Raw genomic sequence first — 121,896 nt, forward strand, 5'->3', positions numbered from 1 at the left:
GATAAACCGGCATGGAGAGCGAGAAGCTTTACCATACAATGTTACAAAGATAAAAGCCACCATGAAAGAAAATCATTGTTTCATCTTCCATATTTACAACTATTTAAGTGTAACAGCACATGCCTCAGATTAATAGCTGGAGATATAAGTCACTGATCATCACCTTGCTTCATTCAGTATTCACGTCAGCATAACCACTGGGTCATGAGTGGTGACAAGAGTGAAATATACCTCAGTGCTTTTGCTGTTTTAGTTGAGTAACTGGGCTATTCATCATCAAAAAAGTGTAAACCAACTGTATTTTACTATGTTTTTTAATGCTACCCTACTCTGGCTGGGTTTCATAGAGAGGAGAAACAATAACTTGAACATTCAGCACTTTCCATGCTGCACCATATGTAGACACTTATTTATAGCTTTGCCTTTCCTCTCCCTGTACTTTTGTCCACATCCTGGTCTGTCTACTCCGAGAAGATGTATGTGTCTGTTCAAAGAAGCTTTGGGAAAACATCTTTGGAAAGTATGGTTTGAGGAAGCAATGGAAAGAGTCAACGCAAACAGCCTCATTTTATTTTATCTATCTAGATAGATAGATAGATAGATAGATAGATAGATAGATAGATAGATAGATAGATAGATAGATAGATAGATAGATAGATAGATAGATAGATAGATAGATAGATAGATAGATATTTCGTCTTTGCTGCGTCAGTAAGGCAACTTCAGGAGCTGTTGGGAGCCTCTGACTCCATTAATAACTTGTGCAGTTGGGACCTATTATGCAAGTCCAGAAACCTGAGAGCCAGTCACCTGTTCTGCTACCTGAGCCTGGGCTCTGGGGACAGAGGAGGAGAGAAAATGGTAGACAGACACACTTGGCTGCCTGTCTGGAGGACTAAACTCACATGGATAAGGCCCAGGGACGTGCTGGATGCTCCAGAGATCCCTGGTGGGTATTTTTTTAACCAGCATAATTAAACCAGAGGCAAGTTTATGGAATGAATTAACTGAAAAATAGAAGGATCCACTGAAGTGTGTCCACCAGAGTCATCATTGTTAAACTTCTACCAAGGACACAGGCTTGGCTTCTCTTTAAGTTGCATAGCATAATTCAGCTTAACTCTCAGGAAGTTAACAGAAGATCACAGAGTCATTTGTATAAACATATTGACTCACTAGGTGAGTTGTGCTTTGCTCCTTGATCCCCAGTCAGCTGAGAGGAGTTTCCACTGGGGCTTGAGAAAAGACCACAGAGTGCCCTCAACTGCTTGGTGATTGCACAGATGTGCTTTACTCCTGGCTGAGTGCAGGAGGGTTGGCACTGCAGAAGGAGGAGGATATACCTGTTTAAAAGAGAGGAGCAACAGTTGACGCCGTTAAGTTGCTCTGCTTTATCAGGTAAGAAGGCTCCACAATATGTATCATAAGGGTTGGAGAGTAGATTTCAGAATTATGCTTCAGCAGTTTTTAACAGCAACTGTGTGTAAAACTCAAACAGACATCTTCATTTTGGAGCAGGGTGGATACACAAATTATTTTTCACTTTTGTGAATAAGATAGGACATTTGGCCCCCGCCGACTAAATGCCATACATCTTAAAATCCAGTAGATGGTAGTAAGGTTCATTTGCAGAAATACAATTATTTTGCATATTCATAATCCTTACGCAAGACTAACTGTAATCCTCTGGGGTAGCCAGACAGTTGTTATGGAGCACTGTTTAACTCTTTTGTCAAACTAAGGTGTGGCTGTGAGAAAGGAAATCTGCAGTAAACTCCACCAAAGATATTAAGGAAAAATGTTTGAACTTTACAAGCGATAATATTGACTGTGCAGATTTGCATATCAGAGAAGAGAACCCTACTTGGCGGAGGTCTGTGCTCTCTGAGGGCCCTTCTAGTTTTAGACATCATGTTCACAGACACTACCACCTACTACTATGTGTTGAACACTCATAGTTTGTTCTTGCTGTCTCAGGTGGGATGAATGTGAAACATCTTGAGGCCACTGGTATGTTCGCCTACTGTGAATCCAAACAGATTATGGCCCATGTGACCACATTCCACTGACACACAGTCAGGACCATTACAGCACGCTTGACTCAGTCTGACTAATTTCTCAAATACAGAATCCCAGTCTGCTGCAGAAAATAACAAGGAGTGTATGGGTCATCATTGTAATCCACGATTGACTTTCTAGTAAACCAGTGTTCAGGAAGCAGGCACCCATCAAGAGCACATCTGAAACTGAAATATAGAAGTAAATGTTCCTCCTCATGGGGCAATTTCAAGTTTCTAGGTGGCTCTTGTGGGTTACCTTTCTTTTCATTCAAAAGTACTTGAATTGGAGGTACAAAGAACAGCGTGCAGAGAAATGAAAGACAGCCTGAACACAAAGCAAAAGGCCAGGATAATAAGACTAGCCCATGACAAAAATAACCTCAGCTAACACCAGCACATATGACACATCTGAATAGCAGCATTTTGTCCCTGAGCTCCCTCAGTGAGCCTCATTTCAACACCGGCTGTGCTGATGGGTTTATCTCCCACATACCCACAGCTCTGCACAGCTTGTCTGCTTCCTAACCAGCTGTAGGTCCCATGGCTTCCCTCTCTGTTCCTGGCACTGTCAGGAGCACAAAGGTTTACTCAATCACTGGTTTCCATGCATGCAACAATAAGCATATGGCCACATCAGCCAAGTACAAACGCTGTTCGCTGTCGCTGTCAATCTCTCTCTCCCTCTCTCTCTCTCTCTCTCTCTCTCTCTCTCTCACACACACACACACACACAAACACACGCTCTGCTTCTATTTTTCTCCCATGTACGTCTTGCACATTTTGCTCTCACAGACCCACTGGTCGGTGCATAAGGTTTACCTGTATAAGGCTGGCTATATTTTAGATTTTTATGTCACAAGATCCAATGAAGAGACCAAAAGCAACAATGCATCTCTTTCTCAATACTTTCACAGTTCCCCAGCCTCTGTGCCTCTCAGCTCCAAGGCCATTTATTCAAACTACTGATAAAAATCCCTGAAAAGCAGTCACAAATACAAACTTTCACGTCTCAAAAAAAAGGGGGGTTAAGTCATTTCCTTAAACAGCCATGAGATTGACTTAATAAACTACAGTGCCCACACTCATCCTAATGAAGGAACATGTCACCCAGTGCAACAGTGCGGCTCAGGGATGTGTTTTAATGGTTTTTGACAGAGGAAAAAAGATGTATCAGGCTTTGTCTTTGATTTTAGCCTCTTAATGGGACTTATTGATGATAAGAAAAATACATTATTTACATCACTCAATACATCATTTTCATATTCAGACAATACAGTGAGTCCTCATTTCCTATTCGTGCTCAGAAGCGACAGCATTCATGATGTTTCCCTACTCATTTTATTCAGGTCTGTCCTTGAATTTGTTATCCATCTGTACATTTCATACGTCAGTAAAGGCAACCCTACGCTCTGCTCATATACGCACATACAACACATGCACAGTTACCCATATACACAAGAGTATTCATTTGCATTTTCTTTCCTACACTGTACATACTATAGTTAATTCATTTATTTATAAGAGGGACAATACTAGAAGGTATTGTTACATGTAAATAAAATGTAACTGATGCAGTGTATATAGGACTCCTAACCATAGCTAACTTGCATGGGCTGGTAACCCTGGATTGACTTTAAAGGAATTAAACACATAATAAAACATTCTAACAGAGGCATAGAGACTATCAGACACAGACAGACAATCTCTACAAACACCACTAAGATAACAAAAAAACGACGTGATAATCAAGAACAACAAAAGGGAAAGAAAATGCACATTGTTGTTTGATGTAAAAAATATCCGTCTTTCAGTGAGAGATTCTTGTCACCATCTGTGTACATTGTTCCAGTGTTTGTCGGTATAGATATTTTGTTTAACTCCCCACTTTGAGCCATGTGTCCTTCGGCGCTCCTGCTCACAGTCCCATTCTTTCACAGAAACTCTGATCCAACCCTCTTTTGTAGAGTCCAGTAAGATTGCTGTTGTTCCTCCAATTACACTTGCTGGCTGGGCAAAAATAAATCAAAGGAAAAATGGGGTAAAACTAAATGTATAAACTTCTATTTCAGTGTTGTTGTTCAAGCCTGCATTCCCGTCCCATGTGACTCACCTCAAAGTGGAGCACACGGGGTAAACATAATTACTTTTCTTGTATTATATGCACTGTACCATTCATGCAAACATCTTAACAGGCCAACAACATGACTTCAATTTGCAAGGTCTCACTGTGACATTGTGAGACACAGAATGAATGCTCTGCATGCTTGACAAGTTTATTTTAAATTTTGCCTCCATTTGTCATAATCTCAGTTTTATTGACTGTAATAGCAACATTGGGCTTCATACCAGCTGAATTGGGAGCAGGGCACTTGGTGTATCATGATTAAAAAAACAAATTATACTGAGTGGTGAATAAAATGAGTGGATAAGCCCCTTCCTATGTCTTCAGAAACAATAGGCCTAAACATTTAAGCTATTGTTTGGTGTTAAGGAATTATCCAGAATGTGCCAGGCAAGCAATGCAGATAACCATGTTAGGAGAGTCATCGTCAGCTGAGCTGAGGAGCAGAGAGGCTGAGAGAGAGATTTTTCTTTTGGCTGCTGATAGGTGGGAATGAACATGGCTCTAAGCATGGAATAAATGATGGAACGATAACGTGAAGTGAATAATGTGATATTGAAGCATTAGCAGAAAGGCTATTTTCAGTGACAAGATAGCTGTACTTTTGTGATGAGTAGGTAAGTCTGATAATTGTGTTTCAAGTTGAGGAGAGTGTCTTTGAAGTGCACTTTCCCTTTTATGTCATGTATGGCATGTGCAGCCTAGTTAAAATCAGAAGCTGATGAGCTCGAATGGACAATATATTGCTTTTTCTGTTGTCATCTGCAAGAAGCTGTTTACCTCAATGAGGTAAACAGCTATGGGTGTGCTTACCTGTTTACCAAAGGTCTTATGATCTGGGGAGTTACTCTGCACTGTTTCCTCAAATACTTGGTGGATAACACTGCTGCATGCTGTGATCACTTACTATGTTGTTCTACTATTTGTTATTTGAAGATGCAAATGCTTTTGCCTTTACATTTTCTGAGGATGCTTGTTAAACAAAATGCATTTTAAAAATGCTGTTATTATGGATGTTTGAGCCAGAAATCTATTTCACTGTCATCATTACTCAACTAAAAATACATAATCTGTAAAAACTCCATGTCTGTGACAAAATACTGTAATTGTATGATGTTTGATCTCTGATCTAATTGGGTGATGTCTTCAGATTTCCATTAGTTTGCATTCAAGCAAGAGACAAAATTTCTCATTAAGCCAAATTATATTTGTGGAAAACTCTCCTGATATTTGGGTTCTCGGGAATGTGAGACAACACAAGCGCTGTTTGAGGAAGATGTTTAATTGTTTGCCCTTCAAACAAGCAAAAAAGAAAAGTGTTAACCAGCTAGGTATCCTGTGTACAAAAGCAGCAGGAAAGTATGTATAATTCAAGCATCCACTGAGTGTTCAAGGTTTGTTTGATTTGTTTTTGTTGTTTTTTTTCTCACAATTGAAAAATAAAAATAGAGCAGAGACTGATTGTGTTTTTTCTCTTCAGAAGGCAAATCTGGATTGTTCATTTTGAATGTCATGGATAATTTGTCCCAAAGTGCTGCCCATCAAGTTACACATTGTCATGGCAACAGCAACAGATCAAGAAACAAGTTGAGCAGGAGAGCAGATAATAAGTCCCCCCAACCACATCACAGCCGCTAATAACTTTGTATTTGCAGTCTTTCTTGGTTTCATTGGAGTTACAGAATCTTTCAGTTTGCAGAGGAGTCAATAAGACACTTTGAGCACCACTCTGATATGGAGTTTTTTCTTTTTTCTGTCTTTTCATAGGCCTCAAGTAAGGATATCACTGCTTCACTGCACAGGAATGTCCTGTCGTGGGGTGTGTGGTGGGGACAAGAGGCGAAGGAGAGTGTGTCCCTTAGAGCAATAACACACTCTGCCTTCTCTGAGACTGCAGATAGTGGACCTTACTGTGGCATTTCCAACCTGCTCAGGACTGCAAGTGTCCCAGATGTGGTTGGAAGGAGTCCAAAGGCAACATTTTCCTCCATCACCATCGCAGCCCGGAAGGTTTTGCCATCACGCTCCACCTCACAGGACCCCGAGTATCCATCTACTCCAACACAGCATGTGAAGGCATCACCTTCAGCAACACTACAAGAAACCTTTTGGGAGAAGAGCATCATCCATACCCTCAAGCACAATGAGAATGTCAGACTCCCAACCAGACGTGTGCAGCCAGAATCCCACCATTGTGACAGCAAATGAGTTCAGACAGGCCTTCCCACCACCTGATGGATTGGCAGTGAGAGATCGAGGGAAGAGGAAAGCACAAGTTGTACCTTGTAGACTGAGCTACACAGAGGGCGACAGACAGCAGGATGTGATAGCTGGCTCATTAATGAAGCTGTCCTCAAAGCCTTCCTACTGGTCTTGTGTCCATCTTGAGATGCCTGTGAGGTCCTTTAGCTCGGCTGTGTTTTTGGACAAGTTACTTTCCATTTCCCTTGTGGAACTAGAGGAAAGAAGAGCAGGTCAGCCCACTTTGTACAGGTCCACCTTGTCTGTTCGCCTCGGTGTTTCATCCTGCTGCAGACCCTCAGCAGATAACAAACCAACCAAAAATAATGAAGGTCACAGGAGACCCCGAGCAACAACGTTGGACCATAACATGCACAATGGTGGAAGGAGTGGTTTGGGTCACTGCAGAGGCCCTCTGTCGAAGTATTGGGGCCGCAAGGTCGGGCAAACAGCACCCACTCATGGTGTTAACAGCAAGGCTGATGATTCAGATACACAGCACCACAGCGATACTTTGGGATTATTGTCATTCAGAGGACCAAGCCCGTCAAACACAAAGGCTGGAAGGCAGAAGGGGAATGTAGATGAGGCAGCCTTCCTTACCCAGAGCAATTTCAGGCAGAGGCAGCACACTTCCAATATTGGCCCAGGTATGAATTTCATCACCTCGCTTCAGAAGTGAAAAGCTAAAGTATCCACGGCAATTGATCTGTATATTCCCCTCAGTGGCCCGCATATTCCTAAACTATTGTAAATAAGATCACATTTCCGAGGCGTAACAGCAAGCTGAATGCGGTGCCAAGGTGGTCTTAGAGGGTGGAAAGTTTCATTTGTTTCACTCTGCTTCTCACCTTTTGATGTAGACCTCATGCATTGTTAATAGAACCACACCCACTGAACACACATCTCCAAGTGTATATTCACACTGTTTAACTGGTACACACAGACTCGGCCCAACTGCAGACTTAAATGAACTTTCACCTATTATTATTCCACAGACTTCAAACACTCTTACATAAAATCTTAAGTTAGTAACTGCTACATATCAACAGTGCTTTTTGTCACTGAGGAGCTTACTGTTTAATTATTGGTGGCAGTCCCTCTTTGCGGTGATAGAAACAGTAACTAACACAACATACTAGTCTGACTGTGACAGACCTGGACGTGCCACTGCTTGTTTGATGTTCTAAAACGTAGGTAATTCATTCAAATACGCCAATAATTTGTCATGCGACTTCCTGGAGTCTCTGCATGACAATCTCAATGACTTCCCTGCACCTTGCCAAGAAATAGTCCAGCTCACTCTTTACACCTGTTTATATTCTTTATGCTAAGCTAATAGTTGCTTGCTGTAGTTTCATATTTAACAGGCATGCGTGGTATCAACCTTTGCATCTAACTCTCAACAAAAAAGCAAATTATAGTAATTCCCAAAATTCTGAACAGCATTTCTTTAATATTAAGGTGTAGCAGCAAGGGTAAAGTGAATGACGCCAGAAGACTCCATCGAGATTGTACAGTATATCTACTTTGCCGTACACGCAGTGAGTGGACTTGTACAGTACTGGCAGCGGATGTCGCAGCCAAGAGGACTGAAAAAATGTGATGTCACTGCCCGAAGCGGTTTTGAGTCTTCCCTGCCTGCGTCCCCTCTTGGCTGTCTTGCGAAAAACAACTGCAACAGAACACTTTTTAATTATTAAACCACTCTTTGCACTCATTACAAATTTTATTTTCTGCACCATGCCACAGCTTTTTGTTTTCTATGTTCCATATTTCTTCTTTAAACTTCTTTTTTCCACTGGGCACTTCATTTATTCTGATGCCTAAAGGGCAAGACATATCCTGTGGCCATATCTTGACCGGCAACATTACATTTTTGGGTGTGCTTCCCGGAGCATGTGATGATGCTCTGTCTACATGCCACATGGTCAAGGCAGGGTATTCAGAGGAGATATATGTCCCACAGAAGGTAAAGGAATGGGGTTACGGTTGCAGAATGGATGCACTGTCATCTTTTACATTATTCATAGGCCACACTCATGTTGCCTCTTGGTTTTTTCTCTCTATGAGTTGTGGGGGTAGTCTGTGTGTGCGTGTATGAGTGTGTTAGGGTCAGTTTGAGGTCTTTTCATTTTCCTGCTTCTCCAGATCGTAAAAAGCTTAGATGGAACTCAAGAACATTGTGAAAATTGTGCTATAACTCAGTCTCAGAGGGGAAGAATACAGTCGTTTGCATTTCATCTCCTGTATGTCAATACCAAATAGTAACACACTACACAAGTAACTGCAAAAACACATCTACTTTGAAATGTACTGACATGATTTTTTATCTTGGAATGATGTGAGTTGCCAAATTTCACTTCTCTCTGTGTCTCTCAAGTGGACTCCAGAACATGGAGCAAGCGAGGAGGGAGTGAGAAGACAGAAGGACAACAAGGACATGACTGGTCCACAGAGCCTCAAAAAGCATCCACTTTGGATAAGACCCATTCCAGACTGAAGGCTGGTTCTCCAGAAGCCACATCCAAGAGTCTCAGTCTCAAAGTAGGAGCCATATTTCTGTTACTTCTGTCTTTTAGGAAATACACTACACAATAGGAACTCCAAAGCTCATGTAACCCACTGCCTGAAATTTTGTTAGCAATCCTTAAAAAAATTCTAAGGACAAGATGCACTCACTGGGATTTTCTGATTTTCTCATGAGCGTCATCAACAGAGCTGTCATGGAGATGGATCAGTTGTTACCATGTGACCTGCGTGGAGAATACCAGAATAATAAGAGATTGTATATTTTGGGGGAAATAGTAACCTGTCACTTCGGAGGGATGGGCTTCCTGATAAATGAGCAACCTGAGTTGAACCTGATGAAGGTCAGAAGATATGACTGAAAGCTCCATAAAATTTCCATTAAAAGACTTCTCTGCTGATTTATAGCATTGCACTTCTATTAAACTCTAATACTGTCAGCCTTACAATAGATGGTTTAAAAAAAGGATTGAAAACCAATGCAGCAGAACCAGAGACATCTTTCTTATATCGCAAATTCTTCTTCCTTTTCAAAACCTGCTGCCTACATTACCCACAGTGCAACGTGACCGCCGACAGTTCAGTCCGAGATACTGGTGTTTTATGTTAATGGAAGTTAATGCAGCCTCAAACTGCTTGCCTCAAGCACAAATAAAGGAGTGGGCTACGGTGGTCTGGGAACCTCAATACTTTCTGACTCCACACCTCAAGTCACATCACTAGAGGCAATTTGCACACCTGGATAACCGTGAAAGTCTTGTACACAGACTTTGTAAAACTGCTGGAACTCCCCTTTAAGTGGATCTTGTGCTCAGAATTTACAGTTTTATAATATAGACAATATGTATGTGCAGAAGGTCACAATACAATATTAAAAAATAGTTACCATTCCTATTAGTAACATTTTTTGGAGACTGTCAGCAAAAAAAAACCTCCAGCTGTTCTAGATTTCTGGTTGTCCCTATTAAAGTTACGAGCTGTCAAAAAATCAGTGGTGGGGCTGAGGATGCAAATACAACAAATAATGGTTCCGCAAAGGTCAATTCGGGAATCAAGAAAATGCCTTGAAAAGCTGTTAAGTATTGTACACAGCGCAACCGCACGGGGCGTATGATAAGATAGAGAGCAGTGTATGTGACCTTTAAACCATTTGGAATGATATATTAGACTGTTTCAATTAAGGATTCCCACACAGAGAATCTTGATGCGTTTGCTCTTGTAATAAACATTATCACAACAGCAGCGGCATCTCTGGAGGGGTGGTTTTTACACATGGAGACATTTTTGCTTGACGTGGTATTTGTCACAGCCCCTGCCAAGTAGAGCGGGAATGTAAGAAAATCTTTAATAATTACACAATTTTCATTTTTTCATTTCCTTCTCCCTCGTTTTATTTTATTTCCGCCTTTCTTTCTACCCTGTTAATGTAACAAGTTTTGTCTCAGACTGTGAGGGGTAAAGTTCCAGTATGGTTTGTGAGGCTTTCTAAAGGATTCAGATTCCCCCTGTGAGTAAAGCTCTCTCACCTTTATCCCCAGTAAAGCTGAGCATAATATTACCATGTTGCCTACACCTCCTAGCTATTACAAGGCTGTGAAGAGGATTCTCCAAGGTTAAGGAATAGATTAAGGATATTTTCAGAACAGATTCTAACCCAATGAAGATTTTTTTTCTCTTTCGTCAGGATTAGTGTCTGTGTTGTACAGTATTCGTCCCACCAACAAGCAGCTTACTGTATACATACCTCTACCCACCCCAGGAGGCTTTGGAGCTCTTCAGGCCAGACTTCATCAGCCGGTCTCAAGATCGGGTGAGGCGGTTGGAGCAGAGGGCAATGAGGAGGAGAGTGCTGCAGGACTCCAATCCAGACCTGGTGCAGGGCCTCAGGGAGGATCGATGTAAACAAAAGAGGAACTGCACCACACCGGATCCACTTAGTGGTGAGTGCAGCTAAATAACTCTGCCTGAAACATGGAAAAGCAGCAGTGACCCATTAAGTAAAACACAATTTCATCTCTGTGGCCAATAGCCAATCAGTCAGAAGGTCTCAGTTCTGCTGTCAAGCCGCCCATGATGTGTACCAACAGCTGTAAGTCCTATGATAGTAGGGAGTTGTGGAAGGGCGGTATTCCCACTATAGTAACAGCAATCAATTCACAGTCTAGAACTTTAAGGAGTCCGTCCAAAGCAGGCCCTCATCTCCTAAAACAATCTTTTACCATCATAATCTGTTGTTACATCACTTCTGCAGGGGCAAACACATTCATCAAGTCCTTGCACTGTAGGATGAAGGCTCCTTCAGTAGGTGTAGTTTTCTGGTGAGAAATAACCATTCGAGGCCCACCCACAGGCAGGAAAATACTTAAATAAGGAAGTTGAGGTCAAAACAAACATGTTGGATTTTCCAAACTGTTTATCAAATGATTTGCGCTAGCCTCAACAACCTCTGATAATCCGGAGGAAAAAAGGGGAGTTTTACATATTATTCTCCTGCTGGTATAGTGGCAATTATCCAACTTTGCTCTCTGGTGGCCAATATCTAGTACTGCATATCAGTTGAAGCATTTTCTCTTTAAGCTCTGTATGCAGGGGGTACAGACAGGGAGAGACCAAACGTGTCTAGAATATAATGATCCCTTAGATCTTTCCTTTTCTATTGGTTTCAACTTTTTTTCTCCCACATTAAACTGGGTTGTAGCCAGGAATTGAACAAGGTTGAAATGTAACAAAACAAGCATTTGTCGTATAGAACAAAGAAAACAAATATAAATAAAATTAAATCGAACACAGCAAAGAGACACACCGAAATGAGGGATAGGGAGTCAGACATGATATAAATGGCTGTATACTGATTGTGAAAAATACATTTGCGTAAAATGTCCAGTTTAAACCAGCATTTATCAAAATGTCATCCAGCAAAGTATAAAAATTGCCTGTAATTCCTCGACTGTCAGTAAAGATGAAGTAAACTTTTCAAAGAAAACAACCAAGTAACATAATAATTGATCCACATTTGCGCTTCTGCGTCAGGGTCCAACAAGGTATTTTTCTAAATAGTTTGACACAGTTAAAGCTGCAGATCATGATTTCTGTGCAGGAAACACTGTTGTATATTCAGCTTAAACGCTGTCATGAGTCTTGCCTTATAAACTCTGACAAGGCTTTGTTCAGTTGAGGCAAACAACATTTCTCTCAGCAGCTTTAACTCCGCTGTTTGATTCTCTGTCTGCTTCACAGAAATATGGAATTTTAAAAGCGAGACAGGGAATTTGATTGATTCTCCACATAAGTTGGGTGATGTCACAATTTCTTAAACGTTTTCTGATTACATCAGCGTGATCACTTTTTTTTTTTTTTTTTTGGATGTTCATTGCAGCAGATTGTTTACAACCATTGTTCCCTGCAGCAATTCCAACTGCAGTCGACATCTGATTGATCAAACCTTTAGTAAGCATTAATAAAGTGAACTGAAGGGCTCCAACTTAGTTTTGGAAGGTCATGGAGGGGTCATGGAATTAGGCACCTTGAATAGCTCAAACTGGCCTCTGACTCGAGGCTGAAGTCTAATTATGAACAAAGAGTCTTGGTGCTGTTGACCTGAGCAGCCGCACTCTGACAGGTCACTTGAGTTCAATGGCAGAGACAGAGTGGTCCGACTTGACAGGACTGGATAAGGCTATGTATGGTGTGTGTGTGTGTGTTTGATATGTGCCTGTGCGTGTGCGTGCGTGCATGCTCCCGCACGCGTGTGTTAATGCTCAAATGTCTAACTGTCTAAAAAAGAGAGATCACACACAGCCCTCAGTGTTCATTAACATATTCAAGATTCATTTCCATATTAATTCTTATTTGTTATTCCTATGTGTGTGTGTGTGTGCATGTGTGTGTGTTTGTGCGTGTGTGTCCTAGATAACCTTTTCAAGCCTAGAGAGAGGTCTATATCAGGCCGAGAGATGCAGCTGAGGTCCAGACGGTGAGTTCTCCAGACGATGTCACTCTGTCTCTCCTCCCCTTGTTTTTTTTTTATCATCCAGCACAATCCATCAAGCTTGTTTGTCATATCTGCCAGGTTTGCACACAAAGACGATGCACATTCACACACTCACATACTCTATGGATACAATAGATGTTTAATGTCCAAATGTCTTGACAGGAGATACGCGCTACCCTCTGTATGCCTTATCTTTCGTTTTTTTTTTTTTTTTTTCATGCCTTATCTTGAAAGGCACACCTGATCAGATGATGGCTGCCCATTGTAATTTTTTTTCAAAAGCGACACTATCTGACTTGGAGGATCTCTTAACAAATTGGCTGTAGTTGTGGGAGTGAAAAAGGAGTCCGTGTGAGACCTATTTATCAGTGGATCCAGGTTTTTGCCGGCTGTGGTCTATCTAGATAATACCACTTCTCTAGTATGCCAATCTGTTGGCATAGCTCAGCCCCCCTCAGACTTTTGATACCATATTCTCCTGCCCTGTATGAATTTGCCTTTCTTGTGTCTGTAGGATTTACAACAAGCTGCCGGAGGTGACAAAGAAAAAGGAAGAGGAGAAAAAGAAAGCTGTATCACAAACCAACAGATTGCGAGCAGAGGTTTTTAAAAAGGTAGATTTGAGGTTACTTTTGGTACAAAAATCAGTTCAAAACATTGGTTGCTTATTCTTCTTTTCTTATATAGAATAAGAAATAATGCTGCAACAGAAGAAGCCTTAAATCCCAAACATGGGACTCAATTTATAACGCTGGGCTTTGAGTGTGTTCTGAAGGCATCTTGTGCTTTTTAACATTGCACCAAGGTCTCATTTTAAAATCTGAATGCTCCTTGCAAGAGATGATGTTGATGAGGAGCTTTTTTAAGATGTGGAGATGTTCGTCACTGTGGTGTCATCACATTCATCTGTCACCCCGGAAGTGGGCTGTGGTTAGGTGCAGCATTTCATCATTCTTACTCTCTATAGAGTCTTAAAAAACAATATTACAAATTATTCACCTTCCACTAAACTAGTTGAGGGTTTTGGTTGGACTTGAATTGATTTATTTATGGATCTACAAAACACACCAATCCAAAGGATGCACAGACAATCGTTCCAAGATGTTCAAAGCTGATCACAAAGCATGTACCATAAAATTGAACAAGTGCAAACTAGACTAAAAATATCCAAACTGATGCACCTAAATACAACAAAACTATTAGTATATTTTTTATTTTGGTGTTCTTGAAGTTTTCCTATTTCATTAATTTTTTTAGTTAGAGTAATTAACTCTCAGTGACGTGTACTCATTATGAGTAAATGAAGTGCTCAGTGCATCATCCATGAGGGTAAAATGAAACCTGGTTTGGTTTTCGCCCAGCAGAGGTCACTGTTTGACTGCTAAAGCCAGATCCTAAGTCATTTATCACACTGGACTAGCCCAAATAAATGTGCGTTCAAGATTTAGATTATTCACTTTGTCCTCATTTTATGTGAAATTTGTCACTTCTTAGTAAACGGTGCTTTCGAAATCAGATCAGGAAGGAATCTTCTTATCACTCATGTCAAAATGATACCCTTGCTGCATTTGCCCATTTCACTCTACAACCACAGAGTGAAGGTAGCTTTCAGCACTATAGAAACCAAAGCTCACACAGTATTAACTCAGTATTACTCATTCTATGCCCCGCTGACATGAGGCATAGGATCTGCTTTAACAGGTACTATCAGCGTCCCCCATATATTTAAGACATCCATTGTCAGACAGATCCTTTCAGCTTCACTCGCTGTGAGCCCTCACTTACTCTCCCATTATAACGTAACCCCGACAATGAATTCACTGTCAGTCAGGTGAGAGGAGAGAAATGTGAGGGGCTGCGTACGATAATTACACAATCATGACATCTTCAGATTGTGTGTGTGTGTGTGTGTGTGTGTGTGTGTGTGTGTGTGTGTGTGTGTGTGTGTGTGTGTAAGTCATTACATTTCATAGTGAAGACTTGAGCTAAGGTTGGGTTAGGTAGAGGTTATGGTTTGTGTAAGCCCCAAAAGTGATGGATGTGTATGCGTGTCTGGGGGGGGGGGGGTATATGTGTGTTTTTACCAATAGATTATTCAAGGTGATTGGCTTCTCTCCAGTTTGCCAGTATTTAGGTAAACTGGGAGCTGTTTTTCCTCAAGCATCCAACAATTTTCATTTTTAAGGAAACAGTAAATCTACAGTAAACCACAGCGTTGTGCGTTTTATGGACAGAGCCAGTGACTACAGAGCGTATTTAGTGTGACGTCAAAAGTCTCTGTAAGGGAGTATTTTATTTCTTGGGGAAATGGAGCAGACGCGATGGTTGCGATGCCAGAGTGACCTTGCCACCTTTCAAATAAGGCTATTAGCCAGGCTCAACTACAGTGAGACTGGGAGAAAAGGAATGTGTTCCTCCCTGATAAACACTGAGTCATGTGTGCTTTAGAGGCCTCAGGAGGAAAGTCTCCAACACACACACACACACACACACACAGAGAGAGAGAGAGAGAGAGAGAGAGAGAGAGAGAGAGAGAGAGAGAGAGAGAGAGAGAGAGAGAGAGGTAGGGCCCAGAGAAGAATCACAGTGGGGTCTGATAAAGCAGGGTAGAGGGTGGGCAGTTTTGAATGCTGGCTGAAATTAGATTCCAGCTGTTGGGTAGCACTGTAAGAGGAGAGTGATTGCATAGCGGGGTGTTTTGTTAGATAGCAAGTTAGAATTATTTCCCCTACCTGGGCTTGGACATCTCAGGGGTGAGGCTGATGGAAGTGAAAGCCAATTTAGCAGCAGGAGTCGCTCCTGTGTGATGCAGAGCTGCTCTTAAGAGATTGAGGGAAGGAAGGGAGGCCTGAGTGCAGATATTGGAGATGTGTTTTTGATCTGTTTTTCTGTGGGAAGTTATCTGGAACATTGTTGTTTTTCTTGTTTTGCAGAGACTTCTGGACCAGATCCTGCAAAGATAAATGGGGTTAATTCACTGCCCATTCAGTTTTCTCACTGTATGTTAAACATGACTTTGTATTTAAATCAGTTAATCATCTATGCAAACATTGTCATACATATGTATTGATTGTTATTAAGGCTGAATTCCTCCTGTATCCTCCTACAACCTGTAAAGGACTGCAACAAGAAGCAAAAATGACAAAATGACATTTTGCTGACAGGAAGACACATTTAGAGTAGTTTTCTTTATTTGTCACCAGTATCTATCCATATAATTTGATGTGATATATAAGAAAGACACATTTAGATATTTCTGCTTATGCCACAATGGCACATCACTGCAAAATAAGCAGTTTCATTCAGCATAATTATACTGTATAAGTGTTGTAGAGGAGAAGATTGTGCATGATTTTGAAGGCTTCTAAGTAAATTGTTGTGTACAGACACTGACAAAGCCCAACCTTCTCACCTACCACCGACACAGCTGTACATGAAAAATGAGAAGGGTTTGACAGTTTAAGATAATAAAGCAATGAAATTGCAATGTTTTCCCTGCCCAAATGAACACTCGGCGATTACATGCGACGCAGATTAATCATATAATTTTACCCATTTCTTCTCTGATGATTTGATTCCTTATCTACAATCTCATTTTCCTCTAATGTATCTCAAAATGAAATAAAAGTATTCCAAGGACATTCTGTGTAGAAGTAGTGTCATTTTCCAGGAAATCGAGTCTCATTGCTTTGAGCAAAGCACCTTCACTCCGTCATTGATACAGTACTTTAGGTGTTTATAAAGTGGGAGAGGGGAGGACCATGCTTCGTCATTGGCCTGCCTTGAGGCCTCTGGAGCCTCCCATCCGGAACAGTGGAATTCCAGGCTAATCGAACTCAGGAGACATGCAGCTGCTGTGAAAGGGGCCTTTGTCACAGAGCTCTAAACCAGAGATGACATTGTAATAAGAGAGGAGACTTCTGAGCACTGCCTGGAACCACAGTCCACATATAGCCTGTAAAGGTGACTGACATCTCAGTGGCATTTAAACAGAGCCTGTTGGGATGAGGAGAGAAGAGGGGAAGGACATGTGCCACAGGTCTCAGACACACACGCAGTAGAAATTGTGGCAGACTTTTCCGTGGGCGGGTTGCTCTGGAGTAAATACTAAGAGGGGTTTGAATCCCAAACAAAATGTAGGTTAAATGTTGAATATATGTTGAATTTTATTCCGCTACTGTAGTTCATTCTCTTCCACTATGGAAATGATGGACCAGCTGCTGTGTACTGCAAGGTTCGTGCATCCAGAATGGAGGATTGGGGCCCAAAGCAAACAACATACTGTATGTAGTAAACACTTCTTTAATCCACTGACATTACTGATGCCAGCGAAGCCATTTGAAAGAGTAATCCACATGGGAGAACTGCTCTCCTGCCATGTAGGCTGGTTCCAGACGATGAGCACAGACTGACAGGCAGTTGTATACGAGGAGAAGGGCTGCTGTCAGTCAGCCTCACTCTCTCTGAGGCATCATGTGTCTGTATGTCACATTGCTATATCCACATAATGTGGACTATGTGCTCTGAGGCCCCTCTATTGGTTTCCCAATGGCCCTGACTGACTCAGATGCCCTGAGGGTAGCGCTGATATGTCTGGCTTAGAAAGGAGAACACTAGCTGAGTTTACAGGGCTAATTGCGTACATTGAAGCAGAGCCACAGATTGTACGTGTTTACTCATTATCTGAACATCTAGCCTCGTGGAAATGGCTCTGTGTTCCAGGATTGTGACTGTAGCATCAATGCAAACAATCTTCCCAGCTTGTGTACAATATTTACTGCAGGGTCAGGTCATTTAAACAGAACAGAACCAATTCAAGTACGAGTGAACAACAAAAATAAGGATGGTTTTTAAGGGTTTACGGTGTAATGAAAGTGTTCAGAGAGGAGGTAAATGAAGGTACACAGTTGCACAGAGACATTGAGGGATTTTAGGGACATAACTCAATCAAAGTTTGCTCAGGCAAAGCACTGCAGTTTTTCCTTTTCTTTGCAGTTTGTATCCTCAGTGGAGATGTGGAGTGAACTGATGCCTGCACAGAGACATCTGTGACTTTTCGGCCTGCAGCGTACACACACTAAAAAAGATTAGACTAAACCAGACCAGGTAGTCTGCACAAAACACAGATGGGGCCATGGTGATGACGGTTTGTCTGTGTGTGTGTGTGTCTGTGGACAGAGTGGACAGACAGAGAGAAAAAGGAAACAATGTCATCCCAGGGGTATTGCGAAATGGGAGGTGACCCACCATTTTGATTGCAGAATACTTTGTAAAATATACAATATTCCCACTGAAATTGAATCACAAAGTGCTTTTATTTCATATCAACATTACAAACCTCAATCATGACTCATAGCGTGAACACTCTCAGCTTTATTTAACAACTTCGTTTAAAGTTTTCAAAAAGAAAGTTTTAGTGGGAAGTTAGGGTTCAACAGGTTAAAAGCTTAACATTTTTTGAAATGTCAACTTGTAATCCCATCAGCGTATACGCACAGATTTCATTCTACGCAACTCATCATGGTGTTTCACACTACATTTTCCAGCAATTCCATTTCAAGCAGTGCCATAGTCAAACTAGGTAACCGCCTGGGGAAGTGTCCTTTTCAAAGCTTTTTTTTTTTGTATCTCACTTGGTTGTGTCTCCGAGGTTGCATCCATCATGTCTTACAGAGAGTAAGTTAGGAGACGAGTCATCATTTCAATCCACTGCGGACCCACTAGATCAAAAACAAGACAACATTTTAGCACACCAGAGAGCAATTTAGACAGAGCCAGAGAGACATGGGGGACTGAAGCAAGAGGACATAAGTCAAAGCTCTTATTAAGTGTAACTTTGCAATTTGTTATATTTACAATAAACAAATAAATGTTTTAATTTGAAACCTCGCCCATTAATAAACCTCCAACCAACCAATCCAACCGTGGTTGGAGAAAAGATTGTTATACAATTAGTTTGCACTAATACATACAATATATTTGTATGCATAACATATTGTAAGAAATACAAAATTCCAATTACATCCATCTTGTTTTCATAATGCTATATGCATCTTTTGTTGCTCAAGAAGAAGAAAAAAGGGGGGGAAATTAGAAAAATGTTGTGCCGTTCCCTCTCTTGGACAGCACAGTTTTCTTTTTTAATGTGGAGTCTGAAAACACTCAAATCTACTGTACGGTAAGATAATTGTGTGGGGGGGGGAATACAGCATCACACAAGGCCAGAATTTTCACTTTATACCACTTTCTGCTTCAGTAGCTAGTTCAATAAAGTTATTTGAAAAAAGAAAAAAAGTGTAGCTAGCTAACCGTACTAAACAACTGACCGGCTAACTTACAAACATAAACAAATAGGCTCTAGACTTAAAAATGTATATAGATAAACGAGTAAGTACTCCCTTCGCAAACCTTAGAGGAAAATTCAAAACATTACCTTTTACCTGTTCCAGGAGTGGGTTCCATCTCCAAAGGTATTTTTTGTCGTCTAACACGGAGCGATTGGCTAACATAGCTACGCTCTTCCTTCTCTCTGCACACCGTTCTGCTAGCTGCGGTGGGTCGGCAGATAAATTGTGTGTTAAGACTTGGGCTTTTCAGTATGAAATAGCTATTCTGTCTCCCTAACAAGCGTTAAGTGGGTAAATGGGTGAAGATAGCAAATGGGTAAAATCCTAAGATTGGATTTGGCAGCTAGTTAATTGGATTTAACTAAATGTATCTGGCTTTAGGACCCAGCGGAGTTTGAGGCGCACATGGCAAAGTGTGGCTGCTCCGGTACGCGAGGGGATGTCAAGTCTGCTTCACTACTCTCCAACATCCTCTTATTATTCCTGCCGCTCCCTGCCATACCCCTGTCACATGAGCAACACCTCCACACTAAAAACATTTAGCTAACACATGTGTTTGCACGGTGTCCCCCTGCCACTTGGCCGCCAAACGCCTGGTGTCGGAACGAAAAGTTTTTGACAGCTTCTTTCTTGAAATGACAGCCTGCCGCATCTCGTCGGACCCTTGGTGGTGAAGCTTTTTCTCCCCCCTCCCCGTCTTTCCCCGCAACACCACTGTGAACTGCTTTGACCTGTATTTCCATCCCGTTCCTTGTGTGAAGTATCTGGTCGTGCTGCATTAATAACGCGGTCTGACCGGAGCGCTTTCCCCCGGCTTCACCCCACCGAGCCCGGGCATCATGAGAACCTGGAGGCGGCGGAAGAACTTTGCCTTTCTGATCTTCGCTCTCCGTGTTTGGTGCCTATCCACGGCAACAGAAAATGCTGACAGCACGCTTTACAATGTACAAAAGGGTGAGTAGGCAACATAAATAACTAATAACTAACTAATAATTTTTTTCTTTTGTCATTAGCCACTTAGCTCATTTCTGGTAGTGCTGCAGATGTTGAGCCACAGTCTGGTCAATTGTACATGTTTTTTGGAGTGTTTGGGCTGGATTTCATGCAGGTTTCATCAGGATACATGCAGTCTAAGTTGCTCTGTGTTAACAGTAATGTTACTTTAGATGTAGCCTGCTTGATGAGACCTTAAAATACCCATGTTACACACTATTTTTGACATCTCACAGAGCCCTTTTTCATTGTCTTGCTGTGCATGCAGCATTTGGGAAACACAGAAGAGGAAAGAGTTTGTTTTTTTAGATCCATCTTTTTGTTCAGATGGAACAATGAAGGGAAGTGTGTATGGATGAGTTAATATCCAGGAAGCTTACAGCGTCATCTTTAGGTTGTAAACATAAACCAAACAGGATGTTATTATTATCATTATTATGCAGCTAAACTTACTCTGCTAAATGAGTCACACAGTGATAGCCGGGTATTGTGTGTGTGGGACAGAGCACGTGTCAAGATACAAATGGTTTGTGAAAAAACATCCTTACAGCCCCTAATTCCCATTGTAAACCAGGCCAGGGTTGAGGTACTCTTTATTTTAGGTTAAAATATTAATGGATTTCTGGGGATCTTGACAAGTTGGAAAGTCATGATCGAGCATGCTCCAAGAATAGTTAAGACTCTGAATAACTTATCTCTTAACCTCAGGTGGCTCAAATACGTACAGTGTAAAGTGTACTCCTGAAACAATGCTGCATGTCATCATCACCGTTAGAGCGAGTACCATCAGTGCACACTCCTCACAAGTCCTGAGAAATGAAAATAAAAATGTCCACACTGGTAAAAATAGAACTTGTGGTGTTGTCATTAGAATTTAAATGCATTTCATCCTGCAAAATGTAAATGTAACGTAGGACCGGACATTTCTTCTGAGATACTGCACATACTGCTCTGTGATGCTGATTTTGTCCCAACAAACATGAAGCCTGAAAGCGCATCATTAATAGTGCCTCACAAATTATAGCAAAAAATGAAAATTACCCATGTGGCAGAGAAATGCATTTCAGGGGATGTTTACCGTACACATCATCTCACTGCGGGGTCATTAGAGCTCTCACTCAGAGGGTTAGCTGACATATGAAAGCAGGGAGTAAAAATAGTTTTAAAGGCTTGTGTGAGTATTGAAATAGGGCAGTATGTAACACCTCTTTGATGTCAGCAGGATATTGACTTCAGCTTCTCTCTGAATGTTTGTCATGGCCTCCTCTCCACCTCGGTGGAAACTGCGCTACAGTGTCTTAATCATGCTGCAGTTTGTGAGCCAGAATGAGGATGGAGAGGTTTTCCTCGAGGCGCACTCTTCCACAGTTGTCCTACAACATTGTTTGGATCAGTTTACTAATTGAGAATAGATGCAGAAATAAACAAAGCATTTTTCACTTCAGAGATTCTACTGATTTTTTTTTTGTGTGTGTGTAATGATGGGACGGTGGGGATAACAGAGGCTGTAGGTAGATAAAGTAGACTCATTTATGGTCTAGCTTGTATGATAAATGTATGTATGTATATGTAGGTATATGTAGGTGGATTGGTCTTCAGTTTAGCAAAAAGACGAAAAACAGAAACACAAGGTTTTAAAGTACCATGATGCAGAAAGGGGCATTAGATCAGAAAACACTGGCTGTATATTTGTTGCTCTGAAAGTCATTTTGTTATTTAATTTGGAGGACTTGTTGCCTAATATTAAAGTAATAAATGAAGTGGTCAAAGATAAATGTACACATTAGTGGAACAGATTATCTGGTATTGATCAACTGGGGAAACAAGATCCTTGGGAGTAAAAGGCAGCTCAGACTATACGGTAAGTGTAGAGCGTTTGGTCGGTATACGTTTTGCCAAAATGGCTTGGCTCAACAGCGGCCTTAATCTGGCACAACTGTTTACCCAACATTAACCAGATTTGCAAAGAGTGCCCTGCCAGAATCAGTCAAACTTGGGCTGATGCCATGAGTTGACACTTGCCCAACGCTAACCCGAGTGTTGCTAACTGAAACAGATTCTCAGCCAAATTCTGCACGCCAAAAATTTGGCCAAACCTGTGCAGCTGTATGTGGACCAGAGCCGACTGACCTTCAGCCCTCCAGTGCCAGGACACCTGTCAATGTGCCAACACTCAGATGCAATTGGCTACCTGGATAGTGTTCAGAAACTGAGTTATGTTAGAAGTTACTGGATGACACATCAAATAGCAAGGAACTTCTTAGGTCTGCCAGCATGGACAATGTACCATCTTGTTTTTTGGGGATATCATGGGTTTTACCTTGATGCCACAAGTGAGCCTAAAAATATTGCCAGCCTACCTGCAAGGCATTATATGACATTTATGAAAGACTGTGAAAATTGAAACTACTAATTTAAACTACTATTTAACCCCAAACAAATATCTTTTTAATAGCAATGTCTATAAAAGTGTGTCCTGGCTTGGTGCAACAATATAACAGCATCATGTTACCTGTAACATCATCATCATAACATTAACTATTCCTATGGAGTGCAGAGCAAAATCCATGAAAAAGAGACGATAAACTGGAGATTATTTTTATAACATCAAAATTAAGTTAGTTAAAATCACCTTAACATTGGCATTGGAAAAAACAGTCGTCAGTCATCTGTTCAGCCTTCAATTCGAGCGTGATACAATAGGCAGAAGCCTAATTGTAACATCCAAGTATGCTTTGCGATGTTGTTGTCATATTGTTCATCTCACATTGCCTAAAAGTTGACTCCCTGACCCCCGTTATCCTAACATCAGAAAGAATACTTTAAATGATCAAAAGGTTGACTAATGGCTGCTTGAGCGCTTCTCAGAATAGTAATGCATTTGTTGTTGAACGCTGGATTAAAAGAAGTGCTTCTGCATAAATGTTAGTGTGATTAAATTTAGGGGAAAAAAAACAGTCCATGAAAGAATCTACAAAGTTAAAATCAGGTGATCAGCGGTTGAATTGGCAGTCGGCTCATTAGCTTTCAAAAAAGCTGCAAGCAAAACTAAAAGAAGTCCCATAAGGGCAAGAATCAAGCAGGCAGTGTTTACAAATCTTTGATGAATCACACTCTCTCTGGCTCTCTGTCTGTCTGTCTTTGTCTCTCCTCTGCATATCAACTGGTTTTCTGGGGTCTGATCTTTTATTCTGGGCAGAGGAAACTCAATAAATAATTAGAGACAGAACCAAATGACCTGGATTAGATTTGAGGATATTATCTGGTCAAGCCGCAACGTCAGACAGAATTAATTAGAAAGATTAGAACGGCTGTGTTGTCTAAACAGACTAGCAGAACGGAGACTAAACCTGCCCTGAACGCATAGAAATTAGACAAACTCCCTTTGGTCTTTCATGTGTGTAGCCCACCTTTCTACACAGTGTCCTGGGATGTAACCGACACCTATCCTCCAGTCTGTGGAAGACGCATGGCTGCCATCCAGGTTGAAACAGCTGCTTTCTGCTAAAGCCATTTAGGAAATAACCTCACCCTGGTCTGTCTTTCAAACCCTTGGGGTGGCTGTCACTTGACATTCTGAGGGCAGGCTGGCATTGATTTGTTGGCCACAAAGGAGCGACAGACACAATTAGAAACGTCTCCCTCTATTAAACATCATTGGTCATTATAGCCATCAGCATGGTTTTGCTTCCTCCTGCTCACCACGTGTAGCTCTGCCCGCGGATGAAGGGATCACAGATATAATAGATAAGCCGATGTTTTGAGACAGCAACATAACACAAAACGCACAAACCAAGGACATGCACAGCTCAGAGATGCTTACTGCTGTGTGATAATCTGAGAAACTAACATGCACGCAAGGAATAATGCCCTGAGCAATCCCAGATGTCATGACTGAGAAAGGGAAGATGAGAGAGACGGAAAAGATGTGAGAGGTATATCGTGAAACTGTGAGAAATCTGGGTGTTAGTCAACAATGGAGCTGCAGACCAGCACATGACAGACAGCAGTCAGTCATGGGTGTGATGAGATGAGGGTGGGTGCATTTCCCACCTCAATCTGCATCAGCTGTCAGGGAACCAAAAGAGATGCAGAGACAGGTGTGAAGATATTTTTGTGGAATAGACAGTTTTCTCTGAAATTTTGTGCAGCAAAGAGGGTAAGAAAGGAATAATGAATGCATGCAGAGTAGGAAGGAAACATGGAGTCGCTGCTTTCAGACGTGTACCTGTGAACAGCAGGTGTAGCAGAGGAGTGTTTCAGTGTGTACAAAAGAGCTGGGGAACAAATCAATTCTTCTGAACTGTGGTTACTTATTTCTTAATCTTTGACAGAGCACCCTTCTCAAGATATATTAGGTTTCGCTTGGATGAGTCAGTCAGGACAGAACGAGACAGTGGACTGATGCAACAATATAGTTTGCAGTTGCACAGCGGGTTCAACCACCACCAGGTCACCCGACATCAATAATTTCACAGCAGGAGGGTCATCACACCTCTGTGTCAGTGTATTTACTGTAAGACGTTCTTGATTGGAGTCCAGCCATGCTCTTAAACCATCAGCCTTTATATTGTGGGAGGTTTTGATGGAGGGAATAGAAGCTGCTGAGAGAGTATTGTATGTCTTTGTAAGGAAAGAGCTGTGAGGCAGAGGTTGGTTGTGCTTTTCCCAAAGCACTCTGGGACCTGTTGATCCTTTTATGTGTTTTGTGTGTGTATATGTGTGTTAGAGGGGTGCAGATATTTGAATGTCCTTCCTTACAGGCTTTTCAAAAGATGACAAAAACAGCTGTTTGTGGTTTTTGCATGTATGTAGATAAATTAATATATTATGGCATTATGAATATAATGACATAAATAAAAGACCAAGTGTCTGTAGCCATGTTAGCACTGCTGTAAAGCTGTACTTAGACACAGCAGTGCTATGAACTAAATGCTAATGCTAACAAGTTCTCAGTGACAATGTTAGCACCCTGATGTTTAGCAGATATAATATTTGCTCTGTTCACCATCTTAGTTCCCTGTATTAGCAGGCTAATGTGCTAAATAGCACGAAACTCAAAGTACATCTGAAGCTAATGGGAACGCTATGAGTTTTGTTTTTGGTCATAAGCCAAAGTATGGGAAAACTTGCTAACAGCTATTCAATTGAAATCAAATGCTGTTAGCATGGCTGAAAATCCAAATTCGTTCGAAGCCCGTCTCTCTCACATGTGGCAGCTACAGTAGGTGACCCAGCGTGTGTGATAAGTTTCTGTTTATCCCCAAATCCTTCAAGCTGAAATCCCCATAGCTCTGAGACATAATGCTCAAATCTGTGCAAGACAAGATGAGAATTGGGTTTTCCACTGTTGCTCCCACAGGACAGGAATGGGTCACACAAGCAAAATCTCACTAACACACCCTGAGAAGTCTCCTGTTACCATTATTTCACTGTGAGCTGCTGACCTCGTAGCTTACTCCATCGGGCCATTAATGGGCTGCTCTGTTTGGAATGGATCTGGGGGGGGTCCCACATCCAGGATTAACACCTTCTCAACTTCAGCGCTAATTGCTCCAGTGTGTCATCACAAGGGAAAGTGAGTGATGAGGGAGTTGATAGAGGGAGGGATTGTTGAAATGAGGCAATGAGGAAACACTCAAATTCTGCAAAAGGCCTTTAGAGTCTTTGTTTTCTCCGTGTGTCTCTCAGCCTCTTTTCCTCTCTGTCCGTTTCTCAGCGTGGTCTCTCCCACTGTCAGTAATCATAATGTTTCTCCTCATTGGAAGTCAAATTTTAAACCCCTTTCCTGCCGTCCATGTATAAACACGCTGACGGTAGAGAAGTAAGGGTCGAAAAAGTACTCAACTTATTTTGCCGAAAACACAGGAAACGATTTACTCCCTTATAAAACAGTAAAATTGCTCTATTTTTTTTTTCTTGCCCACCTTCGCAGTGCAGCTCAATGGGTGGTCATGTCAGTTTGTCATTCTGTTTGTCTGTTGGTCAGCCCACCACTTTGGCCCAAACCCAAATATTTCAGTAACTATGGGAATTATGAAATTGAATTCAATACTTTCATTTATGATTAAATACTTGCAAAACTGGGTGGCATGGTGGTGCAGCAGATAGTGTGCATGCCTCACAGCAAGAAGGTCGCCAGTTCGATCCCCGGGTCGGGCAGGGCCTTTCTGTGTGAAGTTTGCTTGTTCTTCCCGTGCATGCGTGGATTCTCTCCGGACACTCCGGCTTCCTCCCACAGACCAAAAACATGCTCATTAGGTTAATTGGTGACTCTTAATTGTCCGTAGGTGTGAGTGTGAGCGTGAATAGTTGTTTGTCTTTGTATGTTGCCCTGCAGTTGACTGGCGACTGGTTCAGGGTGTACCCCGCCCTCTGCCCAATGACAGCTGGGATAGGCTCCAGCCTTTTTGAGAGCACAACACATACTGCATCATTTCCTGCTTCTTGACGACTGAATATTAGCATGTTAGCATTGTCTGATGTTAGCATTTAGCTCAAAGCCACACTGTGCCACAGCCTCACGGAGCTGCAAGCATGGCTGTGGACATGTTGTTAACAGGGTTGTTCATTTTTGTCACATGCCAAATAGCATGTTCTAATATTTCTATCGTAAATATCACACTCCCACCACTACTACTTAAGTCCATACTCTTGAGTCTCTTGAGTCCTGCACTTTAAAGCATCTTGCAGTGAAATCAGATCCGAAAGTTGATCAAAAATGTACAACAGTTAAAAAAAAAAAAGAAAGCTAAAAGCATGCTTCTTCCAATCCTAAATGGGCTGGCAGACATGGAGTTAGGCAGAAACATAATTTCACATTTTTGGCCCTGTTAATGTCATGTTTAAATACATCTTCTTGAAATGCAAAAACATTTTTGAAGCGGTCTCTCTGAGTTTGTCTTTGAACATTGCGTGCCCCTGGAAATCACAGCTCTGGCCTCTGTCTTGTTGAATGTACTGTCATTTCCATCTTATTGCTTAAGAACACGAACAAAAATAGTGTAAGCTAGCCAGTTCATTTCGCTGCTCAAGATGAAACACGGTGATGAAAAATGCATTTGTACATTTGCACTCGGCAGAGGAAAAAAGCCCAAACATATGTTTCACTGGATGACTTATTTTATCAGGAGAAAACGTTGCTTCTAGCATGAAACAAAGTAGCTGCACTTCAGAGAGCCGCAGCTGTACTCCTTTATTCAAACAATGCTGTCTGCCCTTGCATGTCTTTTATTAGTCTACGAACATCACATTGAAGATGAGCTGTGTCAGCAGCAGGGCCTTTTCACTGTTTATCAGAAAGGATTCATCAGGAGCCTTTCAACAGGACGAACTTTAAAATGCTCTTGATGTGCTGGAAGGAAGGAGTGTTTGTTACTGTATGAAAGGATTTATTTTAGCGCTGAGTTTCAGCCTATAATGTGGTAGACAGTCCTAAAGATTATGTTGATGTCTCTGTTTCTCTGAGTGGCTTCCCTGCTAATCAAATTAATGTCAGGACAACCTCATAGGTGTCAAGGTCTAATTGATGTTCCAGGAGTTGCTGGATGCCATTTATACTTCCAGGAATGACTCTGTTAACATAGCCATAGCTGTACTGTTTCATCGCAGCCTCATTTGCCATTCTCTTTGTTAAGAGCTCTTTATGTCCGAGGGCACATTGTAGGTGTAGCATCCGTTGCTGTATTTAGGTCAGTGGTGCTTTCATACAGAATCAGTAATTGGATGTATGTAGAAAGCTCCACTAATGTGTTTGCAGAGCTCCTTTGTTCCACTTTGACCTAAAAGATGAAGATATTTTAGCGTGAATGTGGAACCTGGAGCATCTGAGGCAGAAGTAAGAAAACACCAAAGACAGTAAGATCTTCACTGAATCAGAGCACGAAGCCCCACTTTTCTTGTACTTCATTTCATCTAATTCTCTTTGTTAGATTCTTATCTCATGTGCAACCCCTGTAATGTGTAGAAAAGTCTGGTCTTTTGTCTCACATGTTCGCCAGTTGAACGTGTGTTATTGCTTTAGTGTGCCTCTTAATGACTAATAACCTTACCACAGACCCTTCATTGTGTGAACTAGTAATCGCTGTTCATTTTATTTAGAAAGCTTGAGTCAGTCAAATATTTAGTTAGTTCGCAATGAATTTTGTCTTTGAATTTGCCTGAATTGCTATTAAAGACTATTTAAATGGTAAATGGCTGCATTTCTATTGCACTTTAGCCAAAGCTCTTTACAGTCTGCCTCTCTTTCACCCATTCTCACTCAAACACAACCAGGCAGCAAGCTACCTTGCCAAGTACTGACTGACCATCATGAGCATTTTGGGGGTCTGTGTCTTGCCCAAGGACATGTCGGTATGTGGACAGGAAGAGGTGGAGATTGAACCACCAACCATTATTAGTAGACAACCTGCATCCTGTGCCAAAACTGCTGCATCTTATTTACTTTCTTGCTGAGAGTTCGATTCAGAGATCAATACCACTCTCATATCTTAGTCTGGAAATTTGCCTGATTAACTTAAATTAACGACAAGACTACAGGAAGTCCCCATCCAGCCAAGAAACAGTATAATATAACTCTTTGTGAAGCCACAAAATGTCACTTTGGTTTAGCCACTACAGTTCACTACAGCTTCCCCTTGTTTCCAGCCTTTATGCTAAGCTAAGCTAATTGGCTGCTCATGTTTAACAGACAGGTATGAGAGTGGTGTTATTCCTCTCCTCTAGTTTTAAACAAGAAAGCAAAGAAGTGTTTTCCAAAACGTCAAAATATTCATTTTGTACTATTCATGTGAAAACATCCAATCAAAATGCTGGCACGTCATATAATGGTAGATAATCATTAGCCCTACAATAAGCAATACGTTTGTGATGCTTATAATGTCCAACCAGTATTTTATTTTATGTGTATTTCATGTATTTGTGAACAGGTCACTAAATGTTAAAAGCATAAAAGAAGGAACAAATCTCACTGATAGGAACACCTACCTCATGTGCGTGCAGTGGTTTCAGCTTGGCTTAATACCGTTTTATGATCAATATGTGTCGTCAATACTATAGACGCTCCCAGCAGATTAGTCGTTTAAAGCCAGATTCCCATCAAATCCAATTGCAACCGTTGAACTCACCTCTTCTGTGTGTTGCTTGTCAGTGTTTTGGCACCAGACCTTATTTTAAAGACACTCGTCCTTGTAAACTTTCATCATCCCTTTCTTCACTTAAACAGGCTCCTGCACTGAGTCACTGTTGGCTGAGTTTCCTCTTTTGAGGACATTCACAGATGCATCACAGGGCTTTGATTGGAGGCTTGGAGGGCTGGTTTCGCAGCTGCTGTGCAGATATTGAACATCAAATCTTCGCCATTATCAAATCCATAATCAGAGTCCTTATCATCTGATCCGCTGTTATTAAAGGTCTGTGCTCCGTGTTGAGAAATAACTGAAAATTCACGCCTCCGGGGCCATGTTGTGTTTCCTCGCTTTTATATTTGACCTGTGTGATGGGCATATTTCCCTTTTTTTTTAATTATTATTTTATAGTCCAAATAATTAATTGAGAAAACAACCATCACTCTCAAGGTCTATTGCATGATTGTGAAATTTAAGCTCAATTAAAAAGTAATGTTTTTATTCCAATGCTAGAAGGCGAAAACTTGCTGCGTGTAATACATTTTCTTTTCCTTGAAATACACAATAAGTTGTACATAGTTTGTATGCAAATGTTACTTGAGGCTAATGGGATTGCAGGAGGTCTCTCAAGCCCCGCTGTGACGTTCGCTCTCTTGTACTCCCTCAACACCTTTCCTATAGATTACCACATGTCCTTCATCCTCCTGTTTTGACCTTCCTCACATTGTTTATTCTCTGGTTCAGCTCAGAGGGACTACATGTTAACACTGCTGATTGAGCAGACACAGTATTAGCTGTGAATGAAAAGCAGTGTGCTCTGTTTCTGCTACAGACTAAAGGGAACACAGATAATGCTGCACATATTCATTTGTCCACATATTATTTATGCATGTATAGCTGCCTCGCTTTAATCACCCCAAAAATATATGCACCATTCTCCTCAAACAAGACGAATAAATGAATATACAAATACATCAGGAAATGCCTCTGATGAGGCAGGTAACTCAGTAAGTGTACCTTTTGTCCTGAGTCCAGCAGCACTGTCCTTTTGACAGAAGTAATTGTGGCCCATTTTGTTTGTTTATTTTGTTGGCTGTGTCACTTCCCTGCTGAGTAAAGTGGACACCAGCCGCTGTTTGAATTCACATTACCTAACAGTTAATTAGTAATATACTCAAGCTCGGGGTGGAATGCAAAAACGGCAGAAATCCTTGTTAGATCATCAAAATGGAGTCAGCTTTAAAAGAGATCTGGTGTCTGAGGCTATTTAAAGAGAGAGTGGGGGAAAGATGTTTTTGGCTGCCAAAAAGGCTTGTGTTTTTTCAATGTATGACCCGCAGCTGTTTTTCCCTTGTGTCCAATATGGGGATACAACTGTGGTTGGCTTAGCAATCAAGATACTCTCCAGAAAACATATGGGATTAACCCAGTTTTAGTTTGAATTTCAAAGGTTCCCAAAGAGGATAAAGCCCATGAGAATGATCAGAAATGTCACATTTCTTTGCTGTTTGGAGGGAATGCTTCTTTTTGGGGAGCAGTGACGGATGTGGCAATATAAACTTTAATCTCCATCCAGGCCTGGTACAAAAAAACGCTTACATACAGCATTCATCTCTCTTGCACACATACATACACATTAATTCACACATTAAAGGGGTCAGTATGCTTCAAACAAAGTGCTTGTCAGCCTGTTTAACACTGTTTGAAACCCGTTTTTTGTAATGTTCGGAAAGCAGCAATCTAATAAGCATGCCGTCTTCGCACTGCAAGTGTGCAAAAGTGCGAAAGGAGGCTGAAATTGAACTTCTCTCTCAAACTCTCATTTTTATTCTTCACACAGCCACTTCCATCACTCTCTGTGTGAACAAATAAGTACAAAACCATGTGCGCCAGTGAGAAAAGATTGTCCGAAATTGTGCAGCTCATTGTGTCTCACTCCCCTCTCTGTCACAGCAGGCTTTTTCTCCCACTTTCGAGTGTGACCAGTCAGAACAACCAGAAGCACTTTTGCCGTCAGATGCGGTCTGATGACATGATGTACGGACTCGTTCGTTTCGAGCATACCCTGCTTTGCTTCCCTCTCTACATTGCTTGTCAATTAACACAAACCCATTCAGTATCTGTCTTTTATTAACGAGTCTTTTATTAACAAGACGTCTGGTTGACTTTCCTTTTATAGCTCCTTTTTAATGGCACTCTAGCCACAGCCTGTGGTCTCAGTCATGCTGCTCCGTCTGTCTAACGTGGTTTTCATGCACCACTAAAACCAACAACTACCATCGGCACATGTTCAAATACCCTATTAAATATAGGAGGTCCCTTTTATGCCCTTGTTAGCTTATTACGCACTGTAGATAAATGGAGCCGTGGCCACAGTGAGAGCACAGGGCGACTGCCATCACAGACTGTTTGATGTTGCAGGAAATGCAGTCGTGGTGGTGCAGGAGTTGTTGCCGAATTTCACATTCAAAGAAAAGAAACATCAGACTTTTAAGGGCTGGAGTGCTTGAAAATGAAGACATCTCCAGCTGGGAAGAGAGTAAAAAAAAAAACTATGTCAGACGAGTTTCACAGCTCTGTGTTCTACTGAACTCTTATTGTACCCTGCATGACGCTACACATGCACATGCAGACAAACAGATGCTTTACGCACATATCTCCAGGGATCGGGAAACAGCCCGAGCCCTCAGACGTACAGTAAATAGATACGCAGCATGCTCTCTCGGTCTTCATTTGGTGATGCCAGGAGTGTGAAACCTCACACAACCTCTCGACTCCGTCTCCACAGCTCCTCTCTGGGTTTGTAACATTTATTGGGCTTCACAGGAAGCCTGCTGGGCCTGCTGCAGCACAGACATGCTCAGTAAGGCCGTGGGAGCATTAGGGACAGCCTCAGTTGTCTGTGGGAGAAAAGGGAGGAGAGCTGAGAGAGCAGGGGGAATTGTGACTGTGATTCCCACATTCTGCTTGAAGCCACTGATCTGGTGTATTATATTTCATCCTATGCTATATATACTGTACATCCCATTCTGTTTGCCTCCCCAACGAGCCGTCTTTTAAGAGCTCATCAGCATAATTGGCTTCTAACTTTGCTAATTTCACTACAGCGAGAGTTTTAAAGAGGAGTAAAGTGATATGTTAAAGAGAGGAAGTGGGAAGGAGGAGGACGCAGAGAAAGGCAGCAGACTGCAGCGCCGGTTGCTGACCCACTATATGAAGTTATAGAGGGAAAGATAGAAATACAAAAGTGGAAAGGACAATTTCATCGTGCCAGCTTTTTTTTTTTTTTTTTCTTTTTTTTTTTAAAACTCCGTTCCTGTCTGGAGTTTCTCATAAACTGTGAGAGCATCTATTATTGATGCTCTGTCTGTGGTTGTGGTCCTGTTGCAGAGGCCCTTTGGGGGACGGCGCATCTCCTCTCAGGCTTTCGTGTCTTTGTTGCTGCCATTTTTTTCCCGTCTGAAGCATTTTTAGTGTGCTTGAATTATAGAGGATATTACAGAGTAGCTTTGACCTATATCACTGACCCCTTTGTCTGCATGCCAGTTTAAAAAAAAATCTACCGTATGAGCGTCTGTGATATTTTTAGTGTGATGTTATTTGTATAAATGTAATCATTCAAGTGTTTAATCTGACCTGATGATCTTTTTCTTTTTCTTTTTTTAACAGGAAGTAGTCCAGAGGAAACTAAACAGTCAAGGGAAGCAACCAAGCCAGAGCGCTATGGGACCACTGTACCTCTGCTGCTGAAGGGCAAGGAGCGCAGACCTCTCTGCCAGCTCACGGCCGGGGTAAATACTCACAAGGCCACTTAGCAGCACTAGCTTAGTGCTAATAAGCTGGCCTCCAAGTGTGCTCCACAAGCTCAGCCAAGTACAGATGTCTGGCTTTTTGTTTGACATAACCACAGTATATGATTCCCTCCTCTGTTGCCTGTTTCCCCCGCTTGCTTGATTTTCCTCAGCAGAAAGTCCCTCAGCTCTGTTTATCCTGTTGTGGTTTCTGTCCTCGCTAGCTCTGCTCCTTTGTTTTCAGTATGTCCTCTCTTTATTTGTTGAATACATGGTCGCCCCGTAGGCGATACATACTGTGAAATTACTCCTGAAACTCAGCAATGACACAAACCTGACACTGTGAAAAAGATTCAAGAGCATGAGGCAGGCTTGTAACACCTTTCAAATTGTGTTCTTCGTTCTAGCTGAATAAGATACATGCTTGATTAGAAGGAGCACACATACTGTACATATGTGCAGTCAAATCAGTCCTCTCTGGGCTCTCTCGACTTGTGTTCTTGGCCAGGGAAAACCAATCTGTCCCACCTTCTACAGTTGGAAAAGAAAATGTTTGAAATTCGGCATCCCCCCACCACAACTTGAGGAAACTTTCCAGAAGAGGGAAATGCGTAGGTGTTGAGAAGTCCCCGAGCAATCAAACATTTTTTCCTGGTGCAGGGAAGTCGCCATCTAACATATGCTTCTCTCACAGTCAGTCAGTAAGAGAGGAGGCAGTGATGTTAATTACAAGGATTGTTTATCACCTAAAAAGCAATTTTTAGCTTTATGGAGTTAATTAAGGCTGCACGGTGGCGCAGCAGGTAGTGCGCGTGCCTCACAGCAGGAAGGTTGCAGGTTCGATTCCCGGGTCGGGCCTTTCTGTGTGAAGTTTGCATGTTCTTCCCGTGCATGCTTGGGTTCTCTCCGGGCACTCCGGCTTCCTCCCACAGACCAAAAACATGCTCATTAGGTTAATTGGTGACTCTAAATTGCCCCTAGGTGTGAGTGTGAGTGTGAATGGTTGTGTGTATGTGCCCTGTGATCGGCTGGCGATCGGTCCAGGGTGTACCCCGTCTCTCGCCCATTGACAGCCGAGATAGGCTCCGGCCCCCCCGCGACCCCGAAAGGGATAAGCGGCATAGAAAATGGATGGATGGATGGATGGAGTTAATTAAGCACCCTGTTAGATGTATGTTTAACCACCAGCTACTGCTGACACGAGGCATTTTGAGGAGGAGATACAGTGGTTTTACAGTAGGCCATCTACACACTGACCCGTCCTAAATTAAACTGACCGCTAGGGCAGCCGGTGATTGTCTTATTGCACTAAGACTTAAACCTCCCCAGATAACAGATTTATACAGTGGCTCCTTGTGCCAATACAGGGTTATCAAGCAGTCGTAAAGTATTGCAGAGTCATTACTTACATTGACATCCACTCTCCGCACACACATACTCACAGCTGCACACACGAACATGGACACTCTCAGACAGAGCCGGAGAGCGGCTGTCCTGAAGGCGTCGGTCAGCAGACCCAAGAAATGTCACAGTACACAGCGTGTCTGAAATATCAACTGATGATACATAAATCTATGTCTGTTCCTCACTCGCGGAAATGTCTTTCTGTCTCTTTTTCTTTTCTTTTTTTATGTTAATGTTGTATGAATGGTCTGATGACACCATGGGCCTCAGGCGTGAATACACTCTGCGTCTGCCCTACTGCCATGGGCACTTCCTCACTCGGATAACAACAATTTTCTGAAAGGCATCAAGTCGTCTGAGAGCTTTTTGTGGGAAATTGCCGTTCTGAGATTTGATTTAGGCTTAAATCTTTAAATGACATTTTACATTGTGAGCAAAATCTCTGACATCGCCCTTAATTTCCCGGGTTCTTGCAGCAATAAATCAGTGGCACCGAAAAAAACCCCTCAGTTTTTCTGCCAAAGAATGTTGGATGTTCCATTTGCATTGGCAGTAACTTAATGTAGCTGTAATGCAGTGTAAAGATGAACAATACACAATGTGGCTCTATAATAGGGAGCCAATTTGAAGCCAGTGCAAGAATGGCGGACCCTGCCACTAACAATGAAAACTACTATACAGACAAGTAATAACTGAATGTGAATACTTTGAATGGCTAATGCAGAAAAAAATGGTTTCATGAAAATGATGAGCTTTTAAGAGAGAGTTTGGATAGAAAACTTAAGTCGTTTTTTTTGTGAAACTAGTCCAATTTACCAACTTCTGAGTCAGGTACAGACGTGGGAAGGATGTGGATGCTTTCTCCCTCTTCCTCTAATGCTATTGTACCTTGCCACATCCTGCCTTGTACATGGGCTGCGTGTCAAAAGCAAGGCGAAGCTTCACACAGCTGCTGATCACAGGCAGGATGGGTGAGATCCGGGCACCACCTCAACGCTCCCATCGTCTTTTTGTGTTTCAGAGTTATCCTGCGTCACTCCAGCTGCTGGTACGTGCAGAAGGTGAACAGCTGATCCTGTTGCTGGAGAAAAACGAGTGAGTTTTCCTCTGATTCATTTTAATTCTCTTTACACTCACTTGGACAGAGGAAAGTTGATATTTATTGGGTTAATCACAGCCAATACATAAACCCACAGTGCCAGCTATGGCTGGCTGGAGTTATGTATGCAAGAAGGAGGAGAAGTTGTATGGGTCGGGGCTACGATATAGTGTATTCAAGGAGGGAGAAATAATATGTCCCCTAGTGATTGGACTCTTTTATAGTTCAGCCTCTCTGAAGGGCCGAGAGATGAAAGCAGATAAAGAATAAGGCAGACGAGAGCTCCGAGGACATGCTTGTCCTCCCCTCCTTTGCTTTCCTCCTTCTCTCATCACTCCACTCCCTTCCAGGCTGCGGAAAATAACACAGTGAACTGTGAAACAAGGGGTGGGGATCATTTGGAGTTCATAAATATGTAGAGACACGCACAAAGTGTTTCATATAGAGAGGAAAAATTGCAGTAAAGCCAGAAATGGAAAAGTGTAAAGGCCAGGTTACATGTCCGGGGAAATTTACAATCCCAATGATTGTATTGCTGTCTCAGGTCTTGTTTCTGCCAATGTTTCTTATTCAAAGGGAGTGGAGGCATAATATTTTACCCTGCTGCTCTGGGATACAGATATTGACACTGGAGTGATGGACTAGGTCCACAACTGGTCAGACCTCATCACTGGTAACTCTAGAACAAACACAAATCGCACCGCTGAGATTCCCTGCCTGCTTCCCCTTTTCAAACTGCAAACCCTCAGTGGGACTTTGAAAATGACAAAACAACTACTGCTCCCAAGGTTTACAGAAGAAACTACTAACATTAATAAGTGTACATCTGACACATAACAGCCAGCAACTAAACCCACACTTAGAGAGATTTAAAGAGGCTATACCAACAAACTGTCTCGTACGTGAGCAGATAAACAACTTATTAAACACCTCTCCCCCTGTCTTATTTCCCCTCGCCCATAACTCAAGGTGCCCTGCCAACACAATTCTAATAACTTGCCAACAGACTCAAATATTCCTGCAAATGTAATGTCCCCGTCCAGAAATTACACTCTCCCTAGAAACACACTGTCCTGACTGACCCTTCCATTCGCCACTCTCCATGCGACCTCCAGTGACCTCAGCATCAGCTGTGAGTCATCCGTCACCAGCCTGAGGCCCGGGAGCATGCTGCCATTCCCATCCGGCCTGTTCCCTGTCAGGCCAGATGTGTCCTCTGATATCGCTTCACCAGTTCAGCCAACTCAGAACAGGTGGTCTCTGACCTCTACGTGGGTCTGTTTTGTCGAGGCTGTAACCTTTCAGTCTGGGGCAGAAGGACGGATGAGGGCGCGTGACGGGAAAATGCTGAGGATACAGCAATGCCTTCAAATTTTTTCAAGTAACTGTCTGATATATCTGTTTTCCTATATTAAATACATGTAAACTGTGCACTTCAGGTAAATTAATGTTCATGTTGGGGTTTGAATATCAGTTTTTGTTTATCTCCAGCAAGAAAAAAGTATTATAACAGCACTTTAGAGCTGGCCTGCTGGCTCCACTTGCTGATGCACAATGCCAGTGTCTTATTTTTTCTCGCCAATCTGTCAATAAAAATTGTCTTGATTGGATATTGAGCATGAGCATCAGTATGGTATGTTCATAGGGCTACAACAAAATCATTGTATGTATAAGGAAGAATGTTTTGATTGAACCACAAACCTCTTAAACAAATCATTATGCATTTTGAACAGCCAAGCAGTGTTTTCACCCTCAAAACCTATTTTAATTCTTCATGTCATGCTCTAAAATAGCATCTAATGATTGTTTAACTCAGTGTAAACATGGCATTTCTTCAAAGAAACTCTTCAAGCAATACAGTATGGAGATTACTTAACTTTAGTGCCACTTAAGGAGAAATGTGTTGAAAACATTCAAGGTTTCGAGGTGAAAGATTGCAGAATAAAAGGGGAAAAGAACAAACATTATGTGTTGGTGTGGCGGTGGAAGTGAATAGATCTAAATGCAGAGCTTAATAAGTGTTGCCTCTTTGTGCTGAGTTATGGCAGATTTTCTGTGAAGGCTCATCCTTTTTGGCTTGAATCTGCTGAGCCTGAGCAGTTTGCTCATTTGGCAACGCTGCGCAGCACACCTGTTCCAAGGCCAGTGTGAAATGATCTCAGTCCTCACCAATATAAACACGCTACCAGATCCAATTAATAAACTGCTGTTTGTTAGCTGCTTGGCCCTGTCCCAGAAAAACTTGGCCACAGGAAGACAAGTACAGATCTACTGAGGAGAGAAACGAGTGGGGTCCACTGTGTGAATGTGTGTCTGTGTGTGTGTGTGTGTGTGTGTGTGTTGGTGGGGGGTAGATTGTTTCCATAGGTGGGTACAGATGCATACAGCACGACTAAATGTAGCTTTAGTGTGTGTCTGTGTGTGTGTTTTTGTAAATTTTTGCCTTCATTGCACGAACACCTAAGCTGGACTGGGGTTTATCTCCTGGGGTGGTGGCGGCCCCTTCTTTTTTGTCCTTGCCAGACGCTGAGATCACGCTGTCTGAATAAATGAAATATGGTATAGGCAGTGAGCGGACTGCCTCTGTATGTCACAGAATCCTAAATTATGTGTCACCTTTACAGAATCACCAAGAGAAGAGTCTTGCAAACAGTTGAAAATGTTCCTGTTTGTGAATGTGTGTGTGCCAAAAAAGTAAGTTCAGAGTAAATGTTCTTTTGCATTATTTATTAGTTTGGATTTTGGTTTTGGTACCCGAGCAGCACACTGGGACACAGCGCAGACCAGCCTCTCTGCTTGATTTCATTTGTAACATATTTAAGTGTCATTTCATATTAGCGTCTTTGTCCCACATGCCACGTCATTTAAAATGTGTTTAACATGGCTAAAAAGGAGAAAAATGTTTTCCCATTATTCTGTCATGTTTCTTATTTTTATCCTAAAAGCCACAGGTATGGCAATGCCATATAAAATGTTCAAGGCTTGACGTGTTGTACAGTGCGAGCGGAGCTGGACAGACGCGCGGACTCAAGCCAGCAGCAGCTGCTTTGAGGCATAGCATTGATCAATGGCACAGTTCTCCAGCTTCAAATGATTAATGGTGGCCGTATGGGACATTCCACATTAGTCTTGATTAAAGACTTCAATAGCACTGTCTGGGGGAGCAAGGTGAAAGGTGTGTGCGTGTGCGTGTGTGTGTGTGGTGTGTGTGTGTGTGTGTGAGAGAGAGAGAGAGAGAGAGAGATGGCCCACTTACTGAAGTTTTGTGCATTTAGCATTATAATGTTTGGTTTCTAAGACCCTTTATTGTTTGATTTATCTGATTAAAAGATAGTATATAACTTTTAATGAACAGCGGCCACTATGACAAGTGATAATTATGGGATATAAGTAAGTACTAAAACATCCTTTAGTTTAGGAGAGAAGAGCCTTAAAGTCAGAAAACTTAACCCACTGGATACCAGCTTTAGTTACTTGACACTTTTCAGTACTTGGTGCGATCCATAGACTTTGGTAACTTTGGAGCTACTGCTCAATAGAGGATACAGTAACAAAAAATCAAACTTAGCTTTTGAGAAAATAGATACATGAAGAGAAATGCTTGTTGTACATACATACATATACATGTTAGGGTATAAGTATACTGACAACAAACGATTTGAGAGAGCACAAAGACAATTTTCAGTGCTTCTCGGTCAGCAGCGCTCAGTTTTCTCCAGCGTTCTGGCAGCGCCTGAGCACTTGGGATTGCAAGAGGTTGCCTGCCAACCATTTTTGTCCAGCAAGCTGCAACAGGACACACCCATATCTGCATGTGAGGGTCATGTCTTTTTCAAAGTTAAACTCCACACATGGAAAAGAGTCATCTTTATAATATACTGTACATATACTGTGTATATGTATCGTCCATAAGGAGCGATTAGCGACCAGTTACTGTTTAGGACCACATGACTTACTTTACGCCTTATCGTTTAGCCTACAGTTTATAATTTCAGCCATGTTCTGAGGATCCAGAACTTGATCCCCTGTCGCCTAATTTATTCATAGGTATGTCAAATTTGTGCAACAAGTTTTCTGGTAATGCTGATATTCTGAATTTAGCCACAGCCCATAATGACATTCGAACCATTCGTTATTTTTAAATCCCACGTGGAGTCTGGTCAGTTCACAGTAAACACAACCACCTCATGTCAGGTTCACTAGATGTCTGAGGGCAGTATTCAGCTCAGAAGTGACTAATGAGCTTCATTCATGAGTGTTTACTGCTTTCAATATTTTTATCTGTTAAAATTGTTCATATTTTAGTCATCTGGTGTCAACGCATTGATTTTTATAATGATGCAGACACCAATTACAGCTCTTCATCTCCATCTGGTAGTTAAATTGTCCCAGCTTTTATTTTGAAAGCAGAAGGAAGGATCTAACAGGATAACGCTTCACTTCACCAGGGGATTCAGGGATTCAGCTATGATTGTTATTACGATGATTCCTGTTATGAATCCATGTCTTTGCACCCTCAAAGGTTAACATACAGACTGAGTAACAGTCTGATCTTTTTTGCTCAAATCTGGACTTCCATAACTTTAAAGCATACAAGATGTATTGTCATTTTGGGTCAACTCACTCCTTTTCAAGTATGGAGTCTTTATTAAAATACATCTTTCTTTTCAGCTTTTCTCCTTGAGACACAATGAATTGGATGTACTCGGGGTCTAAGTAGCTCTCTGTACAAGACCATGCGTTTCCCAGTGAGAACATTTCCTTTCATTCTTCTGTGGCAGGAAAGAAAAGAGGAAAAGAGTCCTCTTTGGAACACATGGCCACATCTAAACAACATCATTATGTTTTTGACAAAAAAAAAAATCCCCATGGCAACATCCTAAGTGTGTTTTCTGTGGGAAAGACGATGCGCTCTGTTTCAATAACACAGCTGACAATGCCAAGATCTTTCAGTGTGTGGCACCACAGAGGAGGTGTATCATTACCAAGTCAGGCCAGACAAAGAGAGATCCCAGGTTTCCCTTGCAGTTTAATTGGATCTGTCAAGACGTGAGATAAGTTGAACTGTATGTGGCTCTGTCTTTCAGCGTAACTGTTTGTGTGGAAAATAATTGGCTGCTAGCTTGTTTGGCTGTCAATTCTGATGCCCAGTTGGGGTTTATATGTGTAACGAGTCAGTAATGATGGGTTTCTATGTAGTCTGAATAAACCTATGCTGACCTAATGACCTACATGATGTCAGGAAATAGATGGATGCTGGATGTTGAACACTTTGGCTGTCTCCTTCCTCTTCCTCTGCTGCCTCTCACACCAACTCTTCCATCACTCCCACTTCTTCTGCTCCCACACGCCTGTGATAAAGTTGTTGTGATGCTCTCTTCCTGTCTCGTCTTGCTGTTTCTCTGTCTATATCCAGGTTTTTCTACCCCAACCCCCAATTTCTCTTGCTGTCTCTTCCTATCCTTCCTCCCACGCTCTCCACATGCATGCTCGTGTTTTCAGTGAGCAGCTCTTCTGTCACCATGCAGCCTGAGACCCTGTCAAAGCCACCAGTGGGGAACATTGGACCTTAGGCTGCTGTTTGGTGCCAACACATGTGTACTTGGACTTTGGTGCCAAGTCTCTGTGTGACTTTACTTTGGATGCCAAGGCATTTTGTTCTGCCTGTCACAATCAATTCACGCATTATTAGAAGGTTAAACACTAGTCACCTACAAGCAAGGGGTTTCTATTTGCCTCTCTGTGTATGCCTATTATTCTCTGGTTTCCTGTTATGATACAGTGCAGCAGAGAAAACTGATGTCGAGGGGACACTGAATGCTGTGCAATAAGATCATGCAAGTTAAGCTTACTTACGTTCTTGTACATGATAAACCAATGTGATATAACAGGTTAATCAGCTTTAACAATGCTGGTAGTAGTAGGTGGATTTTGTGACCTTTAGACAGTGCTAGGCTAAGATAGCCGGCTTAAGACGGCTTAAGGGGCACAGGGGGATGACCCCTGGTGCCAGCATACTCAGAGCCCTCCATCAAAAAAGAAAAATGCCGGCCCATCCGTTAAATGAGTCGATCATGGCCCAACTTTTTGCTGCACTGCAATACAACATCGCAGGCGACGCAGTGCATTGGCTGATCAAACACATTCCTGGTAGATTACTTTGTTACATGAATGGCAAATTTCCACTACCTGCCCTGGCCATTGTCGCGACAAGATAACATGATTGAAGCTGTAATTGCTTCCCACTGTTAGAAAATTGGTCTTTTCAGCGTCTGATAAGGCTTTAAAGTCATTGATCTATCACTCAAATTGTCCTCCATGGATTATATTTCATTGTCTCGCTGGTACCCAAAATCCCCACCAACGTAATACGAGACTTTCATACAGATTAACCGCAGTGGTTCAAGTCCTTTACCTGCTGCGGGCTTTTTGTCAGGTTGAGAAACAAAATACTTTGGCAGTCAGCTCTACTCCTACTCAGAGACAAGTATGCAGAGGCAACTATGCCAAAACACACATCTTGTCTTTAAAGACGAGATCTGGCGCGTATGGTTATAGTTTGAGCTCTTACACATCCTGTCTGTTTGAGTATTGATCTGATTCAGAATTTCACCTCTTTTTTCCCCTTGATGACATTGTGGTTCTAGTTTTTGTTAAGCTTGGAGCACATAGTAATCACATTTTGCTTCCTGCCATCTTTAATTAGTTGGCTAAAGAGTTTGTGGATAATGCAGAGCGCCCTTGGGGAAAGTTGAGTGGTCTTGAAGGACAATAAGAAAGGAGAGAGAGCAGACTTAGGTGTTGCTTGGCGAAAAGATTAGTGGTAGTTTTTTGACCGTGTGGATCAGATCCAAGCATCAGCGCCAAGCTAGCTTAAAGTCTCTCATAGTCTTTCCCTCTCTTCAAGTCTCTCCCTATCTTAGATTCGTTTTCTTTCTTTGCCTCCCTCATTCCCGAAAAGTGTGATTAATTTTCCAGACCCCAGAGATCTCTGGGGAAGATCTGTATGAAGCCAGCTTTTTTGTTTTTTTAGACCAAGCGATAGTTTAAGGTGATTTGGCTGTAAAGAAAATCACATACTTCTGACCTATAATGAAGTGCCTGTATGACGTTATTCACATATTTATGTGATTACGGAGCTGGAATCAGCTTGTTTATTAGAATGTCTGTTACGATAAAACTGCCTAAAACTGTAGTTGGAGTGCAGCACTTAAAGTCAAGTTCCAGTTATTGCCCTGATTTGCGTTCGATGAAACAGTGAAACGCATTTCTGTGCTAATGCAGTAGTCAGCATGTGGCATTATCTATTTGTTCACTGCTACAGACCTATTTTTAGGTGCCTGCAGTAGTAGAGAAGATGGTGAGGGTGTTGCCACATCACTTAGCCAGTATAGTCAGGTTGTGTTTTGTGCTTCTCTCCCTCTCTTTCCCTCTCACTCTCTCTGTATATGTTCATATCTCATTCATGCGAGGGAACATTGAGTGGAACATCTCCCAATTTTAGCTTTTAACCTTACATGTACCGTACAGAGAGTGGGTCACCTGTCAAGGGTGCTGGCTAGCGGAACAATTAGCATCCTGTGAGCATAAGCGATTTTCTGTTTAGTTTCTGAGCACTTAACAAAGAATAATAGCATCCAAGTGAAAGCACAGAGATGATGCATTTATGATGCATTACCCTTGTTCGCAAACTCCTTAAAAAAAATTGCTGCAACTCTTTTTTGTTTTAAATTGGACTCTGTTATACCTTGGTGTCAGTGCAGTGAACTATTGCCATGGTGTAGGTGAGTAGAAAAAAATGATTATCTGCATTGGAGTATTTGATATGTTGGGGTGGGGCTACAAATGTTGATGGTGCATAATATCCATATTTATCACAGGCATCATTTATCTGCATCAGCAGGAAACACGTCCTGGAGAGCGTGGTACATGAGTAATTACATTACATAAATACATTTCTCAGGATAATAAAATGCATGCATGAACTTTACATTATAATCCACTTGCACCATGCATTTATCAATGACAGGATGCAGCCATTAGTGGACAATCCCGTGTTACACAAAACCTCCCAGAAGCCTTCGCCATAAAAGCTTGATATCAGAGCTTTAATGACAAGTCCTTTTCAAAGTGGAAATTGCTTTGTGTGTGATTCACATCCTCCTGTATATCTCAGCATGGTACAAAATGGGTCATTTGCAGTGGGCCCATGAGAAATAAGGACTGTTCTGCCTGAGACTGCACAGCTCAGCAGCTGTTACAATCTCTTACTGGTGTTTATTGGATGTGGTTGATGCCAGCAATATAGCTCACTGTGCTATCAGACTGTACAGGTGATGCAAGATATAGATTATAGGGATTATTGAGATTGCCCCTGAACTAATGCCACTTTTAGATCAGGGTTATTATGTATGTACCAGATCCATTCAGATAACAGTCTGCCTCTCTAAAATTACATACAGATTTCAGCTGAACATAATAAACACATACTGCATCACCATGCATGTATAACTTACTGTATGCCCGGCAGGACACATACTGTAGGTTCAGCACCATATGACAAACAGCTTTATCAGCGATTGGAGATTGGAAGGCTTGCATTCATCAGTTTGAAAGGTCAGGAGTGTTTACATGCAGCACACATGCACGACGCACACACACAGGATAGCTCTATACACACATGCACATGGGAGGAAGTGTGTGTTCACAATAAATCCAGATGTGCCTTGGAAAACAAGGTGGAGAGGAAGTGCATCATTTCACATCACTGACCACTGACAGAGGGGAAGTTTTTGCTGTACTGCTTCCATGTTGAACTTGACAACACAGGGTCAGCAGCACAATGAATCCACAGGCTGTGTGTATAAACACAGGCCAGTGGGGATTTTTTTTTTTTTTTTTTTAAATGGACAGAAATACAGGAACATACTGTTGCTGATTTGTTGGAGAAACAAAACTGCGGAGAAGCAGATAAATGTATACTGAAAGTGATAAATATGTTATCGCTAATCCAGAAGAAAACTGTACATGTATAGTTTGTCTTTATAATTGTGGAATGTGCTTTATATGCTTACAGCAAACTTTGAAATAAACATGAGCAGGCAAATGTTCAGATAGCTGTAAACAAACATGTAAACCATTTTACTTGGAGGTAGAACTGAAAGTAAGCACAGCTGAAATGCAATAATCCCTAATTGGACTGGAAAACAATGAAAGCAAACCAGGGCAAGTACAGGAGGTCAAAGCTGAGGCAGAATTCAGTCTGTAAACTATGATGCACTTCGACTTTATTTTTTCCTTGTCTCCTTTTATTTGATCTTGGGTCTGCATGTGTTTCTTGCTTGTCTGACAATATTCCTGCTTTCCCAGATCGCTGTAATTAATTTGGCGAGTACAAGGTTATTATCACCAGTAAGAATGATGGCCGAACCCACGAAAATAAGAGTCAAGTTGCAATAAAACAGAATTATCCTTCAAGGTTTCCTCACATTTTCAAGACGTAGCGCATACTGCCTGAGCTTGAACCTTGAAGATTTTTTGCCTTCAGATAGCTGAAATTGTTGAAATTACTAATTATGCACTCCATATATAAAAATATTCTTACTGGAATAATACAGCACCTTTAACAAGACATCATGCTTCGCTGTGAACATTCATCACTTCACCCTGGTCCGCAGGCAGCTTCGGGCTTTTCAGGTTGGGATGCAAAAACATTGTAAGCTTATGCCAGAGATGCAGTTCAAATTTGAGGCTTTTTTCCCTTCAGCGATGAAGCGATGACAGCGTCAAACAGTTGCAGCTGACGTCTGAGGTGCTCCAAACACACAACAGTCAGGCGAACGGTTGCGGTTTTGGATGCCTCCAAGGCCTCGGTCTTGTCCAAATGCAACAAAGTGTCTCAGAGTCTCTTTGCTGAGGTTTCTCAGGCAGTTTTCTTCTCTTCGCTCCTCCAGAAGAGCACAGATGTCCTCACACTGGCTGCTAATTGAGTCCAGCATTTTGTTTTGTTTTTTTCAGACAATTCCGGAGGGTGATCTACTTAAAACAAGTCACAAGTGACTTAGCAGAGTCAATAAGAGCAGACACTTCTTCACCAAAGACATGATCTTCAACAGGTTTTCCAAGTGTGGTTTGCAGCACTGTGGTGACAACATGTGCTACACAACTAAGCCAAGTAACAATGCAAATTTTGTTTGCACCTCTGTCAGTCACATAATCCAGTTTGGAGAACTCATCAAGATTGTATTTACGTAGTGCTTGCATGATGGCTGGTCTGAGGTTATCTGCCGTTTCTTGTAATAGTCACACCGCATTTCTTCCAAACGTCTGACTTGGCCTTCAAAGATGTATTGTTCACAAATTAGTGCTCACCACTGGCTTTTTTTGCCTTTGTGTCATCCATTTTGATGCACTAGTGAGCAGCTAGCCTACATTGTTGTTGGACCAGTAATTGATGTAATTTTTCTGTTGGGGTGCCCAAATTTATGCACCCGCTTACTTTTGTTTAAGTAATAATTGCACACTTTCTGTAAATCCTATAAACTTAGTTTCACTTCTCAAATATGACTGTGTTTGTCTGCTATATGATATATTTAACTGAAATTGCTGATTTGAACAACCAATGATTTATAAAGGAAAATCTTGAAAATGATCAGGGGTGCCCAAACTTTTTCATACCATTGTGTATATATATTCGTTCTCACCCGCTGCATGCCCGCATGTGCTTTATTTTTACACATTTCTGTCCCCATGAATTTATACAAATGTATTTTTTACGTGTCACGCAGCGTTTTGCAGACTACCTGGCAGGTGCCCGTGGGTATCTGACTCGATACAGAAAGAAGTCTGACTCACTGCGTCAGCATCAGTGACAGATTGCACACCCTGATCCTCATGTTAAAATGATACATCACAGCCAAGTGGAAGTTTCCATCTCCACCATGTTTGCAAGGTAATGGGGTGGAGAAAGACAGATTGTATGCTATTATCTTATTGGAGAATCAGCGCAGGATCCGTGAAAGTGTAAAGAGAGGGTTTAATGGCATGAGACATTTTTTAAGAGGAGGGGAAGAAATGCTCCATGGGGTCTAGGACTGGAAAGCTGATGGTCTGGGATGTGTGCAGTCAGTGAAGCGACGACATGTTATATTAAAACAGTTGTCTTATGCAGCACAAGTGCTCCTTACAGCTTGAAGTTTGAAGTCTGTGTGTCAACTTTTAGGATTTGAAAAAGGAAAAAAAAATCTGTGGATGACATGGCTGAGAGCAGGAGATGATTCATATTGATATGCGCCAGTTACTTCATGCTTTTTTGCAGCAAGAATAAAATGACGGAGTAAGACAAAAATAAAAGGCAAGGGAAGAAAAACGGAAGACAAAAAACATCTTTAATATTTCTTCTGCTCAGCTCTTAATTGCGTATTTCCCCTGAAGACAAAAAAGTATGGCTGAACAATGAGGCTGCCCAGGGGAGCAACCATAGATTAATTGGACAGATAGGAACCCTCTGACATTAACATTTATGCATTTGTTTACTCTTTTTCAATGAATAATAATAGGCCACCTCCCTTGAAGATCCCTAGTCACTCATTAGTTCCGGTGTGTAGCTTGTTATGGATGGGAATATTGAAGCAGCAAAAGCAAAAAACAGTTCATCTCAGTACCGGGCAAGCATACGAAAACTATTTCCAGAGGTTGTTTAGAATACTCTTTCCTCACAAACTTTTAATGAAGATTTGATGCTGCTGCACACACTTGTTATCCATATATCAGCTTCAGTATGCAGAGGTACAATAGCAGAGGTAAAAAAGGCTTTTTTGTCATCCGTTTTGAGGATATTGTTCAATTTACAGTATGATATGTTTTCAGTATTCTGTTTGTAGAGATTAAGCGTAGATGATGCAGACATGATGTGCTAGGTTTTTTTTATTCGCTTAACATCAACTTGAAAGGGGCTAAATGAAAACACTGATGTTACAGCTTTTTCTCATATCACTCCAGTATTTGAATGATAATGCTCACTTGCCATGTATTTCAGGTTCAACTCATACTGGCACTGTTAGCTGGCTGACAAATGAAATTATTGTTAATGTAATTATTTTCTAAGAAACAAAAGCAGATGACCCACATAAACTGCAGACGATCTTTCAATGCTCAAAGTATTTTGTCCAAAAAGAAGTAATGATGTAATATGGAGGATGTGTATTCAGTGATACAGCAACAATGCAGGCTCATCCAATCTCCTGCTGGACAATCACATTAAATCTTGGTGACTTCCCCCTCTCACAAGATACATAATGTAATATTATTAAAAAAATAAAAAAATAAACATCTATACAGAATAAGGAAGTTAAATAAAAGCCAGGAGGAGGTTAAGAGTGGACTTGAACTCTTCCTTAGTGATTAGTGATCAAGATCAGCGAGTGCAAGGTTCTCCTTTAACTGCTTGCATTTGTCATCACAGTAGATTGATCAAATATGTATTCATCACCCTATCAAGAGCATATTTTCTCTGGTTCACTGCGTGTTCGTCATGGTGATGTTGCCTGTGGGCACACCGTCATCATCTGGTGCCCAGAAATATTCTGAGCTGCTTTGTTAGAGTAATAAAGAATTCAAACACTCCTTTAGCGACACATTTTACATTCACAATGCTCTAATGTTTCACTGCAAAAGCTTGGAGCATTAATTACAACAAACAGCCTCAGTGGTGCAATAAGTGGGGAGGACACAAATGCCGGCGGCTAATTTTGGACTAGATGGACAGGTTGAGCCTGCGTTATAGCAGCTGGCCGTACCCAAAGAGAAGTTAGGCAGTTGGCCTGGCTTCATGTGCGGGGTTCATTCTTACTGTACTGTAGATGAGAGCATTTTCCCTCCCGCTGATTCAACAAACTATTCCCTTTAAAGGGCGCAGAGGGAATATGACATCATGCTCTTTGTACAGTTATGAGGAAAAATATGTTTAGTGTGGGAATCGTTTTATGGTGTTAAATATTCCAGACTTGTAGGCCAGCAGCTATGAAACAGTTCATTCTCTAACAGCTCTGCAGTACCTCACTGCTGTTAGCTGCGGTGATTGCTTTATTTCTCAACAGAGGGAAATAATCACATAGATACAGCTTCAGCACAAATTGCAGTGTTTGACACCTTCATTACAAGCATCAAAGGGCTTGGAGCTTGACACCAACACGTTTTAAATCCTTGTTCTGCAGCCTGGCATTTTTTCCAATATTCTGTTATCAGTTCTGAAGACTTTTTAAGACTCTGCGGAGGTAAAAAGCAGCGCCAGTAAAAAGAGATGGGTGGCAAAATAAGAAATATCTCGAAGCATAAAAGATAAGGTTACCATAGACGTGCTATGAAAGAAAATAAAACTCTTTGGAGATGTAAAGAAGATATGTCAGAGGGACAAGGCTTACCCAGAGGACAGAAACCGACTCTGGTGACCTGAGTTCTTGCGATTCTCACATGCTAGAAAAATGTCTGACAATTGATGCGCAAGCCCACACTATACAGCATTTATCCTACATTTACAGTTAGATTTATCTTAAGGACTGTATCTTATACAGTCACACAGGCACCATTCGCTTTGTGCTGTGAAGTGATCGGGAGAGGGGTGCAATCCAATATGGGTACCTGCAATACATCAGCATCATCAAAATGTCTCCTCTTAGAGAGATTCTGTTTATTTCTAACAGTCACTGACCATCAGAAGCCCCGAGGAGGAAAATCATGCGATCTCACTGTCACTTGCGATCATGTCCTCTTATTACTTTTTGTCAACACTCATATATTATGTTTCATGGGGCCTATAATCTTCATTGGTGACAAGTCAAGCAGTCCTGAAGGAGATCATATGATCAGTCATGTTGCTCCAACAGGAAAATGCGTTTATATTTTCCCATGAATGCCTGTGATTTTGGTCATTTTAGAGTGTGTGAGAGCGGGACAGCTTCCCCTAACTGCATCACTATTCTATGATTCATCATTCACAACTGCTCTGTAGTGCAAAGAGGCTTGTTTCTCCCTCGGCGGTTTGTTTTACTGATGTGATGATTTCACTCGCCGTGGGCACCACATCACACACAGAGTTTTGAAGCCTGAGGCGAGGGGCACAGACAGAGAGCGTTGTTGGAGTGAGTGTACCCTCTTGGTGATTGAATGGCAAAAGGCAGGTTTTCATTTGGATCTCAACTGAACGTCAACTATAAAGCAAGTTGTAACGCTCTTACTCGTCACTGTTGCCTGTAAGCTGTGGGCCGACCACTTGAAGACTGAGTCACTGGTAGATTTGTTTCTGCAAGGCCATTTTGGGTCTTTAATCTCTAAAAACTCTCTTTTCCCTATGATGGGAATCTTATTTGGGGAAAGTGTCCTCATCTTGGCTTTCGTGAACTCACTGTGGAATGATGTAGAAGTGAACAAGCTGCTCCTCTCTGACTTCTACTTAAGCCAAAAGGGATCTTGGCTTATTAAGGAGCCATCTTTGCTTTGGTCAGTCAATATTTAAACAGGCTCGGTCCATCAGCCTGCTTGTTTGATATTGGTCTGCTGCATGCTAAAGTGTTTGTATTGGAAAATTTTAGCCTGCTCTCTCATCCATGTGACTTTTTGCCACCCTAGCAGTGAGAATGCGACAGTCAGACGGCCGACCACTTTGATCAAGACAGAAGAGTCTTGACAAGTGTGCAGACATTCATTGTCCCAAGATGATATATCCCATTGACTTTGGGGATCCACTGACTGTTCCTATCGCACCACCGTGACATTTAAAAAATTATTGGATGGATTGCCATGAAATTCGGTCCTCAAAGAAGAATCCTCATGACTTTGGTGATCCCCTGATATCGTATGCAGTGCCACCAGCAGATTTTCAGTTTCTCAGTTTCCCAGTGAAATATTTCCACATCTGCTTGATTGATTGGCTAAAAAACTGGCGCCTGCATTGTTCCCAGAGGATAAATTTGCCTGTCTTTGGTGCTCCCCTGGTTCAGTACGAAGTGTCTCTGGAATTATTGCATGGAGTGCATGAAATGTAGTACGCACATTCGTGTTCCTCAAAGGATGAACTGTAATAACGTTGGTGTCTCTAGGGCCATAATCAGGTCCAGTTTCTCTTAAACCCTAATGACATTCCTGTCAGCCTCAACTGAACCTTGTACCTAGTGCTAAATAGCAATTGTTGACATGTTAAATTAATATGTGAACATGGTAAGCATTGCTAAACAGCTAGCATATAACTATTGGCATTTTGAGCTTGTTGGCAGTTAACCTAAGTAATGTCTCACGAGCTGCTAGTGTGGCTTGACGCCTTCAATTTCGTGGAGAAAACTGACACCAATACGAAGAGATTCATTTCATGCTTTCACAGCCTACAGTTATGTGGTTTGTACCAAGAGAAGCACAAATGTACATAAGTAATCTTTTACAGAGCCAGAGAAGCAGAGTGAAGGAAGGCACTCCTCTAATTCTGCAGTTCATGGGATTTTTCTGTTTTGCTCCCTCCACTCCTCCCACCCTCGTCTCTGTCTCTCCCTGGTTTTCTCTGGCTTTGCTGGCTTTGTACACTCCGGTGCACCCGCTACAGCCAAGCCTAAGCTGAAGGGACATTGAGCTGTATGTAAATCAATTTGGAACGCGTCCGTATGTGGAAATAGAATTAGACTTGTCAACCACACCTCTTTAGTTCCTCCTCTCCTCTTCATCTCTCTGTCCTTCTGTAGAATGCTCTTTTTCAAGTTAGGCATACAGAACCATAAGTAGCAGCTATAGGAAGGCTTAGGGTTAGGCTCGTGGGGTAGAGGGGATTAAAAGAAATCACTGGTTAGCAGTCTTCAAAGGAAGCAGAGAGTCTGCAAGAAGAGCCACATTTTTCTCAAATGGTTTCACGCTCAAGGGGCTTTGTGTAATGGTAAATTATTACATGAGGCATGGAGTCACATATATGTAAATGAGACTCAGTGCTTTAAATTTGCACAGAACATTGTACTCTGTGGATGCCTGAGAAAAGGATGATATTAAAAACACTGATTCATGTAAACAACGTGTGACACATCCAGTTTGGGCTTCATCAATTATGCCGTTGTTGCGAGCCTGTGTCTGCTGGGTTTGATTTGTTTTTTTCTTTTTTTCAAACAGAACTCACCAAAATGCGCTTGGTTCAACAACAGTTCTATCTGCCGTGATTTCAGATATGAGAGAAAGTCATATTTTTTCATGCAGCAGATAAAGGAAGCTGGGGCTTTTGTAAGGTCCACTGTAATGAGTTTTTCTGCTTGTCCTCGTCTGTTTGGTCCCTGCATTGTGCTCATCGTATCTCTGACGCTCATTCATTCATAGATTGTTGTGTAGGATATGTGTCAGCGTCCACCTACGTCAAGGGATGGAAAGGGAACAGGAACATATATGTCATCATGTATGAGGCATCAGGGATCAGGGAGGTTAAAAGGATGACACCGAATCACAAAGATCCACTTGAGCACTTTGTGAACCAAACTCCTGATTATCAAACAGTACAATACCGAACAGTCGTAGGGAGGGCAACACACTTGGCTCTAAGTATGGAAAGCTAAATATCAGTAATTCATGCCAAAAATGAATTTTCTGAGAAATTAAATTAATTGTGAAGAGCGCTTTGTCAGATGCTGAAGAAAAGAGATGGGAGATTAGACAAATAACAGTGTTTTTTGCCTCCCGGGGTGCTATTAAAGAGACCCTCATCCATCACAATTAACCTGGGCGACTATTAGAGAAACATTAATTAGATGTTAGACTGTGTCTAATGAATCGCAACACACACTTAGGAGCATTGAATCGATGGTTATTGACTCAAGCAGTTACAGGAGATTTATATAATATTTCTGGAAGTTTTTCTATCAGAAAAGTTAATAACGAGCCGAAGAGCAGAGGCGCACAGTCCACAGGGCGCCTCCTAAAACATGCTACTGCTTGTTCTGTAGTTGCACTTTTTGAATGAATTGAAGTTGTGAGGCAGAGATTGTCATCTTCCTCATGTGGAGTCTAGGGACATGTTAAAAAAGAAGGTCATTTTGAACATCCGTCACAAGCTCTGTATTTCTCTTCCATTCATGAATTTCACAATCTGTCTTTTATCATGGAGAAACTGAAAGCAGCACTTGGAGAATTCACGCTGGGTTTCTGGGGAGAACTGAGGCAATTTTCAGTCCAGTTCTCATCTGCCGGTCTCCATCTAAATTGCATTTGATTGGCTGCATGTTCCCCTCAACAAAAATAGGGATGGAGGTGGGTAGTTGTTGCTAAGAAAGGGGGTATAATCACATGGAAGCATTGAGAGACAAACTCAATCTCCTACATTGCTTTCAGTTTAGTGGAAAAACACGACCCTCGTGTCTTGGGTGCAGTGAGGATGACATTTTCTACTGACTCTCAATGAAAATGTCAAACTCATATCTTTTTTTTTTTTTTTTTGAATGCGCTCAGGAGAAAGTAAAACCAAGGCCTGTTTTTTAAAGGCTCATCGTCAGTCAGGTTTATTCCTCTGTACGTGGACAGTAAAAGGGCAAAGAGCGAAACATTAAAGCCGGAGAGAAATGTGAACCGAGGGCATCATATCATCAACCGGGTCACTTTCAGCTGTGTAAGATACACAATACCAGCTAGACGGTAGCCAGAGTGGGCAGAGGAAAACTCTCTTTGAACACACAGTAAATATTCATGGTCCCATAAACTCTGTACTCCTGCCAAGGAGTTGATTGCAGGCAGATTCCACCGTGTAAAATCTGCAGCTTTGATAAAGTATGTGTGGTAGTACCAGGGGCCACGCTGCCCTAAGCTGGATCTCCCAAACATGCTCCCAAAACACAGCACGGGAGCATTTGCTTGGAATTACCGCTCACATGACACAAATCCCATCTTTACCGCAAACACATCCAGTATTAGAGCATTTTGATTTTGCCCTCCTTTCGTCAAAAACATTATAGTATCATGTGGATATTATTGGCAGGTGGCTGCTTAACATTGCTGTTTTCAAACACTGCTTTCACAAGTTAAATATAACATATATGGGGAATTTCCATCACGCACAGAGCACTTTCTGATGCGTCATCCATTTTTAATGAGACATACCGGGCCCTTTAAAGTGATTACTGACTGCTGGCTTATCGGATTTGGTTTAGAGCTTGCTAATGGCATGATAAGGCACATTAAAGTGATAATAAGTATTTAATGAAGTTAAATGTGGTCAGGCTAGGGCTACGGTGGATGGATCCTTTTTGAAGCAGGTCAGAAAAAATTAACTTTAAACGTACAGATAAGATGTTAAACGGTCCTGAAGTATGAAAAGAAATACTGGCTTCATCCGCTCTCATCTAATTCTGGTTTGTGGTTCATGCAAGCTGTGTGTGATGGCAGAGCGGTTTGGGATATGAATGGTTCCCACTGTGATTTGGACAAACACTGCGTTCCAGTTCTTTAAATCCCCTCCATCTCCCCTTCTGTCTTTATGAATCTGATGTTTTCTGCAGAACAAAAGTCAGCCGGTTTGATACTTTTCTGAAACTTTTCACATGACAGCCATTCACTCGGCACACCGTCTTAAAGTGACCAGATTAAATTACATTCACCTTTTGTCCACGCTGTAATGAGGTTTTTTTTTTTAGATTTTGCACAGGAATCTTAAATCATGTCGCGGACAGAGTTGTCGACAAAAAAGTCACGTTCTCACTTGCTAATGCTCTCTCTTTCTCATTCACACACACGGACACACAGACACATTCACACACATCCTGAGATCATCCTGCCTGATGTCAGTGCGATTATGCAGCTGCAAAAGATGGGTGTTCCTGCTGCTCCTTTGCCAATGCTCGGGGTGGGGCTCACTGTGTCCATCTGCTTATGGCCTTAGGAGCAAAACCTACATGCACACACACACAGTGAGAGTTTAAAATATGTCCACAGACACACACATACGCATAGAAACGCGCGTGCACAAAATAATTACCTCGGCAGGGATTCTACTCAGTCATGCTGAATGCCAGGGGATTCAAGGACATGTACAAATCACCTAATAAATTCACAGAAAATCAAGTCCCTCCTTGCCTCTGAATGCTAAGCACTTCGTCCACATTATCCCCCAAATCCTCACAACACATCCTCAACTCTGAATCTACATAAAAAGTCAACTAAGGGTGCAGTTTTCTCAGCAGTCTGAAAACACAGCCTTTTTTTTTTTAATCCATTCAGATTCACATTGTGTTTGATGTGTATGTTTTTGTTTTTTTTGTTCTCTTCTTAGGGGACTTTTTGCAAGCCATTACACTGAGACACATTACCGGGAGGATGGAAGTGCAGTCACCGGTGCTCACAACTTCACGGTACAGTGGCGCTCGAGTGCTTTTGACATTTATGGTCGAGTTGACGTGCAGCAGTGCTCTGCAGTCACGCTGTAAAAACTGACCCTTTGAAAATGTTCATGTAGACAGATGTTTTGTTTTGTTTCTGCTTATACAGGATCAGTAGATAATGATCTATGCTGTGTTTTATGCATTAGTTCAAAATCTAATTAAGGATGAAAATAAATGGTGTTTAATTGATCTGATTGTTTTTTTAATCACCACAATGTGGCCCAGTGTGTATTTGAAAGCCTCTGGCTGTTGCTGAATGGTACCTCTACCCTGTGGCCTACTTGTTGATAAGCTGTGTTTTATGCTGGCTGTTTTTAAGCCAACATTGCCATCAGGATTTTATTATTGAATCCCCTTTTAGCAGCTGATCTGTCCCTGCCTACTTGTTTTATTCTAAGTGTACATGTATGCTAGCCGCATAAAGCAAACAGTCTTTTTTTTTTTTTCTGCTGGTCTCCTGAAAATGAAGCAATGTTTCAAGTGAATTTCAAGCTCTTCTCAAGGCCACTCACTCACTGAGGCACTTGTTGAAATCAGTTCATGTGGCTCACAAGAGAAAATCCAGGCAGAATTGATTCTTCATTCTATGATGAAGGTATTTTTATTTCAAGTTAGGCAGAAAGAAGGTTTTGCTGCATGGCAACAGTAATTTGTAGCAGGAGGAGGATAACCTTTCTGCGGCACTGGAAAAACTGTGACTTTGAAAAGAGTTTATTTTTTTAAACATAGTTAACAGTCTCTTGTCCTTTTGTGGTAAGTTGGACTGAAATCACTGTTTTACTGAACAGCGGTGAGGACATTTTGTCAGGTCACTCACAGCTTGGATGCGAAATGTTGGATAATTCAGCAACGACTGACAAGTCTATTTCCCTCAAAGTTCTGCAAACAGCGTTTTTCACTCTCTCCCTCACCTTTAATTTTGAGTGGGAGGATGTTACAAGCGTTGCATCAAGCTGTCAAATAGACATACTGTATTGTCTTAGATAAGCCTCACGCAGCTGCACACTTCCAGTACCTGCTGTCACTGAACTCAGCAATCAGCCATGTGTTAATCAGGGATCAGTGGAAAGACGTGTACTGTAAATAAGCTCCACCGGTCTGTGAATCATCTGATGAGACAAAAGAATCTGTGAATATGATGATTTTTCTGCTATTCCAACGTTTGCTACATCCACAAAACAAACCTGAGCAGGAACTGTAAATCAGGAGGTAAATCAAACCCTTAACAAGGAGTAGCTTTAAGGCAGGTCAGTCAATACAAAGACACCTTTCAAACCCACAGAACTTGATTTTAAAAACAGACATGAAGGGGTTAACCAAGATGTATTCAATCTCTTCTGCCCTTTGTAGCTTCATCTTCTAAAAATGAGCCTATGACTAAATATTTCACTTTGAATGCATTTACCTACTTTAAAAGTGGAGGATCTTATATGGAAGGTGAAGTAATGTAGGTCAAGCATAGCCAAAGCACAGAGCCTTTGTAGCTGCTCTATTTTTATACTTAATGTAGTGAATCTCCTTCCCGTCACCACCTGGCTGGCTGAATTGTACTGTAGTTGTCGAACAGAAGTTGCTGGAAATGACTGTTTTCTTTGCAACGATCTCACCCCAAAGTGTCCACCTGCAGTTCAATATTGGGGATGAGAAATGGTCAGCGTAGTGACTAATGACAGTTGATTTAAGAGGTCTGGACTGCTGCCTGACAGTAAATGGAGGTCTGTATTCCCTTTTAACGAGAGTCGCTTCCTCTGCTTTCCTTGTGCTCAGACAACAGTGTTTTCACTGTGTCTGAGGAGCCTTGAATGTCCTCTTTTGCCTCTACTGGACCATTCTCGTGGAATAACGAAGGTAAAACAGTTACCATATTACTGTCACCGCCCATCCGTGTCAGTTTTCCTGCTTCTTGCAGGTTGCATTAATTTCAAAAAGGCCTGCTTGCATTGAGACGGAGAGGAGGAAGGGTTGCTCGACAGAGTTTACTCATTCCAGAGGACACACTTTAGGACAGCATCAGCACAGTTCCACTGGATCTTTGTCCTCTTTCGCTCTTTTGATGTCACATAAGAGCAGTGACAAGCAGCTTTTGTTCTTTTTAAATGTAATACATTTTTAATTATGTTATCCAGTGGGTGAGGCTTTCGTTGCGTAAAATGTTTTCATCTACAGTATGTAAAGGCTTTTTTTGAATTAACAATTCATCTCTTTTAGAACAACTGCTACTACCATGGGGAAGTGCAGGCACATCCAAACTCTGATGTCACCCTCAGCACCTGCTCAGGCCTTCGGTATGGAACGTAGCCATCGTTTTGCATTCAAGCAGCATCTCAGCACTGCCCTTTAACTGCCATTTGCCACCGCTATGTTTATATTTACTTAAGTCAATCTGCACAGCAGCCCATCGCTCTTAAGCCCCTTAAGCGCGCTGTCAGTAAATTGGTGTGTGACTCACAGGAATAGGAGAAAATGTCACACCTCATTGTCTTTGTCCGCCGAGGCATCCGGTAAATATCTGCGCTCGTTTTGGCAGTAATTGACATCTTGCTGTTGCTAATGACCAATCGCAACTGGAAGATTTGGGCAAAAAGTCTTAACGTACACAATGTCATCTTCTGCTTAATTAAACAGCATGATAACATTTTTGGACTCAGAAAATGTTTACTTTCCCATGGCAACCTTTTATCAACAACAGCTAATGACAAAAAGCATTAAAGTTTAATTTGGGGTAAATATGATTCATCTGAAATGGGCCATATGAAAAAGGGCTTCTGCGCATAAACACATGAGGAGTTTTTAACCAAAATAGAAAAAAATGGGCCACATTTTATATTAAAGTACACATTTTCACCATTAACTAGTTGCTGATAGCATGCATATTAGTTGCATATTGGCTCTTTGTTAGACATTGGGAAGAGCTTTTTAGCTTTATTCTGTGGTTAGGGTTATTTAGGGTGAGGCTAGGTTTGGTTATTTAGATCATAATTCATGCACAACTTCCTTACTTACTGTCAAGCAGCAGTTGGGAGTTTTTTTTATGGCAAACCTTTAGTTAATGACCTAATAGTTTTAAAATTTGGTCATGTTGAAAATCTGCATTGCTAAGAGCTTTATAATGACTAATGAAGAGCCGGTATGCCAATAATATGCATGCAAATAAGCACCTACTGAGTGGTGAATATGTGCACCTTAATATAAAGTGTTACCAAAAAATGTTTCAAAGTTTCATTTGGCTTAAGTGTGCTTGTAGAAAATAGGAGTCACATTCAATCAAATTCTGCGTTTGAGAGGTTGGTTATGCTTTGAAGCTGTTTTTGGACTTGCGCTGCTGTCCCTGCAGAGGCTTCATTGCACTTGAAAACAAGACATTCGTCGTTGAACCGGTGTCTGGCCGTGACAACTGTGCCCACTTCATCTACCGAGTGGAAGAACTCAGACTGACCCCAGGAGACTGCGGCCACGGCTTCAACATGTCCTCTGTTGCCCCTGAAAACTACATCAAAAGCCCCTTCCAATCCTTCCACACCAGGGTGAGATTAGTATAATGTTTTTTTATCTCAAATTTCGCATTAGAACCTTTGGATGTCGCAGTTCAGAGCTTTATTGTCATCAATTTTTTTTTTGGTCATATTTTGATTGTCAAACATTTCTGAAGAGTAAGGGTTAAATTCACTTGATGAAAGATAAATGGACGTTTGAGCAAGGATCGACAAATTGGCAAGCCAGCCAGTTTGGGTAAGTTCCCAGAGGGTGCTGTGTTGGGCTTGACACATTTTATCTGCGCTTAAAGCCCAAAGTCGAGGGCCCATGCAGGTTTGGCCAATGATTTACATGGAGCAGGTGCAGCATCCATCTGCCACTATTCCCAAGCAGTAAAAACAACATTTGAATCAGGAAGTGAAACTTACCAACATACAGTACTTAATGACCCCTGAGTAATATCTGGGTTTTGTGCTTTTAGAAGAATATCAGTTCCACCTTAACGGATGGGACAGTTGGACAAAAAGATCATTGAATATGGCTGTGTGATTTGCTATTGTGTGGTTTCCTGGCTTTGGTAAGCTATGCAATTCTAATAAGCACATGAGATAAAATATGAGATGATTGATACATATACCTGTATGCTAAATATGAAGCTGTAGCTAGCAGTCCATTAGCTTAGCTTAGCTTAGCAGAAAGACTGCAAAAGGGGCTCCAAATGTAACAAAATGTGTAAATTTAACCTGTTAATGAGCTTTAGAGGAGCTGGTAGGCAGCTGTTTTCCCCATAAGCTAAGCCAAACAGCTGCTTCACTTTTACCGTACGGACCTTTAAGATAAGTGGACAAAAGGCCTTGACAGATCTTTTTTTTTTTTTTAGCAAATCTTAAACCATTTCTAACATGCAATATCTCTGTTTTTACTTCAGCATAAAAGACATGCTCAGAAGACAACCAAGTACGTTGAGCTGATCATCGTTGCAGACAACAGAGAGGTAATGCATCTACTTTGCATCACATAGTGTTTGAACAACAGCAACAACAAACTGAAAGCACAGCAACCCTTTATGTTAACAGCAGGAAAAAAGGCAGGGTAAGCTGTAGTAACAGTAGAGCAGGTCCTGCTGGGACTGCAGAATTAGGTCAGTGTGCAACCAGCAGTGTGGTCTTGTGGCAGAGGCGTTTTGACAGGAAGTGCTGAACGATTCCCCAGCGGACCAGACAGGAAACCGGAAAAAGCCGTGTGGATACAGAGGAGTCACCCGTAAGCACTGACGAGCTCGTTGTGGGGTTTCCTCTTGGCGGCCCTCTGCTAATGCCACCAACCTGAATAGAAAGAAAGGAAATGAAAAAAAAGGACAGAGGAGAGGGGATCAAGTTCAGGTTCACATTTGAAATCCAGCAACAAATGCAGGTGGATGCACAGTAGGTTGGAAATAGAGGGCTGACTTGGATCTAAAGCTTTGCAGGATGTCAGATCTGCCAATATACCTGCTCCCTGTGGCCGTGCCATTCGTCTCTCGACACTAGGAGATTTTTCTAGATCCAGATGGTCACAGCTTGACAAGCTGCCGAACACACAGAAAACGTATTGCCTTTACGGGTGTTCTGTGTTGTTTCATGCCTATTAGTTCTGACGATCACTGCAACTGCAATCATTTATGTCTTAATGCAGCACAGTTATGTGTGGGTATTGTTCAAATGTTTTCCATTTCTGCAGCTAATTGCATGTCATTTTGTTTTCAGTTCCAGAAACAGGGGAGGGATGTGGAGAAGGTGAAACAGAGACTGGCAGAGATAGCCAATTACGTGGACAAGGTAAAACATCATCTCCCCCTTGCGCGGGAGGGATAAATCACCTTTTTAAAATAGAAATATTGCTGGCAGCAGAGATTAATGGGATGACTGGATGATATATTAATGTCCTACTAAAACAGCTGCTTTTAGTCTGTCTAAAACCTCTGCCAGGGCTGCAGATCTATAGCTCGCAGATACAGTAGGCACATGGATTTATATAAGGAAAGCATGGATAGAGACATGAAAAAGACATCTGTCCGTGTCAGAAACGTGATGCAGATGCACACAGGAGAGGTTTCAGGCCTGTATGTACTGCAACTCAGTGAACTGAGACACCAAAGGTAAACAGCTGCATGTCTCACACATCTGTTTGAAAGCCTTTTGATCATTCATGTAATCTAAACTATTCACGCTCTCTCTCTCTCTGCTTACCAACTCTCTCCCCTTCAGTTCTACAGGGCTCTGGACATCCGGGTGGCCCTGGTGGGTTTGGAGGTGTGGAGTGACTCTGATAAATGTCCCATCACCCAGGATCCCTTCACCACCCTGCACGAGTTCTTAGACTGGAGGAAAGTCAAACTGCTGCCCCAGAAACCTCACGACAATGCCCAGCTCATAAGGTAGAAATTTAATTTAAAAGAAGTGAGCCCAGAGAGGAACAAACAGATCCTTGAAAGGCCATCAGCCACAAAATCATTATACTTTACAGTATTTCTAACCATTGCCCAGAGGATGCCTTTGTTTTCTCACATTTCCCACCCAGTCAGCCATTGTTTTCCATTAACTTTGTTGAATGTACAACAGCAAACTAACTGTTTACTGACAGCGGTTTTCCAAAGTTGCTGTCATCAAATTCAAATAAGCACATATTTACAAAAATCATCGAAGTTGATGAGGTAAAACATTAAATATGTTGCCCATGTGCCATTTTCAATTGAGTAAAAAGTCAAAAAGATTATTGTTTAAAGTCTAAACCTTGTCAATGCTTTGGAAAACCAGCTACAATAATGAATTCAGACTAGTCGTGCAGATTTTAACAATTTAAACAACACCCCACTTCTGTCCTCTGTCTGTTGCAGCGGGGTTTACTTCCAGGGCACCACCATTGGCATGGCGCCCATTATGAGCATGTGCACAGTTGAGCAGTCTGGAGGCATTGTCATGGTGAGTGTAAACACCTCCTTGCTGCTCCCACCATGCCTCCTCCCTCCTCTTCCTCTGAGTAGCTTGATTGTATCAGCGTGAACATTGTGCAGATGCAGCCGGCCAGACAATCCAGACGTGATTTACACAGAAAAGGTGTCCGTCGTTTGCTGGAAGCGGATTTAGGGACAGGTCTGGCAGGAAGTCCTGCTTTTAAACATAATGCTATTTGTGCTGGCGCTCCCTCAACAGTCATGTCCTCATCATTACCACTTACACCCACGTGCACAAAAGAACATGTAGAGATATACTCTCAGAAGGATTGGACTGGGGACACGCACGCCCTTGTTAGGTCAATTCGAAGTCTTGCAGTCATTCGATCAAGCTTCCCTCCAACATCTCTAAATGGGTTCGTTTGGCACTGGGGTAAACAAAGGCCACAGAGTTTAAACAAAACCACATTTACATTTTTATGAGATGTGATAAATTGTTTATGCCACACATTTGGATCAAAATGCATATTTTTACTCACAGCTGCAAATCACCCAGGTACGCTAAATTATTACACAGTAAATTAGCTGCCTGTTGGGCTCCTCTTCCTGCTTTAGCATTTGACACCCCTGCCAATTCACAAAGTGGTTATCAGCCCAATGCTATTACGCCCCAGCCCAGATGTGCTTCCCCCATTAATAGATATGTTTTCTGCTGGCCGCAGCTCCTCCAGATGTTTGTCTTCCCCATTACTTACAGATGGCAGATGGTTTGGCCCGAGATTAAAGGACCATGTAACCAGTTAGAGGGCGGTCAGATGACATGAACCATTTCTCAAACCATACACTTCCATGTGTGTTAATCAGTCTCTAATCCTCCATTTAGTCCACATGTTCGTTCAGTTTATGTGTTGAAACGTTTTTAAAGTAAACTCACATGGGTCTAGTCTATGTGTGAATGGTTAGGTTTAAAGTGTGACAGCAAACTGTATCCACCTTTTTATAGGGTATTCTTCAAGTCTGGGACTTATTTTCTCACATGACTGGAAAAGATATCGGAAAGACGATCAGAGCATTTCTCCTAACCAACACTATCAAATTCTCACCATCACAATAGCGGCTTATAGCTGCTTCAAAGTAATGACTTTGGCTTTTAAGAGTTTCATGCATTTCTGCTGACACCGATGTTAGACTTTTTTGTGAGGAAGCTCTCAACTATGAGTTCCACGCACACACATAGTGACACACTGATAAACCTGGCAGAAGCAGAGGAAAGTTTTCCCATCTTTCTTGTTAAAAGGCAGGGTGCAACTCCCCATGATGCTGCTCTCTAATCAGAGCAGAAAATAGATTAGCTTGCCCTCAACTTTGACACATGACCCCGCCTTCAAAGGACCCATGTGATTTTCACACGTGCATGGGAGAGAACATTTCTCAGGGGCTGGCAGATTTAAAAGAGTGTAAATACGAGTAGCTTTGGGGGTTTGTTATACATCGATCAGCTTTGTTAAGTATGATAGCAACATGCCCCCAGTTATGCAGCATTTATCTGTCGTAAGGCTGAAAAATGCTTCTCTGGGCTGCACTTAGCGAATGTGCGCAGATGGTTATGTATGGATTTGGAGTGCACTATTTATGTTAACATTTCTTTTCCTTTTCCAACCTGCTACTCAGCTCTGTGGGACATGTTTAGATTGTGGAGGTGTGAGTGTAGGCTCAGATGTTTATGTACAGTATATCTTTGAAGAACCAGATTTCCAGCATTAGTATACATAGACATACATATACAATAGATCGACAAACACGCCGTGAATATGAAATCTATTCCCTGGGCAAGAGCAAAATGTTTGAAATTAAAGGAACAGTTTGACATGTTAGAGAATTGATTATTCTCTTTGTGGTGGAGAATATAATGAGAATGTTGATACTCTCATTTCTATACAGTAAATATGACAGCGAGCAGCCAGTTAGCTTAGCTTAGCACACTGACTGGAAACAAGGGGAAATAGCCAGCCTGACTCGAAAAGTACAGCACCTCAAAAGCCCAACAATTAGATCCTGTTTGTTTAATCTGATGACACTTCACTGTTGTTATGTGCTGGACTCCTTCTTTGCTGGAGACCAGTAACTGCATTGCTGAGATGTTTTTCGTGTTTTGGTTTCTGCATGGCTTAACAAACAAACTATAACACGTGAAATTTATCTCTCAAAACTATTCTCTTAATGAGAATATTTGTACGATATCAGTGTGGGAAATGCTAAAAATTGTGTCTCTGTTCTGAACTTTATTACAATACATTAAAATGTGTAAAAGCTAGAACTTTAACAACTAATTTTGCAACTGTGGATCTTTAATTACAGTTTCCCAAGGATAGTTGATTTAAACAGCAACATTTGCAAAATGTAAACACCAAGTAATCATATCATCACAGGAGGATTCCATTAGAAGTTGATAGGATCATTGGGCCATTCATCTCTGTTTATACCACACTGACTTAATTTCTCAGTCACCCTCCTCCTCCTCCTCCTCCTCCTCCTCCTCCTTGTCTGGCTCGTTTACCCAGTCTCCCCCTCAACCTGTCTGCAAAACGCGGTGAGACTTCCACCTCTCTCTCGTCATTCTCCGTCTCTGTCTGCCCAGTGAAGGGCAGTTGTCTCGCTTATCAATGCAGCAGCGAGTCATATAGCGGTAGGTTCATGGAGCTTACTGCAGTAGCTGTCTCCACATGCAGCGGGTGTGATTGGGTCTGCAGGGGTAATGGGATGGCAGATGAATTCAGGCCTCCATGAGGAGAATGAGTAATAGAAGAAGGAAGAGGAGGCAGATCTGACAGTTACTGAACTGTTTTAGGAATCTGCAGCTTAAAAATGGTCTTCATTGAACTTTGCTTTTTCTCTCTTCTCTTGTAAGTGACTGCACTTCAGCACGGCTTGGTCTTTACACAGAGCTTGCTGAATTAGCTTTGATTGAATTTCACGCATATTCAAACATACCAGATTACACATAATTAGCATGTTCTCATGGTCCGGGGGGCCCCTTTCTTTCCCATCACAGGATCACTCTGAGAACCCCCTGGGTGCAGCCGTGACTTTGGCACACGAACTGGGACACAATTTTGGCATGAACCACGACACCCCAGAGCGCGGCTGTGGCTGCAGGATGACCGTTGATCGTGGAGGCTGCATCATGACCCCCTCCACAGGGTGAGATTCTGGTGGTCTTTTTCATACAGAACTGTATCCATGAAGAGATTACAATGCCCAAGCTTTATCATTAAAAATGTGCATGCTTGGGGTGCCCCTATAGCTCAGCTGGTAGGGTGTGTGCCCCATGTATTGAGGCTGTCAGTCCTCTGCAGTGGCCGCAGGCTCGACTCCCACCCGCAGCTCGTTTGCTGCGTGTCTTCACCTCTCTCTCTGCCCCATTTCCTGGCATCCCTTCAGCTGTCACTGTCATAATAGCTAAAAAGCCCAAAAAAATAATAACAAAAAAAAAATAGTTTATGCTGCTGGACTGCTTTAGGCCACAGTTGGAGCAAAAATTCAAATTAAATGTCCACTGCACCGTCATCCATTTAGATTGTAGTTTCAGACTGATCATTTGACTCATTTCAATTTTCAGTTTCTAATCTGTCCAAATAAAATCTGACAAAAGTGGCTTCAAATTTAAAAACATTAGGTCAGACAAAGGCTTAAAATTGGAACTTCAGGCTGTTTCTCTCTGTTGCCAGTATATTGCTTTAGAGCCATTAAACAGTTTCTCTTCAAATCTTTGTTTCACGCAGCTACGGGATTCAAATGTTTATTAGCATAGCTTTTCTGAATTAATTTCCAATTTCTTTTCCACCTGAACAGTTGATTGAGCTCCACTGGTTGCACAGTCTGGATGATTTTCACCTGTACATGATGCGCCACTGTTTATGTGTTGTTACATGAGTCGGGGCTCAAACACTCTCGCACATGTAAACACACAGACACACACTTTGGCCTGAGACTAAAGCAGCTGCTCTAGTATTCTACTCGTGTTGCCTGGGTCGCTGAGATAACAGCGCTGCTGCAAGTGATGGACTCTGTGACTGTTAGTAAACAGCAAGCAGATAAGAAGAACCCAGAGCGCAATACCAGATTTCACCCTTGGTCCGGTGCCAGTCTGGTTTGTCTGATGGTGAGTCCCGCAAGCCACAGATGAATGTAGTCAGGATAGATTTCACAACACTTTGAAGGAGACAAAGACAAAAGGATGAAATGCACTCACTATTGTTATTTCAAAATACAAATCAACAGAGAAACTGCTCACACAGACTCACCCACCACACATTAACCAGATCAGGCTACGTCTTTCCCACACATTAATGATATCAGTGGGGGTTAAATCGTGTAGGATAATGGAGATTTGTCGCCAGATCTGATGAAACTTTCTGATTGAGCAAAGAGTAGTAGTAGTAGTAGTAGTAGTTAGTAGCAGTAGTAGCTTTGCCTCTTTAAGTTACAGGTGTACCATTGCATCCTCCAGCCAGTGTTTATCAGATCAGGCATCATGCAAGCAGTGTAGAAAAGGCCTCAACTGTAACTTGGTTAGCAGTGACGTTCACTGTCAGAGGGATGAAAATTTGTGCCAAATACAAGTGCAAGTTTTAAAGGTCCAGTGTGTCAGATTTTGTGGCATCCAGTGGTGAGGTAGACTGCAACCAACTGAGTATCTTTCCTGCCAGCCTCACCTTCCAAGTGTGTACGAGAACCTACGGTGGCAGCGAAACTCACAAAAAACTTGTTTAAACTCCAAACATGCCAATGCAACATGGCGGACTCCCTCAGTAGATATAAAGGGCTCATTCTAAGGACAAAAAACAAAAATGCCTTTCTTATTTTCAGATGATTGTACACTGATGTAAACATAATTATGTTTCTATTCTATTTCCTTATTCTGCCAGCGGTGCTTGTGAGTAATTCATCCTTCCAAAAAGCTACAAAACCTGCTCAAAAAAACATATAACTTAAATTGCACCAGAATTGTCCCAGAAGAACTTGAATGACCTTTTACAGTACAAATAAACTGTGTTTGTTTGTGCAGCCACTGGCAACAGTGAGGTCATCCTGCTGTTCTCATACTGTAATATTTAGTTCAGAGGAGAAAAAAAGTATAATACACACGAAGAACCGGTGGATTCATGAAGTTTTATACCTACATTCAGCGTTGATGACATGACAGCTTAGCTTTAGCTTGTCACCGGCCAAAGATATCTAATGATGTCATGCAGAGAGTTTAGAAAAATGACTGCATGATCTAAAAGGGTTCGAATGAGTCACGACGTTATTGAATTCTTATATAGGTTAATGAAGCACAGTGCCTCATTTTCAGCACTCTCTGCCACATAATTATGAGATTAGACACATTAATAGTTGAGAGATGATATCAGTGACCTTTCAAGCTAAAACTTGCTCCACTGTTTGCTAAGTAAAGGGTGCGGGATAAATCCATACACAGTGATGCGGTGACATTTTGCCTGGCAATTTTGTGTTGATACACTGACTCCAAGTATCAATATTTCCCTGTTGAGTTATTGATATTTTAATTGAATTCCAAATTTAATGGAGTTCATTGATTTTTGGTGTTGATCAGTCAAACACTCATAGTAACAGAAAACACTAAGGTGAGATGAACACAACACAACACATACAGTACGTCAACAAGTCATACACTGAGTGACCAGTTTATTAGGTACACCTGTACCATCTAATGCAATCCAAAACAACAACCCTGCAATTAAGTAGTTCATCAGATTTAGTTTTTTATTGCTGCTGTGTCTGGAAATCTGCTCATTTGCATGGTAAAATATTTTAAAGCTTTAAAGCTTCATTAACCAGTATTTTTACATTCCCAATGGGTCAAATGAATATGTGAGTAACACATTAACACACATTAATCAGCGTTTTTGTAAATGTGGCAGTGTTAGCTAGCTTTCTAATTTTCAGCTGCAGTCCTTGCTTTGACTGTGAATCTGTTGACCATTTTAGTATTTTTCAGCTCATTGTTTTGGTTTTACAATCTGTAACTTCCATTTTGATTCAATTTCACCACTTTCATCAACTCATTTTCCACCAGCAGCAGGCAGCTGTTTTCAGAGTTAACAAATATCTGGTGAGTATAGTGGATCATTTAGCTGCTAATGAGCCAGATATTTCCCTCAGGAGTTGGTGGAGACCAAAGACAGAGCTAAACGGAGAGTGAATAATGGATTGACATTCGTCAGATTGGCAGAAGCACAACTCCAAATTAAGGCTAATTTATGTCTGTTAGATGTGTAAATCAGCAATTTTTCGCAAACATGTTCATCATCATCATCATTATCATCATCGTCATCAGTGTGTTCTCAGCTTTTTCCTCCATTTCCACCTGGCCGAAAAAAAAAATAGAAATCTTCTTTATGTACTAGATGTTTGACATTAAAGGTGATCGATCAACAGTGTCAGTGACTACAATTACATGCGCACTATTTCATCATATTCTGTGTGGATTTTCCAAATTAGGCCTTGTTCCAAATGGGACATTTTCTGATTAAGACTTGGGGGACATGCCGATATTATTCAGGTTTTAGGAGCATCCTCTCACTGTCACCCCTGAGCATTACCTTGCAAACAGCTTGCAAAGCCGGAGTAGGAATGCATCCACCAAAGACATTATGAAAGACTTTAAACAGGTTTTTGGATATGCCCAAATATTGCAGTGGCGACCATTGCAATACATAAGGTGGATGAATGAATGCAAGAGGGAGGCTGTGTATGTTGATTGAAGTATGAAGTGCATGAAAATAGGAATATTAGTGGAATATTCATTTTCATTAGCTTTGTAAACAGCTCAGTAGGAATATTGTCTTTTTCGGAATATTTTGTGCATGTGAACAAAGTCACTGTTGCTGTCTAGATGATTTCAGATGTGCTGCGTCAGACTATTCACGTCGTCTGAAATTTGTCACAGGAAACATTTTGCTGTAGTTTCTGAGCCAGCTTGAAAAATATAAAAATTATGAACGAACCCAAGTTCAAGCTTGGCTCAGTCAGTTATCTCCCAAATTGAATCAGCCTGAATTCAAAACAAATGATTTCACAAACCAGTCTACAACTCATTCCTCCCATCACAGATCTGGTGTCTTTTTTTATATGTGTGTTCCTAACCTCCTTTGACCCTTCGGCAGAGATACCTTCAGAATGTCAAACACGTTGTTGTAGCTCGTTTGACTGTGTGTTTGGGATAGTCTCAGCTTAGACTTGCTAATGGGGGAGAGGACAGGCTGCATCTAAATGACGTGATTATCAGTGACGCTGCCAGCTGTAATCAGGGCCAGGGCACACACAGAGAGATCCGCAGAGAGGTGCTTTATGCCTGGATAGACAGGCGGAGCGAGGAAGCAGTGCTTTTATTTGTCTTTTATCTCCCTCAGTGGTACAGCAGGAGGAGAAACACAAAGAAAGATAGAGGTGAGAGTGAGACACAAGCAGGAGAATGATGACAATGAAGGAATTATTTGGCTACGCGTGGACGTCTATGACAAGCGTGTGAGCCATGACGACTGGCCGCGAGAGACTTGTGTCATAACAATGAGTGGAAATTTGAGGGACAGAGGAGAGGAACAGAGGTTTACATGGACATTTTGAAGTGGGGATGTCTTTTAGAAGTTGAGCTAAGAGTTGCATCATATAAACGTGGGGAGAAAGCTTAAAAGTACTTTCCTGTGTCTATATGTGTTCCCGGGCAGAAAGATGAAGCCCAGCAGGTCGCTGTGGCTCGACTTTGAGGCCAAGAGGTGAATTTTTTGTCAACACAATATGTGGTAGCTTGTGACTCTTGTTGTTTTCTTGTCAGAATGACAGTGTGAATAAGGTGAGAAGGTGCAAAATGTCATTATCTGAAGGTATTCTGCTGAGGAGAGGAGGGAGAAAGCTAGTTAGCTTGCTGGTGGGTACATGTTTGCAGTAAATTTAGCTTCTGTTTTGCTTTTCGTCCTGCTGTTTAATCACCATAGGCTTCTACTGCTGCAGCCTAACATTTCTCGAAAGGTCAGACATGTCTTTCCTGCTTAGCGTGGACTAAATGCATGTCAGTCTGTCGTGCAGCTTAGAGAGCAGCAGAGACTGGCTTCATGTCCATCACAGAGCCTACAAATAGATGAGCCCTTCATAGCCCTCGTGTGACCGATGCCTCGACAGACCCAGTTCACTCTCCATGCAGACTGACATTTCCTCCTCCTCTGAACCCACCAGCCTCACATGCTGAGATGATCAAACTGACAGGATTCATCTGCCCTGCACATATGGTTGTGGATCCAGGAAGAGCTGCCTGCTGCATAAGAGAGTGTATCTCTGCATGTCAATATATGGTGAAGGCTGAGATCATTTTGTAAGTCGCTATGAAAGGCCCCCAGCAGACCGACATAATGTATATATTTTTTAAAAGGGCATTAAACAGATATTACACATCTTAAGTGGAGGCAGGGAGCGCATGAAAAGATTAAGTTGTATTATTAGCAATGAAGGCCTCAGTGCTTCAGGAGCTTGACCCTCACTATTGATAAAAATCTAGCATATTTGTCTGCTGCTCCGGTTTTTTTCAATTCCGTTTCTTGCAAGTCTCCCAGTTTAATCAAAATGCAATACCAAATCTCTGTAATACACCTTTAAGTCATGAATTTCGTCGTGTCGTGCAAATCACAGAACGTGGGCTTGTTCAGGTTGTGCAGTCGTATGATCAGATTGTCTTTGTTGTTCCTCTGATGTGGTTGTTGATGTCATTTATGATGTTGATGTGGATCATCCGCTCAATTAAAGCTCGTGAAAACAGGTATTCATCGCTGTGTCTTCTAAGCACTGTGTGACTGAACACTGTCAAGTGGTGTAAGGGGGGGGTAAAACCGCTCTGCAGCAGATGCACTCATGTGTGCCTCCAGGTAAATTGTTATAATCAGCAGTAACTGAAAAATCTTCATTTAATGCTGCGTTTGATATTGTGCGTTCTTTGAAAGCTTTGTTTCGGTCTAGCTCACCCTGTGCTTACCTGAGCAGATGGTGTGTTCCCTCAGAGAACATAAAAGGCAAGATCCTGGTATACTGCGCGGTACTTGGAGAGGTGGTGGAAGCTTACTGTGTCTCTTCCTTCTTTCACATTGTTTGGTGGAACTTTTTTCATTTTTACTTGATTTTTTTTCATGGATTCTTGCTGACAATTCTGCTTCCTTCAGCATCCCCTTTTAAGTTGTCCAATGCCAAAATAACTCATCTCATCTGAGCTTCAGTTTATTTAAAGTGCACATCACCCAGTCTCCGTACACTTTACAAATCATTAAAAAACAGCAGCAGAAAAGAGTATGCACGATGCAACATGAAAAGTACACACATGCAACGGTGTTAATTTGACAACAAGGTTGATGTTAGTGACTTGAGAACCATCATCAGACAGTATAACCGTCACAGGATTGGGGTAGCTAGCCTGCTTGTCAGCGAGGAAAAAGCCAGTAGCCAGTGTTTTATGAGGAAGGATTTCAGTACATTTGTTTGAGCTGAAGAATAGATTTCCCCCTCCCAACACACGACGTCATGGGAGGGGGTAAATATCGTTTTTTCTTGCCCCTTTAAGCATTACTTAAAGAAACGGCAGCAGTTGAAGTGTTAGATTTCTCGCAGATTAGATAACGTTGGATGTTTTCTTCCCTCTCTGCAGTGTGGCAGCTACACTAACTGAGTCTACTGCTCATCAGTCAGATAGCGCCACGCGTTTTCCTCGTCAGTATCACAGGTGAACTGTTTTAGGCTGCATGACCATGATGAGATTGTGATCTTTTAACAGTGTGTGTGATTCACAGCGCCAATGACATATTTGCCTTTCAAACATCACCAACAGCCACAAATGAGCTGACTAATTAGATTTTCTGCAACTTTTGTGCGGAGCCAAATTAGTTCCACCCCAGCAAATTACACCTGGAGAGGGTGCGAGGCTTTATGCTACTATTATCCTGGGAAGCCTACACTCTCTGCTCGGCTAATTTCCTGAACAGCAGAGCAGCCGTGTGGTCTCAGCTGTGATAATACACACCTTCAGCTTGGGTCTATTGCAGACAGAGATCTGCACAGTTTATCGAAAACTGTGGCTTCATTCCTCGTGGCTTTTCATTTCTTTCGACTGAGGTTTTGCCTATAACTGCATACTGGACTTGCTCCAGTTGATCACAACCCATGACTTCTCACTTGTTTTTAGCGGGTGGGACTCAAATCGAATCAAATCCCACCCGAACAGTCCTGTTGAAGTAATGAAAGTGTTTGCATTAAATTCTTGATAGATAATAACTGAGGATGGTTTTGCTGACTTCATCTTACTCTTACAGTTCAACAAACAAGCCACTGTCCACTTGCATTGCTCATTGCACCTAAACATTGTCCATACTTCCACAGTCAGCATCTGCATTACATGCCAAATAGAAGGTGACACGGGAGCGTTATTATGGTTCCCATTTCACCAGCTCCTGTTCTTATGAATACTGAAATTGACTCTCATCCAGCGGGAATCCCATAGGAATCCTGTGACCCACAGGATTCCCGAAAAACGTCAGCCTCTAATACCAAGTGAAAAGTAATCTAATGTTGTCTTTCCTGTTTACATAAATTAATTTCCATCCTCCCGCTGAAAAAACCCTTGGAAAGCATCACATCTGTCTTTGATTATGCATTTGTGCTCATCAGCGTGCGGACAGTGAACTCCTTTGGTGTATCTGTTCAATGCCATTAAGAGCTGCACCGGGCTGCGGGTGACGGAGAATTTAGATATTCTTGCAGCATCCCTTGGCACCCTGTGAGGCCGACACTGCATCTGTTGCCAGGATGGAGCGGGCACCTGTTACCTGGAGGGATGTCAGCTGCAAATTAGCGTCGCAGCTCAATTATCAAAGCCCTGTTCATACACAATCACTGGCCGCATTGCACAGTCAAAGGTAGATCATTCAGAATGATTTCTTGGCTCCTGTCATGGCTGTTTGAGGTGCCCTCTACTTTAAATAGTGAGGCATATAAATGACAGAGCACGTCTTAATTGCTCACTTTTAGAGAGCTGTGCTTAATTGGCTTCAAAGGTCATTTGACATATTCAAAACACAACCATTTGTGTTGCTTTACTTTTTGTTTTTGAGAGACAGCTTCACTCCACTTTGACCTACATTTAATAGTAAACATTTTTCTTAATTTACTCCATGAGAGCAATGAGAGGGCTGTAAAATATACTGTATATCATCCTCCTTGGACAGTTTTTGGTTTATGCTAAAAATCTGTCAGCATTTCACAAGATAAACCAGCCAATAGTCTGCAAAAGGGAGTTAACCTTTCAAAACATATGCTGTCTTCTGCTTGAGCAAAGCATCGGGATGGCACTCAGACCTGAGTCCATGTTGTTTTTAACACACATGTATCCACTAGGTCTTGTTAATACTCCCCATGTGGGGCTAATTTAGTCCAAAGAAATCTGATTTTCCTCAGTGTCGAAATCTCAACTGCCAAGCACCCAAACTTTTACCATTAATGCCAGTTTATTGAGAACAGACTCTGTTTACCCTTCATGCGTATTCCATCCCCTCATGCAGATCCCAAAGCATGCCTGTGTTCTGTTATCAGTGGCAGCCCATGCTATTTACGAAGGGCTTGGTCTGCTCCGTGCTGTAGTTTGATCTGCATAGTCTGTCTACCCTTGATTTCATGCATGGGTCTCCATGCACAGGGCAGCAAAGCTCTGTTTGTGTGTGTTGTGGTGGTTACAAGTGGATTATGGGAGCAGAGGAGGGCAGACAGAGACCGGTAGATTGGCTTTTGGTCAGTGAGAGATGAAAGTGTCCGACACTCAGAGGTGGCCGGTCCGAATGAAGCGGACGCATCGGTTTCACCCAAGGGTGCTCGTCAGAAGAGGATGTTTTTCTGTGTTCTGTGTTCTCGGGAAATGTGTGTTCTCTTGGAAAAAAAGCAGATTTCTTTCCCATTGAATCCACCGTTATGTCTGGTCCCCTCAGGAGGAGCTTCACTATAGTCGACTAAGAGCAGCGAAATATCCATGCGGTTGCGACAGCCAAATCCCCCTTAGGCAAAGGCAAAGCACCCCCCACCCCCACACTAACACACACACACACACACACACACACACAAACAAACACACACCTCTGTCCAACGCCAGGCTCCATAAACATATTCTGTGTAATGTTGAATTTTCACAAATCTGCCCTGTCAAGCAGCAAGCTTTGCAGACAGCCTCCACGCCCCGTTGCGTTTGAAGACCTCAGTCAGTCTATCGCCGCATAAGTACGTGTATGACATGTTTCTGTCTGAAGTCAAGCTTTTCAAGCATCCGATGCCAGTTGCCCCTCTCTGTGCCACGTCTGCCAATCCTCTCTGCTTGCCTTTGCTGCCTTCCACGTACTCCACATCCTCTTTTTGTGTCCCGCTATGCCTGTGTGAGCTGAGATACTCATTTTACACCCCAAAGCCTGCTTTTCTCTGTCAGTCCTTTTGTGTGGCTGTTCTTGTTAGCTGGTTCTGAAGCATGAGGTTGAGGCCTGGACCTGGTTATGTTTCATACACTGGGTTTTGCATTTATGTGTTGTATGTTGTTGTGTTTCATACTGGCAGTGTGTTAAGAGAAGAGGTCCATGATTTCATTCCTTCCATTCTTTCCTTGTTTCTTTTCTTTCTCCTTCTTAATCCACGTATTATTTTTGCTTTTGCTGCCTATTTATTTCTGGCTCACTCGGGCAGGAGGACCGCTCCCCCGGGCTTCACAGCTGTTATTGGCATATCACACGGTTTCATCTTTAAAGTCATAACATTTTCTCGTTTTCAATGCGTCCAATTTCTTTCCTTACTAAATTAGACATTAGTCAGCCCTTCAGGTAAGCGATACCGGGGAGTGAAATTAATGTGGTGGAAATTGTGTTCGCTATTTTATCAGGGTTTCACATACAGACATGTGCTCACACACACACACACACACCCAGGCACAAGTTATCCACCTCCAACATACCCCTCTTCATGCTCTTCTCTGCAGTCAGTTGCTTAAATTGTCCTGGTCGAGGCAGGATATGCCTCATGAAAATGTACATAGCTGCCAGAGAAAATGTTTCTCTGGACATTTGATGGCTCGCTTATGTACTGAGTAGGATTGAAAATCCATTGAACTGCAGCTCATACAGTGTCAGTAGAGCATTAAATTTGTGTGAAAAGGCCTCTTGAATGAGCAGATTGAACAAAGCTCTGTCTGTGTTCTGGCTCAGCAGAATGAGAGAGTCCACTTTACTCCAGATCATTGTGGTTTCTGAACAGTAAAAGCACACATGAAGCAGGACTTTTTCTGTGTCTGGGCCAAATATGTGGATTTTTTTTCTATTATGTCTCTTCATTTCAGTCAACTTTGCGCTTCCATTCTTCTCGCAGGTATCCGTTCCCAACGGTGTTCAGCACATGCAGCAAGAAGGACCTTGCTGCCAGTCTGGAGAAAGGCGTGGGCATGTGTTTGTACAACATGCCAGAGGTCAAGGTGCTCTATGGTGGCCAGAAGTGTGGCAATGGCTACGTGGAGGAAGGAGAAGAGTGTGACTGCGGGGAGCCAGAGGTCAGTCTCCAGCACTGTGGTTGTACTGGGCAGCTCTGTAGAACTTTGTGAATGCGTGTAAATAAGATAACGTTTTGGGGGCATAAACAAAAGTTAAACGACAAAATCAGTCTTTGGTGATTCAGGATTCAGCGAATCCACATTGCAATACTCAAAAGGACCAAACATACTTTTCCGGCTTAATACTCCTCTTACTAAACCTAACAATAATAGCTGTCCTGTAAGCAAACACCCAGGACGATGAAAGACTTCACGTTAAACTTTCTCTTGACGTTGACGTTGTTATTGCGCCTTAAAAGCTTCAAAACTTGCCGTGCAAAAAAAAAAAAGCCTAAAGCTCAACACACCGCCAAGACCTCCGCTATAAGTGTTTTATTTACATCACACCTTCTCTCCCACATGTGCTCAGCAGTGCTCTGACGGGCTGCCGCAGTGATGTCATACCCGTGTTGAAAGCCCATTAATCAAACCACTGTCAGAGTGTGTGACAAAGGAAACAAACAAAGTGTAATCGGGTCGAGGCTGGAATAAGCTTTCTTTGGCTTTGCCATCCAAACAACGGGGCACGCACTGATGCATGTATCCAGCCACACGCGCACACATTATTTCTCGCTCACGCATGCACTGTGAAGTGAGAATCACGCCTGGGCAGCATGCATCCCTCAGTCGCAGCCGCGGCGGCTGTGTGCCTCACAAAACCGAAACCCAAAGCAGATTTGATTATGAGTATATCACTCAAAATCCCTCAAGCTCGATTGATTTCCTCGAGCCTCTGATTTTTTTGTTTAAACAACATCTAAAACACATAAATTTATAGTGAAAGAAAACAGAAAAAAGCAGCTCATTTGAGAAGCTGGAGCCTCCAAATGTTCCAATTTTCTGCATTTTTTGCTCAAACAATGAAGACTCAAACAGTTAATCAGCTCTGAAAATTGCATGAGTAATTGTTTCAGCTCTACATCTGACTTATATTCATATCGCCCCATTTGATTGTCTGCTTCTCGAATCCAAATCTGTTCAAATCCCATATCAAATATAATTAAGTTTAGCTTTAACTATGTGCAGGTAACTACGGTTATGAATAACTAAACCTCAAAGATTCAGATCAGTGTCTACCTTTTGTTGGCTGAGAGGGCAGAAACACTACAGATACCAGTGGCTGCCTGATTGATATTCCCAACCTATAGCAACAGCCTGAAAGTGGCATCAGAAGAAGATATGAAATGTTGATTAAAGGCATATCTGATAGCAATGACAGCTGCAGACTGCAGAATTTTACACCTTATTTTTACAAGATATTCAAGCAAAAGTTGATAAGCTTAAGATATTGATATGATAAGCATAAAAATTTAACTCTGAGAGTCCTCACTCTGTCGGCCTTGTTGGACTACAGAAACACACAGTCCACTTAGACAGACTGATGTTTCTTTTCCCTCACAAATGATCTTCGATGGGTGAAGACAGCGGCTGTTGTTTCATTTTAGCCCTCACTGACTTAACATTAATTAGCTACAGCTGATGATGATCATCTGCAGCTGGTGATGAGAGCGACGGTCAGCACGGGCTACAAGCTAACATTTATGAATTAACAATGAGAGAAAAGGTTCAATGAGAGAAGAATGGTTTGATAAGTGATTTGTTAGCATCAGATCCAAACAAATTCGGGTATGTTACCAACCACCATGGAGATGGAGATGTTTCTGGACTTTTTGAGAGGGCAAAAATTGTCATTTTATTTATCCAAATATTGTCAATTGTCAATTTTCCGACCTAACTCTTAAAACCTGACTGACTCAACGATGATTTTTTTGAAGCTAAGTGTTGTTATGACTGTGTACTCCATCATTTAGAGGCAGCTGTAGGTAGTATTTTAGTGGAGTCATTGTGTTTGACCACCAACGAACCAACTGCATAATTTACATTTGTCAACTCCATCTCTGCCAGTTTGCCCCCCCATAACCCCCCCGATATCACCACAGAGGTCCTGCTTGTTTTATCTGCCAGCCCACTTAGACCAACAGATGAAAGCCACCTTTTCCCTCCTCTCTAAACAATAGGCTTACGTCAGGGCCAAAAGGTAAACAGCCAGACTCATAAAACCGCACATGAACTGAAAATTACACGTCCAACAATCCAGTTCCCAGCCTTCAACACGTCTTGTCATTACCTCAGAGTCCCACGAGTGAAACAGCCACGTTGAAAGAAGACAAATGATAGCGGGAGTTGTTTTCTGCGATGTGTGACACTACTTGGAAAACAAAGCTGATGTGTTTGGGCATTCAATAAAAGATAAACATTGCAACACCTCCCTTAAGACTTTTACAGCATTACTCCCTTTTCAACTTATCCTTATTTATCCTCCCTCGTCGGGTTCTGCCAGCAGCCGGCTGATCTTGTCATCATGGTAAAAAGTCTACAATCTTCGCCCCTTAAGGGCTTTCAAATCCCACTTGTCCTCTTGCCCATGATACCCCAATGGTCAAATCTAACATGCACATCAAATCAACCCGACTGCTGTGCCTGATTTCTATCTTCTGCTTCACGGTTCCCACTTTTTTTTGTCATTTAGTTAATATGACTCCATGTCTCAAAGGTCTCCAGGTTAGGGAATGCACGGTGGGAATCCCCGGACAGGAAGTGCGCTCCCCTGACCTGAAGCCTTGATCTAACAGGGATCAACTGACAGAAAAACTCCAGAGCGGTGATCAGGTCCACATGTTGCTAACTGTTTTGTTTTCTTTGCCTTCTTCCAGGAATGTTTGAACCCATGCTGCAACGCCACCACTTGCACCCTCAAGGGAGACGCCGTGTGCGCCCACGGACAGTGCTGTGAAGACTGCAGGGTGAGACTTTTCATGCAGGCTTGAGTCTGTCTCACGCTTTCTCCTTCCACTGCGGACATCCTTCTCCTGATTTAAATGCCGTTCTGCCGTTCTCATAGTTGTAAAGGATCTGAAATTATGTCTTTCCCTCTGAACATTGCTCAGAGCTTTACTCTGCAGAGAGGGACAGTTTTTCATTTCCAAACTCAACTGTAAGACCTTAAACTTTCTGAGGATCCGGTAATTCTCTCCAGTAGGTTATTAACAGACTCATAATAGCGTGCCCTTAGATATAATTTTATATCTCAGGTCAGTCCATTCAAACTGTATATGTTTTACCTGAATAGGATTTCAATCGAGGACAGGTTCTCAGGCTGGATTGCATAAAATTCATGTCCACTGAGTTATTGGCGATTTTGCTTTGACATGGAAATCTTTTTCCCAAGTGTCTCGGATGTGTGTCCTGTCTTTGAAAAGGAACATTTGTTGAAGATGATTAAAACGATTGAATGTTTTTGCACAGACCTCCAAATGAGTCCTTCCCTATGCTTGGCACAAAAGCATGTTTGACCTTGTGGCGTGAGACATACGCGTTGTACCATGTTCTGTCTAAGTAAGAGCCCAATGTAGTAGGTCTGTGTCATTCCAGACGTGAAAATGAGTGGGCAATTTTACATTTGTCTTCTATTTTAATAAGCCCTGCAATCACTTTTCTCTTCACGATGGCAGTCTTACTGGTAAAGATTTAGTCATAGTAAACATAAAGGCCAGACCAGCACAAGGTTAAGTGTGCGAGGTATTAAATGCATGAATACTTCTTTAGAGCGCTGTAGGTTAAGCACAGAAAATAGAATATAATACTGAACCGTACAAGGAGATTCCTCTCATGTGAGATCAGTCTATAAAAATGTTTCAAGTTTTTTTTTTCCCTCACCTTTGTGGTGCAAGACAAAAGACCAAAATCAACCTTTGAAAATCCTTTTCAACATTCCTCCATGCAAAGTTATTACAGTCTGAATATCCAGCAAAACATAAAGGACGTGAGCAAATAGAAATTAAATTAGAGTCAATCTAAGGTCTCTAAAATCAATTTTAACTGCTTATTACTATTAGGGGATCCACTGGTGAGAAGCTGGGGTGATCATCCTTCACACCCACATTGGTCATTAATTAAGCCCTCAACTGCAAAATCAATTTTAAAATCCATCGCTGCTGCAGCCTGTAGACAACCAAAACGCTTTCCGTCCTTGAAGCAGCAGTAGCAGCAAAGCTCTGTGGATGGCAATGCCGGTCCACTGGATGATCCAGACTTAAATATCTTAACAACTGCTAAATGAATTGCCATGAAATGTGGTACTCACATTCACGTCCCGCTCATGATGAATTGTCTTCATCTAGCACCGTCATCAGGTCTATACTTTTAAGCGCTCACTAGCAAATGTATCATTGTAAGTGATCAGCATCAGTGTTTTACCGTTGTTATTGTGAGCATGTTAGCTTGCTGACATTAGCATTTAGCACAAAGCAGCGCTGTGCTGAAGTACTGCGTTTCACAGCCGCCAGCATGGCTGCAGACTCGTCGTGCTGTTGCTGTTCTCCGGCAGTGCTGTCACTCCCTCCAGCACAGCAGCAGGTGCCAGATATCACAAAACATTGCTGCTGTATTTGTAACAGTCCTGTCTCGTTTCAGTGAAGACATAACAGAGTATCTGCAAAGACCAAAGGTCTGGACGTTAACAGATAGATGACCTCAGCAGTGTTGCAGATCTGAAAGAGCTTACTGTACTGTATTGTATGTGCTTACAGCTGAAACTGGCTGGCACTCTGTGTCGAGAGTCCAGTAACTCCTGTGACATGCCGGAGTTCTGCACTGGTGCCAGCCCTCACTGCCCGGCCAACGTTTATCTGCATGATGGGCACGCCTGCCACAGCGTCGATGGCTACTGCTACAACGGCATCTGCCAGACACATGAGCAACAATGCATCACCCTGTGGGGAGCAGGTAAATCAATGGCTACCAATAAGTTGGACTGTGAACATAATGTTCACTTTTATAAGGGCGTCCTCCACTCATTTTTTGGTGATTATATTTTTGTATTTTCCTTGTTTGTCTTTGTGTGCAGGAGCCAAGCCTGCCCCTGGGATATGCTTTGAGCGAGTAAACTCTGCAGGGGATCCTTATGGGAATTGTGGGAAAGACTCCAAAGGTTCCTTTGCCAAATGTGATGCGAGGTAAGACTCTGCAGCTGCAATGATGCAGTAGAGGTACAGAGAAATTACTGTGCAAAACACAACTGATTAGCTTAAGTGGTGTCATTAGCAATCATCATGGCGTTGTGAAATCTGACACATGATCTTCAAACAAAAGTTTACACGGGTGAAAAATGTAATTTGAGAAAGATAGCAGCTAATTACGTTCTGAGAAAGTATTCATGAATCATTTCATGCTATTCTTGTTGGCTAATTGTGGTAAAGATCTTCTCCCTTTGGGTGAATTCTGTAATCAAGCTCTTTGTTAATTGATGTAATTGCTTTAATGGCCAGAGGACTGAAGCAGTGCCGCTTACTTCAGCAGCCTTTCATCTTTCTCTACACTTACTTATCTTTGTCTCTGATTGACAAGCCTTAATGTTTTAGCCTTTTTTAATTAAGTGTTTTATTATATGCATTTTTATTGTCGTGTTCACGCATGTGTGTGTGTTGTATGCAGGGATGCAAAGTGTGGTAAAATTCAGTGCCAGGGAGGAGCCAACCGGCCAGTGATTGGAACAAACGCTGTTTCTATTGAAACCAACATACCGCTACAAGAAGGAGGGCGTATTCTGTGTCGGGGAACACATGTTTACCTGGGTGATGACATGCCAGATCCTGGACTGGTTCTGGCTGGGACAAAGTGTGGAGACGGCATGGTGAGTGATCAATTTACCATTTAGCTGTAAAGAAAGACAGCATGAGGTAATATTCAGTACTTCTTAAGTAGCCATATGTAAGACATCGCTTAAGACTCAATATTGTGATAGTGTTGTAGCATATTGTCCTGTAATCACACACATCTTGCTTATGGCTGGACAAAGGAACAAGACTGTGGGTTATCCAAGTTCTGATGACCTGGAGCTGCACAGGAAACCCCATAAACATTTCAGAGGATTTGTGACTGGTCTCATAATGCTGTTTAACATGCAATTCCTCGAGCCCCAAATTCACCTGTTTGTATATAAGACACTTAAAAAGACTTTATCTGTCGCCTGAAGTCTGACAAAGTAAGAGCTGATCAATTTATCCTGAAATCTCCTTTCCTCCTTAACCATACTGCATGTTTTCAGTAGTGTGTTTTCCATCTCATAGCCACATTAAACTGCCCAGGTCTCCACTCAAACTGCTAACTTTCAGTAACAGCACTAGCATTGATGACAGAACATGACGCCTCTGACACTCTTAGTTGCTAGTGATCGCAGTTTGATGCAGCAGTCAAGTGGTGTGTTATAAATGAAGGCTATTGAAAGTATTAAGTGGATGCTTAGAAAATATTGTATGCAGTTCATGTCACATTTCAGGCAATGGCCCGCAGGTCTCACTTTATGTCTTCCCTTCTTGAATTGCATGAAGGGTTGTGACGTGTGAACATGTGTAAACGTGTCAGTACCTGACAAAACTTTGTAACAATCTTAAAAACATTGTCATGTTAATTTCATAAAATTGTACATTTGTTATCGACAAGAAAACTTAAATCCTATCTTAGCAGAGAACATGCAGCAGGCATCAGTCAGGCACCTGCTGCTTTATGGCACAGACACTAAACCTGTGCACATGTAAGACAGATATTATCCCGTGTTGCAGGACTGTGCGCACTTCTTCTCATGTTTTGTGTTAATTGGCTGTGTGTTGCTCAATGAGTCTGTTCCCTCTTATAGGTGTGTCTGAATCGGCAGTGCCAGAATGTCAGTGTCTTTGGTGTGCATGAGTGCTCTGCGAAGTGCAACGGACGTGGGGTGAGTGCAGAGCACCGACTAGCTCAATATTTAGTGTTAAATTATGCACCGTAGCCTTTGAAACAGTCCGGCGAGGACATTGTATTTACCCATTTAGTCACTTTATGACCAACAAAATAACAACTGTCTTACTGCACTGTAATTGCACACAATAGCAGAATAGTGTGTTTAAATGGAGCCTGTGCATCGTGGCAGCTGCTCCGGTTCTGTATGATGGATCTTCATTGTCCCACTGAGGTTAAATCAATCCCATTTAACGGCATCATTTATGTTCTATGCAAAGTGTTGTCCATCATCTCCTGACTGTACAGTGAGAGAAGATACAGAGCAGCACCGCAGGGAGAGACCACAATAGTCATTCTGTTGCAGTATAACAGTAACTCTTCCTGCCAAGGAATGATCACCTTTCTCTCTTCGCTTTCTCTAATCAATAATTCAGCAGGGGGTGCTTTTATCTTTTATTTACTTTACTGTTTGGATTTCAGAATGAAACACTCACTGGGGGCTAAATTAGCTTACACTAACCTCTGATCTTCACCGCAAATTATGGCAATTTAGGGCACAGAGATTATTTACAATGAGAAAAAGCTGTGATCCTAAAATCCTTTATTCTCTAAACTCTTATATGTATCTTGGAACTGACCAAACACACCTGAACCAAATTAGTCTGCCAAGAAAAAATAACGTTATTATGCTCAAGAACAAATAAAACGCTGTAGCTGCCAGTTGATCGGCTCACTGCAATAAAGATAATCACATGAAAAATACTTTACAAGAGAGCTGAAATACAGAGAAATGGTTCGCCATTAAAAGTGTGGACTGGAGGTGCATCTTCCCTCTTGCAGAAATACCTGCCAAATCAATTTGTCTGCCATTTTTTCAAACACATCGCACAGTACGAGACCTGCCTGGAAAAGTAGTAGTTTTCTGAATTTACTGTAGGAGTTTAAAGAATGTTGTTTGCCTGCAAGTGAACTCACTTTATCTTGAAAGGCATGTACTGGCTGTTGCTTGTGAAGCAGGTGAGGCACCTTTTAGCTTTTTGTAAATCTTATATATCCTCGACGTCTTTAAGACATGAATAGATCAAAGTGAAGTGTGATGTTTTATAATCAATACATTCATATGAGAATTATCGTTTTCATATCAGTATCTCATTCTGATGAGATATTTCAAATATGTGACATATCATTAAACATAGTAAAATAATGTATTATTTACTAACGTGTCTCTGTATAATTTTTTTTGTACGCATCTTCAGTCTGAATATTAATTCTCCATAAGAGACAGATAACCTTGCCTTACATTTCCCTTAACACACACACACACACACACACACACACACACACACACACAGAAAACTCCCCCAGATCACACCTCCCTCCGAGCCCCCAAGTGCCTCTTAACCCCATCACCCTGTGCAAAGGAGTGTCCATGGCCAGGGGACAGGGAAGGCCCTTGACTGTACGTCTGTGCTCAATGTAAATCCCCCACAGCTGCACAACTCCCTCTGCACCTCCCTCCCTCCTCCATCCTCCCTCCAACCGACAGCTGGACTGCGTTACCTCGCCAGGGAATCCTCCTGGATCAGACTCCTGCACTGGAAACCCGAGGCTTCACGGGACAGACTCTCCCATGCACATGTTTTATCTATTATGACTTCGCACAGCCAGCGTCCTCTTATGTTGAAAGTCAGTCAGACTAACTGGATGAGAGTGGCTTATTTATAAAAAATAAACCCATTCAGCTGTCATGTTGTTATTTGGAGATAGACCCTTTGGTGAGGGCAATGCATCATTTATATGTGGAGTTTAGCTGGTTGGAAGGGTAGTAATACACAGTGAAACTACCTTGTTTGCAGGTGTGCAACAACAAGAAGAACTGCCACTGTGAGGCACACTGGGCCCCCCCGTTCTGTGAGAAAGCAGGCTTCGGCGGGAGCATTGACAGCGGACCGATGAGACTGGCAGGTAGTGAGGACGATTTCATTTCTATCCTCACTCTTCTAGACAGAGAGACAACGGCGCTAACTCAGAAATAAGCTACAACACAAATCTCTACCAGCTGCACCTTGTACATCTCTTTTCTTGCAGAGTCAGGACTGGATTGATGTGTAGTTTGGATGCGAGTGTAATTTTCCTAGAGCAACACAACTCCCTTTCCACCCAGAAATACAGTACACAGCACAGTCTGTGGTCTTAAAATAGAAAGAAAATGAATTGTATTCCTTCGAGTGAAGGCGAGAGATGTCAGCGGCAAACTGTGCTGCTGACCGTGGCCTAGCTGTAACGGTCTTTGCATTATGTCCTGTCATTGTTCTGTGCTGTAGATGTGCGTGTGTGTGTATTAATGTGCGTGTTGTCATATATGGCATCAGCCGACAGTGTGGTCATTACCGTGGCGATCCTGGTCACCCTGCTCGGCCTCCTGGTAACCACCGTGATCATTTTTCTGAAGAGGAAAACTCTGCTGCGCCTCCTCTTCACCAATAAGAAGAGCACCTTGGAGAAGCTCAGGTGACAAACGGAGCCAATGAGGTTTGATTGTGGTTCAGTGACACGTTGTCAGGCTGCTTAGACTGCAGCAAGAAGTCCCTCAAAATTTAGATGATTCGATAAACATCACAGGTTCTTGTTCCTGCTTTTTTGTTTTAAAGTGAAATTATTATTTATTGCTGAAAGTCATTGATTTGAAACATTTTTACTCCTGAAACCGGTAGAAAACTGATTTTTCTCGCTTTGTGAACTAGTTTTAGTGCAATTATTTCTCAATATAACAGGCCTGTACTTCATTTATGGTCATCTGAGGAGCACCTAACTCATAAACACAGAAATATATATGGTCATATAGTTATAGTTTGATATTTATGGACTTAAGAGTTAACATTCATGGCGAAAACCATCCATCCGTCCATTTTCTGTACCGCCTATCCCTTTCGGGGTTGCGGGGGGCTGGAGCCTATCCCAGCTGTCAATGGGTGAGAGGCGGGTTACACCCTGAACTCGTCGCCAGTCGATCACAGGGCAACACACTGGACAAACAACCATTCATACTCACACTCACACCTAGCGGCAATTTTTAGAATCACCAATTAACCTAATGAGCATGTTTTTGGTCTGTGGGAGGAAGCCGAAGTGCCCGGAGAGAACCCACGCATGCACGGGAAGAACAAGCAAACTTCACACAGAAAGGCCCTGCCTGACACAGGGATCGAACCGACGACCTTCTTGCTGTGAGGCACGCGCACTACCTGCTGCTCCACCGTGCCGCCCTCTATGGCAAAAACAAGCGGCCCAAATCATTATGATGCCTTCTGATGCCTTTGTAAACACAGGGGAAAAACAGGCCAATATTTTCAATCGCGATTAGCTGAGAAACACAAAAATTTTCATTTTTCATCTGCAGTAAAACAGCGATTACATTTGAAAATACCAAAAACTTCATCTGAATATTCCTGAAATGACTCGATCTTTAAGTACTTCTGATGTGTTTATAGATCTGTGGAGGCCAACAGGCCAGTCAGCCCCATCAGGACTCAGTCCATGTACAGGCCCACACCACAGCGCAAGCCTCCACCCAAACCCTCTGCAGCCAACATCTATAAGGTGAGTCGCTCCCCACAACACGTCCGTTACTGCGTCTGTCGGCACAGCTCGCCGTGTGTGTATCAGCATACACTGTATATTAATACACAGCCATTTGTTTACTGTGTATGTGTGTTTGCATGCTCCTTTCTGTCACGGCCCATTTGATTTGATTTCTTTTGTAATCGCACTCTATTAGAGCCCTTCACTGACCTGCAGCCTAGTCTCGGTTTAGACTTGTCGTGCTCCGAGGCTTGTTGACAAAATAAGATGAGGGCAATCCGGGTAATTGATTCATCCACACTATATCCCTCTCAGAGAAATATTAATTACGGCGCATTGCTGTCGGGAGGCGGAGGAACTTTAATAGGGACTCAGGATGTTGTTATTTGATTTTTTTGTGATTAAAAAGAAGGGAGCAGAGTTGATTCTTTCGGGCAGAGGTGGAGAGCAGGTTTGATTTGTTTGTTGGTAATGGGAAGCACGGAAGGAGATTACATATCGTGTATGTGCATTACAGGCTAAAGCTACATGCATTTATATGCATGAGTGTGTGGGGGTTTGATTTGTGTTCGCATTGGCCTGCACCTGCAGCAACTGAGTATAATAGTTCTACCTAATATCATAATTGAGTGTAGAAGTTCATCCAGATTATGTTAAGTAGTGTTGAGTCCACCGGAGTGACTATTTGAACAGGCTGTCCATTCTTATTCTGCTCAACAGATATCAGTCAGCATCACTGCAGCTCTCTGTGAATACATCTGCACCGTGTGTGTGTGTGTGTGTGTGTGTGTGTGTGTGTGTGTGTGTGTGTGTGTGTGTGTGTGTGTGTGTGTGTGTGTGCGCAAGAGAGTGTGTTGTCCAGCAGCCAAATCCTTTCTGGCCATTTTAGGTGTTATTGGTTTGTTCTGGAGCGGAGGGGTAACAGCTGGTCAGGACATGTGGTCAGACTCTGGCTTTTAAAATTTCAGAACGTCATATCTAATAATGTTGTTTTCCAGTTTTATGGCCGAGTCTGACATCAGCTATTTCACACTAATGAGAGCTGCATGACTGAGGTGGAATTTTACTTTTTATGCCTGCGCTACCCCTTAGTATCCCAGGACAAGACACGAGGCCTGCAACCAATTATTACTTTCATGATCAGCTAATTTGTTGATTGTTTGTTTGAGGAAGGGATCTACAAATGCAGAAAACAATGAAAAAAATGCCTGTCAAAGTTCTGCAGGTGCCCGTTTGACAGCTTCAGGAGGAGTTGTGGTAACACTACTGGGAACCAGACATGCATGAATACGTTTTTCTAAAAACATCTGACCTAAAGACAGCAAGACACAACCTGAATAGACCAGAGGATAACTAGATCCAAAATGCGGTCAACACAAACAGAGAGGGAACAGCAGAACAATGAAAAACCAGCTAACGAGCAGCTGTGATCGAACAGTCGTTGTTCCCAGCACTTCACACTCCATCCATCCATCCATTGTCTATACACGACTATCCCTTTTTGGGGTTGCGGGTGGGCTGGAGCCTATCCCAGCTGTCAACGGGCGAGAGGCGGGGTACACCCTGAACCAGTCGCCAGCCAATCACAGGGCAACATATACAAACAACCAACCATTCACGCTCACACTCACACCTAAGGACAATTTTAGAGTCACCAATTAACCTAATGAGCATGTCTTTGGTCTGTGGGAGGAACCCACGCATGCACGGGAAGAACATGCAAACTTCACACAGAAAGGCCCTGCCCGACCCGGGGATCAAACCGGCGACCTTCTTGCTGTGAGGCACGCGCACTACCTGCTGCTCCAACGTGCCGCCCGCCCCTTCACACTCACCTCAAAAAATAGTTTTCTCTTGTGGCGACGCAGCACGTGAGAAATCCGTAACTTTATTCAAGTGTGTGTCATTTGTTCAGATGTCAATGGCGACACAGGAAACACCAGATGATACGTCAGAGTGAGGACTGAAGTCAGCGAACGCGACTGAACGTACCATAAATAGAGCTTTACCTCATCTGTGAACGTTTCTGCCTGCGTCACATCAGATGAATAACTCCCATGATCCCACACTGTTCACAGCGTCATCAGACTACACCTTTTGTTTTCATTGTTTTGACATACTGTGGATTCAGTATTTTATTTACGTAAAACTGAGAAAAGTTGAGAAGAATCCTCACATTTGAGAAGCTGGAAACAGCAAATCTGACATGTTGCTTGATAGAAGGCAAGTAATCAATAATCAAAATAGCTGCCCTTTAATTTTCTGTTGATCAAAGATAAAGTTTGAGGGGATGCCGGATTATTTGGGGTTGTGAGAGAGGAACACATGTTGCAATCAGACTTTTTCACACAGGACATTTTTATACGTCACAGCAGAAAAAAGCACAGGTGGAAATAATAAAAATTAACGATGGCTGAATTCCATTCAGCTGCTTCAGTTCCAGGTCCCCGGCGTTGTCCATGCTGGCTCACAGTCACTCTATCATGAATACAACAGAGATTGTTGTATGTTCTCAGTAACGCTTGCACTTTTCCCGCTACAACAAGTCAAAGCGTCTGCTGTGACCAAAGCACACAGTATGTCCGACTGCCGTAACTCATAACTGCTGGCATCAATGAAAATAACTCTCATCCTCTTTTCAGCCGTCTCTCCTGAGCGCCGAGCCTCTTCTCCCTCCGCACAACTTCCACTCGCACAGCCTGCGCCGACTGCCGCTCTACCAGCCCCTGCACATCAGCCAGCCCATGCCGGTGTCCCTGAGTGTGGGCCAGCCCACCCTGCCTCCTCTCCCAGCCCACCACAGGGCCCACACGTCCCTCTCTCCACCTCGAGTGCCACCTTTCCTCAGCCTGCCGCGCCAGCAGTCATCCTACAGAGACGAGCAGGTTGGTTTGCAAAAATGTCGATGAATTCTGCGGTCGATGTCCTCTGCATGCAAGAATTCATAAATTCGACAAACAGCTTTTACTGTCATTGTACTTTGAAATGGGAATTTGTTTTTGTAGACCACAGCTTTAATGGACCATATACAAGGCATAGGCCATTAAATTCAAGTGGTGTATATTTTACTGTACATTACTCCTGGTCATTTTCTAAACCATACCATAGGTTTCTACGTCGATTTTCCACAATACATTCTTGGCAACCATCAGTTTTATTTCATTTTAATATGAAAGAATGAAAATAAACCCGCTGTGACTTGAAACTTTCTTAAACAAGTACCAGTGGAGATTAAGTTTTCTTTGTTTTTGCCAAAGTTGCGTCGTCATTGTGCGGTAATGAATCTTTGGTGGTGCGTTTAAGGACTCTCTGACATCCGAGAATTGAGGCAGCTGCTAATAAAGCATTGCAGGCATGGGCCACGTTGACGGCAAAACAATCTCACCACAAGTTTTATGATTCAGTGTTGTGGTGAGTCATGTTTTTAAGGCCGAGGTTGAAATCAGACCTGTGAGATAAACTACAAACAAACGGAGAGTTTTCAAATCAGTCCCTGCTTACGCTGCATTACCGCATGACAGCTCACAGCCATGGATTACCTACATCAAGCAAATTTGAAGTCTCATTATTATCATGCCCTGCACTGAAATGAACAGAAACCAATGGAATGGAATGGCAGGTTGGAAATCAATCTAAAAACCTGAGCTATTCTTCAGAAACGGTCTTCACTAATGTAAAATATATGCAAATTGTAGTTAATGATGTAAAGCTTGTACAGACATCCGTATGGTCATTTTTGAAAGTTGTAGCAAAGTGTTGAATGCTGGAAACTCACTGAATTTCTGCACTGCGGTCATCTTGTCTACCCACGTATCGACAGCAAAATTCAATGCGTCTCCCTCCCCATGACCCAACTCCTGAGTAAGGTGCCGCTTTCTGCCGAGCCAGCAGTATTGGATGCAGTGGAGATAGTAAATCCATCTGTCTGCTGGATTTGGTGGTGGATCCTGATCCGTTCTGCGCTAGGGCAGTCAGGAGAGTCGTGTTGGATTTCGGCACCGTGTGAGCCGCAGCGGCAGGGTGCACCGGTAATTGACAGACGTGCTGCTTTAAAAACAGGAAGACTTTTGCTTTGTGAGATGACGCTGTGTGTCCGTTGGATAAATAGCATCACATAATCCCAGATGTAAAGCCAGAGCATGAAGGAGTTGGAGGGAGGCATACAGAAAGATATACCTCCAAGGTTAATCATTCAGGTGAGCAGCAGCAGTGGTGGAAAGTAACCAAGTACATTTACTCAAGTACTGTGAGCGTCTTGTACTTTATACTGCTACTTTATACGTCTGCTCCTCCACACTGTGACATTTTGAAGGCAAATACTGGAAGCTAGTTTTTACTGCACTTCATTTATTTTACAGCTTTAGTTACTAGACTCACTTTTGATGTACGAGTGCATTTCCTGTGATTATTTCATAATAAAAGTCAGCTCGTTAGCTTATCCAGTGATAGTGAAAGCCATAATTAGAACTTTAAGTAAAGGATCTTAATACTGCTAGCAATGAGCAGCAGAAACAGCTGGCGTTGTACCAAGCAATGCAGCATATCACCCTGGATTGACATGAACGCGTGCCAACTTAAGATGCACTTTAGTTGAAAGGCCGCTGTTGGCTTTATAGAAAGGCTTGCTCAGTGGCCTGCCATTACAATGAAACCCTGCTACCTGCTAATATCTACGAGCTCATTTCGCTGTAATGAAACAGATGGAGCGAGCGGGGATGGCAAATGTACTGCGGGTCAGAAGCAGAGTGGAGGATTCTGTTGAGATTTAATAACAGGCCAGCAAGGACGTGCAGGACATCAATTTTTAAATAGAAGGCATATTACTAGCTTATTGTAATACTTGATGCAGCCTCCCCTGCTGTCTGTGCCAATATGTCTTGTTTTAAAACAGTTTTTCAATCTTATGCGTGCGTGCCGATTGCACCCCATTAAACGTTGAGGTGTTTCCAGGGGAATAAAGCCCACTCTGCATTCATTACAATGAGGCAATACATGAAAAGAAAACTGTGTGGGAGCAGAGTATTTCCACAAGGCCGGCCTGCTTGCTATTATCTTGTTCGGCTGAATGAAAAATACATATCAGATACCCACAGAGTCAAATAGATGTGACGCAAATGAGCTCGAACCCTGTTTAGGTGCTCTGCAAAAGCAGACTGAGGAGTTAAAATTTTGCCTTTCCAAAATGTCATCTTTCTGGAACTTAGAAAAATAGCTTTGTTCTTGGCCAGACAACCACGCATTTTTCAGTTCCTCTGGTGCGTTTTGAAAGGTGCTTGTAAGCCCAAGGCTCATAGATCTTTCTCAAGCCACAGAGGACAGTGCAATCCTTCATTTTGAATTAAGACATGTGAGCACCACCAGGACTCCAGTTACAGTGTGAGGTTTTCTGCCAAGAGCGGCATTAGAATGCACATGGGTCCTGGATTATTCTTGCATTTGAGTGGATGCATCTGTCCGTTTACATCTTTGTTTTCCTCTGTGCACGCCCTTGAAAAACAGCCTGATTTTGTGTTTCTGGGGGAGTTGATCTTCACTTAAACTAAACTGTCCATAACTTACACGTGTAGGAGTTTGTCAGGAACAAAATGTGTGCTCAAAGATCACAGTGGGTGATATACCATATGCGAAAGTCTGCGAAATGCTCTGCTAGTCTCAGCTAATATTCACCCAAATTTATCTAATTGGAGCACAAGAATCCCCCACTGTGCCCGTTGTATTACCCCCAAACTCTCACCAGGCGGGAACAGCATCCGCATGGGACTGTAATGCAGAGTCAGGGTAAAACAGACCTGCTGCGTCGTTAACGGAGCTCAATCTGATTAAAGCATCGTAACATTTCAGTCTCTGTGGGGCACCTTGTGCTTTTCACTGCATCTGAAGAGCCCTGGGCAGAGAGCTTTGCTCAATTTGAGTTTGTAACAGGGTGACTACAGTGCACCTCACCTAATGAATATCATATGGCATGAATGAATTATTGCTTTTGTTGTTTTAACAACTTCTTCTGGGCGACAGTAATATGACTTCTGTTCCTCAGATATAGTTGAAATACATCTCGAATTAATTGGCAACTGTTTTTATAATCAGTGGACTGCTCCTCTGTGGGACCAAGATACACTACATGGCCAAAAGTATGTGGACACCTGAACAGCTGCGTGGTAACCCAAACACTCACTCCACCCATATGTGATAGTTGATCGCGCTACAGCCGCTGTAGGAGCCTCCACTCCTCTGGCAAGGCTTTCCATAAGATTTTGGAGTCTGGCTGCAGGGATTTGTTTTCACACACAAGAGCATCAGTGATGAAAAGCCGGTGGATGGGGTTGAGTTCAGTTCTTCTCCACTAAACTCTGAAAACCCCTTCTTTATGGACCTTCTGTGGTGCACGGGGACATTATTTTTAAACAAGGAAGGGTTTTCCCCGAACTGTTTCGCCACAGCCCGAAGCATCCTGCTATTGTCTAAAGTATCGGTTTGAAGAAATCAGATGTAACATCTACTTTAACTGGAACCAAGGGGCCCAAACCATGAAATACAGACCCAGACCACAAACACAGGTGGACCGGGGCGTCAACATACTTTTGGCCGTATTATAGTGAAGAAATGGGAAAGCACTCACAGGTTTAGGTCAGGTCACAGGCTGCATTCATGAATGATTTAAACCTTCCAGCTCCGTAAGTCTTATCCATGCATGATGTGGAAAAGTTTATTTCTCCCTCTGTGCATATTCCTTGAAGTTTGTCCGTGTGTGTTGTGATGTGTGTGGGCGGTTGTGGGGAGGTTTTGCACATATATGTGTGCGTGTGTGACAGTGGCCGGGCTGCTGGTGGCAGATGTTTATCACTGCCTCGCCTCCTTGCTGTAGATTAGTAACACATGATGGCACCTCATTCAGATAACCTTCTCCACTCACACAGCACTGCCACAGAGGTGGAGGAGGAGGAGGAGGAGGCTTGGGACTCATCTCATGTTAGCTGTGTGGAATTCAGAGAAGATAACACAGTGCCCTCTAGTGAAACGTGTCTGCTTTTGTGGCTTCACGAAGCTGCTGAACAGCTAGTCCATATTTAAAGGGAGGTAGAAGGCGACATGCTAGATGTTCTCAAGATATGAGCAATGTGGTGGGTTCTTTTCAGTTAGCGTTAACAAACAGAATATATATCTATGAATGCAGGAAATACTGGCAAGTTTAAATACAGGCAGCATATTTCTGCAGTATTCTGCTTCATTTTGTAGTAATACATTAAAATGAGCTCACATACAGTTTAGATCTGATGGACTGAACTTTTTTATTCCTTCTTCAGGACTGTGAGAAACCCAGTCCACCACAGAAACCGCTACCCGCAGACCCACTGGGGAGGAGCTCTCGGCTGGGTCACAGCGCCACAGCAGCGGGGGTCCACATCCCCGGAACTGGACCGCTCCCCATTCCTATCCCCACTGTGCCCAGGCCTCCGCCCACCATCCCTTTACCCAGCAGGTGGGTGCAGCAGGAATCACACGTCCCTTTACAGACGTGGAATATGTCGGCTTGAGAGGACCGTATGGGTGGAGGAGAGACACAATGCTCGCAGTGTTTCCTGCCACACGTGCATTTCAAGTTCATTTTCCATTGCAGCCTTAATTAATGACCCTTGTGAGCCTGAGGGACATCTGCCCCCTTTCCTCATTAGTGATTCTCCTTCTAAATCTTTTCATCAATTTTCTTATTTTTTACTCTCACTTTGGGATTGCTGGTCTGATTAATTGTATTTTTTTAACCTCTTTTCCCAAAAACCACAGGGAAAAAAAAAAAAAAAAAAACACTTTTAGACTGATCCAAGAAAAACCTCCCCAGCAATTTGCTCATTTGCAAGTGTTTCCTGCTTTATTAAAAGGCTTTTATTTCCTTAGTGCATAAGAGGTGATAGTTAAATGATAGATATATTGCACTGCTCTTCAAAAGGCGAGCAGGATGAGCATTTAATATCTCTCTGTTTTGAACATTGTTCTGCTGTAGACTTTGCACGAATCCAGCAGCGTTCAGTTCACACCTGTGTTGTGTTAGAAGTGGCTCATATGCTTATTCGGAAATGAGAACGACACATTAAATTGGAAACGGATTTACATACCTCTGTTTACGTTTCAGACCTGTGCCGGTGTTGCCCTACAGACCGCCAAAGACTCATAAGGAATGCTGAGCTCTTGACGTCATGGACGAGTTGATCTCTCACCAACAGACGGAGACTTTCTTGATTTGCACTAATTACTGAGACTCTGTAAGACCTTTTGGACTCTTGGAAGTGTCACAGAGTTTCTAACGAAGGGGGCTAACATCACACCTCGGTGCTACGCCTCTAAAAGGTGCTGCGTTGTCCTCGCTCAGGTACCAATGAACTATTTATCTATTTAAATATTTAACTTCAGTATTACCAGTTTGCGCACAGAGCACTCTGATCAAGAGTGATTTTCCCCTTGGAAAAGTTTCAAAAAGAAGGAAACACGGTGTAATTTCTTTTGCATTCTTTGGTGATTTTTATACTTTTTTCTCAAATGAAATGCTGAAATATATGATGTTTTTATAAGCAATGAAGTAGCTTGAGTAATTGAACGGTGAAAAAAAGTTTGGTTTTGGACTAAAATGAGGATAAAGGGAAACAGAGCCCAACTCGGCAAGTTGTAAGTCTAGGCTTTGGGTCGTAGAGCAGTGTTACAGATTCAGTTTTCATACTTTTATGATGTATTGAATACCAAATACATCTTTTCTATTCATGTCACCGTGGTGCTACAAAGTAGACATTAATCAAAAGCTGTTTTTGTTTTGTTTTTTTTGTTTTTTTTATTAGACACAAAGCCTTGGAAAACAGTACTTTTTATGGGATTGTTCTGATCTGCTCATTTTACAGTCTCACAGTCAGGCTCTCTCATTCCCTTATAAGTTCACTTTCACAGTTAAATACAAACAGGAAAAGTAGTTTTCACACATTGCAGACGGGCCCTGACACACTGCCCGGGGCATGTGTTGGACGCCCAACATGTTCTCCTGATACTGGCAGACGCTGCGGAGTCTCAACAGATTCGACAGACTGATTGTGTTCCAGAGAATTACGCCAACACCAAATAATTCAACATTAGCTCTGGTGTTTGTATGTTTAACATTCACGCTCACTTTGTCCTTGAGTGTGCGAGCCAAGAGGAATGACTTCAGCGCTGCGAGCTTTCCAATGTCCTTCTTGGCTGCGTCCAACAAGATGTGTGACCGTATCTGTCCTGTCTCTTTTTTTTTTTGCCTTCATAGCATTCCATTTGGATTTTGTATGGTTGTGTTATTCTTGAACTCTTGAGATTATTCACGCCTTCATAGCATTGTTCGTTAGATCCAGAGCTCGCTGTTGCACTTTGAGTTTCCTTGATGTTGTTTGTTGTTGACTCGCTGTTTTACAAGGAGGGATTTGAACTTTACAGCGCAATTCTTTTTCCCGTGTCAGTGTTCACTTTGGATGGTGCATTTTGTATTTGCAGTGTCTCTAAATGCAGTGGCTTGCCTTCCTCCCCCTGCAGATGATTGAAGTTGCATTCGTGTACAGACATGTGCGAGTAATGCTTTTTTCTTGTTCTGGAAGTGTTCAGATGTGCTCGACTGTCAGAGTAAACTGCTCCCCATCGGAAAATATTTGTCAGTGCTGTGCGGATTAGTCGTTAAATGTTTGTGCCATTTGTAAATCCAAGATATAATGTGTTTATTTGCATAACTGTATCATGTTTAAAAGCCATTGTAAAGTGTAAATATTGTATGTCAGTTATCATTTCTCTCCCTTTTTCTGTTCTGTTTTTACAAGCACAGTAATATAAGAAGTGCTTTGAGGCTGTGCCCCATTTACACTGACTGGTGAAAACAGGATTTTCAATATTTCAACCTGTAACTTGTAGGAAAGAGACAAATGTTTGAGAGTAACATTTAAACTGAGAGATTTTATTGATGAAATTGGAGCCAAATAAAAGTTCCTTTATGACTGTTTACAACAAGTTGCTTTAATTTCATTCTCACTTTGATTTTCTAAATATATCAGCAGAAACCTTTTAAAACCATAATTGGCCATTAAAAGAAGTTTTCACCATTTGCTGTTGTTGATTTTTGGCCTCTGAGAGGATGAGTGTGCCTAAAGCTCAGTATGCAAAATGCAACTCCCACCAAAAACAGCAAATAAGAACTTAATAACTTGACTCATCCTGTCATCATCCCACTAAGAACAACCAGCAACATATTACACTTAAGGATGTGATGAACAATAAAACTAAGATCTTTTCTCTACTAACCAGCAACAAATAAACAGTCATTCTTGGTGTCTGAAAATGACACAAAAATAAATGTGTGGAGAAGAACGCTGCAGGTATGTGTATCATTTTCCCAGTGACTCACTGAGTTAAAGCGTCCTCCTAATATGTGACCTCATTCTGTACATGTGGGCCTGCTATGCTGTGCTGGCACGGTTGTTCAACACTGCCACCTGCCAGGCAACACTGGTCATTACAAGAGCCCAGCGCTCCCCTCCATCCCTCCTTCCCTCCAGTTTTATCTTGTTATCTTGCCTTAATGTGCTCCCTCAAACCACAGGGTGAAGTTGCCCTTGAGTCCTGATTAAGGATCAGCTCCACCGAACACTTGTTAACTTAGAAAATTACTGGGAAAGAATACAAAAATAAGACCAGCCTTGACCTCTAAACTGTCTTTAGAGTGAGCTGAAGAACGGTAGAGCCAGCAGAAAGAAGTATAGCAGGAAGTGAAGCAGTGAAGTATCGCAGCATATTAACAATTATGGACAACAACAGGTTGTGCTGGGTATGAATGTTAGGCAGTGAGAAAAAGCTAAACTGGAAGAAAGATGGTTTAATAGAAAACAGTAAGAGTGGTTTCAGTTTGAACAGTACCAGTTATCAGCCACTGGTGGGTACTAAAACATATTTTCTGAATTTCTTATTAGCTGGGAAGGAATAGTTTGACCTCTAGGGTATAAATACGCTTGTTCACTGTCTTAAATTTAGATGAGATTTAACTGCTGCACCACATGCATGTCTGTATGTGAAAAAGACATATAGCTTCTTCAGCTTAGTTAGCATAAAGATGCTAAACAAATGGAGCAGAGCTAGCTTGTGCCCTTGTATTTCTTGGCTGAGAGCAGTTGCTAGGCAATGAGCATAGCTTCCTGGTTAAGAAACAACATGTCTGCCACAGTGTTAAAAAAATCATTGTTTTCAAATGTTTGCTACAAAATAAAATAAACCTAATGTGTTAATAACTGAAGTTTAGAGGTGCTGCTTGATTTTACTACCTTTGGACAGAGCCAGGCTAACGTTAGCTGTGTCTTTCTGGACACAGTCTTTATCCTAAACTTAGCTAAGCTAGCTAGCGTTAGCTAACTAACTGCCCAGTTTGGCCAGAAAACAGGTTTTCAGTTAAAAAATTTTTTTTAAAAAACAAGAAGAATAAGAATATAGCTGCAACGATTAAGCAAGTATTTTTCAATTGTTAACTGTTATTTTGAGAATCACTGAACAGGTTTGAGTAATTTTTTAAGAAAAAAAAAAAGTTACTCTGAATCCAGTTTCTTAAAGGTGAGTATTTTCTGGTTTCTTTAATCCTCCATGAGAATAAACATGTTTTTAGCCATTTTCTGACATTTTGTGGACAAAAGAACGAGCTCGCTAACTGATCAACTGACAATGAAAATACTCGTTTAGTTGCAGTCCTAAAGAGTAATGGTCCATATATCCACAGGCTGCAGTTTCAGATATTCTTTTAATAATCTTGTTCTTTTGTTTTTCTTAGATACGATTCTCCAAGTGAAAGGTCAGTGCTGTCACACTGTGGAGGCTGAGAGTGGAGCGCAGCAGACATTGTGCAAACCTCTTCGTTTCACAGGTCTTCATTATTTGGCACAACCGTTGGTTCTTGGGTGTAGATATAAATTTCTGGTTAATCTGATAATCAATTTCTAAATTGCTAAATTAAACCACAGTGGATAAATAAATGAATTTTACACCATGTGTACAGTTTGTAGCCTTTGAGCGTGAGCCAGCTCTCAACGTAAACAACAGACCCCTCTGAGCCATCTATCTCTGTTCTCACAACAGCGTGTGTGTGTGCGCGCCTGTGCGTTTGTGTGTCATCTGTTGATGACCGCACTTCTATGGGATTAGTGGCCACATGACAGCACTGGGCTGGCCGCCTAGTGAGCCTTTCATTTGGCTTCACTTGCACAGGCGGTCTGTCTGCCGTCCAACAGTTTACTGAGAGCTGGAGATTTCCAAACTTCACTTCGGATCTGTAAATGAAGTCTAAACTGGACAGACTGGGAGCTCACTTGTGATGGCGCAGGACATTACCAGTTTAACTGGAGAGGACTCTTTTGAGGGGGGATCACCATGTTGTTCAGACACTGACGCTTTGAGTCAAGGAGACAAAGAATATGATGACATTTTGGAGCTTAATCAGTTTGATGGACTGCCTTATTCCTCCAGGTTTTACAAATTGCTGAGAGAAAGGAAAGAGCTGCCAGTGTGGAAAGCAAAGTGTGATTTCATGGACACGTTGGGCAAAGTGCAGTTTGTCAGTGTCAGTGGTTCTGCTAAAACTGGGAGGAGTTCTCAAGTGAGTATTGTGGGATGTTTGACAGTTTAGATGGAAAATAATGCACATTTCACAGCAGATTCATCTTTGTTATTGGGATGCGATGTAAACAACTTCTCTCACTCTTTTCAAACAGATTCCCCAGTGGTGTGCTGAATTCTGCCTGTCAGTCCAGTTCCAGCATGGCATGGTGGTTTGTACCCAGACTCACGCGCAGCAGGCAGTAGATCTCGCCTTACGAGTGGCTGATGAGATGGATGTCAACATTGGGCATGAAGTTGGGTACAGCATCCCTTTGGAAACGTGTTGCACTAATGACACAGTCCTCAGGTATGGTACGGTGAAGCAGTGCATCCTACTTTCAAACGCAGATGTGTTGTATGATCCTTTCTCTGCTCTTGCTGGGTTACAATAAAGCCTGGTCCTGACACACACTGCTAAATCACCCCGCCTTTTCTTATTCTCAAGAGCCAAGTGAACAAAAGGCTTGAGGGGGCTCTTTTCAGGGGCTCCTGCACAGCTGCCCGGCTCCCTGTCTCCCCATATGTCACACTCCCTCATATGGGTCCCTCGTAAGTCAACTGGGGAACAAAGAAACGAAGCACATTGAGGGGAGGGAGATAAGATAAACAGGCAGGCGGCAAGTACAAAAAGATCCACTCCCCAGACTAATTATCAGAGTAAATTACACTAATGGGAGCAAAGCTGATGTGTAGACAAAGTGGCTTTCATTAAGATGCCATTCTAAAGTATGTTGAATGGATTTCCTGAATATATTATGCTGTTCCACTCTTTCAGCATGCAGACTTACAATGAAAGAAAAGTGAGGATGTATTTCAGGCTATTATAATTTTGAATACCAAGTGACTCTGTGCTCATATTTTCTTCCTCCTAATGCCACGCATTGTTTTACCATCCACCACAGGTACTGCACAGACGACGTGCTCCTGAGAGAGATGATGTCAGACCCTTTGCTTGAGAGCTACGGCGTGGTCGTCATGGACCAGGCCCACCAGAGGACCGTAGCCACTGATGTTCTCCAGGGTCTGCTGAAGGACATCGCCCTGCAGAGGCCGGAGCTCCGTGTGGTCCTCCTGACAGCTGTTGAACCTGAATCCAAACAGCTAGCCCACTTCACCGGGGCAGCGGTGCCTCTGATTCGCCTGGAGAACCCGGGTGCGGGGGAGGTGGTGTACACCAGCACAGGTGACAGCTACTTCTGCTCCGCTGTTCGTCTGGTGCTGGAGATCCACCACTCTGAAGAGGAAGGGGATGTGGTCGTGTTCCTGGTGACAAAGCAGGTAAAAAGCAGCACCGCATGAGTGATGGAATGAGGAAATATGTCTTCCTCTGACTTTCTTCTTTGTTTACTCTCCACCAGGAGATAGATCTGGCCCATGACATCCTGTGTCATGAGCGGCACAGCTTACCCCCTGACCTGGGTGAGCTCCTGCCCGTCGCAGTGCACCCTGACCAGCCTGGGAATTTACCAATCCATGGGGAGGAGGAGACGGGCCGGACCCGCAGAGTATTCCTCACATCCAGCCCAAACGAGGACTTCTTCTGGGCTGTTAACTCCATCAGCTTTGTCATTGATGCTGGGCTTGAGAAAAGATATGTAAGTTATTTTATTTGTTGTAATTTAAATAAGAGTTAAAAGTGATTATATAGACCTGTTCAACTTTTGAAGGTTGATTTATAAATCATATTGCTGCTAATGTAGAAACCCATCAAAATTGGGCATGACTGCAACAGCAGAAGTATTATCAACAAAATCTACTCAAAGAGCTCATTTTGAAGAAAATTGGCACTTTGAATGTTTGAATTAGATTATTTTTCATTCATTCATGCATTGTGAGCTAGTTTGTCTGCTTTACATGCAAAAGTTTGGTCGCCACAAGAGATTTGAGCTCTCTTAACTATCACCAGAGACCCTGGTGATAGTTAAGAGAGCTTAATCAGCTTGTTAGGGCCACGGCTGCTTCACAATCATCATAACGGCAGGTGATGCTAATTTCAAAGCTTTATAAATACTCTGACTCCTCAAACCTCAGGACATAGAAAACTTTTCCTATGTCCTCACCATAAAATTCATTGTCAAAAGTTTGCAAAGACAAATCAAAATGAGTCAGATGCATTTGGGAAACAAGTCCTGTTGAAGTTAAAATACAATGATTTTGGCCTCAATGAGCAAAGGTATGCAGAATTTCATGGAAAGAACGTCACTCCAGCTGTTAAGCACAGAGGTGGATCAATTATGCTTTGGGCTTGTGTTGCAGCCAGTGGCTCAGGGAACATTTCACTGATAGATTCAGTTAATATGGATTCAATTCAATACCAGCAAATTCTGGAAGTAAACATTACACTGTCTGAAGATGAAAAGAGGATGGCTTCTACAAGAGGATAATGATCCACACCTCAAAATCCACAATGGACTACTCAACAGGCACAAGATGAAGGTTTCCCCTGCCCCTCACAGTCCCCTGACCTAAACACTAGAAGCCCTTTGCAAGGAAAAATGGGTAACCCCCCCCCCCCCCCCAAGCAACAACTGAAAGACTGTGATGACACACTGTGACGCTGTTACAGGTGTACAACCCCAGGATCAGAACCAACTCAGTCATCATTCAGCCAGTCAGCAAAGGTCAGGCCAAGAGTCGCAAACAGCTGGCAGGTCCAACAGGTGAGACGGTGAACTGGTGCAGCGCGCAGTGTTTGATGGACATCTCTGGCTGCTTCTCTCCCTGTTGCTGTCCTGTTTAAAAAAGGGTCTTTCTGTCCCATAGGCAAGTGTTTTTGTTTGTACCCAGAGGACAGGCAGCTTCCTGTCGAGACACGGCCGCACATTGTGGAGTCTGACATCACTTCCACTGTGCTGTTCTTGAAGAGGATGGAGATCGCTGGACTGCGCCACTGCGACTTCATCGACAGGCCAGGTGAGGCTGATGTAAAGCGACAAAGGTGGAGAATACTTTTGTTGCAGTTTGTTTTGTTCCCTCAATTCTACGTGTCCTCAGTGATAATTAGCTGAATTTTGGCTTCAGTCCCTTTTGTTCCAACAGAAAGGGCCTTTTTTCATTGGAGGGCAGCGAGCCGTGCTCAGCCGAACTGACAGCTCCTGCTCTGCGAGCATCCTTTTCAGTGCTGACCTGCTTCCATGGCTTTTGTTCCCTCAGATTTATTCACCCCCACTGACACACATGCACACACACAACCTCCCATTAGTTGATGAGAGCATAAATGTAGTGTTTGTGTGTGGGAGTATCTATGTCTCTTTGTTTCACCGTGATGTTCATCGAGAAAACACGTTTGTGGCAGAAACAGAATAGAAAATCTAATTTGTACCACGAAAGACTCGTTTTGCATAGTGATGCATGGCAGATGTTGCTGAGGATTATAAAATCCTAATCTTCTGATGGCTTTTTTACTCCGAGCGTGCCCACCAGGGTGCCAGTACACTGTAGGGGGATTGGCCCAGTGGGTCACCATTTTGGATTACAGTTTAGACAGCATGGAAACTGAAAATTAATCCATCACGGTTTCGTTCAAACTGTATTTGTATGCAATTAATAATCTCTTAGTTTAAATACTAGACAGTCATAAAGACATGTGCTTTGTTCTCTCAGGGATTTGCTTCCCAGTTCTAACCTAAATTTTGTGGGGGGAAAAAAGACCATGTATAATCCAAAACTCTTTACAACCCAGATCCTGGAGGCCTAATGCAGGCCTTGGAGGAGCTAGACTACCTGGCAGCTCTGGATAATGATGGCAACCTGTCTGAGATGGGCATCATCATGTCCGAGTTCCCCCTGGAGCCCCAAATGGCCAAGACTCTGCTCGCCTCCTGTGAGTTTGACTGTGTCAGCGAGGTGGTCATCATTGCTGCCATGCTAACAGGTAACATGCTGGACTGGCATTTGAACAAATAACCAAATATCTGCGAGTATAAAAAGACCACATACATGCACAAAACCAGGTTTCCTGTTGTGTACTTATCAGTTAAACAGGAGGTTGTTAACGCCACATTTGTCTTGTGGATTCTTTTTTAGCACCGACTTGCTTCGCGGTTCCCTCTGTGGACCTGAAGCCAGAAGCGACCCAGTGCCACATGAAGTTCCAGCACCCGGAGGGAGACCACTTCACCCTCATCAACATCTACAAGGCCTTTAAACAGTGCCAGCAAGATCCATGTGAGCTTCAAGAGCATCACCTACGTGGAAACACGAAAACATGCACACACATGCGCATATACACCTATACGCACAGGTGCTATATGGAGATTAGTGAATGTGGAGATATCAGCGTGCATGGTTGTGTGTTTTTGGGGGATATTTGCATGAGAAAAAACCTAAAACAACACTGTTCTACACATAGTTATACTGATTATCATCCCTCTGTCTTCATCACTGATTCTGCCTTCCTGTCATCTTCGGCTCTGTCTTTGTTAGACTGTGATGTGGAGAGGTGGTGTCAGGATTTCTACCTGAACCACGCTGCTCTGCTGATGGCTGACGCTCTTCGTGCCGAGCTCACAGACACTCTGAAGAGGATCGAGCTGCCTGTCTCAGTGCCCGCCTTTGGTTCCCGAAGCAACAGCCTCAGCATTAAGAGAGCCCTGCTGGCAGGTTTCTTCATGCAGGTCAGACCTTAGTTCAAACTAACTGTCCAACAAGTGTTTTTGGATGTGCATTGTCTTCCTTGTAACCTATTTTTTGAGGACGTAAAGCTTTATATTATATTAAATTGTGCTGCGTTTGGGAGGACTATTTGTCTTTTAAATACACAAAACATTGTGTCGCTTTAGATAAAAGCATCAGCTGAATGAATCTAAAGTAATGCAAAAAAAAATTGAATTAAACAGGAATCTAAGAAACGGTAAGATGCTGTAATCTTAGTAATTAAATGGTAAATTAAAACTATTCCAACTCCTTTCAGTGCTTGTTGAATTTTGACTTCAGCATCTTCAGCTTCACTCATACACTCCAGTCACACTTCAGCATCTTTCTGCACTCCCACTGTGACTGCTATTTCAGCTTCTCTCAGTCTCAAACTGAAATGTTTCACTATTTCTGCTATTTCAACTGTAGATCTTCAGCAGCAAGTGCAAGAATGATTTTTCAGAGAATTTAGCTTTTTCATGTTGTTTTGTATTTTATTGTCTGGATTTAAAAAGGCTCTGTAAGTGCGGCCTGTATTCGGGTGCTCCTCTTCTCCTTGCACTTGTAAAAAGAAAAAAGCACTCTTGACTAGTGGCTCCAGTCCCTTTGCAGAAATCAGTCTGACTGAGGCTGTGATTTCCCTCAGGTGGCGCGGGATGTGGATGGATCAGGGAACTACTTCATTCTGACCCACAAGCATGTGGCACAGATCCATCCTCTGTCTGGCTACAGAGCCAAGAGCCCCAAGATGGGCCTGCCGGAGTGGGTGCTGTTCCACGAGCACTCCTTCTCTGAAGACAACTGCCTCCACACTGTCACCCACATAACACCGGAGCAGTGAGTCTTCTTAACATTTTGTTCTTTGTGTATTTTAAGTTGCGCGCTTGCTTTGCATTCAGATAACTGAACACCGACAGTCTCGTTAACGATGCTGCAGTCTCTCGTTGCTTTATAAGAACCCAGCAGACCACCATCGTATCTTCACATAAGAGGAAGCTTAAAGTAATCAGACAGACACATTCCCTTTCCCTTTTGGCCCAGAAGTAAAGCCCCAGTTCAGCAGACACTAGTGGGGCTGGTTGTGAGGGGAGGTATCATAATCCTGTTCACAAGCATCAGCTGGTTGGAGAGGGGATTAGGAATTGCACAGATCCCTGTGAATGTGGAGTTACAGCTAAACGGAGAGCTCTGCCGCCTCTGTCATGCTCTCTTAGGTTCCAAATCCTGAAATGAGGGACTCTGTTTATTGCAGTTCAAATCATGTGAGGAGCAGATATTGTAAGCCACACAAAACAAAGCCCAAATTAAAAACAAGGCTGTGAATAAAAATGTGCACCAGTTCAACACGAATTAGCTTCTTTCACTGAAATTGTTGAGTGTGGTTTTCAGAAACAGCATTGTCCTCTCCCCGACCAGGTTCGTTCAGATGGTACCACAGTATTTCTTCTACAATCTGCCGCCTAGTGAGAGCAAAGACATCCTTCAAAACATTTTGAACCATGGAGCTTCTCAGTACCAAGAGGAGAAACCTCCAGCCTCCCAGGAGGAGCCGCCGGACGACCAGACTTATGACCGCTGTGTCATACAATGATGTCCTAACCTACTGTTCCCAGCGCTGGTGAGGAAATAACCAGTAGGACTTACTGCACTGAAGATCATATATATCATATTGATTCATTTCCTCTCAACCCTCATTTTTGTCACAATGTCATGTCCTGTATTTATCTTTGAATAGTTACAAACTGCACTGTTATATGAAATAAAAACTATAACTGCTGTTATGTTGATCGTCAGTGTTTGATTACTTCTATATTTGTATTTAACCCTCCAAACAGATAATTCTTATGAATAATTTTTCACATTTTTTTTTTTTTAAATTCTACTCCAGTGAGATTAATAATTTAGTCAAAGTCTTAATGATTCTGTGGCTCCACATCCTGCTCCTCCTTTTCACATCTAACCTTCAGTCGCTGTACAGCAGTCACCCACCCACCCACAGCACCGAGGGTCCAGCCTGATTAATGAGGTGCAGGGACAGTTTGTGCCTGCCTGCGGCTCCATCTGGCGTGGATACAATTCAGGAACAGTGGGGTGACCCGGTTCACCGACACTGCATTGAAAACATCACATCCCCTCTTCTTCAGTGACCCGGGGCTCAATGGTGTCGCCCACATATAATCTTTCACTCTGAATTGTCTTTTCAAGGCACAGCAGGTACGCACAATAAGTTTTGAGATCATTTAGATGTTTAAATGTCGGGAGAAATAAATGTCCAAAGATCTGATTAAAATCCTGTGTATCAGCAGAAGAGCATTTTAGCCTCTTGTGATGCTTTAGGAGGAACCTATGATAGCATGAGTGTAAACGTGCATAAAATGTATAAACATTTTATTTTAATGTCACAGCAAACCATGCTGATATAAACTTGCATGTATACGTACAGCAACGTGAAGCAACTAGCCTCTGAGCTTGCACTGAACATTGCCAAGCTATTGCACACTGTAGTTTTGAAAAGCAAAACGCATTTAGAGCTTATTACAACTTGTCAATCGCACTTCATTCTATTTTATTCACAGCATTATTGGTGTTACTGAATATCAAAAACACCAATTATATAATGAAATGAATCAGAATATTTCTGAGCATGTACTAAAATGATTTATCTAAGCTCCTAAGTGCAGAAATTATGTGATTATACCATCTTTGAAATGCCTTTTGTTGTTGTTTGTAGGAAAATGAGGCAATCCAGGTGATGTTTGATACAGTCAACCACAAATCCTGCACATAGGAGCTTCACATATAATATCTTTCTGCATTTCTAAGTCTTTTCACAAAAATGTACAAATCAAAACCTGTGATGCAAATGTTAGAAAAACATGAACTCGTTTCAAAGGCGCAGGAGGTGAAGTCAGCTTTACAAGTCGGACCGTGTTGCCTGAGCGTGTGCCTCTTAACAATAGGGTCTATAATTCAATGTTTCTTGTCACAGTACGTTTGAGAAGACTGGTGTCAAGTCCCCACAGCGAGGTCTGGATGTCCGGTGAGATGCAGAGAGCAGAGTTAAAGTCTCGAGTGTCTTCCTTGCTGCGTCCTTATCACGAATGCGTCGCCGTCACTGTGTGCAGGGTCAGCTGCTGCAGGAGCTCTATGTGGAGCTTGACACGGCTGAGGAGAGGTGCGTTTTTCTCAGCTCGCAGCAGCTTGGAGTACACATTCTTATAGGTTTTCAATGCCTCCTCATCCTTATTGCTATGATAGACACAAATAAGCAGGTCAGGAGTGAGCATTGTGAAAAGGATATTATAAATGTACCATAAGGGCTTTCGACTCTTGCTCACCTTGGTTTCCGTTTCATCGTCGTCATCAGTTTGATCAGCTGCAGCAGCAGGAAGGAGAAACTTGGCTCAAACACGCCAATTAACTTCATCACTTCCTGGAGGTTCAGTCCTGAGATGGGCCCACTGGACACATCAGGAGATTCTGCTGATTCAGCAGACTTTGGTTCACTCAACTACAGGACGAGCAGTGGAAGGGAAAAGGTGTTGTCGGTTACAGTTTGTGATCAAGAAGAGCGCACATGAACAAAGCTTTTCAAAGATGATAAAGCATGAGAGAGCATTGTGAACAGTGAACCTCACCTCCATCTGCTCCTCCTGCAGCTCGTTATGAATCAGCTGGAAAGCATGGCGAGTTTCTGTCATGATCTCAACTGCTCCGGTCAGGCTCTTCAGCTTAGCCGCGCTGCTGCTCTGACCTGTGGAAACAATATGAAACATGCATGTAAGAGGCTGCGGACAGAGATGCTCTTGGTATGTTCTCCATGAGAGTGCTGCAGGAATGAGTCCTAAAACTCGGACGTGAGTTAGCACTGTTGCACCTCCGGTTCCCCCGTCTCAAAGTCAGACAGCTTTTTTTTGAATAGGTTTAATAAGTAAATAATACACAAACGTCTTCTCCATGTCTTTAAAAAGGTGGTTGCTAACAAGTGGCTAAATGAGACTATGGAGGTTGTCGGGGAGATTTAACATCATCACGGAAACTCATCTACTTGCTATTCGGCCTTTGTAACCTTGTTGTGTTTACATTTGCGTCATTCGGCATGATGAACAGTCACTCACCTGCCATAGTAAACTCAGCAAAGGCCACCCTCTCCAGAAGCGTTCGGAGCAGCTCACAGGGTGCATCTTTGAGGCTGAGGAACAAATAGACAGCCTTGCTGTAATGGAGCTCCGCCAGGCTCCGATGCTGCTTCCTCAAGTGTTCATCCCCCACCTATCACACAATTACAGGCGGAAACACGGACATCCTTCAGGGAGTGCTACAGAGCTTAAGTATGACACACTGACAACCCAGCAGGAAGTCTACTCTAGTCATCATTAGAGCAAAAAACAAACACATTTTCAGAAAAAACTCTACTGTGTATTTGTTTTCCCACCTGGTTGCGGAAGCAGCTGTGGTACATGGAGGCCAGGCGGTGGTGGATGGTGGCAGCTCTGTACTGATACAGCGGCTGACGGGCCGACTCAGTCTGCAGGTCACAGTATTTCAGAGACTTCATCATCGCCTCGGTCACCTCCCGCTCGATCTGAGAAAAGAAGCGGGGATGGATGATTGAAAGTTCGATCACATGTCGAGGCATTGCTGATGCAAAACAATTGATTACACCCAGATACAGTCACCACGATAAAGGTTACCGCATCGCGTGGAAATATGCCATTCAGTGGAAAAAATGCAAGATTACTAAAATGCGTTTAAGAGTTCAAATTTAAATTATATTTGTTTTCTATTATGTGTTCAGACCCACCTGCTCCTGGGCCTTCCTGGACAGCGGGGCGTAGTCCTGCAGAAGCGTAGCCAGAGTGAAATAAGTAGTGGACAGCTCCCAGTTTACACTGTCCCACACCGCTGAGTGGCTCTCTCGGCTTCCTAGCGACTTCATAGCCCGCAAGTAGTAGTCTATGGCCTGGGGTCAAATAAGAGATTATTCAGATTGCAAAACAATAAATAATTTTCCATTGCTGGAGAGTGAATGCAGAATTTAAGACAGAAAGCGTATGACACGGCACCTTGTTGTAGTAGAGTGCCTCTTCAGGTGTGAACTCCCCTCTGCTCAGGTTTACAGAGATGGCACAGTGGGCCTGAGCACAGATTCTCATTAACCTGCCGGTGTTACACAGCAGCAGGGCTGTGTTGGTGCTGTCCCCGATGGCTTCAAAGTCCTTCATGCCTTTCTCAAAGAAGGCAAAACTCTTTTTCCACATCTCCTGCTCTGCTAAAGACACCAACTTCTTTACTGGAAGGGGAGGAGGGATAAGCCCATCAGATCGAGCGACACACACATAAAGAAGGTAAAAACTATTATATAAGAACAATGGAGCAATACGCTTTTTATTACTTTTTTAAACTCCCTATTTCTGCCGATCCAGGTGCAAATGACATCAATAAATACAGGAGTTTGTATGGCTAAATTAAAAGGAATAACTGTCATTCTGGTAGCTATAATCCTCAAAGTACCATCTGTTGTCTATTAATCCAACATACCTTCTTTCTCAGTCTGCAGGGCTGCAGCCTGGTTCATGTAGTAGACTCCCATCTCGTTGCGGATGTTTCCCAGCCTTTTGAGCACCTGAGCCAGCTGATCCGAGGCGTGATCTTTCAAAACCTCAGAGACGAGCAGTTCATACGCTGCCTCGTAGCACTTACTGCTAACAAACAGCTGGTACTCCGGGTCCATGGCGAGGTCTGCTGCCATGTTGAAGGCTAGTGGGCAGAGAGTAAAAGCACTGATGATGACCAATATCTGAACAGAACAAATTAAAAAGACAAGAAATTAGACGACTGCAACTTGATTGTGAAGGATGTCTGTGGAGCTGAAATGGAAAAGAAGACACTGTCCACCACTTATGGACGCCTCTTATTTCAATACATTAAGCAAGAAAGTCAGCCACTGTGTGCTTTTAGATTTGTATGGCTGTCTCTCCTTCGTGACTGACCCTGGCAGCTGCTCTCTCTGTGCAGGCTGTGCAGGATCTCCTGGTCCTCTTTGGTCTGGTAGCTGTATTCCTCCTGGTAAGCTGCTCTGTTGTTGGCATTCTGGGCCAACATCAGCTGGATGTCCCCACACAGAGACAGGCACTGGCTGTGAAACAGCAGCACCTGCTTGTGCAGCGTACCGCTCACTGAACAATAGGCATCTGGAGGGGACAACAGAAGAAGAGGGAGAAGGCAGGGAAAGAGAATAAATGTCGAGTTATTAGAAGAAGAAGAAGCCGACAGCGGCGCCCAGGGATCCAACTCTGTTTTTCACCGTTGGTCAGGTGGTGATCTTGCATGTTTTTAGTGGGGGTTATTTAAGGAGGATACCCCGGGTGAACACGGGGAGAACATGCAAACTCCACACAGAAAGGCCCCCTTTTTCCTCAAGCAGGCACTGAAGGCATGGTGGAGGACACGCCACCAGCGCCCACAGCGGGATTCGAACCAGGACCTTCTAGCTGTGAGGCGACAGTGTTACCACTTGTTCCACCATGCCACCCAAATTATAAATTATTATGTTGCTTCATAAAATATTGAGGTGTTTTTGTCGTTACTGCTGTTAGTGATGTTGTTGTTATTAATGTTGTAACTGTTGTTGTTGTTGTTACGGTTGTCAGCAACAGTATCACAATAAAAGAAAATAATGAGAAGTATTAGAATGACATGTCTCAGTGTTTCCTATAGAGTCAAATAACCTCACCGTAACACTGCAGAGATAGCTTGATGTAGCGTAAAGCTCTCCCATACTTCAGCAGGTTAGTGGCTGCATCAGACAGGACGTAGTAGGCCTTGGAGGCTTTGAGGAAGAGCTGCAGCTTCATACTGTGCTGCCATGAGCCGGGGATCATCCCTGAGCGTGTTGGGTGCTTCTGGTCGGCCTGCAACGGCCCCACTGGTGACACACACATGGTAGAAGACCAGGAGAAAGACAAATAAAGGGATGAGCGGTGAAGAATGTCCTGGTTGTCGAGTCATTTCTAAACTGATTTGATACACGGTGTTCCTGTTTTATTATGCCATATTATATTCATTATCCTTTGAAACAAGTAGACTGACCTCTTTCGAGAAGGAGAGAGATGCCCGTCTCAGCAGCACAGGCTCCAATTGCACTTCTGTCCTCATATTTGAGAGGAATGGGTGTGTTAGGATCTGCAGCTGGGAGGTCACTCTCCTTCTTTATGGTGCCATCCACTGCCTTCAGCCCCTGTTTAATGTATGCTCCAGCAATTATTAACACAGTAGATGACACACTTCTTGAGACATCACATTATTAGCATTGTATGTACACTAAACATAATCAGGCGGAGACTCGCCTTTAGTACGTAGCTCAGGACGTGTCTGCATTTCTCCTCCTTGTCTTGAGAAACAGGGAAAGCACAACTTGGCTGCAGGGATCGGAAAAAGGAAGATTATCCATTGGTGCTGACATATTTATCTGTATATTCCACACTGCCCCCTTAGGTCTGTGTAGAGTAAAAACATTTAAAGAGGGACTCACTCTGATCTGGTGAGTGGATTTGTATTTCTCCGGCACCGAGAGCTCCCCTACAGAGCGGATCACAGCCACAGCCTTACTATCATCCTGTGAGCTGTAGGAGCTGTTCTCATCGCTGTCCTCCATCAGCTCCGCCTCCTCCTCCTCCTCTTCCTCCCTGTCTTCATCGCTGTAGCTGTCCTCTGAGCCGCCAGCCCGAAGCGACTCCCCTCCATCTTCCTGGGGAGGCTCGTCGAGCTGGAACAGCTCTGACAGCATGTAGTGGGCTGAGGCAATGATCTGAGCAGACAGGGGATGGAGGAGATCAGGACTGGAGTCAGCTTCAATCAAATCTAAACTCGTCTGTTCAGATTTGGTCAATCGGTTTTGCTTGTTACTTCCCGGCTTTCTAAATATATCGATTGAAAACTCAGGAACTTTCCATTTCTCTCCATGCTTACCTGGGGATGCCTCTCCTCATCCAGAAGTTTGACGCAGTTTAAGAGCAGAGTTCTGATTGTGCCGTAGTGCTTTCTGTTTTGTCTCGCCTTCAGCATCAAGTTGCTGGCAACTCTGCACCACGAAACAGAAAACAGACAAGAATCTATGACAGTTTTGCTCACTTTCATTGTTAATTATGTCTGATTTAAGCATAACTCACATGAAAATCATATTTCATAGGTACAAGGACGAGTCGAAAGTTGTCATTTAAAACAACATAATACTGTTTAAATAGCTAATTTGGCTCTTTAGGACTCTTCTTATCTCACTGAACCTGAAGTCCAACTATAAATCTGTAGATTATAAGCTCATAAAAACACCTACTATAGGAAAAATGTTAAATAAGCAATCCATGATATAGCTAAAGCTCTTTATGGGTCAGCCTTGGAATTCAGTTCCTCAACTTTCCACAACTACAACTCCTATCCTGAGTCTTTCCCAGATACTCACCTGTACAGTAACACAGCCACAGGAAGAGTGAAGGGATTCTGACATTTCTCTTCTTCAGCCTCCTCACACAGAGTAGTGAGATCATAAAGCTTTACAATGTCACTCCCACTAGCTGTGAATTCAAGAAGTAAACATGAAAGAATGACAAACACACGACACAGACTTATTACAAAGACTTGACAGCTCTCTGTTCCTTTATCTCCCACCTTTGAAAAGCCAGTAGGTGTGACCCTCTTTGGTGCAGTTGGACTTGAGGAAGGAGAGGATGTTTTGGGCAATGTCTTTCACCACCCTCGTGGAGAAAGTCGAGTTCTCCAGATGTGGGATGTCCTCTGTTTTTATCATCTCATATTTCTGCAGGTAACACATTGACTGCCATTAATAATGACAACTGGAGAAACTATAGCTTCAGTATGTTCTGCTGTGAAGATGAACTATGAAAATCATCAAACAGTTGATAATAAAACATATTTCAACACCAGGCTGCAGCCATAATTCACCTGAACAATGCCGTTGACGTGGAAGCACATGACAAGTTCTGGGACATTACACATCAGATTGTCGAGCCAGTAGTCAATACCTGTCAGAATGTTGATTGGCTTATTGTTGTCCCTGAAGAGCAAAGTAAGAAAGTTAGAGGTCAGATTAAGCCAGACTAATGTTGTGGAACGAGTGACATCTTGATGAGGTTAAAGCCTCCAGAATGTAATTTGTCAGATGAACCAAATTAAAAACTGACCTGCCAAGAACAGTTTCAACCATCTATAATCACTGTGCATATTCCTTTTGTATACTGTGCATCACCCTATTACTTTATAGGCATTGTGCATGTACATAAATTTGTATTATCTTGCTGACACAGACAACTAACATAAGACCCCAACTCAAGGCATAAAATCATAAAATGCAATGAAATTAAAATTACAGGATTACGTTACAATTTTCTCCTTAAATTAGTGTTCATTACAGATCCAGGATGCAAGCAAACAGTTTAAAGTGCCAACCTGAGTCTCAGACTGACAGCAGGATAGCGACCACCTCCGAAAATAGGCATGTTGGACCCAACCAACATGTGGATATCCTCAAATGTCCACATGATGTTCCGCACAAAGTCATTTCTTAAACCCTGTTAAACAAGTCACAACAAACGGTGTACAAGAGCGTGTGCAAGTGTACATTACACATAAGCTTCCAATTGTAGCACTGCAGCATTAACAAAGAGTAAAATGTTGTATTACCTGACTGTTCTCCCCTTCGTTGAAGAGCATAGGGAGGTTTTGCTCTTTGGGTACAGACGTTACTTGGCCCAGAGCAAACTTGCTGTCCATAGAAACACTTTCCTGCACAGTGAATAGTAGCAATACAGTCAGTACGAGCATCATCTTCATCATCATCATCATCATCATCATCACTTTCATCCGCTTATCCAGGGTCGGGTCGCGGGGGCAACAGCTTCAGCAGGGGACCCCAAACTTCCCTTTCCCAGGCCACATTAACCAGCTCTGACTGAGGGATCCCGAGGCGTTCCCAGGCCAGTGTGGAGATATAATCTCTCCACCTAGTCCTGGGTCTTCCCCGTGGTCTCCTCCCAGCGGGATGTGACTGGAACACCTCCCTGAGGAGGCGCCCAGGGGGCATCCCTACCAGATGCCTGAACCACCTCAACAGGTTCCTTTCAACGCAAAGGAGCAGCGGCTCTACTCCGAGTCCCTCACGGATGACTGAGCTTCTCACCCTATCTCTAAGGGAGACGCCAGCCACCCTCCTGAGGAAACCCATTTCGGCCGCTTGTACCCGCGATCTAGTTCTTTCGGTCATGATCCAGTCCTCAAGACCATAGGTGAGAGTCGGAATGAAGATTACCAGTGGATCGAGAGCTTTGCCTTCTGGCTCAGCTCTCTTTCGTCACAACGGTGCGGTAGAGCGAACGCAATACCGCCCCCGCTGCTCCGATTCTCTAACCAATCTCACGCAGTACAAGCAGTGCAAATCAAAATCCTCACATACAGTGCATCAGTTTAGCAGTTACCAAAGAGCCAATCTGGACTCATCTCTCGGTTCCATCGCAGGTCTGGCTGCCCCATCGGAGACTAGTGAATAACTGTCGGATAGCTAAGATGCTGTACCTGCTTGGGAGTGTCTGATTCTTCTGCATCAGACGTGCTGGTGAAGGTGGTGGGCCATGTAGAAGTGAACTCCTCTGCCCCATTCTCCTCCTCCCCTTCATTCAGGTTGTTTGGTACAGGCTCTGCAGCCCCATCACCATTTATACTGGAGGAAACAGAATTGTAAGGGGAAAGATGAGCCTTAAAATGAAGTAAACTCATTACTACTCCTTTTTTTTTCTTTTTTAATGTGAGTACACACCTGTAGTAGAGGAACTTTGACAGGATTGCTTTCTGATACCAGTGCTCTTTACTCTTCTTTTTCCTTTGCCACTTCTGATCTATTAGCCGCTGGTAAAAGTCTTTCAGCCATGTCCAATCTCCTGTCTACAACACACACACAGCAGGGAGAATACAATAAAAGTTAGAAGTTGCTGCTATGAAAACAAATGCAAATAAACGTCTAGAAGAAGCCCTGCTGTACCTGAGAGGATCTCATGAACAGCTCTTGAATGTCCAGCTCATCCAAAAGCAATGTCCTCCCCACGCGGTGAACAGCCATACTGACGTGGGACTTGCTGTAGGGAATTTTCAAAAGCTTCTTGATGTTCTGAATGCGACAGAAAACAATGTTAACTCTGAGTGTGTGCGCTTGTTTCAAAGCTAAAGAAGGAAATGTTAGCTTTGCAGCATCTCCACAAACCTCTGAGTCTGACACCACGTCAACGTCATCCCCGATACAATCGATGAAGTCATAAGCCATCCCAAAACTACAAAAGAAAACAAACTTAAATCACTACTGAGAGTTTGCAAATGGAAATATCGATCAGTGTCAGACTGATTAAAGCTTTACCGACACTCACTAGCCAAGAAAAGGCTTCCACAGATGAATCAGTATCCCTGATATAAATGCACTTGATTGAGGATTATTAGCACTTTCAGATACACAGTAAGAAGTTATCCAGTGCTTCTCATTAGCGGTGTCTTCGTTGTATCATATAGAATTCTGTTTCAAATATTGATTGGTAACGTCAACGAAAAAAATGCAGATAGCATTGAATCCATTACACACGGTTCACTAATCAGACTTCATGAGTGCATTTAGACCAGCAACAGAGGCCTTCTGGCCAGCAGGTCTGAGCAGAGCATTGATCGTGATGCTTTTGGTTTCTTTTCTTTAGTTTTTCCTTTGACTCGTATCATCACACTGTCATCACAGACACTGTCTTTTATCCCACCCAAACTATTAGCAGAAGTGTGTTTCAAAGAGCTTTAAATGTCACTCAAGAGGTGATCATTTGCAATAAATCCCATCTTAAAATACTAACCTAACGAGAGCTGTCTGTAATATTTTGTTTACCCTCATTGACATAAATGGGGTGCACAAAATATTAGACATACCTCTCAGTATGATACAATACAATGCAACGCTATAAAGGCCGTACCGAATAGTTAGAAGCTTTGTCTGCAACACTGACATTCAAACTCCATGTCAACATGTGCAGCTTTTTTTGTCTATTCACTGTTTAAACCAGATGTTTCTGCACAGTTGCAGATAAAGATTAGGCTGCACTAATATTAGCTTCATACTATTCGTGGAATTAGATTCCAGTGGTGGCTGCATAGGATTATTTCTGCCTCATGAAATCCAATTTACTCCATTAACTGCAGAGAAATGTAGAGTCCAAAACTCGACTCTACAGATACCAACATAGTTTCACACTAAAGCAATAGACTGCAGTTGTACTATGTATTTCTCCTGATGTTGTACCTGGAAAAGGGCTTGCTCTTGCTGCTGGATCCTAATATAGTGGTGCCAGCGCTGCCCAGCTGCGGGCTTTCTCTCAGCCAGTTGGCAGGAGGCAGCTTCAGGTCTGTCTTCTCCTGCAGCAAAGCATAGCTGGTAGGAGGTGGGGCAGCAGAGTATTTGACCACAGCACAGCTCTTTATTTCACTGTATCCTGTGCATGCTGCAGAGTCCTTCGAGAGAGCAAAGAAAAGCACAAGTCATAATGATCAGGAATCACTGAGGTTTGAATTGAGTCTGATCCTTCAACCTTTAGCTAGTAACAGCTGTCATGGTTAGTATCTACAGCTGAGAGTATCTGCAACTACAGGATAGAAAGACAAATCGATTATCATTTCACACTGTCAATAACCAGGCATACTGCGACAGCCAGTGTAGCCGATTCTCCTTGTTCTCAGTCTAGTAACATAGCTTACGTGTTTGCTGTTCTCTCCTGTGCAGGTGGGTCCGCCGAAGTCCTCCTTTGCATTATCCAAGGGGGTCCCAGCCTCCCTGTCCCCAGCTGATGCGCTCATACTGGACACACGACCGTTTAAACCAGCAAACACTGCCAATTTCTTAACAAACAGACAACCTATGCATGGCTTGGGCAACTCACGGACAACCTATATATTACAGTTAGGTAACCAACGACACACGTCAGTTATATCAATAAAGTTGTTTCTAGTTTGCTAGCTTTACAGGCTAGCTCCTCCAAAGAGCAACGTTGACTCGTTGAGCTGTAAAAATAAAGTGCAGTCACGCAACACGGTTGTTAAAATAAAGCTAAGAAACATTCACAAGAGGGGCTGTTGTTGCTTCGTCAGCCTTCGTAATGTTTAGCCCTTACTAAAGTTCTTACGTACGCCTGCTGCTTCCTCTCCTCCCACAGCCTCTCTGCTGCTGTCAGAGCACGTTAGTGCGAGCAGGAGGCAAACAACAACTTCCGGTTTTACGGTAAGACAAACTCCACAATTCATCTTGTTTCTTATTTCGATAATTTCAATTTAGATAGACATAAAGAGAGAGAAGATAAAAAATATGCGATTGTTTTGAACAGTTTATTACGAAGAATCTTAGTTTATGTTACAGAAAGTATTATAGCTACTGACACTTTCTAGAAACATGAATGAACCGGAAGTACTTTACGGGCTGGGAGATCATTTTTCTAGAAAAGTTGAGTACATTCTATACTGATGTATTTTATTCTGAAATTTACTCTCATGTTGTGTCGACTGGTCTTAACTGTTAGTTTGATCTGTTAACTGTGCATATCAAAAGTTTCAAAAAATTATACTTTCAAAACTTTTTCATATGCAAAGTCTATATGTTGAATTAAATTAATTTAGTAGAAGAACAGCAGTATTAACAGCAAAAACAGGAGTATCAAAAGCACTAACAGTCGTATAATATAATAATATCATGTAACATAATATAATCGTTCGGAAATTTTAGCAGCACAAAAGATTCAAAAGTAAAAATACTAATAGTATCCAGTGTTCCTCGTTAGAAATGATTTTGTTTGTTTTTGTTTGTAGTTGAATGTATACACACCAATCATATAAAATACTAAGATTTTATCACATATTAAAATACAAAGTAAGTAGTACCTACAGCTCACACGATTATATTATATTATATTATATTATATTATATTATATTATATTATATTATATTATATTATATTATATTATATTATATACCTAGGCAGGGGATTGGATCCAGCAGCGGAATGTCAAGCAGCTGACTAACTGAACAGGGAGGAGCTGAGTAATTTGGCTGCTGGCACTTCATTTCTGTGGCGATGGCAAGGTTTTAACAATCATTTCGTCTCCGACCACGTCGGAATCAGATGGAAGCAGAAAACGTGGTTCAGAAGTTTTAGTGCAGACGGATTGGGGTTCATTACAATGGGAGGCTGGAAGAATCACGTGCGCGCTGGACTGCAGAGCAGAGACGTGACAGAGAAGCTGCCGTACGTCGGCGTTTTCACCAGCTGTGAGATCAATACTGTCCTGTCCCAGCATTTCCACTGGTCATCTTCTCACTGTCTTACTTAACGATATCTGTCTGTTTTCTGTCAGTGTCTCAGCTGGAGGAACGTTTTGAAATTCGCAAACAAATTCTGGATGATGTTCAGTCGAAGAGGTTAGAAATGTTGAGTTTCACTGAAACCCATATTTGGCTTTTCTGTCGATCTGGATTAACAAAGATTAAAAAAAAAAAAAAATGTTTTAAATCGGTACACTGGTTTTATGTATTCAGTTTAGAGCGAGGTGGAGTTGATGCTGGGAAGAACAACAGGCTCCTTCAGCTCCAACTGAGAGAGAGTGAACACCTGGCGGAAAAGGTGAGTTCAGTCCAATGATAAACGCCACAGCATCAGCCTCAGACTATATTAGAGAGCTTTCAGCTATTGTTTAATTGTATAAGTAGCAGCATTTTACACAAATGTGTGAGATAAACCTCAAATATACATCTGATAATCAGAAGATACATTAACAGAACTGATAGCCTTCTTTTGTTAGTGCATTCGGTGACCTTTGACCTTCTCCACTATTCAACCAATTCAGCATTTGCTTTTTGTCTCCCCAGCTGTCTCAGACTGTCTCCGACTTGACCACTGTCCTGTATCTTAAAGAGGCTGAACTTCAGTACTGGCAGTCACGGTAATTTCAAGTTTTCAGCGCAAAACTATTGACAAGAAAACTTTCCCATAATCACTATGTGTATTGTAAAGTAAAATAAAACAATGTTAATATGGTAACTTTGGGCATATAATGAAGGAACAATGTGACTTAATGAAGATGCACCCGCATAATGTTGTTGTGGTGCTCCAACAGGGCCAAATAATCATTTCCTGCTCCTGTGGCATTGAACTGGTGAAGAACCATAAATCCAGTTTAAGCCAACTGATGTTCTTCAGTATTGGTGGATGAACTTATGAGCCAAAATCCAACATTTAAAAGTTTGAAGTAACAATACCACAAGCTGATCAAAGGTACACTAAATGACCATTTCAATACTTGGCTTTTTCAGTGTGTCCCACTACCATCAAGAGGCACTAACTCTGGCCAAAGGGAGTAAAACCCTGAAAGCGACCCTTTCAGACTTTGAGTTCACCACAGAGTGTCAGTCCAAAGAGTTGGCAGCGCTGCAAGCAGAGCAGAAAAGATTAAAGGAAGCGCTGGCAGAGGCTTGGAGAGAGAAAGAAGAACTCTTGCAACGATGGATGGAGGTGAAGAGGGAGGAGGCAGACAGGATGAATAAGTACAACGACATACAGGAAAGGTAAGAGAAGTGAATGTGCAATGTCTATATCACTTACGAAGCTTAAAAATAACAATTCACTCCCTTTGAATAACTGCAGTTTGGGGGATTTTAAGCCGTTTGTCATTACTGCTTCTCACCAGGTGGCAATGTTTGGCCAAAGAGCTGAAGAAGCACCTCCGCAGGGAAATGGGAAAAGAGTATGTGACGAGTTCTTGGAGTGGCACATCAGAAACGTCTCCATCAGTCATTCAGAGTAAGAATCTGCATTCTGTTCAAAGTATCAGTGCATGATACAGTCGATGCAAACAAATGCCTGCTTCTTCACCATTACTTCGCTTCAATGCTGTACACACAGATAAAAGCACCAAGAGCCTTCATCAAGGCTATATTAATGAGATCAAGACAAAAAGAGCCTCTGAATGGTGATTTTTCAGTGTGATCAAGAAAGCACTGATAGCACTGATGAAGGCCCATTGAGCCAAGATTAACAACCTTGGGGGAGGCTGCATGGCCCACTTCAAGACATATGTTTAGACTTGATATACTTGCCTACAGGATACCTTACTATGAGGACTATTGATATGTTTGACCCCTTTTTCTTCAAAAAAGTTTGCTGATTTAAATCAGATCAAAGACTAAGTTAATAAACCGAGGAATCTGACCAAGCATGAAAGAGGGATTATGGATACTTGTTGCTTTTAAAAAATAAATAAAAAAATTGATGTTTAATGCCATGTAAGACATGTAAAGGATAAAGCTGCACTTAGACCTTAATCTTGGGAAATGGAACTATGACCTCAGTATTTCTGAAACTCTGACCTCTGCCCCTTTGTAGGAATGGATGGTAACCTTTTCAGCTGTGTGTTAAATGTAACTCACAACATACTATTCAACCATTTTTTTTTCATGCTCATCTTGTCTTCAGGGATCAATAATCCAACAGAGATACACCAGGGACACTCAAGATCAGCTGCGGCAGAGGTCTAATATTCCCGCAGGATCCTGGAGACAACGGTTCTCAGCACGGATTTCTATATCTTATGTGTTTTTTGAATTTCCCCCAAAATACCATATTCTCTGAATAATTTAATTTTGATTTTTTAGAGTGCTTAAAGTTTACATTTGGTGCATTTTCCTAAGTAATGTCTGTTCAGTGAACTTATCACGTCTGGACTTTGCCCTGATTGACACTCGTCACTAAGAGATTTTTCAAATCCTTCTTGTTTAAAATGATCTTTGAATAATCAACATTTCTTATTAAAATTGAAAAAACAAACTCTTATTCTCACTTATTGTAAAGAGGCATGCACTGTTGTAAAATAAAGTCACTAAAATGCTAATTTTCTCTGTCTCTCTCTTACTCTCCGTGTTGAAAACAAAGATGTTCTCCTTGTTTTTCTCAAACACTTGACCGCACTGGGAGAGCAAATCAATTTCAAATGCTTCAAATTCTCATTTGATACATTCAAACAGTTAAGGCTGTGACGTGTTTTTGTTTTTGTTTTTTTTTTTGTGATTTTTCATTTTTGTTTGATTCCAGTTCCACATCTCCATGGCAATTTGAGATCACATGTCAGGTTGTTTGTTTGCTGCATGTTTCCATAGTCACCAGTGTCTGCGTTACTTGTTAAGTTGGACAGTGTGTGTGTGTGTGTGTGTGTGTGTGGTGTACTGGTGAAACCACTCAGTGGATTTGACATCTCAAACTGTTTTAAAATGGTAAAAGGTGGAAAGCGATATTCTTCGATGAGTAATGATGGCAAATGGGTAAGAAATTCTTCCTTTCATCACATAATCAGATCATTATGAATCACAACATTCAAAACGTGCCGTCTAATTAGCTTTCCTCGCGTTTTCCTCTCAGTTTGCTCATCAGGTTTTACCAGAGAGTGAAACAAGGAATCGTGAGACTTCTACAAGCACTGGGATCATGCTGACTCAGGTTAAATCATCATTGCCTCAAGCTTTGAAATTCAAGCGCTATCCTAAATGGAAAACTCAGCAGGTGTGTAGGCTATGAGCAGTCAATAGTTTAGTAGTGTGTGGCATGATCACTTCTGCAAAGATGACAACTTTCTCCTCATTTTATCCCTTTCTACTGTATTTAGTTTATACCCACGTGATTTCTTCATGAGTGTCTTTACAGGAATCTAGAGAGTATCCATTCTCAGACCATGACAACAAGCACGCCCTAAAAGATAACATCTCTGTCTTTGCCCATGTGAGTGTGAAGAGAAATTCAGGGCATGAAGAAATGTTCAGATCCATTACTACTTGAAAGGAAACCATATATTTTCTGTGGTCAGGGTGTGGGACGCAGGAAGAGTCTTGATGATCGCAGACAGCAGATCTCCCACTTCTGCCTGTGCCATGATGGAGCTTACAACAGTGCTGAAGGGACTGGGAGGAACACCACAGTCTACCAGACTGATTTTATGGTGAAGCAGGCTGTTAATGGTCCAACCACCACCAGACGGTTCCCCCGCAACCACAAGCAGAAGTGTGCAGAGGCAGCTTTGGCATCCGCAGGGGAACAATTCATGTGGTTTGGACGACACGACTCTACCACTTACTCAGCACCTTCCAAGCCTCGAGATGATCCTACATTTAAGGCACGAGATCACATCATTGAAGGGCCATTGCATAGAGGAGTTCAGGTGAACTTTCTGGGGGGGGGGGGGGGGGGTCCAGCTGTCAAATAAAGCATTGAATTAGAAACATCAATTAGCGTCTTTTCTTGTTTTGAGAGCTCTGGAGTATTTTTAGAGCTGTATTCCAGATGGGGCAAAAAGGGTTTTATTCCACCTTAATAAAGGGACTGGAAAGTGGACAGTTAACAATCCACTGTAACTACATTTGACTACATGTAAGTGCATTTTTCTAGATTTTAATTTTAGAATTTTACGCACATAATCAATATTCTTGACCTTTAACTTCATTGTAGTCAAGTTATTCCTCATATGTTATTATCATATTTAAAGGGGCACTCCAGTCCGGCTTGTCCATCCACTTTTATTACGTTGGCAGACTCACAGAAGTTAAAAAACAAACAAACAAAAACAAAACAAATCAGCAGAGGCAGACATATCTGACTTTTCAACACTTGAGTGGGTCAAGCTCAAAAAACACTGGATCCTACATTTCCCATAATGCAACTCAACTGTGTCTTTTATTCGAGCCTCTCTGTCTATCAAATGCCCTTGTCTTTAAAACTTTCACACTGTCCCACATTTGTAACAATTTTGTTGAAAGAATTAAAACCTCAAGCTGGTGACATCATCGGGGTTATTTTTCTAAAATAAACTAACTAAACTAGCTAACTAACTAAAATCTGAACAGTCCTTGATTACGACTTAAAGAGTACTCCACTGATTTGCTCCTCTATAACATTATCAACATTTTAAAAAAGAAGTCACAGCAGAAACACCAATATCTTATTCTTTTCACATGTTCTTTTTTGTCAAAACCTAGCACCTACATTACCCATAATC

At 42.4% G+C, this 121,896-nt stretch overlaps 6 protein-coding genes across 8 annotated transcripts; 5 read left to right on the forward strand and 1 right to left on the reverse strand.

Moving 5' to 3' along the window:
• The first annotated feature begins 6,685 nt into the window (after positions 1-6,685).
• On the forward strand, positions 6,686-16,099 carry LOC139340840 ((E2-independent) E3 ubiquitin-conjugating enzyme FATS-like). Its single transcript, XM_070976838.1, has 6 exons — positions 6,686-7,073; positions 8,807-8,970; positions 10,712-10,892; positions 12,862-12,925; positions 13,458-13,557; positions 15,877-16,099. Exons 1-6 carry the CDS (start codon positions 6,794-6,796, stop codon positions 15,904-15,906), a joined length of 819 nt encoding a protein of 272 aa, XP_070832939.1. The 5' UTR covers positions 6,686-6,793; the 3' UTR covers positions 15,907-16,099.
• Positions 16,100-19,778: 3,679 nt separating this feature from the next.
• Positions 19,779-95,611, forward strand: adam12b (ADAM metallopeptidase domain 12b). Of its 2 annotated transcripts, none has more exons than XM_070977979.1 (23): positions 19,779-20,244; positions 33,078-33,199; positions 35,625-35,698; positions 54,979-55,057; positions 57,296-57,372; positions 58,422-58,611; positions 59,490-59,555; positions 60,307-60,378; positions 60,808-60,977; positions 61,437-61,521; positions 64,546-64,694; positions 74,943-75,120; positions 77,874-77,963; positions 79,749-79,944; positions 80,066-80,174; positions 80,653-80,851; positions 81,854-81,931; positions 83,793-83,901; positions 84,261-84,447; positions 85,428-85,536; positions 88,161-88,403; positions 92,820-92,995; positions 93,644-95,611. In XM_070977979.1, exons 1-23 carry the CDS (start codon positions 20,130-20,132, stop codon positions 93,693-93,695), a joined length of 2,925 nt encoding a protein of 974 aa, XP_070834080.1. In that variant the 5' UTR covers positions 19,779-20,129; the 3' UTR covers positions 93,696-95,611. The 2 variants fall into 2 exon arrangements, with proteins under 2 accessions (XP_070834080.1, XP_070834081.1); XM_070977980.1 differs by having other exon boundaries at positions 84,309-84,447; positions 93,644-95,515.
• A 2,136-nt stretch (positions 95,612-97,747) lies between these two features.
• dhx32b (DEAH (Asp-Glu-Ala-His) box polypeptide 32b) lies at positions 97,748-104,561 on the forward strand. The gene is made up of 11 exons (XM_070977856.1): positions 97,748-98,143; positions 98,259-98,452; positions 99,048-99,423; positions 99,504-99,740; positions 100,712-100,805; positions 100,909-101,058; positions 101,828-102,019; positions 102,172-102,312; positions 102,571-102,761; positions 103,427-103,617; positions 104,197-104,561. The coding sequence occupies exons 1-11, from the start codon at positions 97,862-97,864 to the stop codon at positions 104,369-104,371; spliced, it is 2,223 nt and encodes a 740-aa protein (XP_070833957.1). The 5' UTR covers positions 97,748-97,861; the 3' UTR covers positions 104,372-104,561.
• Positions 104,562-105,143: 582 nt separating this feature from the next.
• Positions 105,144-116,059, reverse strand: edrf1 (erythroid differentiation regulatory factor 1). Its single transcript, XM_070977855.1, has 25 exons — positions 115,570-116,059; positions 115,118-115,326; positions 114,050-114,116; positions 113,831-113,956; positions 113,609-113,733; positions 113,368-113,512; positions 112,480-112,581; positions 112,246-112,367; positions 111,742-111,853; positions 111,448-111,595; positions 111,242-111,353; positions 110,752-110,863; positions 110,315-110,590; positions 110,130-110,201; positions 109,873-110,020; positions 109,517-109,708; positions 108,774-108,974; positions 108,322-108,540; positions 107,847-108,073; positions 107,585-107,743; positions 107,216-107,365; positions 106,899-107,052; positions 106,419-106,534; positions 106,119-106,291; positions 105,144-106,029 (listed from the first exon to the last, which is right to left on the reverse strand). The coding sequence occupies exons 1-25, from the start codon at positions 115,666-115,668 to the stop codon at positions 105,876-105,878; spliced, it is 3,720 nt and encodes a 1,239-aa protein (XP_070833956.1). The 5' UTR covers positions 115,669-116,059; the 3' UTR covers positions 105,144-105,875.
• Positions 116,060-116,855: 796 nt separating this feature from the next.
• Positions 116,856-119,743, forward strand: LOC139341614 (autophagy-related protein 16-1). Of its 2 annotated transcripts, none has more exons than XM_070978200.1 (7): positions 116,856-117,130; positions 117,217-117,280; positions 117,398-117,482; positions 117,728-117,801; positions 118,172-118,423; positions 118,546-118,658; positions 119,331-119,743. In XM_070978200.1, exons 1-7 carry the CDS (start codon positions 117,043-117,045, stop codon positions 119,390-119,392), a joined length of 738 nt encoding a protein of 245 aa, XP_070834301.1. In that variant the 5' UTR covers positions 116,856-117,042; the 3' UTR covers positions 119,393-119,743. The 2 variants fall into 2 exon arrangements, with proteins under 2 accessions (XP_070834301.1, XP_070834302.1); XM_070978201.1 differs by having other exon boundaries at positions 116,934-117,130; positions 118,546-118,602; positions 119,331-119,435.
• A 291-nt stretch (positions 119,744-120,034) lies between these two features.
• On the forward strand, positions 120,035-121,127 carry tex36 (testis expressed 36). The gene is made up of 4 exons (XM_070978344.1): positions 120,035-120,172; positions 120,270-120,410; positions 120,552-120,626; positions 120,712-121,127. The coding sequence occupies exons 1-4, from the start codon at positions 120,122-120,124 to the stop codon at positions 121,105-121,107; spliced, it is 663 nt and encodes a 220-aa protein (XP_070834445.1). The 5' UTR covers positions 120,035-120,121; the 3' UTR covers positions 121,108-121,127.
• The last annotated feature ends 769 nt before the right edge of the window (positions 121,128-121,896 follow it).

This window comes from Chaetodon trifascialis, chromosome 13, assembly GCF_039877785.1.
Source record: "Chaetodon trifascialis isolate fChaTrf1 chromosome 13, fChaTrf1.hap1, whole genome shotgun sequence".
NCBI classification, from domain to species: domain Eukaryota; kingdom Metazoa; phylum Chordata; class Actinopteri; order Chaetodontiformes; family Chaetodontidae; genus Chaetodon; species Chaetodon trifascialis.

Bases quoted from the DNA above. Each gene is read 5' to 3' on its own strand.
- dhx32b (XM_070977856.1), top strand. From the start codon at position 97,862: ATGGCGCAGGACATTACCAGTTTAACTGGAGAGGACTCTTTTGAGGGG. The intron at 98,144-98,258 runs GTGAGTATTGTG...CTTTTCAAACAG, and splicing joins AAACTGGGAGGAGTTCTCAA to ATTCCCCAGTGGTGTGCTGA. The intron at 102,020-102,171 runs GTAACATGCTGG...ATTCTTTTTTAG, and splicing joins CATTGCTGCCATGCTAACAG to CACCGACTTGCTTCGCGGTT.
- adam12b (XM_070977979.1), top strand. From the start codon at position 20,130: ATGAGAACCTGGAGGCGGCGGAAGAACTTTGCCTTTCTGATCTTCGCT. The intron at 84,448-85,427 runs GTGACAAACGGA...ATGTGTTTATAG, and splicing joins AGCACCTTGGAGAAGCTCAG to ATCTGTGGAGGCCAACAGGC. The intron at 88,404-92,819 runs GTTGGTTTGCAA...TTCCTTCTTCAG, and splicing joins CATCCTACAGAGACGAGCAG to GACTGTGAGAAACCCAGTCC.
- LOC139341614 (XM_070978200.1), top strand. From the start codon at position 117,043: ATGGGAGGCTGGAAGAATCACGTGCGCGCTGGACTGCAGAGCAGAGAC. The intron at 118,424-118,545 runs GTAAGAGAAGTG...GCTTCTCACCAG, and splicing joins TACAACGACATACAGGAAAG to GTGGCAATGTTTGGCCAAAG. The intron at 118,659-119,330 runs GTAAGAATCTGC...TCTTGTCTTCAG, and splicing joins GTCTCCATCAGTCATTCAGA to GGATCAATAATCCAACAGAG.
- tex36 (XM_070978344.1), top strand. From the start codon at position 120,122: ATGGTAAAAGGTGGAAAGCGATATTCTTCGATGAGTAATGATGGCAAA. The intron at 120,173-120,269 runs GTAAGAAATTCT...TTTTCCTCTCAG, and splicing joins TGAGTAATGATGGCAAATGG to TTTGCTCATCAGGTTTTACC. The intron at 120,411-120,551 runs GTGTGTAGGCTA...GTGTCTTTACAG, and splicing joins CTAAATGGAAAACTCAGCAG to GAATCTAGAGAGTATCCATT.
- edrf1 (XM_070977855.1), bottom strand. From the start codon at position 115,668: ATGAGCGCATCAGCTGGGGACAGGGAGGCTGGGACCCCCTTGGATAAT. The intron at 107,053-107,215 runs GTGGGAAAACAA...ATTGTGTGATAG, and splicing joins ACAGCTGCTTCCGCAACCAG to GTGGGGGATGAACACTTGAG. The intron at 106,292-106,418 runs GTGAGGTTCACT...CTCGTCCTGTAG, and splicing joins TGCAGGAGGAGCAGATGGAG to TTGAGTGAACCAAAGTCTGC.
- LOC139340840 (XM_070976838.1), top strand. From the start codon at position 6,794: ATGCACAATGGTGGAAGGAGTGGTTTGGGTCACTGCAGAGGCCCTCTG. The intron at 8,971-10,711 runs GTAGGAGCCATA...TACCCACCCCAG, and splicing joins CCAAGAGTCTCAGTCTCAAA to GAGGCTTTGGAGCTCTTCAG. The intron at 13,558-15,876 runs GTAGATTTGAGG...CTTGTTTTGCAG, and splicing joins GAGCAGAGGTTTTTAAAAAG to AGACTTCTGGACCAGATCCT.